Source organism: Opisthocomus hoazin, chromosome 6 (assembly GCF_030867145.1).
Source record: "Opisthocomus hoazin isolate bOpiHoa1 chromosome 6, bOpiHoa1.hap1, whole genome shotgun sequence".
In the NCBI taxonomy this organism is placed as follows: Eukaryota; Metazoa; Chordata; class Aves; order Opisthocomiformes; family Opisthocomidae; genus Opisthocomus; species Opisthocomus hoazin.
The window spans coordinates 62,224,127-62,346,022 of record NC_134419.1 but is presented as its reverse complement, the minus strand read 5'-3'; the positions used below and the strand labels follow the sequence as shown (position 1 = coordinate 62,346,022).

The following is a 121,896-nucleotide window of genomic DNA, read 5'->3' as shown; positions in this document are numbered from 1 at the left end:
TTCAGCAGCAGTCCAGTGTGGCTCTCTGGGCTTAGACATACTGTAGATGCCATCTTTGGTGAATTTTATGGATAAAGCTTGCCACAATTAGAAGGTAAGTTCTAATGACAGAAAAAAAAGTCCTAGAACACGCATGCAGCCCACACCCGGTGCATGCCAGTGCTAAAGGGCTATCAGTGACACTTTTGGCTGATGTGACCATGGGAGTATTTCGTCACCTCAGCTTGGTCAAAGAGACACGACGCAATGCGAGATGAACAGCGGATGTCCCTGCCTTTGAAGACGACACGCAACTTATCAGAACTAAACAATCAGCTTGTGGAGATGCCAGATCCAGTCAAATGTACAGATTCCTGTGTTCCTAAAATATGTTTAATGGTGTGGAATTGTCCCAATTACCTTCTCTTCCCACAATTTTATCTGGAAATGAGTATTAATAAAACCTGTGAAGAGGAGAATTATCTGCATAGATTTTTTTTCAGATTCCTGAAGCTTCACCCTTAACAGGTACGTGCCAGTGAATGATACTGATATCTCAGAGTCGAAACAGAACTTCACTTGCAGTAAGTGGTCATAAGAAACACTTTTTCACCTGGTACTGCACAAGGCTTTGGATGCGCAAGTATTAGGAGGCTAAAGTTACTGTACTGACGAAAAGATAAAGTGGGGAAATGCTGAACTGTCTGACAGCTTTCTGACTCTGGAGCACTGATGCGCACTACTCTGCTGTGAACGTCCCTGGCTTTTACACACATGTGCAAACAATAATTTCGGTTGAAATCTGTCCTGCTACACTTCATTCCAAAGCAAGTTGGTATTTTTCAAACTTTCCAACTGAGCCACTTTTGAGCACTATTGCTGTGAAATGTTTACATTATTTCTGGTGTTTTAAGCCAGTTCCAGCGTTGCCCTATCAAGTACACCACTTCAGTACTATTCAGCAAATTTTTAAGACCCCTGTCCACTTAAAGGCATCACATACAAAATTTCAATCTTCAAAGCCCAGCCTCCGTTTTCACTGGCATTTGTACACACCCACATTTTCTACATTCGGTATCCCAGAATACCATTTTTGCACATGCTCTGAAATGACTCCACCTTAACCATGTAAAGTGCGTTAGTATTGATCTCCTACATCTCCCTGGAATTCACAAGCAGGTCGTCTTCTATCTTTCCCATCACAGGAGTTTATCCTTTATGACAGACTTCACATAAAACGCATGTTTTACTGTGCCACAACTCAGCAGTTAGCGCAAGTTACCAAAAAATCAACTTCATTTCCATCTTGTTAGAATTTTCTCTAGCCTATGTCTCCCACTTCCCAGAAGGTCATTAACGTCAGTTGGCGACCTCCTCATTGCATTCTGTTGAACCTGTTCTAATTTTGTAGAGCAAGCATTCAGCACCAGAACATGGGCAAGTACGAGCCCACGTGTACTGTGGGACACCCAGTTCTGCGTATGGGTGGAGGGGAGAGCTACAAGGGGGTCCTGAGTTCCAGCTGCCGCTCCTGTATAAAGTTTACCTATCTTTGGCAGTCACTAGGAAAGCGCCGCAATTCCTTGCTCCCATTCTTGAAAGCGAAGCCGAGCAGGCAGTGAAAAGCTGTAATGCAAATCTGGAGCAGAAGGAAGCATGTCTAATACACAGCTTGGTGGTGGAGAATCCTCAGAAAGATGTAGGATTTGAACTCAGGCGCCTCTCACTAGAGTTTCCCACTGGCTAAGCCTAGTTGCCTCCTCGCTCAGTGCCACAGCAGCGTGAAGTCCACTTGGAGCTGTGTGTCTTCCCTCATCAAGAGCGTATCTTCCCTCACCAACAGCCATGAAATTTAATTCAAAATGTTGCACTGCACCACTGAAGAGGAAGTCCTAAACGTTAACAGTGGCAAATGCTCAGCAGTGTGGTGTCTACATCCTTTAATGCTGCACTTCAGGTTAACAGCCTTGGGGTGGCTTAGAAATATTAAAAGGCCATACATATTTTCAATCTTAAATTCTGTTTAGATGCCTGCGTTCAAATAAGTTGGTTTAACTGTGACATTTCCCATTCTGCTGGGCCTTTGGCCTTACACACACTTTCTTCCTTTGAGCTGCAATTCAGACTTCACACACTACTAGCGTTATATTCCATGAAAAGCACATACTACAACTTACGAGCATATTCTTTGAATGGTAAATAGACTCTGAAATGTTTCAAATAAAGGCCTTTCAGCAGAACCTACACAGGCCAGGCTGCTTTTGAAATTATATGAAAGGTAAGAAAGGTACCCGAGTTTCTGATCTCTTCTGCTTTTACAACAGCACAGAGGTGCCTTGTATTATGCAGCACGCAGCAACAATATTAAAAATGGACTTGAAAACGGAGTATTTCAGCGCTGGATTTGAATATCAAATTAGGTATCAGCTCAAGGGAAGGACCCGGGTGTCACTGCAAATGACCATATCAGTTCAAAGGTCAGCTACTAAAATTAAAAAAAAAATAGAAAAAACATGAAGAAGGGTGTAGAAGATAACGATTTTTCACTTTACAGTGGACCTACAGCAAAAGCGTACGAACCAGTTAAATGGTAGAGAGAAGATAGACTAAAATTCTGCTGACCTTGGTGTTAAAACAAGAGCTAGAAAATAATAAATGAAGTTAAAAAGGTGTGTAATGTTTTCCCCACATATTGTGACTGCACTGTGGAACACATTATTGATAAGGGTTGCTCTTGTTCAAGCGCTTAGCAATATTCTGAAAATGCTCAAGCATTTTTTTATTGCTAACAGTAATAGTCAAAGTAAATTTGGATAGCTTAATTTTTTGCAAAAGACAGTAAAGCCAAAGAGTCAAGATTTACACCAATCCCTAACAACTGGGAGTGGAGAAAGAGAGCCCTGATCTTGGGGACAAATAATTTTCCAGGTGGGTTGCAGGCATTTTATTTCTCCACTGAGAGGACCAACCACTCTTCCCCAGTGCCAAGGACAAAAGCTGTCTCTCTTGCTGACTGTCAAGACACTACTTCAAGGAGCCCCATTAGAACAGCAAAAGTGCCTGCTGACTTGTATCTTTACGCTGTCAGAATTCAGAATAGACGCTATTTACCATTCTAACAATCCCACTTACTCCTAACCTTTCTAAATGTAATCTTCTGGTGTGCAAGAAACAAAAACGACCAGGGAAAAGTAACTCCTCAAAAGCAACACTGTAAAGCTGCACTAGGCACAATTCAGTCTGGCTGCAGTGATGCTCTGAATTTACAGACTGGGTAATTAAAATCCTGCCTTGTGCAAATATCTCTACCTTTATGTTATGAAGTCTTCACACATTCAAAGAGCAACAGAGGTGGATTTACTTAAGAGGTGTGGGATGCCACATGGGGAAGTCCTCTGCAACTTCCCCAGAAGTGACTGGGAACACTTCTCCAGCAATGCTATGCAGCCTGACTAGTCCAAGCAACTGTATCGCAGAAGAATCACACATTAACAGATAGTAAACAACACACACAGACTGATAGATGTAACATTTCCAGTATGCAAAAAAAATTAAAATGAAGCAAATTAAGAACTCCAAACATTAAATTCAGATTGTTTATTGTAAACAGAATAATTCTAGCACTCTGTCATACTGGCTGTGTCACATGCACCCAATTCCACATCAACTGCTTAAAATAGCACTTGCAAAAATTACAGTTCTGTAATAATAATTTATGGTTTCTTACATACACTAATTAACAAGCACTAAAATTGAATTACAGTGTATTCTAGGTAGTTTTTTATTGCTTGTAGACACTGCAGCTTTGGATCCATTAAAATGAACCCAATAGTATGCCTGAGTTTATCAAAATTTACTGCTATATCAAACTCAGAAACTGTAAAATGCTGGAGAACACTTCAAAGCAATTAAGAGTTGCTGGAAAACTACATGGGTTTCCACTTCCAGTCATGGAACTTTGAAATTCTACCTTTTTTCCTCTGGAAAACATGATTTGTGAGCTTGTGTTAAATACACTGCCATTCCAATTTATTTATATAATTTGTTAAAACTAGAGTTGATAGTACTTCCATGAATATATATGTATCAATTTATTTTTACACACAATAGAAGCCATTTCATTTACCGTAAGAGTGGTACGTTTAAATACTAAATCCCAAAATATATATTTTTATAATGTGTTGTCAAAATTTTAATATATATAATACAAATACTATTACTAAAGGAAAACTATAAACAAAAGCAAAATGGAAGAGGGTAAAAAGCCCATTTTATGAAGGACCCACAAAAAATGTGGTGAACAGAGACACCTTTACTGTTTCTGCTTATACTATGTTTAATTATTTTTCTCCTCAGCCTACAAAAACAAGCTAGTGGCCTTCCTTGGCAAGAGGTTACATCACAAACTATTATCAAATTTATTAAAAAAATGTTGAAACATGTATTGTTAACCTCTAAAACAACTCTTAAATACACTGTGTTCATTCAGTTAGAAGAGACTCTCAGATAAATACAGTTTAAGGCCCTTACTCTGTCAAGCATTCATTTAATTTTGCTTCAGAGCCAGCATGAGAACGAACATTGCTTCAATGACAAGAACAGCCCTATCAAATATACCAGGATTCTGATGTATGACAACATTCATGTCACATTAGTGCCTTAGTTTCAGGTTCTTTTAATAAGCAGCAAACTCTCAGTAACACTCCTGATGAGCAGATTTGATATCTTCAGTGCTTTGCATACTCTAACCTGTCTGAATAACTACAATCAATTTTATGCATTAAACAGGTAGGAGAGCTTTGTAAAATGCTCCCTTACCTTTGTCTATTTGGGGGCTGTCCCAAGCACAAGACCGCTCTGCAGAAGTCGGTAAACTTGGTGAAGATTAGACACCATATATTGTTTTACTAAATTATGGAATATATACACACATAGTATTTCAGCATGATTCTTGATCCTTCTGGGTTTTGTGCAGCCTTCTTAAAAAAAGTAGGAACAAACATTTTGTGATGTAACCTGCACCACACCCCGTGCTACAGCAGTACTGCACTGTCCCAAATGCCTTCCTGAAAGACAAGACGGATCCACACAGATGTATCAGAACAGTGACGTATCTGATTCATCACAGAGCCCATATCTGACATTCACCTGTTCTTGAGTCAAGAACTATCATGTGCTTAAAGTCATCTGCACCAGTAAGTACTTTGATGGGCTGAGACCTAACATAACAAATGAGGCAAAATAGACTTGAGTTCTCCATCAGTACATGTGCAACTGAAAACAAAAAATGACACCAAATAAAGTATTTCAGATACCAAATGGCAACAATTCATAGTAACACTGAAGAACTGAACAGGATGTGGACAGTATCGAGAGCTCAGGACAACACTTTTGTAACAAAATCTAGATGCACTATTGAAGTGTCTGCAGCATTTTACTAGTTTTAATATAAAATGTCCCCAAATTTGTATAGAAAGATTAAAATTATGCCCATATCTTCAATTATTCTCATTAAGACTCTTACTGCTGTGTTGTCAAATTTCCTTTTTTTTTTTTTCCTCCTCACTGGTCTTCATAAAACTTAAATAGAAAATATGTTGGTTGCATTAAGGATCAATTAAAAAAGTATCATTCAACATGTCACTTCAAAAAAAAGTGAAAGTCTCTATTTTTAAGAAAAATTGTTGACCCCATCCCAAAAAGGACCTGCTTTTCTCACCCCCTCCAGCCCCCAATAAGATAATTATTGGGATACTAAACAGTGTTTCTCAGGAGTAGTAAGGATATTTTAAGCAATTTTGTGTCCTCTGGAGGGTTATTTTATCAAAATGGAAATTTGAAGGGATATACTATTTTAAAAATATACTGCATCTACAAGTTTTTTATTGTTTCAGTTGATTTTGGTTTTCAACAGGTTGTCTGTAATATAAATGACACATGACCACAACTGATTTTTATATACTCTCTATCCCTAACACACAGCTAATGTCAAAAGAATCAAGAAGGAATTCGGGACTTTCATAACGGACAGAGCCATTTATCCTAATGATCTTTAATAATTTTGTGCATCATGAAGTCCCCTGAAACCATGTCAGTACTCATCATATGCATTTCTTCATCCATTGGGGATCTTCACAATTTTGCAGCCATGAAATTGATATGTGGTTTCACCAGTGGAAAGAGTGGCAAACTGCGCTTGAATTCTGTCATATTTTCAATCACACTTGGCTGCAAAGAAACGTACGCAAGAAAAAGTCTGCTCAATGTCTTTAATCAGAAAAGTGAGAAATTCCTCGCTTTCCATTTTAACTTTCTCTACAGCTACATATAAACACACCATTCTTGCTCTTTTCTATGGTATTAGTGATTCACATTTCATGATTACAGGATCCCCCCAGATATAGTGTTATTTCTTATGAAATAAATGGTTTCGTATTTAGTCTAGATAATTTAAAACAATAGCTATAATGCAGTAATTGCATTACTAATAATGGCAGGAACTTTAGTAAATGCAGAGCTTGTCTACTCATTTACAAATTCTACCTCTGAACATCCCACCTATACTTTGAATATCAGAGGTAAGATCATAAAAATAGCAATTCAATGAGTCATTTTTTTTAGTTGCAGCAACAAAGTAACTTTTTAATATTTCAGTCACACTGGCTAATATATCCACATATAATTTATAGAGATTTCCATCCATGGTGATTATTTCACCATGTACTGAATAAGAACACAGATTTACTACTGCACTGGGAAAAATTAGTTATCTATTGGGATGAACGCTACCATCCTTCTTCAAGAAAATACATTTAAGGTCCAGTAAGGGCCCAGTGCTACCATATCTAACCACACAGTGAAATCTGTGATACTTGTATGAACAGAATTTGTCAAATTGCTTCCGACACAGGTTACACATTGACAGGAATGTGCATTACTATTTTAGTCTTTAAGGTAATGATCAGATAGTTGGTTTTGGTGGTGGTGGTTTGGGACTGAATTTTGTTTGGTTTTTTTTGTTTTTTTTTTTTAAACAAAGGTGATAAATTTGTTGATGCACATGCATCTTTCTCTTGGCACTTGATACATCTGATCATATACAATCACCATTTTCAGACAATAATAATGTGCATTTTACTCCATATTGTAGACACTCAGCAGAGATAACTACTGCTGTTAGCTTTCATTTCAATGGAATAGAAGGAACAAAAGGTAACAGAGGACAGGCTGTTAAAAAGAAAGAAAAAAAATCAGGAAAAATCCCTGTTGTTATTGAGGACAAAATACATGTGAAAAAGAGCTGAAACATGAGCCCCACAACAGCTTGAATTTCCAGAAGTTTGTTATAAATATAAACTTGTATTTAATGGTACTAAACTTCCAGATTAAGAATACGGCCTGGAATTTTTTGTGTGTTGTTTCTTTTTACCTGTGGTAGTGGTGGTGCTGGTGCCAGGTTCACATCATTTTGGCATGGAAATTCTCCAACAACAGGGCCTATTTAACATCACCAGAATTAATTCAGGACCATAACTGAGGACCTTTTACATAATAAACTGTTTCCTCTTATAAGATATGTATCTATAGAAAGCACAGGTTATTAATTTTAAAGTGTCTCTAAATAAGATTTTCTGAACATTTTGTTTTATACGCCACGGTTGTCTTTAAAAATACAAAGAGCTTAATCCATGACTTGACTTGAGAACATGTGCTGGGGCAGTGGCTTTTATTCATTCTACCTACACATAAAGAGAATGTAGAAATAAAAATTGCTAATCTACCGATCAATGAATACTTCAAACCATTTTCCAGGACAAATTCTGAGAACAGTAGTAAATGCCAGTAGTAAATGCTAGTAAGTGTCAGTGGTTATGAGAACAGTAGTAAATGCCAGCAATACAACAACAGCTCATCTTTTAGTAAGGACATGCCTACAGAGGCGTGGGGGTTACTCCATGTACCAAAACTCTGGATAGCAATCCCAAGTCTCCCCTGCCCGCCCTACTCCAGTCCCCCCAAAACGTCTTCCTGCATCCAATCCACTTGTCTGCAAGAAATTCTAGTCTTAAAATTCCTTAAACGTCTCTTCCACCTCCATACTCAAATTTCAGCCCTAACCTTCACCCTGGGAGTTCAAGAGCTTCCCCCTCCTAAAATCCCAGATCTCTATTCTACTGCTTCCATTTCTTTTCCACTCTCAGAGAAAATGGTGTGTGTGTCTGTCTGCAGGAGGAATGGTGCTCTCTGGGAAGCTTTTTAACCTTCCTCCTTGGTGTTACTTGCTAGAGGACGGGCACCTGCACTTGGAAGAATGCTCATTTAGACTCACAGGAGATGCATTAAAGTCCCAGTATCTCCTTCATGGCAGAAAAGAGGCCACATGCCACATTAAATGTTTTAGACTGGGGAGTATGTGGAGAGAATACCTTGCTATAATCTCTTTAAGAGTAACCGCTTGTTACATTGTCTCCCATGCTCACCCTTATCTTGGGAAAACACCACTCCAAGCAAACAACAAACCATTCTGGCATTGTAGGTACTACAACACAAGCCTTTAGTATTCTTGATTCTGCAACCTGTTACACATTGGAATTTAAGTCCAGCATAAAGTGGTGAAAAATGCACACAAAACAACACAGAAGTTTTTCCTCTCAGCTTCTTCATATTAACCAGAAATAATTTTAACCTTTACCTTCTTGAATTCTAAAATAGAACAACACAGTTTAAAATGTACAGCTAATCCAGATTATTTGAAAATAAAACCTACATCAACTTTGACTTTCTCAAGCTTAAACATAATGTTTGACATTCCCAGAGGGTTGTGGGGTTTTGTGGGGTTTGTTTTGTTCCCCTCCCCCCCCCCCCCGCATTGTATTGATAACTGCAAATCCCAATGTTTTTTTCCCTGTAGGACTATTACAGTTTTGTTTTAAAATCTCCTGCTGAAGAAAGACGTGCTATTTTAAGATATATTATTTTAATATCAATATACTTCAGAATGGCTGAAAAACTTGGCCACAAACATAAATCAGAAAATTTGAAGCACTCATGTGAAGAAAACCTATAAAAAGAAATATTTTTTCCTCTGTAAGTTATATAATCTCCAGAGCTGAGTTTTACTTATAGTGTACTTGTATCATGTAACACGGCTGTCTTAAACTATGACTTGCTTGAACATGAATTGATTAAATACTATATTCAGCGCAATACTTACAGGAATCCATTTCCCTTGCAAGGACGTGTACTGATACCTTGTGCCTTCTGGGAGCATCTACTGCCAACAGCACCTACAGTAAAAACCATCGAGTCCTTCAGGTGTCGGAACTGTCTCTCAGATATTATATTTATAAAACAGTAAAAGAATGAAAGCATTTAAATTTTAATTTAAGCTTTAAAATGAGGGATGAATTTTGGGATGTCCCTTCAAGTATTATTAAAAGTCATCCGTACAGTACTTTGAATTATTTTACAATCAAGTTAAGAAATTCACGTACTGTTTGGGACTCGGAAAAACTGGCAGTAATAGGAATTCACCCATTAACTTTCATAGTATCAGGAATGCAACCTAAAATCTCTGCAGAATTCTCAATCACTGGCAACCTTCTGGAAGCACATCACCCTGAACAGAATTATTCAACTCCGCTGGACTAGCCCACCAGTCTAGCCAGTTATTTCTGCTCTGGCATACTGGATAATCATGTACTGAGTGTTAGTGCAAGCAAAACAGTATAGACTCCTACAAAAACAGCATGTGGATACTTGTTTGAGTTATCATTATTATACAGTAGCTACTGAAATTCCATTTACTAAGCTTGTATTTGCTGCAAATCTTCACTCATGCTATCACACTATTAAAAAAACCCAAAACAAACCAAAGATGTTAGTGCTCCTTGTGCCATGTACATAATAACCAGTTTTAAGCATTATTAAATCTCCTAAAAATAGATGGTTGTGTAAAAATGACCTTCAATGGTGAAAAGGGTAAGACAGAGTACAAAAGAGAAACCATTTTGAAAGACATTAGCCCCCCTCAAAAGACAACATATGAACACACAGATATACACATACCCATGCTTCTTCATGGGCAGAAATTTTTCTATCCAATAATGAGTTCCAAAGACGTAAGTCTACATTATTTTTCAAAGTATTCCCTGAGCTATTAGCTGCTCCGTAAGTAATAAAATCATATGTACACTTTGCAACCTAGTGACTTATCATTGCCTATGAAATCTGTTACAAAATAAAAAGAATGAGGCCAAATTTATTTGGGGGGGGGAGGAGGACAGGGTGGGGTGATGGGACAGGACCCTAGTATTTTAATTGCTTAGATATCTATCTAGTAACTTCATGTCGAGTTACAATATACAATTATTGCATCATTGTGCTGCTCCTTTGTCCTGCCTAACTTTGAGATGAAGAAAAAAAAGTGTCTTGATTTACAGTGAACAAAGCTTTAGAAGTATCTGTTTCATTCACAGTTCATGCACACAAAATCATTTCCTGGTTGAAGAACAGAAAAGAAATAAAAGAACAAATTTGCAATTTTGGCCAGACTTGGTCATAGAGCAGCACATTTTTTATTCAGAAAGAAAGGATAAATGAGACAAGAGGAGAATAAGAGCTGGTAACGGGGAAAAAAAAAAAAAAAAACCAAAACCAAAAAAACCCACCCCCGCAACAAAACCCGATCCTTGTCCACAACTTTTACAGTATGCTAGTTGCTATTAAACTAAGTAACTTTCAGGAAACAAAATTATTATTAAGGTATCTGCATCAATCATATAATTTACCTAAACCAGGCACAACTATACCCTTTCATAGTTCATATAATTAACATCCAGTTATATCTAAATCTCTTTCCAAGCAACATTTTAACTACATGACTAACTTACTTTGTAGAACTGTATAATATCATCCTTGGTCAGGGTCTTTAGATAAGCCACTTCAATGTTATCTGCACAACAATAGTAAAAATTAGAACAAGTCTGCAAATCATAGCTGGTTATTAGCACACTATTTATTCAAAGTATTTTTCTTTCAAATTCAGATGCTGTTAAATGACTGCAAATGATATGCTTTTCATTCTTAACTTTCAAGCTAATACATCACTGAAAGTGTCATTGGAAGGCTGGAAGAAAATTATACTTCAGTAAGTCCATTTGATTGGACTTGCTAAAAAATTCATGTTTGAAGAACACTGATTGTACTGTATATTATTCGGTAGCTAAAAAAGATATGCCTACTTCTGTAATTTATCTTCAAATCAACGTTACATGTTTCTAATGCAGGCTGATTGTAGACGGCTTTTATTCACAGGAAACAAGATGGTATAACGTACTTTGGCAGGATGTACTTTTAAATAAATGTAAGGAATGGTACCTATACCATACCTGTTAAGGAATAATCACTTTTAGGATATCTGGGAACAATATGTCTCAGTAGCTACATAATTTCATGTAAATTAAATTGTAATGAACTAATAATGTAATATCATTGCTGCATAAACAGGAATGGTTTTTGTTGTACGCATACTTGCTTTTCTTACAGTTAGCAGGAAGACCAAGCAAGAAATGCATGCAAGAGAACAAATACACAGCTAATGAGTCTGTGAGACAGGCTGTGAATAATTAATATGAAATTCTACCCGGAAGTAATTAAAAAAATAAACACAGTTTGGAAAACCAGATGACATTTGGGAGAAAATTTTTACATAAACACTAAAAGTAATAATAATAAAAAAGTAAAACCCCTTTCACTTCTTAAGGCTGGAATATGAATTTCTGGTTTTGACAATTCCAGACATATAAGAATCATTAATGAAATCAAATTACTAGTGTGTAGAGGTGAATTAAAGATATAAAAGTGAAGGAAAACGGTAAGCTGAGTGGGATTTAGATCTGAAAGATATGGCTACAGCTAGCAGTAAGACATTCCAGAGAGGTAATACAGATCCAAGTATGGTAAAACCAGAAACACTTAAAGCAGAGAAAAATTTAATGGTTTCATGAGACAAAAAAAAAAAAAAAAAAAGTAGTTGAGGGGATAAGCTTCCATTCCACTCCTTATACTCAGGCATGAAACCTTGTCAGTAGCTGTCATTCTCTTGAGACCAAGCTAGCTGACAATTCAAAATTCTTATTAAAATTATTAAAACAGTTCAGTTTGTCATTGTCAACAAAAAAGACTGTATTTGCTACTGTGAAAGGCCAATGCTGTGCATGTAAAGCAGAAAGAAGACACAGGATACAGAGTGAGTTTTATGTCGGACGCATATTATGCATGGAAGATGGAAAATTACAGCTGCGATTAAGAGTTTAGACATGAAAATGTGAGGAAAATACAATGTGTACCTAACACTTTTTTTTTTAATGTTAGAAATGGTATTACTAATGTGCCTCAGTATTTTGGATTAAAAATCTTCAAACAGTGATGAAAAGGGAAAAATAAAACTGAAATACACAATGTAAATAACTGTCAGTCCATTATCAGTAATAACAATAGAAGTTGGATCTTGATTGGTCTTCTACAAGCTTATAATCTTCAAAATATCATGAATGGAAGAAAAAACAAACAAACAAACAAAAAATATTTCTTCAAGTCCACTCTAAGCTGAGACAGGTCAGATATCGGTTAAGATACCTGCTGTTGCCTCGGCCATCGCTCCCTCAAAAGAACTGCGCAACACGAAGAGGAATAGGGTTCATTTGATTGCGTGTACATCAGAAATGCCGAAGTGTATTTGAATGCATCTCAGTCAAGTATTAGGCACATATGTAATACAGACGTCTGAATAGCACAGAAAGAAACCTGAGCTTATGCGACACCAACATTTGCATTCAAACCACTTTCAGTCCATGACCTATTGTCTCACTGAGCCTTAAGGGAAAGAATGGAAAGTCAATGAAGCATTTGCCACCCCCCATGATACGGTGAATGTCAGGGAAAAGTTTATCCTCTATTACTAACAGCTCCCAGAGCACTGAGAGCACAGGCTCCACAAATGAGGTATTTTCTCAGGGCAGACAGAAGAAATACAACTTACAGGACACAAATCACAAAGATATTTTAAATTATGCACAGGCTACGTAGAAGTTTAAGTCGTTCCCAAATGAATATGACACGCAACAGTCACAAGTGTAGTCAAACTACAGCATTCAGTTTTAAAGGAATTATAATTTGTCTTACCTCTGTCAAAGTTATACTGCTGGGAAATGATTTCTCCCCAGTATTTAGCGCATTCTGCAGACAGCTTCTTTGGTTTGTCTAGACGACGAATTGCTAAAGCCTGGATGTGTTTTTGGAAGGCCTCTTCTGTCATATCTTCTATGCATTTCTCCATAGTTTTTAAGAACGCTTCAACTCTGCTTTCTAAATAGTGTGGTGGCTTTTCAGATTGGATAATAAATCGCAGCCCTTGTATGCCATTTGCCCTACGTGGACCACTGAACACAATGTAGCCTTGACAAAACAAGAACAATCACAAATTAAAAGAAATCCCTTGTTCCAGCATCAAGTCTGCCAAAAACAGCATGCTGACAGCAATACAATTTTATGCTAAGTTGAATTCTGTATTATAAATGAAATATGCAGGTTTTCAAAATATGCCGCTGTATTTTTTTTAAAACATCTTTATTTCACTGAGGTAAATATCAGTTCAGGGGAGAGGCAAGGAGGAGATGAGGCAGACCAAGGCAGAACAAAAGGAATTCTGTCATCAGGATTATGTAACCAGAAATTAAGCTGTACTCATGTGCGTCACTAGACTCAACGTCAGGAACTTCTTACTATTTTTTCATAACGTCTGATCTGAATTCCCTTTGCTGAAATGTAAGACCACTATTTTTCATCTTATCAATTAGATACAAATAAAATATTATTCCCTTCCTTTTTGTTGCAGCTTTTGCTTATCTGAACACCCAAGCCTTTTTTTCAGTCTTCTTCCCCTCTCTTAATAACAAATCTGTCATATTTCAGTCTTTAAGTGTTTTTTTTCATAGCTCTCTAACCATTCCTCAATGCTCATGTCAAATATGGATGCAGTATTTCAAAGTCCTTACCTGAAAAATATAGGAGCATTACTGTGTGTCCATCTTGGAAGCTGCCATTTGTATGTCCCAGCATTTTACACAGCAGCACAACACTGCTGATTTATGTCCTAATTCTGATCCACTGTAACCTGTAGATTGTTTTCTACATAACTACTACCTAGCCAGTTACTTCCTACCTTGTATCTGTGCCACTGATTATTCCTGCCAAACTGTTCCTACCAAATTGCGTATTCTCTTCGTTCAAGTCATGTTTCCAAAATGTCAAACTAATTTTGAATTCTAATTCTATCTTCCCACACACTTGCAGCCTCTCCCAGCTTAGTATTATCTGAAGATTTAGTAAGTATATTCACTCTTCTGCCATCCACGGTTTTGATGAAAATACTAAATAGCATTGGATCACAGCAGAGCTCTGTAGAAGACCATTTTTCTAATGAACTACTCCTATCTATTCTCCAGTCATGATTTTTTAAACAGCCTTGCATCCAAATGTGGAGCATTACCACCTAGGTGCTCTCTCTGGCTTGTCTGCGAATGTTACACACCTTTCATACTACCAAGAGACATACGACATCACCACTTCCATCCATACAGCCAAAGTCTGTATTAAAAAATGTTAGGTTAGTTTGACCTGCGTTTGTCCAGAAGTAGTCTCTGTTATCTTCTATATTTAACATTTAGAACCTGTTTGGTAACTGGTAACTTATTCCTTATTTTCCAGGAATTTTAACTAAGCTGACTGATGTGCTATTTCCCCCCTCTTCACTTTCCTTTAAGGAAATGTGTAACATTTACCTGTGTTTATTTTCCAGTACCTCATCTATCATCCACAAATTCTCAGCTACAAGATTTCTAATTCCAGGCTTGATTTCTTTTCTTTTCTTTTTTTTTGTAATGTAAGGTAGAGTTCATCATGCCTGAACTCTTTAAAAGCTTCTAATTCACCTGAACAACCTTTAATCTGTTATTTTCCTTTTCAAAGGTAAGCCTTGGACTTTGATCACTGGTATTTATTTTGGAAATCATCTAGTCACAGTTGATATTTTCAGTGAAAACTAACAAAACCATCCTAAACATTTGGACTTTTTTTTTCCACCATTGACAACTTTTCTATTTCTCACACTGCTAAAGTATTACTGAATGAGTTCTTGTTACCACTTCTACTGCTTAGCAAACTCCTAACTCCTGAACTCCTTTTTCCCTTGGCTTTCTCAGAGATCTTACTAACAATTCCACGAAGTTTACTGAATTTTGCTGGTAATTCTACTGTCTTCCCTCTTAAGTCTTGTGAACTCTATCATAATTTGGCAGTTACGCAGTGCTGGACACACACAGTTCTATCTCACGGGTTCACCCCCTCCTCTTTAGCTGTTACCTCCAACTTCTATACGAAATCTTCCACCAGCACATTCCAAAACCCTGCTAAATGACCTGGGTTCTGCTCTATTTTCAACAGATATCTCGATAGTTAAAATCCCTATGATCAATATAGTATGGCTGATTCTGCGAGTTGCTCACAAAGTCTAACCTTGCCTGATCTCCCCGGTAGTTCATAGCCATCACACTGAGACATGCCCCTGCCTCTCACCTTCGAAAAACTGCACTCCTCCTCACCAGTATTTCAATCATGCAAACTGTCATACAAAGCCTCTGTCTCCTATTATCTGTCCTTAATATCCTGTCTGGAGTAACTTACCAGTTCTCAGTCTCTTACTGGTTCAGGTGACAATTATTTATACTTACTGGTGAACAGCTGTATTATTAAAATATCTGAAACATATTTAAGTCTTCACTAACATGTGAGTTTACCATTACCCATACAGCAGTATTCCTAAGCTAGGGTCTGTGAATCATGCAGAGTGCTTAGAAGTAGGATCACAAGTAGAAAAGACCGAACAACTACAGATTCTTTAAGCGCAGCTAAAATTTAGGAAGCTGATCTAATCTCCTTTTGGTAAAAATTCTAGATACGAAATTTTCTGCACAGTGATCAAACATTTTTTTAAGCTGGAGTTGGTTTCAGATATTTCAGAATCATCTTAAAAACTACGCTTGCTTCTTCTCAATTTAGAGTATGTGCACAGTAACATGTCTGAGTCACAAGCAGTTAAAATCCTTCACATTTACCAAATTCCCTTTAAATGACATTCACTACGCAGGGAAAGAACACCTCATCATGTCTCATGTAAGTGCATGAGTATGCGTGCATGTGTGCATACACACAGATAATCACTATGGGAAAACCTACCTAATTGTTCCTTGGTGCGCAGAGTATTGAAGCATGGTTCCGAGATAATTTGACAAAAGAGCTCCAAAAACATATTCTCAGAAGTGCTCTGCATGTCTGTCTGGTAATATATTTCAATGCCACAATTATTATGAACTTCATTTCTCTGTTGATACACAAACCAACCTCCTAAAAGACAAAGTTACAACATTTAAGTTCACAAAAACAGACACTCTTCTTGTCCATCATTAAAAAGATAATGGTCTATCACTTGTGGAATGGAATTACAATAAATGGTTTAGGACTGTTAAAGCACATTTTCCACTAACAGCATACTTTTCATGAAACAAGAAAAGATTATTTTAACACATTGAAATGTCATAGCCTGAGCACATCAGCAAGTAAATTGAAATTGGCTGCTTCTCAAGCAAATATTTTTGGAACTGGAGTGGAATTCTGCATTGCCTCTACTGTGTAAATAGTTTTTAAAGATGATTTGTCAGAAACATTTATGAACATTAAAAATAATTCAGCATTTAATACCAACAGCTTCTTTGGTATATGGCAATTTTCACAGGCTGATGATCAGCTATGGGTAATTGGCTTTGGCTGTATTGCTATTAACTCTATCCCAGCCAAAACCAGGACATTATATCATCATTTCTGTATAACTTCCATCAATTCCTTGAACTTCCTTTCTAAGATTTTTTTGCACAATAGAAGTAAAATCATATACGAACACTACCATACCAAAACAATTTATATTAGGAAAAAAACAAAGTTAACTTGTGTTAAGAACTTTTATTTCTTCCAAGAAGCAAGAGTTGTTTAGGTCTATCCTTCACTGAATGGTCAATTGCTCCTCAAAATCACCTAAAGAATGGTGTTTATTCAAATGTGTATACTACGTGTAGCACAGAGTGAGACAGGGCTCCCATTTCCATAAATCATACTGAGTGAACTAGGACTGAATCACAGAATCACAGAAGTTTGTCTTGCAAGGGACTTTAAAGATTATTGAGTTTCTACCCCCAAGAAATCCAATTTACATACAGAGATTAAAAATGAAATCAAATTCATTTTGAAGTATACCAGAAAGATGATATATTAGTGTACAATTTTATTAACAAAACCACACCCTAACTGTATTTTTAAATTTAAAGTTTAAAATAATTTGAAGTAAGTCTGATTTTGACACAAACCCCTAGCAACAAAGTAATACTAATTTTAAAATCCCATTAGCAGACAGAGAATCTCAATTGAATGTGTGTTAAAAAATTGTAAATAAATAAATTAACTTACTGTCAGGAAGTTGCACTTCTCTGTATCTCACTAGCTGACTGGGAAGGAGTGGCTTTGTATGAGCGTGCTCAATCAGAGTGTCCTCAACCATCTGCATAATTCCTAGTGCTGCCTGGAAGAGACAATGTAAGACGATTTTTAATGATTGTTGGTTATTCTGCACCTAACAGCAGGGTAAGACTTTCCAATTATTGATGGTGACACGAGAGAAGGGGGGGGGGGGAACCAAGAATAGAAAGTAGGGATATTGTAATTTCATAAAAACACAGCAGAAGTTAAGTAGATGAGAGGAAGTGGGGGTTTGGGGGAACAGGGTTTTGTGGGCGTTTTTCATATTTGTCTTATTTCTATGTTTAACTAGTTCTATTCCTCCCTAACGGTTTTGAAATTAAAGTTCAATGGGCTTTTTTTCGCTCTCCCTTCACCACTTTGATGTACTCATCTTTCAAAGTTTGAAAGCCAGATACCTACAATGTATGTTTGCAAAGCAAATGACACCTCACCAGATGGAATTTTAAAAAAAACAAATTAAGGGTTAAATTCAAACATGCATTCCATTGACGTGCTGGCAGTATCAGAACTCATTGCCCAGATACTTTCTTTTATCTGATGGATCAAAATAATAATCATAAAAATCTTAAGTAGCGAAAAAAAATTTAAAATAATTAGTTTAATTCAAGGATTTAACTTCAAAAGCTTTACCTGTTTATGTGTAGGGTGTTAAGGTTTACGCTAGGGTTATGTGTTCTTGTAGCCTGCAGACCGGAAATTACAGTAACTTGCTACAAAGTATTTTTGGCTGAAAGCCAACATCTCTTAATCTGCACTGCCACAAACTGACAAATGTTTTTATCAAAAACATGCAAAAGGTCTGAAAACTTAATAAACACATGTCCTCTCCAACACACCCCCAAAAAACCCACCCAATAACAAAGATAAAAAGATTGAGGTCTAACAGTTTGAAAGGTTAGAGAAACATGCTACACATTCTTCCAATCCAGTCACCATATTAAAACATTGTAAAAAGTATTTACAACAAGAAGATTGTTCACACATATGTTCTGAACAGGACTCGTTTAACTACTAGTTAACTTTCTTTTCCACACATTCAGCAGTCACTAGCAGTATTTATAACATCTCCTGCTAGTAAAGTGTCACAGAGCTGGTATAACACAGAAATACTGCTATACCAGCCCCACAAAAAAAACATGGCAAAAATGTGCAAGACAGGTATTACAGTTTGTATTGGTAAATATACACATATATTTGGTTAGACTTCCTATACAAATACAAATGGTTACTATTGTAATGGAAGACAGAACAAATGTTTTCCAATTTTTACTCCCCAAAAGACACAGCTGAGAGCTGACATATATTTTTTATGGCCCACCATCCATGTTTAGCTTTGTACAAAGTACTTCATTTGGAAGGATCTTGGATTCTTAAATCTTTGTTAGCTAGTCTGAAAGTTTTAAATGGAGGATGATCTGCAGCACATCATTCCTTATGCAGCTTGATCACATCACAGTAATGACACACAACACAGACTTTAAAATATGTAGATCGTAAGTTGTTTTTTGTTAAATTTCCAAGAGCAATACAAGGGCAGCACTTAGCATAATAAATCTAAAGTGGAAAAAAATACACTATGATACTCTCATAAAGATTAAAAAACCACAAAGTCAAATTATGAAATCACATTTGACAAAACTGCTTTAAGATCTGAGAAGATTAAACTAGTCTTCCATCTTTTATGCTGCTTTTAAATAAAAATTGTTTTATTAAAGAAAGTATCACACCCACCTGTTTTGTTATATTGCCATGGAGAAGAGCTTCAATGTGTAACCGTGACAACAGTTGAGCTATAAAGGCCTTGAGGCGGGGAAGAGTGACATCTAGAATAGATATTTAGACACTTAAATCAATTATGTGTGTTTTTACAGTAAGTAAGTAGATATGGTGCACTTCTTAGAGGAGGACAAAATCACCATCATGAAAAAGTAAATCTCTCCTTAAAAATGCAACACTGGAAAGCTTCCAGGTCTAAATAGCAGCACCCATCACATAGTTTGTTTTGCTTAGAATTCACATACCGTCTGACCCAGATTCCAAAAAGAAAACAAAAAAGCGCCTTCTTTCCAATCATGCTGAACAAACATTCATTCCCCAGAGAAAACAGTTGCAATCATTCAGGTGGTGTTCCAAGATAAAGCCTTAGTTATTAACTAAACAAGCAGCATGTAGTTTATAATGCTCAAGGAACACACTGTGCATTTACCATCTAGACTAAAAAAAGAACCTCAAGTCAAATACGGTGTTTTGGTAGTATCTTTGTAACAAACAATACACAAGAAAATATTTTGCAATATATCCCAGAGTACACATGCACACACATTCTATCTTAGCCTGTCTTTGCAAAGCAGTTTACACGTATAATGCAAAGTATAGTTTAACATATAGAATCAATGGAATAAGGGAGGAAGGATGGTTGAATGGATGAGGGGTTCATCCCAAAGTCACTATCTTCGTTCTTAATTCCCTGACACTACAAGCATACCCACACTATATCACCAAACCTATTAATTTATAATTTTGTTATTTTCTCAACTAAAATAAAAACTAACAATACTCATGGATTTCACAGAAGTTTTGAAAAGATAAATGCTTCAAGATTAAGAGGTCACTCAATTATTCAGTGGGGGATGCATATACAGCTAACAGATTTGTGATTTGTATCAGAAAAACCTATACTATGCTTATCAGCCCTTCCCCCTGTTAAAAGAGGTAACTAACCACCAGTAAAAATTCATTTCCACGTTTTTCCCCGATTCCAAATCAACTTTTAATTTTTGTATAATACTAATCCTAATTTTTGCCTCTAGAATTTCTTATTAATAGTGCAAAAGATTAGGGTCATATTTAGTGTGAGACAGGAAAAGAGGAGGGGGGAAAAAAATCATGCATAAACTCCCCGTATTTCCAGCAGATCTCCAGAATACTAAATAGACAGCATTCCTTTCCAGCATTCCGTATTTAGCTATTCTTATGCTGAATATAGTAGCATTAATCTTCTAAAAACAACTTGCACATGGAACAGAAAAATTCTTATGTTTTCAGAATTCAGTAGTCATTAAAAAAGGAATGACCTACATATAGCTGAACTCACTGCCACAAAAATCAGCATTAGTTTTGTCATTGACTTCATAAGCCGCAGTGGCACTACTGCTAATCTCAGAGATACTTGTAATCATTCAAGAAACTATACAACTAAATATTTATATTTCTGTCCAGGGGCAATCCTGTTTAAAAAGCACACACCACTGTGCAGCTGGCTCAGGGCATCTATGGAGTCTATCTTAATGAAGCAGTTTTCAGCACCACAACTCCAAACAGTATGGTACGTCTCAGTCTTTGACAACTATGGATGTGTATTCTGAATCTACCCCCTCAAATAAATACAAAAACCATATATTCTTCTTGAAAATAATGTCTTGGTATACTCCAAGAAGCTATCACAAGATATTTCGCAAACTGTCCCAGTAACAGCCTTTTGTTGTAACACAGTCAGATACAGACAGGGAAGAGTTCTTCAGCTATTATTAAAATCAATTAAATCTCTTAATTTGAAATTTCTTCTTCCTCCAAATATAGTGGGGTGCCTGCTCTTTGTTAAGAACCACAATGTTCTTCATTCTTTATTATCATTATTACCTACAGAAATTATATCTTTTTTTCTTTATTATCTACAGAAACAGGAGTTAAGAATTCCTGAAATGGAAAAAACAAAACAGTATGCACATTGGGAAGTACAATGTAGATATACTCCAGTGTGTCTGCAAGATGTCAATTCCAGCCAAATGATTTTAGCAGTGTTGGTTAAGCACTGGATTCACTGCACCCACGCTCATGTCCACAAAGCCGTTCAAGATTTGCCTGAATTCTTCCCTGCACATTTTGCCTTTTGAGGCCTTTTGCCTGAACTACCACACTTTCCAGAAACTGGACGACAAGCGCAGAGAGATCGACATCCACCAGCATCAGCTCAGGTCTGGCACTGCATGGGTTTCACTTGAATAATGGGCAGATTTCAAAACAGGTACCTTCATTAGTTTTGTAGCAAGACATTTTCCATAAGAAAAAATAAAAATAACGAACTTTGAAACTGGCAGAACATTACCATCTAGAGCTTCTTTTAATTCATCTTTGGTCCAAGCAACTTCTGTCATCAGGAGTCGGAGATAATACATTGCATGCTGGTGAGGCTGTTCAGCCCTGAAGTTGTTAAGCGATCTCATGTACTGAAACAAATCAAATTCAAATTACCGAACTCTATTTCTAAACATAAAATATTAACCTTGTACTCTCAACTTTGTGTACCATCAAAAAGATACATTTCAAATGTCAAGAACATTCTCTTGCTTGCTAGACCTGCTGAAAAAATGTGTTAAATTACCTTAGTAATAACGTGGGCTTCTGAACGATGGATTAAGCAGTAACCATTAAGATAATTTTAACGAGCATAAAATCAAACTTGTCCATAAAATTAATGACTGGAAATTAAATTATTGCAGTTAGACCTAAATAAGTATTTAGATCAAGTTGCTCCACTCAGAAAATCTGCATTCTGTGATAACTGTCCGGGGATGGGATGGGGGAATACCACTAATAGAAAATGTATTTTTCTCCCAGTTGCTTCCCTAGGCTGACTTACTTAGAAAAATACAGGACCATCTGGAAAATTCTTTGCATTCTTTGCCTGGATAACGGAGGTACAAGAGAAGAATCAGTGAGCTTCTCCAAAGAAACTCCTTTCTAGTCCAGCTGCACCTTCACAAAATAAGCAAAACCTTCCTCCTCTGCCAGAGGAAGTGGAAAGTGCAAATTAGTAAGCTTTGGCAAGCTGGGATCATTTCCAGTATAAGAGAAAAGTAATTCATTTCAGGGCACATGAGTGAGAAAAAACAGCGAGCATGAAGCTGCTGAGGAAGCATCCTTCTATCCACTCCAAACGGAAGCCAGAAGCTGATATCTCCCTTACCTGTTCAGTGTAGACAAGTGGGGAAAAACTGCAGTCTCCCCCTCTGATCTGACTTTTTTGTATTTTGTCCTTATTCTACATACACAAAAGACCTATGTAACAAAAGTCTATAAAACGACAAAACATGCATAATACAAAGTTCAAGCGAACTGTAAAGATAACCAGGGAAACATCTTAAACCAAAAGAAAATCATCCAAAACAGATCACTCACAGACCTGTGGTTTGGTTTTTTTTACCTTGACATTTGTCACATCCAGTTAAAACTTTTCAGACAATTCCTGTATCTGAGGTACACAGAGACCTAAATAAAGTGCTGTTATAACAAATCTACCTCATGTATGATGTACACCTGCTTCGAACTTCCCACTAAATAGAATTAAAGATGGCCCCCCGGTGTCTGTCTAGGCCAGTCACCTGTTCAAAAATCACCGGCAGCAGACTATTAATGTAAGACCATAGCAAGCGTGGAGTGATCTCCCCTGTAGCCCTAGCTCTCTCATCTACTTCAGACTATCTGCCAGCTTTCTGGGCCAGGTTGGACAGGGCTCTGAACAACCTGATCTAGTTAGCGGTGTCCCTGCTCACTGCACGGGGGCTGGACTAGATGACCTCTAGGGGTCCCTTCTGACCCAAAACTTTCTATGATTCTATGATTTCTAAGTCAGCCTGTTCCCCAAGACCAGTCTAATCCTTGCGCGCTCATTTACGCCTCCACAATCACCCACTGCTATGGGTGCCAGTATCTAATCTGCCCATTTCCTTTGTTGTACCTCTGTCTTGCTCTAAAGAAAGCACCTGAAGAACAATTATGTATCTTGTTTGGCTTAGCAAATGTAATCACTGTTCATAAATTTACTTCAGGAGCTTAAAAAATCTAACCTATATTCCGTATATATAGATCAGTCATTAAATATAGGAAGTCAGACATCCAGAAGTCAGTATGTGCTTCACCAGCTGGGTACTTTTGCACCAAAGGATCCTGGCCCAGGAGCAGAGCTCCTCTTCCCATCTGGGGAGAAGAAATGTTGCAAATCTTTTCAACCCTTCCTTTCCCCCTTCATCCATTTCCCCCTTCTTTTCTGGCTAGATCCCGCTGGGGCCTTTCCAAATTGTAAAACAGGATACAAAGTTAAGACTTCCCCATCCTGTCTGCCTTCTTAGATTTCTACTCCTAGCAAAGCAAGTTGCAATCAGTAAGAAAGACTGACTGATAGAAGATTCCAGGGCCAGTTATTTTTAACCGAAGAATGCAAGATAAACACTCTGGGGAACACATGGCCACAAAAAAGACAAAAGAAAACAGCTTCTGCAGTCCCAATGAGGCAGAAATTCACTCTATATTTCCATGCATAATCAGCCCTCAGATTCCATTTCAAGTCAATGCATTCAATTTTAAATTTCTCCAAAATGTAAGTTTCTCATGTAGCTTACCGCTTCCTTGATAATTTCAAATCGTTTTTCATCAATCTCAAAAGTAGCCATTTTCTCAATGATCTTCTTGAGCAAGATATGTTGCTTGTCATTATAACCTTTTACAGAGAGCTATGGAAAAAGCGCATAATTTGCTTTAAATGTGGAATATAAAAGAATAGAACAATTACCAAGTCTTGTATAATTCCATGAACAACACGCTTTTCAGCACTTACTCTAAATTCAATGTTCTTCAGCATTAACTCATTCTGAAATAAAATCCCTTTACCCATCAAAAGATAACTAACCGACGATTATAATATAGCATATTGGAACAGGAGTTATGAACACAGAGAATTAACACGATTTCATGCTGATGTAAGCAAATTGTACTCAGAACACAGATTTTTAATTATTATAAGTATTGAGTCCAGTCAGTAAACTGTACATTTGGAGTACTGACATGGTTTTGCTCTAGGTGTCTCATTTCAGTAATGGAATCTATATTCACAGCCTTCTTAAATATTCCCTCCAATTTACTTTTAACCTTGTTTCACATTTATCTCATTGCTCAAAAAAAAATATTTTATGTAAGTGGAAGTAAGCAGTATTACAAGAAAACGGGTACTGTCCACAGCAGCACAACTTATAACCAGGATGCTGCTGGGCTGAAACACGAAGGTAGTCTACAATCTTATTGAGATATCGATCTGATCGTAACACATCTTTCTGAAAGTATATACGAAATAAACTTGGTCGTTTAAAAAAAACAACACAGGAACTTAAAAATTACTCTATGATTGCATCAAGCTACACAAAGGCATTAGAAGGCCTTTTGGGGGGAAAACAACTTCAAAATTTGGTATCTCAAACCAGGAATTTAACTGTATTTGTGCAGTTTAATTATTATGGGTAAAACTAAATTTTAGGACACAAACCAACATACAGGTGAATTCCTGCTTTCCAGTAGGAAGAATTTTTTCTGCTATAGTTGCTGAAACATACTTGAACCATGAATTTGAAGAAAAAGCTATCATAAATGGATTTACAACAAAGGCTGATGTCCTTAATTAGCGTAAGAACCCAAACTGTTCAACAATCACCATGGGTGACCATTTTCAGTGTAGTGTCTGTCCTTGCTCAAACGATCAACATCACACAGTTACACCTATTGACTATATAACTTCTCATGATATAGAAAAGTATACTAGAAGTTCCCAGATACCAAAACGGAGTAAACTGATTTCAATACGTGAAAATAGAATCTTTGGAGTAGAAGAATATAAAGACCCTACAAAAACCATGTAATATTTAAAATAACTCTAAACTTCTAAACTGTGACTGAAAATGAAGACAAATACACCCCTCCACCTCCCCCACAAAGGAATTAACTCTGACCATGGAAACATCAGCAAGTTTTGACACCAAGAACAGGTAATCGTGTTCGCAGTAAGTTAAATGAATGCTAGCAGGGAATCAGATTTGCACTGGATAAAAAAAGAAATTACAGCACTCTCTTTCATACAGAAAATGTGAAGACAATATACAGTATATCCTCTTACTAAGATGCTTTGGAAAATAATACTTCTATGGAAATTTCAAAAGGCATTTTGGTATAAATGATGGTTAATAAAAGCTTTTAACAAAACTTCAAGAGAGACTATTAAAATCTCCTACCATGAATCTCATAGAAGAAGCTGAGTAAGAAATAACCTTTTATCATAATATCAGTACTTATCAAGTAAGTCTTGTCAGCACTTTAAAACAGATAATAAAATGTATAATAAAAACAAAGACTAAGGAAAAGCCACAAATATCCAGCACTGCATTCTAATAAACACATGCACAATGCATTTCCACAGCTCACTACAGCAGAATTAGAGAATTATAACGAAGTCTGTAAAGGTGAGATTCGTTCAACAGAAGTTAATCTTTTTACACAGAAACCAGCAAAAGCACCTTCAAGATTACTAAGCAAGCAAGAACATGAACCAGAATGCAACAGTTGTACTGCACACACGTTCACAAGACACCGCAACCTTAAACAGGTCACTCAGTACTGATTAAAATACAGTTTGGCTTTGCCTTTAATTAATGAGATATATGCAAGGAAAAAAAACATTAACCATCTCATTTAGAAATGCGGAAGTCAAATGTTTTCTCCAAGCTCAACAACTCTCAAGCTGTTTATTTCCTCCTGCGTTTTTTTTCTTACTTACAAGTATTGCATTCATTCCTGATGCAATGCCATAGACCAAACCTGAGAGGCGTGCTGCATATGTATACTCTTTTAAATCATCCTTCAATAACCTGATAAACAGGTATGTCATGTTGCAATGGAGAGGATCAGCATAAATGTAGCGACTAACAAAAAGAAAAACAAAAGAAATGCTTTGATACCTCAAGCAGTGACAAGGTAATGGATGAAGAAACGTGACTGAAGAGTATGTATATGCAGCCTCATGATCACCAGTTCTTTAACAGGAAAGCTGAAGTGTATCATTTATCTAATAGCATGAAAAGGGGGTCTTCTACCCCGTCAGTCAGGAAGTCTTTAACAACTATCTGACAAACTGAAATAAATATGTAAGATTGGATTAGGGTTGCTTTTTTCTTTTTTTTTTTAAATGGAGGAACAGATCTTACAACTGACTGATTTCATGAACAATATAAAAATAAAGAAGAAAATTTGCTTCATATGAATGGAAAGATTGTTGAAGACTTTGAAAAAAATTCAACTTAAAATTAAAATTAAAGAAAGGATGGTTAATAACCAAGATCAAAAGGAGTAACAGCCTTAGACCCATTTTTAAAATCAAAGTCCTTCCATCAAATCAATACAAAAATGTTGATGAGTGGAAGTAGTTTTAAGGCTCTAAGCTTTTCCTGGATTTGGGTACTTACATATATCCCATAGATGGTATTTTGGAGATCATAGTTCAAGCCAGCTAGTTCTGCTGCATATGCATACTCGTTGAGGGAGTCTTTGAGTAGTTCAAGGTACAAATAGGCCATGTTACAATGCAAAGGATCCACGTAAGCAAATGGGCTGGAAGAAAATGTTGAAAGTAAAATATGCAGTTTAAATTATCTCTCAGTTTCTTTTTGCCTTTAAAGTTTGTTCTGAAGGAAACAATATTTACTGCGAGTATGCTGATGGAGCCCATTATGAAGGATTCCTATTTCGAAGACAAATATGAACATACCTGAAAATAATTATTTAGCTTGCTTATGGTTTGAGCGATGTCAAATATATTGGAAATTCCAGAGGTATTCTCTTATTTGTACTCATAAATCAAGACACGTTATATTTACTTTGCTGCATAGTCAGAATTCATCCGGAGTAAAATAAACTAAATACAACCTGAACAACCAACATAATTTAACAGACTGAAATGAAAGCCCATGTACTGAACATTAATTTAATTAACACTTCTACACTATCAGAAAATAAAGTAGTTTCTATTACAAAAATTAAGATATTAGCAATTTGTGGTATGAAAAATATGCAGTACATGCTTAGTTCAGCTCAGGAAAGAAGTCTAGCATATCCATTTTCATACCACCATGATTTTTTGTGTTGTATTTTTAAGGGCAAGAACTATACAAGTTCTACTGTTGTAGTAGAACCATCTGATCACATACAATACTGTCACAAATTTCTCAAAAAGACAAATGCAACTCAAAAGACTCAAACCATGTTTCAACTGTGCTAATTGTTAAATATCTATGTTTTAAATATTTGCAAAGTCAAGTTATTTGTACTATGAATATTTATTTCTGAAGTGCATGTAAATTCATTATCAGTTTCACAGAAATAATCCGCAGTATCTATCTACAATTCAAAACCACGCCATTTGCATTTATTTTCCCTAAACAGTCACTAATGGTCCTATTTTAAGACATGCTATTGTACATATCTACACCTATGTAGCATGGTATTTCATAGCGTATACCAACATTAATGTAGTAAAACAAAGATCACGTCGCCACAACACACATGCTGATAACTTTAAAATACTTTACACAAAGGTATTTTTAAGAAGGATCCAAGTAGTTTTTAGACTAAGGAAAGGAAGTGTGGGAAGCAGTATGAAATATTAGCCTTGGATACGCTTTTTTACTACCACTGGGTTAATTATTCTGGGCTTGGGCTTGTGTAACTTAAGCAAATAGGTCAGTTAAGAAGAAAAAAAAGGAAAAAAATATTACTCTGCTATTTGCATTTCTCCCTACAATGAGAATTTCCCAAAACTGAGCAATTTCGATATGCCCAACGATGCAAATCCAATTAATATTGAAGTTTTTAATTAATACTGAATTGAAAGCAAGATGTAGGTCAATCCCATGTTATCATAAACCTTCCTCCAAACTCATTATATTCTTTTCCATTTTGATAGTAGAATAGAGACTTAATCAGTCTGAGGGATTACTATGTCCGTACCAGTTATCACTTCTGTACACTCATTTAGCTCACAAAGGCCAACGGGGAGTTTTGAAAATAACGAAGACTACCAAATCATTAATTCTCAAGGGAAAAACAACACAAACCAATTATAACACTGTTTTGGGGAGTTGCCTTCTATTACTGACAACTGCGTAAATAAACGCTTATTTCTACTTTACCTTTTTTCAACTAGACTTGAGAAAGCAGAACAACTCGATCACTTAGAGGGCATTTGAAAAATCTTGAAATCTAGTCTTTTCCACTTTCAAACAGAGCTGTAAGTGACATAGCTGGAATCAACACTGAAGTGCTGATCCTGCATTACCTTATGAGCAACTCAAGTTGCTTGAAATATTTCTTAAACTGGAAAGTAGCAAGTATCCAGTTAAAAATATTTAGCATTGCGTTTTTAACATTCATCTCTCTAAACCTCGGGAAACTTGCAGTGCAGAGTTTGTAACTACCTTTAGAAAGTTTTCAAAACAACAGCACATTGCATTGTTATTTTGCTTCCTTTTTAAAAAAGGACACTTGTTGAGTTCTTAAGTCACAATTCACACAAAAGCAAAAGATTATCATCATCCTTTAGGCAGGATGATAAGTCCCATGTCAGAGGTTTTTACTGTGGCGTTTCTTTAATGCAAGACTTGTGCCTTGTAAAGATTTTCAGTTTCAGAACAAACCAGCTTCAAGAGGTTTATATACTTTGATTGTTCCTACTGGATTTGTATGTTTGAGGGAGAAACTACCCTCATCAACTTCCTCTTTAATTCATCTACACAGCAATTGCTGCTATAGCATCTGGGTCAGGAATTCTTCCAATGATTTGTGATGATCAGGGCTGCAGGCAGAAGAAATCCTCCTAGTTTTTCCCATCTTACTGAAGCTGTCTGTAGTGTGAACAAGTTCTGCTAACCTGCTACAAGCCATCATATTCTGATCTAGAACTGAGGCTAAAACTTGTTATGAAAACCCATGTGATTAAGATGGCTTTATTCACCAATTCACTTGGCCACAAGAGCTACGGGTAATTTCGTTAAGTCTCATGAACAAACACTATACATTCCACCATTTCCTCCAATGATCATCAGCATGACCAGTCTCAAAACTGAGAGATTCATTCAGAATCTTTCTTAAATATCAAAACCAGACAAACCTGCTTACAACTTCTTTTGGAGATGATCTACCCAATATTGTCAAAATCTCCTCCACATCCGTTCATATAAAGTTACCATCTCATTTTTAAAGAAAAGGAAAGAACCCTCACTCCCAACCCTAAGAAAAGAAGCAAATCATTCCGTTACACTAGTCAGCAAAGCCCAAGTACTCCTGGCTTTTTTAAAGGGCTCAGTGAGATGAAAGTGCAAATCTACCTGTGAAAGACCATCACCACATGTCTAGCTGAAGGTGCCCCTGCTCAGTGCAGGAGGGTCGGACTAGCTGACCTTCAAAGGTCCCTTCCAACCCAAACCATTCTATGACTCCATGATACTGTGCATATATGCACACACTTCTACCTTTGTGTGCTCTACATAAAATCAACTCTCATCTTTTAATCGTTGACAAATTGGTATAGAGATTGCATCGCTCATAGTTCATTTGGAATTGTTCTTTTAAAAAAACCCACAACTATATTAACATAAAGTCAGCGTCCATCAATAAAATCCTATTTTGGATTTTGGCCAAACATAGTACAAAGGAAAGCCAGGCATGAGTAAAGAAGGCAAAGTATTGCAATTGTTGTTCTCTAAGAGAAGGCTGTTACCATTTTGATCTTCCATGTCCTGGACACAAAGTTGAAACAGTTGTAATGTTTGCCTTGTGATTTCATGAGTAAAAAGAAAAAGGAAAAGCCCAGGCAACCTTTTTCCCAACTAGTACCAACACCAATACCAAGATCTGACACTCTGAAAAAACCCTCTATCTAAAATTCTGTCACTAAAAATTTCAAGTGTCACTGAAAACAAGGACTCAACAGTGCATCTACGAGCATCTTTCAGAGCCCACATAACAGCCTTTCCAGCAATATCACTGAATCATTTCATTAGGCCAAAGAAGGAGAGTTTCCTGAAGTTATTTTCACTTTCTGTAATCCAACACAGAAATAGCTGCACCCTAAAGACAGCAGCATTCTTTTCTAATTCAAAAGTTAAAATTATTGCTTGAAAGGAATACTAAAAAGATACATCATTGTCATGCTCACTTAAAAAAAGCAGTAATTTTCCTGTGATGAAAATAATGCAAGACAAGAATTAACATTATAGCACTTTATCATGCATCTTGAGGTAAGAATCACACATTCATTGGCAATACAGATAGTATTCTTCTAAAAAAAAAATAATCAGTTGTCGGTGTCAGCTAAATAAAATCCCACAACTTTATGTGAATTACAACAGAATTTGAAGCTAAAATCATTATCAGCATAGCATTTTATAAAGAAAACACTACCTTAAAATAGTTGTGTTTTAGTCATTAGTTAAAAATAATACACACCCATTTTTAAAGAGGTATATTGCAATATGTAGTAGGTCCTATTGGCTGGCATATTTCAGGTATAGCAAATAAAACAGAAGAAAAAAATTTTCAGGTATTTTTAGATAAACTTTTCCCGTTAATATAGATGGAGCACCTCAAGCTGCTTGCTACACAACTACCGCATAACTTACACGAGCCTTTCTGCTATCTGTATCCTACTGCACATCTCCAGGTAAGGACAAACGTTTTAAAGCCTCAATACATGCAAGAAAGTTTTTGTCACAGAAACGCAGATTCCAACAATCAAGAAACATTTGGAGAGCAATTTATGTGATATACTTAACATTGCATACCTGAAAAATTCAAAGTTGAGACAAGCTTTTGGCAAAAAAAATTTGTCATCTTGCTTGAACCACAGTTTGCTCATAGCAGTGTCCTGTGTCAAGAAAGAGGTTTTCTTAAGTCACCTTTTAACTGTAATATATTACACTATTTAAAAAAAAGTCTCTTCACCACTTCAAATCTCAGTTTACTGTTGTCCCCTTAAATCCATATCCTTGCTATATACATTTGTGCATACATCCATCTATCCTTATTGAGTCTTCTTACTGTATGTCACCTTAAGAAGCAGTCAAATGGCTGCAGCGTTGTGAATGAGCTTATGATCAGAATGGGAACTACTTCTCTCGAGCCGGAGTGATACAAGACAAATATAGCGTTAGCTTCAAAAAATTCCCTGCTAATGCTGTCATTAAAAGATGTACCATTATGCAGCCCTACAGCACCGTGTAATTACATGTTTCAGACTAAGAACATAATTGTGTATTTAATGCTTTTAGTAAAAAATACTAATGCATTGTATGTCGTTTTAAAGTAATATTGGTAACAAAAAAAACACATTTAGAAAAAGTAGTAAAACTAGTTGGAAATTAGTTAAAATACCTGTCACCAAAAACTTTTTAGAATAAACACCTAGTACAGGAAAGAATCTAAACATCCTCCCTATTGCTTTGTCTCCCACAAAACCTGTGAAATACATACTCTCTCTCTGTTCCAACTCTAGTTAACCTTACCCCCCCAACACCTTTTCTTTAAATTGCTATACGTAAGAAGATAGAACTTTTAAATGTAAAATTATTTCTCTTTCTCATAATTTTGAGCAGATGTTCTTTGCTTCTCAGGGATTTGGCATGGAATTCTCCTCCACCTTTTTGCATAAAAGAAGTAAATCTTGTCTCTTACAGTACACCTTCCTCTACACAATATTTGACTCATACTAAAAAGCCAAATTACAGCTTCTCTCCGAGACAACAAAATTTTTATTCTGTTGAATTGCTACTATGCAGTTTAGAATACATCTTGCATCAGGGACAGAGTGATAAACAGCAGAGACTGCTTGTAATACTGGAGAACTAATCCAACAGCTGGAGATGGCTAGCTGCAGTCCATAGTAAAAATCTGGCCCTTGAGAGGCCCTCATTTTTCAATTTGGCCCTCATATTTCCTGAGGGTTTTTCAGGGCAAGATGTGCCATTACAAAAGAGGCGAAAATGGCGATCCTGCTCCTGAACTTACATTCCCATCCCTCCCTGTCTCCACAACACTGGTCTGGTCCATAGTAAGCTCACTTAGGCACATAAAACAGCAGAAAAAATGCTTTTTTCTACAGCTAATATCTGCTGCTGTAGTTCTTGCAATGTTTTGCTGTGTGGTCAGACAAATGCCAGGGCCCACAAAAGTAAAATGGCACAGACAGAGAGCTGGGGAGAAAATTAAAAAGATGCAGGCAAAACAGATAATGTCTATTTCATCAGCTACAGAAGATTAGAAATGTTTTCCCTCAGAAAACATATATTAAAGGGAAAGAAAAAACTAAAAGCAAACACATCTCTAAAGCGATGATACCTTCAAGCAAAGCTTTTGTGCGGATCAATTGCCTAGTTTCTACAGAGACACTGCAGGTCCATCAAGTTTCTGTAGCAAACCAATTAGTGCTACTTAATAGAGCTGTAGTATGCGTCCCTGCTGAGGTTTAGGGTTTCAGTTCAGGATGAACATAAACATGTGCTCCAAGTCTTCCTCTATTAATAATACTACAAGTATATACCTAAAATGCGCTGTGCAGAACAAACACGTTTTCCTGAAGGATATCTTTGCACTAAAGTAGACTATATTAATCTACTGTGTAAAAAGTATTCCTGAATTGAGTATTCGAGCTGAAGCACAACATCTAATTGCAGAAGACTTTTCCTATTCATCCTCCAACTAAGCCTAAAACAGAGCTGAGCATTAGAAAAGACAACTATGCTTCAGTAGCGAGAAGTAATTTTTAGGGACTCAGAAAAACTGAGATTTGCTGAATGTACTGAGACCATTAAATGATGCTTCCAGGAGACTGGAGAATGATGTTTATTTACGTGTTTACATCTCTCTCTCTCTCCCTATTTCCATGCAATCACAAGCCTTTTCCACATGCAGTTACAAAAAAAAAAAATAGCCTTGTCTACACCCTTGACTTACTGAACACTGCTCAAAAAAATGTAAGAGTGGCAGTCACCCTTCTGCTGAATGAACAGCTTTAACATTATTTCTATCAACTGTTAGCACACTTTCAAAAGGGCAAAGAGAGTTCAAGCTGCTTGTAGATTCATTTTCATAGGAACCCAAACAGTCATAATCCAAAATTTAGCAAGAATGAAATTCCTATTGTCTTTCTAGCAATATGTTTAAGTTTTGTACTCTCTTGTTTATTCTACTTTGGAATATGACATGATCTGTATTTCAAAAACACATAGGAATTAACTGCTGACTTCCCAGAAGGTGAGCTAGCAAACAGAACAAATACAGACAGCTTACCTTGACAAGGGCAGGGTACTGTGTTGCATCTTTTTCCAATGGCAAAATCTCAAAGTTAGTAGGAATGAACTCGTTCTTCATTGGAAGCTTGAATTTCCCATTCAGGTCAGCATTTTGCCATGTCTAGATAAACAGGAGAAAGAATGAGGCTAAGCAGAATTTCTGCTTAATTAATGGCTATATACTTGTTTCTTTTATAAGCTAAATATATTTAGCTTATGTGTAAATACTGTTAAGATAACAGGCAAAGAGAGGAATATCTGGGAAACCAAGCTGGAGTACGCTATCAGCATGATGAAGTTCTCTGAGGAAGAAGACAAAAGACAAAAAATAATCTTCAGAAGTTTACAGTAGAGTGGAATGTGGTTTTATGTCTCATCTTTTCTGCTACTGTGAACTCTAAATGAAGGTATTAAACTAAATACATAAGCAAGAATTCTAATCAAGAACATAAGTATGGACAAGCTAAAGGAAATTAAGTATTCCTATGCAATGTCTGTTCAAAGCATGCTCAGCAGGTCCAGTTTAGCTCTAGGGTGTATTGTACAGCCATCTCTTCTTAAAAGAATAGATTAGTAACAAGTTTCATTATGGATTTGCTCACCGCCTTTGTTGGAGTTTTGATTTCAGAAGCTCATTTAATTTGCAAAATATACATTTTCTAAGTTGTAAAAATCAATTTCAGAAACACTGTTACAATACAGCAGTTTTAAAAAAAATCCTTTCTTAAGAACAGATTAGTTTATTAACATCTAATAGAAACTTCTAAGTTTTAAAAAGTTAATGCTTACATTTTTAAGTAGCCACTACATATTATGGATCTTTTACCACAAAAATGGTGTAACAGTCCCTGTACTTAACATGGTTTAAAACCATTAAAATTTATCTATCCCACGTAATAAATATTTGAAATCTAAAGACCAACATAAGATCCTTCTCATTGAACAGCCTCATTGTACAATTTTCACGCAATGTAGAGCAGTATATTTAAGTTCTCCCTTCAACTAAACAAAAAATTAGACAAAGAATTTATCACTTTCTTTCACTTGCAGATATTAGAATATATTAAAAGTTTTAACATGCCTTAATAACTTCATCAGAAATTGCTTCTTGCTTGTACTGTGTTCCATACCAGTCTTCTGTTCGATCAGTTTTTCCTTCAAAAGACTTGGAAACTATTGCAACTCTGAAAACAAAGAGAGAAAGCACTTCGGTATGAATGTGTCTGAGAAAAGACTGTGAGAAATTACTCAGAACACTATTTCTGTTCCATCACTAGAATGCATTTATTTCTGGACAATTACAGAGTACACGCATACTGAACTGCACACTAAGGTTAACCACGAAATCAGGTTATCAGCATCATTTAATTTTACTGGTTTTCTAGGTTACAACCTAGAGTTACACACACTTGTTGTTGCATGCAACTTCTATTTATTTTTCAGGCTTTGTCCTTGTTCCAGAAACACAGAAAGCAGTCCTTGAGATCTTCTACAAAATTAATAAAGCAACTACAACATTTTTAACACCTATATCATTACTCAGATATGTGAAAAAACTGATTATAGAAATTTTACTCCAGATCCTAGCGTTTTAGATTACACTATTGCAGTTTCACTCTCCCATTCATAATCTGATAGTGAGTTTCTTCATTCTTATATTCTCGTTTCAGACTGATACCTGTTTCTCCTTTTTTTTTTTTTTTTAATTTGTTTGGTTTGGTTTTTTTGAGGGGGAGGGAGGAAAAGCAGGAAGATTAATGTATTTTGCAGTCAATACAACGAAATTATACTCAATTAGAAACCTAAATCATACAATCATAGAGTATCTAAAGTTGGAAAGGACTCACAAGGATCACCGAGTTCAACTCCCTGCTTCTCACAGTACTACCTAAAACTAAACCATATGACGAAGAGCATCATCCAGACGCTCCTTGAACTAAAGAATACACCTAAATAAAAGGAAATCCAGAACAAAGAAAATGACAAACTTATCAGTACTTTTTCAGTAGTCTTCATATTAGGTATCAATAAAACTCCTTTAATTCTTTTTAACAACGTACAACACAAAAGAATATTCAACGGAAATAAGTATCTACCTTTACCTTTAACACTAAACAGGTGTTGATACGAAATCTGAAATGGTCAAAAAAGGTAGCACAACTAACTCCCACATATATTTAACAGTCCTTAGATGCTGAATAGCACAACAAACTCTGTCAAATCCTGTGCAGACAGCTAAAATGCACATTAAAACATCAAACTATATGCAATGTAAACGTCCTTTTTTTAATCACATTTATCTTCAGGCCAGGAACATTCTGTTGTGTATTTCCAATGTGCATGGAAAAGTGTGGTGCAAATCAAAACAGGAGTATGGATATGCCTCAAAGTACAGTATTTTATTTCATAAATATGTTACTGGAAAATACCCCTGGGATGAATTTTGCAATACATTGAAAAGTTTAAATATGTGGACTATTAATATTGTAAATGCCTATGTCCTCATCCCTCCTTTTTCATCTAATGCTTACACATAAATGACTAAATGATCCAAGAAGGTTGGAGAAAACAAGACTCTGCTGTATTCAGTTCTAGAGTCCCCTGTGATGAATATTTAAAAGTTATTAATAATTTCATCGGTGCGTTGAAGTTCGAGGAGCAGGGGAACAGTGGGGTAAATAGCATTAGACTTACTTGTCATTTATTTAAATGCATCTCTGTCACACGGGACTGTAAAGACAATCTCTAGCAATGGATTAAAAAATTGAAGCAGGACTTGCACACAGACAGTCTAATTTTGAAACAATATTTTAAATCCTACACACTAAAGAGGGGCAATCAAATCTCATCTTTCAGGGATGCAGATTTCCTCTGGCTTGAGGAAGGGAGAAATATTTACTCCCCACCTTTGAAAGAACCATACAATTAGCATGAACACACACACACACGTACACAAAATAACCTTCTCTGCAAAAGTTATGCAATATCCAAACCAGAATAAGAATATTAATCTTTAAAAGATACCTTATTTCATCTCTCATTGCAAATGGCAATGGAAATGGTTAACATTTTTATTGTGACATTCTGTAAAATGGTTTCATATCTGTTCACATTACATCTATTTCATTTTTTTTACAAAAGGAACAATACTAAATAAATGTTCAGCAAAGAACAAAGCACTATAATCCCAGAGAATATTTGTTTTTGCAACACAACAGACACTAGCTCGGTCAACAGGGTGAAATATACTGGAGAGATTGTTGTTTACATTAAAATGCACCATAGAAATATTCTATTATGTTTTGCATTTTAACTTGGACAGCTGGTGAGCAAAAGCTCTATCATGTACAGATGAAGTTGCTAAGAGACCACAAAAACCACAAAATCTACTAGAATTTCAGAGCAACCTACCAGGCCTTTCCATCCATTAAGTAAAAAAACACAAATAAAAAAAGGAAAAAAAGAGGAGTATTAAGATAAAATAGTATCCTGATAAAATTCCAATAATTATGTGGTCTGAGTAACATGACAAAGGTGTTTTATGTTATAACACACAGATGTCTGTTATTCGACACTCCCTCCTTCTACCCTTCTCTAACACATCGACGCTCAAGCAGTAGCGACAATCCAAACACCCAAACATTTGCTGTAGGAACCTACTAACACTAAAGAGTTAAAAATAATTCTGTCTGCTCAATGCATGGAAAACTAAATTGTGTAAATCAGCACTGCAATTCTACAAGCAGTTCTGCTTCAAGGGATCCTCGTGCCCTCCCTCTACCCCAAATCACTACTGGATTGATTACTTAAATTTTGAGCTCTCAGAAATATACCCACAATCACATGAAATGAAACAAAATGCCCTTCATCTGCCTGAGGCTTTTAACCTACACCAAGATACAAGCACCAACAGCAATGAACACCAGAAAAGGAAAAAAAAAGAGGGGAAAAGCAGCACCACAGGCAGAAATACTGTGCAGCCATTTAAATGTATCATGATGCATCTTTAAAGTTACCAATTATATAATGTTACTTTTGCTTTTCATTTCTGTGTGCTGCTGTATAACATTATGAACACCCACATGGTTTAAGACAACGCTGAAATGTGCTGGAAAAGCAACACAGGCAATCAGGCCTCCTTTCACAGGACCTGCCCAAAACATATTTAAACTCAACCAGCGCAATGAAGCTTCCAAGCCATTCATGAACACGGAACACAGCTGAAACTATAAATGCAATTTACTTCTAATGTGTACATTCTTGTACATGTAAACTGCTGTAGTCCTCAGTTATGATCAATTTTCAAAACCAAGCACAATTTCTATAACATGATACATATTTACTAGATTCCATCTTGGTTTTCACTCTCCTGAAATCTAAACTGAAGCTACAAGTGACAGATCCACAGAAGAGTGTTACTTAGGAAAAGAATGTGTGCTTTAAAATGAACGCACTTCCAGGAAAGATTATCATCTATTATATTCCAGATTAACATAACAAAATTCCAGCTTCTAAGGGTGAAAAAGTAATAGACTTTGAGACCACAGTATTTGTGATATTAGTAACAGATATGTCAAAGTAAATTCGCTGCAAAAAAATGAATTTATACTTAAAAAGAAATAATTGCTTTCTTAGAAACTGATTTAAACTTTGTCTTCCAAATGATGACAGTCAAACAATGGAAAAAATTACGTGCATTTTATTCCAATGCATAAAATAACCTGACTGAGACAAAACCAGCAAAAGCCTACACTTGTTTATAACTTCCCCCAAACCATCAGTACAAGTGATGTGAGAAAACAAAGGCTATTCAAAGCCACTTCCACACAAATCTCATTAGAAAAGAGAGTAAGAGGGGAAGCTACATGCAGATATTGCCGGGGTGCCATACTCCACTCATTCTGCAGAAGCACAAGTTATTTCTTATGGTTCAATAAGACTAGGTCTCTACTAACACAATGGTTTGTGGGGGGAAATAAGTGAACAAATTGCGATATTCAAAATCTTTACTCGGATACAACGCAATTAAAAAATAAACACATACTTTCTGTATTTGTAACACATTTATCATCAGGGATGAGCATCACCAACTGCAGTGAAATAACTGTTTGCTCAGTATCTGAAATTCCAGCCCTCAGAAATTTCTGTACCAGCATTTTTGGCGTTCATTTTACCCTCTAGGATAGTACTAGTGCTGCATTTCAGATATCAAGAGAGGAAAAAGTCCATTTACTATACTGGGGAAAATGTTCTTTAGTTGCTTAATCTGATGAGTCACTAGCTTCTTCAATTTTAGTATGAGCATTTATTCCGCAGATGATGAGTGGAAAAAAACTGTATTGGAAATGATGGGAAAATTGCATTTTTCAGCTAAGATTGTGACACACGCCAAGTTTATTCCCTTATCTTCACAGATGGCTGGCAAAACCCAATGCAGTTTGAACAAGTAAAAATGATACCTACATCTTAAAAAGGTTTCTCTCTTGGGGAAATTAAGCCACTAAACGCAACAAGTAGTGTGTGGGGGTGGGAGGGGGGAGGAGAATATGAAAACCTCCTGTTTTGGTTAAGTCAAACAGAAGCACATACGGATACTTGCTACCATCTGTGAGTATGGATATTTTTCCATGCTTTTTAAAAACAAAGTTTGTTAAGAAAACAACAGTAAAAAAGCTAAACTTTTTAAAAAGACATTGAACAGTAGTCTCGAACTGTGAATGCATCTACCCCAATACAGATCTGCCAAGAAAAGTCCTTAGTGTAGGTGAATTTCAACAGGGTTATGAAAAGGAAATTATAAATACAACTGTGATACAAAGGTAAAATTCAAATCAATGTCAACTAAGCCATTGCAAGACACAATTTACACAAGGCATAGAAAAACAAACCCAAACAGGAGGAAAACCACCCCAACAGCAAAGTTAGGATGATGTGGCACATACTAGTTCTTTCAGAAAAAGGGAGAATAGAAAGGTAAACATGAGCACCAGCAAATGGCGGATAACCAGAACATATACAGGTATTTAAAAGAACATGTCCACAGTTTTTTTTTATAGTTTACACAATTTGCTCAAGCAAAGACTTAAGAAGGAAATGAGCTACTGGACTGGTAAGTTTACCACATGCATATAGATACAGACCTTAAAAAAAAGAAAAGGTAAACCACAAGAGAACCCTTTTATTAGCATCTATAATCTCAACTTGTTCTTTCAAGAAAGCCCACTAAAAATCCAAATCCAGAGTGGCTTTCTCAAATCTTTTTCTCGAACACACCAGGAAATCACTTCTAGTAGTATTTAACTAAGGTATTTTTTTCCCCCCAAGATATTTTAAAATGCCAGCAATTTAAAAGAATAGATACCATAAAATCACATTCCTTGTTATATTTTACTATACTTTGAAGTATCTTACTTAAGTAAAAGATGAAAAAATTCCTAGTGAATTTCATTCTATTTCAAATTTCAAAAGACAAGTGCTTAAAACGTGTCTAAGAGGAATGCAGCACTAAACACAAGTTAATATTTTGTTTCAATCACATGGAAATAGCAAAGTCTAATTAACTCTGGTCTTTAAACACCTGAGGCCCTGAATAAAAACATGTGGATGTTGTCTACCTGGACTTTCGTAAAGCCTTTAACGCCGTTCCCCACAGCATCCTCCTGGAGAAACTAGCTGCCCATGGTTTGAATGGGTGTACTCTTCACTGGATAAAGAACTGGCTGAATGGCCAAGCGCAGAGAGTGGTGGTGAATGGAGTTAAATCCAGCTCGTGGCTGATCACAAGTGGTGTCCCCCAGGGCTCAGTTTTCGGCCGGTCTTGTTTAACATCTTTATCAATGATCTGGATGAGGGGATTGAGTGCTCCCTCAGTTAAGTTTGCAGACGACACCAAGTTGGGCAGAAGTGTCGATCTGCTTGAGAGTAGGAAGGCTCTGCAGAGGGATCTGGACAGGCTGGACGAATGGGCTGAGGCCAACTGTATGAGGTTCAACAAGGCCAAATGCCAGCTCCTGCACTTCGGTCACAACAACCCCATGCAACACTACAGGCTTGGGGAGGAGTGGCTGCAGAGCTGTCTGGCAGAAAAGGACCTTGGGGTGTTGGTCGACAGCCAGCTGAACATGAGCCAGCAGTGTGCCCAGGTGGCCAAGAAGGCCAACAGTATCCTGGCTTATATCAGGAATAATGTGGCCAGCAGGAGGAGGGAGGTGATCATGCCCCTGTACTCGGCACTGGTGAGGCCGCACCTCAAGTAATGTGTTCAGTTTTGGGCCCCTCACTACAAGAAAGACATGGAGTTGCTGGAGCGCGTCCAGAGCAGGGCAACGAGGCTGGTGAAGGGTCTAGAGAACAAGTCTTATGAGGAGCAGCTGAGGGAGCTGGGGCTGTTTAGTCTGAAGACAAGGAGGCTGAGGGGGAACCTTATTGCTCTCCACAACTACCTGAAAGCAGGTTGTAGTGAGGCAGGTGTTGGTCTCTTCTCTCCAGTAAGTAGCGAGAGGACAAGGGGAAATGGCCTCAAATTGCTTCAGGTGAGGTTTAGATTAGATATTAGGAAAAATTTTAGATTAGATATTAGGAAAGAGTGGTCAGACATTGGAATAGGCTGCCCAGAGAGGTGATTGAGTCACCATCCCTGGAGGTGTTCAAAAAACTTGTAGATATGGCACTTCAGGACATGGTTTAGTTGGCATGGTGGTGTTGGGTTGGCGGCTGGACTTGATTTTAGAGGTCTTCTCAAACCTTAATGATTCCACGATTTAATTCTCACTAAAATTGAAAGGACTTACACTTTTACATCTGAGAAACATCAGCCTGCAGTATTAGCATAGAAACTACACAGAAGCACAACCATAACTTTTCAGTCCACACTGAAAAAACATATCATTTAGAGAAGCAGGAGAAAGCCACACGACACTTAAGAATCTTAAATTTGGTGTGATGTTTTGGGTTTCTTTTTGTAAGTTATAGTTTTGGAGAAGACAAGTAGTCTGAACACAAAGAGTTCCAAGATGTGAATGTATAGTTGTTATGGCAACAGCAAACAGTTGCACGGTTTTAGTCTACACATAATAAGCAATACATTTATCATTGCTCTGACCATATACCCTTCAAACTCAAAGTATGCCCACTGCTATGTTATTATCGGCCTCCTGCAGGCCTCATTCGGTCCATTCAGCAGCGCTTTGCGGAATTCCGCTGTTAGAATTGCATTTCATCAGTCTTCAGTCACTCTCTAGTTTGTACGCATTTATATTTAAGCCTTAACAGGACAGCTGTAGGCATAGCTGTGGGTATTTAAGCTTCACAAAACTAACCTACTTACCTTCACTACCTTTAAGCCCTACTAAAATCTCTGCAACAAAAAGAATGCATAATTTTTTAAACAATAAACTGAAGAGGCCATAAAACCAGGTATACTCCAGTTTTGAAAGTCCTTTTATCTCCCAATATTTAGCTTTCTAATTCAAGTGCTTAAAAATATATAAACATCTATTTCTTAAGCCAGGTAAGGTAAAGAGACAATGTGACTAGTCCTGAGGGAAGATTAAACACAACATATTTCTTCCAGCATCCAAAAAGAAAGCACAGAAACAACACGCTAGAAGAAGGCAGGGTGAGACCTAAGACATGTAAAGCCCAAGATTACATGGAGATCCACATACACAGAAGTCACTAGATGATCACCCCTCTCTGATCACAAGCTTTCTTGATTCAGTCACCATGCCACCATCACTCTTACATTATGAAAACTCTGAGACACTCCTGTACAGAAAAGCATACCTATTCCATCAAATTTAGCTTCCAAAACACCCCCATCGCTGTGCCTCTCCAGTCTAAATGTACTATGCTTTGCTACTTGGTAAGTCACATACACAGCATTCAAAACAGGCTGAATTTGAAAAGCTGAGATGAAACAACTACCTCTATTATCTGAAGGATCAATGCTTACCAGTTGCCTCAAATACTAAAGCTGAGCATCGTCAGTTGGCATTTGCTCTAGATGTGTTCCATCTTCAAAACAAAAATCCTCTTTTTATTTAAAATTAATCCATAATAACCAAGTGTGGATAATATTCCTATCTCCAGCAAGTCACTTTGTCAAATGTGAGAAGACTCATGTAACCCTAAAAAATTACTACAAATAAAAGATATACCTAACGGTAAACAATTCTTTTCTGTGTTTGCTTGTGTTTCAAATAAGTTATGGCTAAATTCTGTATCTGTTTAGAATTACTTTTTCCTCTTTCCCTAACAAAATTCTTGCTCATCTTGCTCTTTTCTCCCCCCCCCCCCCTTTTTTTAATGGAGGACAGAGGAATGCAGAATTGCAAACGCAAGTGCAAATATGGGCTTATATTAACTAAAAGAACATTGTGAAATGGCTGCTTACTACATATTTGAAAAAAGCACACCATGTAACACTCTGAATTCTTCTAAAAATTCTCACGACTATTCCTGTGCTTCTGACCACATTCTATAGACTTGAATTTTCTCCTCTACCTGTATTCTCTACACTTTCCTTTCTCACACTAATAACTGTTGAACAAGTTAATTATGGCTATTTTATGCTGCAGTACTGTCAACTGGAAGGGAGTGTCGAAAGGCTGGCATAGCCAGCAACAGAAGTAACACAGAAAACTGATGAGTGGTCTGTGGCATCCAGCAGCATCTGGTAAGCTTGGGGAGTCTACGAATGTATTTACATGTATTAATTTACTCCAGCAATTTTTGAAAATTTAAGCAAGCAGATGCTTTGGAAGTTTTCCAGCTAATAACAAATACCCCATTTACATTACGAAAGGTATCCTTCCCAAAGATAATATTAACTGTTTTCCTGCAATGTTAAGACCCAGATTTTAAAGCCCTGTGAAGCTACAATAAACATGAGATCTGATCAAGCACCTGTAGCTTGTTTACCAAACCAGTATTAAAAAAGGTTTACCTATTGCTTGTAAGCAATTCTAAAACCAGTTAAAAGTTCAAATTCATGTGGAATTTGGTTAAGCTTTTTTCAGAGAAGTAATTATATATTGTCTCTTTTAATTATTAAAAACAGTGTTTATGTCAAAGGTAAGGTCCTGTATCAAATTTCCAAGAAGCTGGGTGGTAGATCAACATGAAAATACACTCAAAATAAACGTGTTTAATACAATAGGAAAGAGAACCTGGCAATTTTCTTTAAAGTATTGTTCGTTCAAAATATGATCTCTTGAAACATTCAAGCTTCAGTTGCAGTATCCCACACACATTACACATAGATGTACACCCACACACAAAGACATAGGCCCTTCTTTAAAGGGTATTAATTACTATGGCAACTACTGTCACCGACTTAGGCAGCTCCACTTATTTTATTATTACTTGTATACCCCTATGAACACCAAAATCCCATGACATTCGCCAATGCAGTTCATAATCCAATTTTATCCTACTTTACCCAATAATTATTTGAATCTTATGTAAATAATGCAACATGCATCTTAAACTAAAGGGATACACAAGACAGATTTTGTAATACAAACATAGTGAAGTTTCATGCGCAAATTTTTAAGTAACTCACAGTAATTTCAGAAGGCTGAAATACATATACTCTAGAAATATACGAATACATGCCTCGCTATCTTTCCATATCCAACACTGTCTGAAAAATTCAGTGTGGAACATACTCAGAAACAGACCCTCCACAATCACTACTTTTTGTATCATACACCTGGATTCCAAAACACTGACAAACAGGTGTTCAAACAGGTGTTCAAATGCAGTAAGACTGATACAGAGAATCACAAGCAAGAGCTTATTACTGTGTTTTCATACATTTTAATAATATCTCTACACCATTAATTTAACATTACAATTTATTAGAATATACACAAAAGAAATTTTAAAAGAATCTAATTAAAAAAAAAAATCAGGCTCCAAAGTGCTAATGTAACTGATGCTCACGCACCCTTCTAGTAATTAAGATTGCATCACATTGTACATACATAAAAATACATACACAGATTTACATATTGTCCTACTGAACCTCTGCCCTGTTCAGCGCACAGAACACTTAAGAAACAGTTATTCAATATTTTATATGTTTTGCTCAATGCATGACCTGACTTATTCTGTTTCCAATATCCACCTTTCTCTAAATAAAAAGAATTACTAAAATGTCTCTTCCACAGCACTCGGTGTTATAGCAACTAATTTCATATTTTGAAATATCCCAAGAGACTTTATTTTCAACAACAGGATGCTGAGGCATACAAAGATCCACAAAGTTATACAGTGCCCATTCATTTTAGATGCTCATTTTAAGATTTAAGAAAAAAAAAAATTAAAAAAATTCTTCACTTTGCATTGGACCTCACAGATTAAAAGCAAAGCTTCTGTTGAGTTGTTTGTGGATTCATGTGCTCAACAATTCCTCTAGCTAAATCTTAAGATCTTAGGCATACTCCAGAAAACAAAAAGGAATGAGTAACTACTGGCTTGCTGTGAAAAGTTTGTTTTAGGAGCTTGTCTCGTATCATTTAGGAAGCTTGTGACAAAGCAAAGAAGTTCAGTTCTCCTGGGCAGCATTAAATGGTCTTAACCTTGAATCTCTACTTGTCTCTTTCTGCAGATTCCTGTTATTTTCATTACACACCTTCAAACTACATTGTCAGGTCAGGTAGAGCAATACACAGTACTGGCATTTTATCAGGTAATTCCTGAACACTTCTATTCTGTAAGAACTGAAACAATAGTTGTACCGGGGTAAAAAAAGTGGAAAAATCATACATCTGCAGGGGGGGCAGCAAAGCAAGACTTCGTAAACTTTAGCATCTTTGCCCGTTGTAGACTATATTGCACTTAGTATGCACAGGCTTTTCCGCTTAGTTCCTCCAAGATTGGTCCCATCAGTTCTGCTGCTGTCCTACCTCTGGCTCCTTATCTCAGACCTCTTCTCTTTGCCTCTATTTGTCCTGTCTCCATGATTCAGGACTCTCAGTTGAATATCCTTGCTAAGCCTGACATAATCTTTTCTTCTAGACTTGCTCTCTTACCTCCACTCTGCCTACTAGACCCAATTCCTATGCCCCTCTCATTTTTTTCTCCAGTCTGCACTTAACCACACCCAGCAGTTACACTAGCCAACCTCTATCCATCCTTGACCGAGATACCAGTTCCCACAGCTACCAATATCCCCCCTTAAATTATCCCCATGATGTCCTTTGCCAGCTCTTGTCCCAGACTCTTCCTCCCTTTGTTTATGATTTGCCCAGCCCTTCTTCCTCCTCTATTAATAGACCTTTTTTCACCTGCCCTCATTTTCTTCTCTGCAGCTTCCAGATTCCTTCACTTGTAAATCATCATCTCAGGAAAGCATTATTGCCCTCATATTGCCTCCTGGTCACACTACTGTTCTTCAGGTATTCAAACAGACATTAGGTGCATTTTTTCTTTTGGCCTCCCTCTTCCACCCTGCTTTCGTGACAACAGAAGACCCTCAAAAGCACAGGAGTAAAAACCTTCCCCTTTTTCTTTCAACACCTAGTCTGACCAATGACTGAGCCCTGAAATTTGTACTGCAGCACACTCTGCAAAGAAAGCACATGTGCAGTACAGTCACACTCCTATCACAGAGATGCTCTGGAAGTCTGAGAGATTCTAACAGCTGAAGACACACCTATTTCTACCCACATAAACTGGTATTTTTCAGAGGGTCTGCTAATCTGCATGAAGTTTCAAGGCTCTCCATAGGAAAAATAAAATATACACAGAAGATAAAAGCCATCCTCTTAACAGATTTCCAGACCTAGCTCCAAATCACAAGTATTAGAGCATTCCATATAAAATGTCGCAAGAATTCAGTGAGGCAGGATAATTTTACTAGACTTTTTCTCAGTAACAGCTGAGCTATTCCAAATAAGTATCCTCCTAAAAACTATCTCCATCTGAGGAAGACATTCTGCACAGAAAGGACTGAAAGGACGTTTCTGTCTGCACAGGAAGAGTTGCATGCACTGATGAGTGCTTATTTTGAATGGGGAGCAGAGACATTAACACACAGAACAACTAGCTCTTTTTCAGTGACATTTACTTTGGAGCTGTAAGAGAGACCTAAAAATTTGTGTTTCCATTAGTTCATCTGCTTTCTTATAATGTTTGGGTTAAAATACAAGTTACTGCAGTTTAACTTACCGAACATTTTCTGGTCTCAATTTATCCAGTACCATCTCTATTAAATCAGGCCTGAATTCTTCCAGCAAATATTCAGCTGCCAATACTTCTTCTATAGGATAATACTAAAAAACAAAGCCCAGAAACATGTAGATGAAGTAAACAAAAACTAAGCATGAAAAAAACTACTGTTTTGTAAAGGAAATAAAATCATATACTTCTGGTCACTAAATCTGCATTACCTTGGCAATTTCAAATTAGAAGTGCATAGATGTCTTAAAATTTTTCTCTTCAAACTAAACAGGATGGAATAGTACTCTAACTTTGCAACCATGTTTCTCCTATATTAGACAATATTATATACTGCGTATTACCATTGTTATTCTCTTGAAAGATTTTATCTCAATATAAAAAGTCATCCACCTTTAAATACTGTTTTCAACTAACTAAAGCAAAAATAACGTGGTAAATGCTGACCCCTGGAGGATATTTTTAAAGATAAAAGAACACCAAGTACTCATTAGAGTGCATTTGGGAAAAAACAAAAAAAAAGCAGAAGCAACTTCCCCCCCGCCCCCCCCCAAAAAAAAGCCACCAACAAACCCCCCAAAACAAAAAACAGTAAGTTTTTTAGGATTCTCTACAAATCAAATTTTTATTAACAGTAATATAAAAGAAAGTATATTTCAATTACCTAAAAGTATAATACAAATTTACACAATTTTTTATTTAGGATCAAACTGAAGATCTCTAAAGGTACATTGCAATTTAAGAAGAAAAAACAGCCAAAATTCTTCTGAAAATGATTAATGTAGTGGACAGGAAAACTTTGTTGATAAACATCTGTTTACCAAGGGAAAAATACCAGGTGACCTAAGCACCGAGTACTTGCAGTTTGCCATACAGGTGTACATTTTATGGCCAGAATGATTATGAAATGGCTTTCTGAACTACATACATTACTCAAAAAAACTACAGTGGAACAAATTCCAGAACACAGAGTAGCTCACACAAAGGATTCTGGAAAAGAGAAAGCATGGGGGGTGTAGTGTGGGCATAGGTGGAGACCAAGGACAATGAATCAAACCTGTGTCACAAAAAATTCAAACGTGAATGCTAAAGATACAGAATTTGAAAGGTCTTGTCCAAAAGATTCACAGTAGAATGCCCATTTAACTACATTCTGCATAAATGGCTAAGCAGACTAAGCAACCTGAAGGGGAGATTTTAAGTAACCTATGCACTTCTAATCTGAAATTACCAAAGCAATTCAGATTTAGTGACCAGAAGTCTACACTATTTCCTTTACAAACACAGGCCACAGTCTGCCCACCAACAGGAACTGAGCATAACATTTATTTGGTTACTTTCTCATTTTTGTATTGCTTGAGCAGGAGGGTTAGACAAGGTCACCTCCAGAGGTCCAGTCCAACCTCAACCATTTTGTGATTCTGTAATTGCTTTTCAGCAAGGTCAGAGCATAATGTAACTAAAATAAACCAGACTAAAACAATCTACATACAACAATCAGATTACAATGATTTTTTTAAAATTACAAAATTAAGGAGGCAAAAAAAAAAAAAGAAAAAAGGCACTGCAAACCAGGGAACAACTACCTGGAAAACGTCAAGCCTACACCTGACAAATATGAAATATAATTTGACAGAAAGACCTTAGTAGTGACTCCTTAGACCATCACAAATGTGCTTTAAAGATGAACTATTTTGTTGAATAAAAAGCCTTCTTAAATCCTTTTGGTAAACTTGCAACAACTTATGAAATTAAATTTACTCATGCTAATTTATACACAGGTTCTTCTCAAAGTTATGAAAAACAAATAGTATTCATAAGTGCATGAAATCACCAAACAACAGTTCTTGCTTGGTTAATTCAAAGCATAAACTTAGTATGACTCAGGCAATACAGAGAACTAGAAAAGTCACTTTTCTATTAAGTGTTTAAGCGACTAACAGCGGAATGAGAATTACCATTCATACTGCAAAGCACAGCAGAAGAAAAGCATTGAAAAAAAAAGTCCTGAATCAATACCCTACTCTTCATAACACTGCTGGCAACTTCCTGGTCTGATTTTGGAGACAGAAATTGTAATTGGGAATCATCCAACACACACAGACCACTGAAAGACTGTTTCAGAAGTCAGAAGTCTATTTGTTACAGAGATTTCATGCATTTGACAGAACAAAAGCAAGAGACAGCATCCCAAATAGGAGCGCCTTTAAATATCCATTTAAATGTTTTCAGGTAAGTCTAAGGCTTTTTAGTAAACAGAAAGACAATTCTGAAATTAAAGGTTGTTATTCTGGACTTTACAAATTAAAGGTGTGTGAGCACTAACAGGAATCCCTGCAAAGAAACCAAAAATGCCTGAGTAGATGTAGACACCAGATGTGCAATGGCAAATGGCTACAATGTATAAAAGGTGCATGAGCTCCACTAGACAAAAAAAAACCCACCGACATCTTCCTTTACTGCAAAGTGAGGGAACTGAATTTTGCAAGAAGTTTAAAGACTAAGATACGTGATGATTCCTTCAGTGCCAATACGTAATCACATTAGTAGAGTCAAACATTTCTAATTGGTTATCTTAATAGGAACATTTCTGCTTACTGCACTATTTCAACATTGTTAACAACAGAAACATTTAGAAACATAGTGCTTGTGTTCATGATAAAATACTATTTCTCCAATATTTCCCTAGAGAACACTTAGCCATGAGGTAGACAAAGAATGACAAGGCACATACGGTTTAACAAACACTGAAACAGATCATATGGCAACTCCAGTTCCTGTAAAATCAGTTCCATCAAGTATAGAAGCATAAAATGGTAGAAAGTGAAGGGAATGTGACTTACTGACTGCCAAAACTAAGATCTATGTAGCATGGTATTACCTTCCTAAGCTCAAGAAGTGCAAAGGACCTTTGCAAATACCTGTATTTATTAAAAGTATAATCAAACATGCTAAATGGTTACTATATTGTAAAACCAAACAAACGACACCAAAAAAAGAACCCCAAAAAACCAAAACCAACACCACACCCCATCCTCCACTCACATGCAACATTCCTCCAAGCTTTGATGTATAACCTCGTGGTCGTTCTTTATCTTTAAATCTGAATGCCACCGCATTTAGATCCTAGGAAACAATGTTGGAAGGGTTGAAAAGCATATACTAAAGATTCTTTTAAGAATATTTATTACCTACTTAATTCCTTTTTATTACATAAGGAAGGAGTTTTGTTGTATCCATGTTATAGGAGTTAGACACCTAACACAAACATTTTCAGTAATATTCAAGTTGCACAAAACTCACAAGAAATTTCATAGCCTCACAATGTGAAGTGTTACACAAGTCTCTAAGTCCTGTTCACGCTGAGACCTGTCCCATCGTATCTTTAAATTTCCTGCTAATTTGAAAACGCACCAACTTTGACACAACCACTGCATAGTGTTCCAGTGCAACATTCGTTGTATGTTAATGAACTGAAGCCTTTCCCTCTTTCTTTTTTGTTCCTTTTGTTCAGCCAGCCAAAAGATAAGTTTAGAGACAGAAAAAGTGTGCTTCTTTATGCTCTTAGCCACAGAAACAGAACAGCATCATTCTAAGAATACAATGGCAAGGGTGAATTAAAAAGATCTAAGAATATAAAGCAAATGAAAAGGACAGTCGATCCTTCTGCGCAACCATGCAGAGCCTGGCTAATCCAACAATCCAGCTGAAAATAAACTCAAAAGAAGATTTTTTTCAATCTAGTTTGCCAGCTCTTCTGACTCACCTCACTGCCTCAGGAGTGCTGGGGCTGATAGAAGAGGAGCAAGGGAAAGACACAGGGATAAGAGCTGGACGCAGGACTCCAGGTGGGCTCTCACCAGAGCGAAGCAGAGGGGCAGAATCCCCTCCCTCGACCTGCTGGCCACCCTGCTTTTGATGCAGCTCAGGATACAGCTGGGCTTCTGGGCTGCGAGCACACACTACCAAGACATGTTGAGCTTCCAGTCAACCAGCACCCCCAAGTCCTTCTCCTCAAAGCTGCTCTCAATTCATCATCCGCCCAGCTTATATTTGTGCTTGGCATTGCCCCGCCCCAGGTGCAGGACCTTGCACTTGGCCTTGCTGAACTTCATGTGCATCGCACAGGCCCACCTCTCAAGCCTGCCAGGGTCCCTGTGGATGGCATCCCTTCCCTCCAGTGTGTCCACCACACCATACAGCTTGGTGCCATCGGCAAACTTGCTGAGGGCACACTCAGTTCCACTGTCCATGTCGCTGACAACAATGTTAAACAGCACCGGTCCCAGTACTGACCCCTGAGGAATGCCACTCATCACTGGTCTCCGCTTTGACATCAAACCATTGACCCCAACTCTTTGAGTGCAACCATCCAGCCAATTCCTTATCGACCGAGTGGTCCATCCATCAAATCCATGTCTCCAATTTAGAGACAAGGATGTCATCCAGGACAGCAGCACATGCTTTGCTCAAGTCCAGGCAGATGACATCAGTTGCTCTTCCCTTATCTATCAATGCAGTAAGCCCACCTAGAAGGCCACCAGATTTGTCAGGCATGATTTGCCCTTAGTGAAGCCATGGTGGCTGTCACCAACCACATCCTTATTTTCCACGTGCCTTAGCCTAGTTTCCAGGAGGATCTGCTCCATGATCTTGCTGGGCACAGAGGTGACACTGAATGGCCTGTAGTTCCCCAGGTCTTCCTTTTCACCCTTTTTAAAAATGGGGGTTATGTTTCTCCTTTTCCAGTCAGTGGAAACTTCACCAGACTGTCATGACTTCTCAAATACGATGCATAGTGGCTTAGCAACTTCATCCACCAGTTCCCTCAGGACCCGCGGATGCACCTCATCAGGTCCCATGGACTTGTGCACCTTCAGGTTCCTTTGCTGGTCTCTAACCTGATCTTCTCCTACGGTGGGCACTTCTTCATTCTCCCAGTCCCTTCCTTTGCCTTCTGCAGCTTGGGCAGTGTGGCTGGAGCACTTGCCAGTGAAGACTGAGGAAAAAAAGTCATTGAGTACCTCAGCCTTCTCCATGTCCTGGACATTTCCAGAAATATTTTCCTGGAAATGTCCAGGTCATTTCCTTCCAGGTAGGGTCCACATTTTCCCTAGTTCTCCTTTTATCACTGACATACCTATAGAAGCTTTTCTTGTTGCCCTTGATGTCCCTGGCCAGATTTAATTCTATCAGGGCTTTAGCTTTCCTAACCTGACCCCTGGCTGCTCCGACAATTTGTCTGTATACCTCCCAGGCTACCTGTCATTGCTTCTGCCCTCTGTAGGCTTCCTATTTCTGCTTGAGTTTGGCCAGGACCTCCTTGTTCACCCATGCAGGCCACGTGTCATTTCTGCCTGGCTTCCTCTTTGTTGGGATGCATCGCTCCTGAGCTTGGAGGAGATGATCCTTGAATATCAACCAACTTTCTTGGGCCCCTCTTTCCTCCAGGGCTTTATCCCACGGTACTCTACTGAGCAGGTCCCTGAAGAGGTCAAAGTCTGCTCTCCTGAAGTCCAGGGTAGTGAGCTTGCTGTGCACCCTCCTTGCTGCCCTAACCATATCAAACTCCACCATTTTATGGTGATTGCTGCCAAGGCTGCCCTTGAGCTTCACATTCCCCACCAGCCCCTCCTTGTTGGTGAGAACAAGGTCCAGCATAGCACCTCTCCTCAGGCAGTCCTCTATCACCTGGAGAAGGAAGTTGTCATCAACACAGTCCAGGAACCTCATGGATTGCTTATGCCCTGCTGTGTTGTCCTGCCAACAGGTATCAGGGTGGTTGAAGTCCCCCATGAGGACCAGGGCCTGTGAAAGTGAGGTTGCTCCTATCTGTCTACAGAAGGCCTTGTCCGCTCAGTCTTCCTGGGCGGGTGGCCTGTAGCAGACCCCCACTATAATGCCACCAGTCCCTGCCCTGCCTTTAATCCTGAACCATAAGCTCTCCATCAGCTCCTCATCTGCTCCTCATCCATCCCCAGGTGGAGTTCCATGCACTCCAGCCAGTCACTGATATAGATGACACCCCCTCCTTATCTCCCCTGCCTATCCTTCCTATAAAGCTAAGATGGAACAAGAAACCCTTACCCAAGTATTTGTAGTGAACCAATGAGACCATATAGATAAATAAAACAGTTTTTATTTCACACTGTCACTGAGAAGTGCAATACTATTTAATTCTAATAGGATACTTTTAACTTTTTGTTCTGTGCACACAGAACCAACAGAGGTTGGAAGGGACCTCTGTGGACTAGATGACCCACAGAGGTCCCTTCCAACCCCTACGATTCTGTGATTCTGTGAACCATAAAGACTTACAAGAAGCATGAACAGTTCAGCAAAGACTGAAGCGTACAGCCAAAGTACTCCATAAAATTTTAGTTCACCTCTCAAAAAGGTGAGAGAACAAACAGCACATTAAATGTCCTCCAGCCTTTACATTCTCAACTATACAATCCGACACAATTCAATGTTACCCCTCAAGGCAAATCCTTCCCCTCCTCCACCTTCAGTGAAGACTAAGGAAGGTTATACAAAATGCTTGCACACAGAATAAGATACTTCTTCCTCCACCTCCATTATGCTGTGATAAAATGTCACCTCACAGTTCTGTAAGAGCATTTCACATCTACATTAAAACAATGTATTGTGAATGTACTTGTCATTTGTGTCACGTTACAGCTTTGGAATTAACAAACTTGATTACCATGTGATTATTAAAGGCTATTTCCACAGCCAAGGAATCTGTTTCTATTTCTAATCCAAAAATTTGTAAAAATACAACCACTGTATATTTCAAGTACCAATCACTGTACCTTGCACTCTTGGAAAACCCATTCTTGAGGTCCTTCTGTGCGTAGTTTTTGAATATATTGAAACATGTGCAAAATAATATCTTCAACATGCACTGGAAAAAAAAAAAAAAACTTGCTTAGTAATTCACTCAGTTCTGCACAAAGAAAAAAATTCTGATGAACACCAGTACGTAAGGTTTTATTTTTAATTACACCCTGATACATGAAGATATTTAAGTACATATGCAATCCCACTGGCAAAGTTAAACATGTTTTTCCTCAGACATGAATTTAAGATATGTGTTTAGGTCCTCATCTAATTCCGAGAACTGCATTGAACATGTCTTGTGTTAAATACTGATTTATAATATATTTTAACTCAGGTCTAAATGGTATGAATAAGCAGCACACAGAGGTATTAAAACCTTTTATTTTAAAGAAATTTACTTTTAAAATATTCCATGAAATACTTTAACATAACCTCAAATAAGTTGGTTTCTTATGTTAGATGAAGTGTGTTAGCATACTGAGAGTATCTGAACACAGAAGAATAACCAGCTAATTAAAAGAAACTGGCTTTCAAGGTATAAACATAGCTAGTCTCTCTGGATACAAACATAAACCCATCAGAGCAGGAATTACATGGAATGCAGACATAGTGCTTCACTTACAAAGTCCTTCCTCTGTCAAGTCCACATTAATAATGAAAAACATGAAACCTCTAGCACCTTCCTTCTGTCCTCCAACAAGAGTATTTACCCATCCTATGAAATCAAAAAGATAATATATTAAACAGATTTGTAACAATTTATGCTACTTTTGTATGCTTCAGCAACATTACATTTTTTTGGTTTTTTGGTTTTTTTTTTTACATTTTGACTACTTTACACATTCTTCTTCTCTTCCTTAATGCCTATAACAACAGTGTAAGTTAAACGTAAGTCAGACCTATCTTATTTTGTGCTTTGAGTGATACAACAAACTCAAGATTCTTTGATTACTGGGTCATTTATTTCTGTTTGAAACACGGTAATATTAAGAAAAATAGTGAAAGATACACTCCTGTAGTCTTCCAGACGTTAAGGGACCTGACAGTAGTCTCTAAGTCAGTGATAGAACAGAGACAAGATCATTACGCCAAAGTTCATAGAACTCTTCAAACATGGGCAAAGGGGAGTGCAAGAAATAATAGCTTCAATTGTCAAAGCGTCTGTTATTTATTGATTTTTACCCACCACAGAAACAAAAATAAAGCACAAAATGACTTACAACTCTAATTACTGAAACAGCTGGGGGCTTTAAATGTATCATACAGAGGTCAATTTTAAGTGAAACATAGCTAAGCTTTAAAAAAAAGTGTAATAAATCACTTTTTAATTCTTTACCTTCAAAGGACTTACCTTTAGCTTTAAGTTCTGATAAAAGACTCCCTGGGCCTTCATGCCCAATCAGATGACCAAGGTAATGACCAGGGTTTGACTTATAGTACTTCTGAAGGTCTGGTATAGGAAATGTGACATAAAGATTTCTAATATCCTTAATAGGTACCACTTTGTAAAGTTGCTGAGGGGGAAAATACACAAGGAGACCCATAAACAAAAGGTAACTCTCATTATTTTACTCATCTCAGGAGCACATATCACATTCCCTTCACAAACACACATTCTACCACAAACACATCAACAAAATCTTGAAAGTAAAGTTATGTAAAACTTAGGGCAACACTTCAGCCATTCACAATGCAAACAGAAGGAGAATTAATCATCTCTCAGTTGCTTACAGCTGCAACCAAACGCACAACCTTTACTATAAACTATAAAAAACTATACTCAACATGGAAAGGTGGATGGAAAATTAAGAAAGAAATGTGGAACTTCACAGGGACACTGACACAAGAGTAGTGAATTGCACAATATATCACTGAAACCTAAAAAATATCATTTAAGGTATATGATCCCGATGGAAGATGTGTCTCTCCATACATACCCGGAGATGTTCTTCTTGGAAAGGATGTTCGGGAAACTCTGGTATAGGGACATTTTTATTCTCTACTTCTGAAAATAACTTTACCACTAAGCAAGTCAGCTCATCCAAGGATTCTAGAAAAAAGAAACATTAGAAAAAGCATAATCATTACCTGAAGATTCTGGCAATTTTTTTCTGGCAAAAACCCTCACTACAGTGAGGGTTTTCTTTAAGACAGATTTCCAGTTGCCAGGGTGATTCTTACTGAAAAAGTTTTGACTTAAAAGTCTATACACGAACTGCTGTACTAAAGCTGTTCTAGGACTACCCAGTGAATTTTGCTTTTGATTAGATAAAAAATTTGTTACTTAATTTTTGCAAACTTTTGAGTATTTATCACTATTTACTAAAGAAATTATATTCTGATTCCCCCCCACACTTTTTACTGGCATATATTTTTATTTGTTTTACATTACATATATAAAGTGGTAGGAAAATCAGAGAATTACGAGGCTGCACGCAGCTTTAAACATTCCTTTACTTCAGAATGCACAAGAGTAGAGAAATCATGGAGGGCTTGCAGTGTGCAATTCAACATATTTTTCTGTTACAGAATTTTTAACTAATTATTTATGTACTAATTAGCAGTACTGCTACATTGATAACAAGGTATTTCAGCAAAGAATTTGTGGAATAATGCTAACAAGGTTTGTTTTCTGCAGTTTGCTTTTTCTGGGTGGAGATCGTTGAAAATAAAATTAAAAAACCAAACCAAACAAACAAAAAAAACCAACAAACAAATCGGGAAGAACGTGGAACTTTGTAAAATTCCAAATTTGATGCTAGAGGCAAGCCCTCAAACAGCCGTATCAGTCATTAATGTAAAGGCTTCTGGAAAGCAATTGCATAATTCTCCTGCTTGAACAAATAACAGAGTGAGAAAAGGTATGTGTTTTTTCAGGGAAAATAAGATGCAAATTTTGTCCAAACAGCACCTCACTATTACAGTGACAACTACTAATTAAATATGTCAAACAAGGGGAGTTGTACAGCATTTTGTATACAAGCAGACTAACAAAGAGCCTGAGAGTTTCCTTTCAAAAATGTATTTATTTATTTTATATGACTGAAAGGAAAAATCCCAAAGACAGATGTTTCAAAGGCTCCTAATTTTTATAGGTACTGAACTTTTTACAAGGGCATCTCACACTGAAAGAATTTGATTGTGGAAAACCCGTATAAATTCAGGATTTTAACAGGAATAATTTCTGTGTTTTGTAGTACAAAAATACGGATGGCAAGTTGTAGAAATGTTTGAAATGCAAGAGATTTTAAGACTATTTTCTACATTCTATTGATATTTGAAATGCAGATCTTGTCTGTCCCGGAACATCGCCTGTCCAGTGAAGAAATAGTTAAAGCAAAAAAGATGCCTGGAAACCTTGAAAACCAAAGAAGGAAGAGAATTTTAATTCAATTATTTCAAACTCTGATCAATATCTATTCACCCTGGACTAATAAATAGGTTTTTTTTTTGAAAATAAAAGGTTTTTTTAAATTTTGCTCAGGTAAAATAGAAGAAATAACTGAGAAGGGCGAAGCAGCTCTTTGAAACAGCATTAAAAATCAATTCACACTATTGACAAATATTTACAAGCTATCTTCATTGATGTTACAGTGTTTATTTGAAGAAAGTTTCCACTGCTATCAGGAGTATAAGCAAGGCATTTTCACATGACATGCGTTCAGCCCTAGTGGTATTACCTACCTATCTACCTACCAGTAACACAACTGATACCTCACCTTTAAAACAAAACAAAACAAAACAAATTCAATACATTTTACTGTTCAGCTTGCAACAGTGAAAAAAACCTTTTACCACATTCTAATCAGCATGTGATGTTACAGCAGGTGAGATATAATAGTAAATTTAATTGAAAGGAATTAAGAGCATCTGGAACTGATTCAGCAGCAAGTATATGCACCAAACCTGGATTCAGCTAAAAAGTATAATCCTCACAGTGTTTGCTCACCTTAAAAATCTACAACAAAAAATGATTCATGTATATGCTACCACTGAAATTAAACAGGTACATTTTGTTAATCAGCTTCATACACAGCATCCTGTAAACAGTTGTCAATGAAGATTTCGCTTTGTTAATGAATTTTATTCCATTTATATGCACCATCTGAGCATTATTGTAAAACACCATACAAATGCCAGTTTGCCAGCATATTTCCAAAAAGCAAACAGTTTTAAAGACACTTGTTATTAAGCTTTTGGTACACCTAGGTAAAATGTCGTCTCAACTGTGGAAGATTTTAAGCAGTTAGAACCTCTGTTACTTCAGAAGTAAACTGAAGTTAAGGCTTTTTATATAGATGTTGGGTTAGGTTTATCCTTTGATAATACAGAAATTTTTGCAGTGGAAGTATAAGTCTAAAATATTAAAACAGTATCAAAAGCCCTCCCAATATCTGAAACCAGACAGGTGTCAGTCTTCTGAAGACAAACACACAATGACAGCAACTGCTGACTTGATAACAGACTTAAAATTTTCAGCTTATTTTTTCTATTGTAACCTTCTAAACGCATAAATTTATAAACTGCATGTTGCTTTGAAGACTTCACTAAACATAAAATTATCTTTGGTCAGCCTGTACAAGTTTTACTTTTTTCCCTTTTGTAGATTTTCAGACACTTGTATATACTTTATTTTCTTCAAACATGAAGTCTTACTCAACCAACAGAACAAAACTCACCTCTTCCTAAGACACAAATAGCCATTAAATTTGATGAATAGTAAGTAGAATGGAACTTCAATAGCTCTTGTCTTACATCTATTCCCTCTTTGGTTGGTCTAGTTTCCAGAGTGAGTTTGTTCCCTGTAACAGAAAAAGTTAGCAATACTTGATGTTTATGAATTCACAAATTAAGAAGAAAAATATCAATTAATAAATCTGGTTTCCTCCAGATAGTAATTTTGAAAATAATTCTCACACATAATAGGTAAGCTGGATCAATACTGTCCCAGCTCATCAGAGACAATAAGTTCTTCCACTCTCAGTCTGCACATTCCTAAAGAACCGTGGATGTTTTAGTTTTCCAAATTAATCTTTTTAATTTGAACCGGTTATTTCAAAGCAATGCAAGTAAGCCCAGGCTCTAATTCAGAAGAAGAAAAATATTTTTCTTTGGCACATTTGAAGTAGGTTTTAGTCCCACATACACACTCCCGTCATAGGAATCACTGTGCAAAATTATTTGTGGCATTGTGTGCCACAAATCATAGCCTAGTATATTAAATAAAATAAATAATCACTAATTTACAAACTTGATTTGTAAATTGTGACTGTTCAGTTTCTGCTTCACAAACAGCTGAGCTGTTGCTGCAGCAGAGCAACAGCACTAGAGAGGAAGAGAACTACAACTCTCTCTGCGTAAGCCCATAAGCAAAAGATACCAAACTTTTGCCATTAAGTTATCCTCCTGTTAATTTGTGCAATCTTTACATCAACATCAAGCTTTCAATAATTTACTCTAAGGACATACTCCACATTTATAGTCAAAACTCATGTTTAATAAAGGTAAGAACTTCAAAGAACAGAAAAATTAGAGTCTAGAAAGAGCACAATAGATTTTAATCAACTCCACTTCCCATTACTACATGGGCACACAAAATGGTCAACAGAATCTACAGACCAGAACTGCAAACTAATACTCTGATCTGTTAACTCTGAGATCAGTAACTCCCTTCAGCCACAACCAGGTCAGGTACAGCAGACAGCAAGAGACGAGGAGGAAGCATAAGGCAAGAAAATGTAGGAGAAAAGTTGACCTGTGTGTTTACAACAAAAACAGCAAGAAAGAGAGAAAAGACTGGGAGAGCATCCCTGCTGTGCATGTATGCCCAGTGCACAAATCCTACAATCAGAGATATCAGTTAATATGAGTCTATGAGGCAGAATTAGCTACATAAATAAGACAAGTACATTGTCCAGATGTTTGGTGCTTAGATACCAGTCTAATTCCAACTGCAACAGTCAACAAATCATCATAGAGAGTCTGTCTGAATATATTGCTTTAATTGTCAAAGTTCACATGTGAGTACGTATTGGGTCTGGCTGAGATAGAGTTAATTTTCCCTGTAGCAGCACTCATAGTGCTGTGCTTCGTGTCAGTAGCTAGAAAGCTGTCAGTAATACACCAGTGTTGGGCTACTGCTGAGCACTGCTTGCACAGCATCAAGGCTGTCTCTCCAACATTGCTGCCTCATCAGGAGGCTGGGAGCAGGCAAAATCTTGGGAGGGGCCATAGCCAGGACAGTTGACCCAAACTGACCAAAGGCATATTCCATACCATATGACATCTGCTCAGCAGTAAAACCTCAGAGACAGAAGGAGGAGAAGAGAGGAGCATTCGTTATGACAACGTTTGTCTTCCGGAGCAACCACTAAGTGTACTGAGGCCCTACTCCCCGGGAAGTGGCTGGACATTGCCTACTGACGGGAAGCAGAGAATAAAACTTTTGTCTTCCTTTGCTTCCGCGTGCATCTTTTGATTAATAAACTGCCTTTATCTTGACCCATGATTTTCTTTCCATCTTATTCTCTTCCCCACGTCCTGCTGAGAAGGGGAGTGATAGAGCGGCTTGGTGGGCACCTGGCATCCAGCCAAGGTCAACCCACCACAGAGTAAAAGCAAGGATTCTTATTGACACTTAAAAAGGATAATTTATGTTTAAAATACTTTGTCCATTGCCAAGTTTCAGCATCCGTGCAGGGTCAGGAATGACTCTCACACATTGGTGCAATGCACAGTCGATTCCCGATTTATTGGTCTACTTGCGTGGTTATATACATTTTTCATATCTGCACACGTGATCACACTTATTTGGATAGGCTACAGACATAAATCACGCGCTGTTCACGCACCCCATATTCCCTTATGATTGGTAACTATGCACTAACGCTAATAGCAACAGACCGCCTGCATGTCCTTGAACACATCTTGTTTTTGCTAACCCACATCATGTGCACTATCAGAACTTTCTCAATTGCTATTCTTAGCTGGCCCCTCCAGCAGCCTGTTCAGTTATGCGAACTGTTTTGCTTAAGCGGCCTAGTCATGCTAACTCTCAAACTACATCGACCCCAACATCTCCTCCTTTTTCTTTTCAATAAAAAGCTAAGCTATCTTATCATTGCCTTAGAAACATTTGCTCAATTGGTGTTAGTTGCATCACAAAAATTTTTTTTACAGTTGTCTCTAGTGCCTTTTGTGTTATGCATATTATACACAGAACCAATATAATCACTGCTTCCTCTACATCTCCCCCTTTTTTATTTAATGAATTTAAAAAGCAAGTGCTACATTGACACACCTAAGCATCACTATTGGCTTTATGGTCCAGTAACAGCCCTGCTACAGTGCAACACTCAAAACAAACATAAGAACACAAATGCTAATAAAAAGATATATAGATGTGAAGTGCATACCATAACCTGTATTCATATTAATAACCTAGGCTAAAATCAATGTATCTAAGGGTATAACTCATTGACTATATACAATACCTGCAGAACTCACCAAACCAAAGACGCAAAGGCAGTTACTTGGTCCAGACAAATCCGTTAGATCACAGAAACCAAATCATCAGAACACAGAAATACAAACACTATGACAACAAACACATAAAATCACACAATTATAGTTGCCACCGCACACGCACAAGCACACCAAGTTTTCAACATAAATCCAAATATTGCAAAGACTTATGATTTTTTTTTTTTTCCTCTCCAATGCAAAGACTTATGAACAGACAAGGACTTACAATAATATTCAACATTTAACAGAAAAATTCCCAAGCCTCAGTTTCAGGAAGAGTACTCTCTTTTCAATTCTGTTTTAGGAAGGGCACTTTCACTTCTCCCCAGGGATACAGCCCAGTGCTGTGAAGCTTTCACTATGACTAGCAGGCAACTAGCAGGCAGGCAACAAGAAACAATACTGGAAGAATGCCTTTGTCTTATTAATGGTCCGTGCTGAGAACCTTTTGGTCCAGGGATCAGAGGTTCTCCCCGAGAATCCCTCGGTGCCGGCTGGAGGTCCTGCGATCCCTTGGACCATTGATGTTCAAGAGCAGCGTCCTACCTGGGTACCCAAAATCTATTACCAGAAAGCAGCAAAATAATTAACTCTCCAAAACTTAACTCCAGAGCCCCAAAAAGCAGGCACTCTCGAGAACTCATTAGCATACATTAATATCATAATCAGCTAGAACAGTTTGCAGCGATAAGGATACAAGAATTCTACTGCAGTGATTGAATTATACACACTTTTTCCAACCAAGTCCTTGAATGTCAGGAAGATGGTTCTTGCCGCGCCGCTTCTGGGCTGGCCGGGACAGGCCGGCATGCTGGGATTGCGGGGGGGGGGGGGGGGGGGGGGGGGCCGGGCCACTGGTTGCCCAGGGGGGGTCCGTGTGCCCCACCAGGTGTAAGGTTTGCTGACCCGTCTGGTGTGGGGGTCGCTGGCACTGGAGGCTGTGCTGTGTCTGATGGACTGCGCGGTTTTATGCTGGAATTCACCCTGCTTTGACCTCAGGTCGGGTACGCCAATTGCTGTAGAGGGACCCTGTTGTACACTTTCGAGGTGCCGGATTTTGCACCCCACTTCCCATTTCTCTGGATTTAAAGGATCGTCAGGTTCTGGCAGATTTACCTCCCGCACTTCTCGTGCTAGGGTAGGAATTTCGTCGTATGTAGGGTTAAATTTCAAAAGACTGCAGCTCTGTCCTTGCTTTGGAGATAACGGTGGAGGAGTAGCAACCACTTCTAAGATAGTTTCTGCAAGTTTTAGAGCATTTAAAGCTGTATGCACTGATTTCCAAGTAATGATTTCCTCAGGGATTTTAAACTGCAAGACTTTGTTCTTTCAAAATTCTCTGCAAAATCTTTCAATTGAGCTTTTGTTCCTTTCAGCTGATCATGCTTTTGACAGCTCGAAAAACAGGGGCTAATAATCGCTCCTCTTTGTTGCCGACCTGCACAGAGTCCCCGATTCTCTGCCACTCATCCAAGTCAAACAACCGATCTGTCATTGCTATCAGCTTTCGTCAGCGGTACCTCAATAACAGTCCCAATATCTCTCCTTCAGTTAACTTCGCCTTGGCTCAATCCGCCAATTCCGGCAGGCTTTTCTGTGCCGCCTTTTCCAACACTGATACAGTGGAACCCATGCTGCCGATGTTCACGCCCCCCCGGCGTGCCGCGGATCCGCTCCTGCCTTCTCAGGCAGCCCGGCTTACCTCACCGGCCGGCAGTCCCCTGCCTTCTTCGGCTGCGGTATCATGTCGGGGTCACCACAATGCCAAGTTTCAGCATCCATGCAGGGAGGTTGTGGAGTCTCCTTCTCTGGAGATATTCAAGACCCACCTGGACAAGGTCCTTTGCAGCCTGCTGTAGGTGACCCTGCTTCGGCAGGAGGGTTGGACTAGATGACCCACAGAAGTCCCTTCCAGCCCCTACCATTCTGTGATTCTGTGACAGGAATGACTCTCACACATTGGTGCAATGCACAGTCGATTCGATTTATTGGTCTGCTTGCATGGTTATATACATTTTTCGTATCTGCACACGTGATCACGCTTATTCGGATAGGCTACAGACATAAATCACGCGCTGTTCACGCACCCCATATTCCCTTATGATTGGTAATTATGCACTAACACCAATAGCAACAGACCGCCTGCATGTCCTTGAACACATCTTGTTTTTGCTAACCCACATCATGTGCACTATCAGAACTTTCTCAATTGTTATTCTTAGCTGTCCTTTCCAGCAGCCTGTTCAGTTATGCTAACTGTTTTGCTTAAGCGGCCTAGTCATGCTAACTCTCAAACTACATCGACCCCAACAGTCCATATCCCTCACCATCTGCAGACAAACAAAACGCAGAAGTTTTAGATATCCTACTGTGTTTATTCCCACAGAATCAATCCATAGGGTAAAATAAAGCTAATGCTTTAGCTCAGTGACTGTGCTGTTACAGCAGAAGGACGGGATGCCATCCAGAGGGACCTGGACAAGCTGGAGAGGTGGGCCTGTGTGAACCTCATGAGGTTCAACAAGGCCAAGTGCAAGGTCCTACACCTGGGTCGGGGTAATCCCCGCTATCAATACAGGCTGAGGGATGAGAGGATCGAGAGCAGCCCTGCTGAGAGGGACTTGGGGGTACTGATCGACGAAAGGCTGGACGTGAGCCGACAATGTGCACTGGCAGCCCAGAGGGCCAACCGTGTCCTGGGCTGCATCAAGAGAAGCATGGCCAGCAGGTCGAGAGAGGTGATTCTGCCCCTCTACTCTGCTCTGGTGAGACCTCACCTGGAGTACTGCGTTCAACTCTGGAGCCCTCAGCACAAGAAGGACATGGAACTGTTGGAGCGGGTCCAAAGGAGGGCTACAAAAATGATCCGAGGGCTGGAGCACCTCTCCTGTGAGGACAGGCTGAGAGAGTTGGGCTTGTTCAGCCTGGAGAAGAGAAGGCTGCGGAGAGACCTGACTGCAGCCTTTCAGTATTTAAAGGGAGCCTATAGGAAAGATGGGGACAATCTTTTTAGTAGAGACAGCAGTGACAGGACGAGGGGTAACGGTTTTAAACTAAAACAGGGTAGGTTTAGGCTGGATATAAGGAAGAAATTCTTTACAATGAGGGTGGTGAAACACTGGAAGGGGTTGCCCAGAGAGGTAGTGGAGGCCCCATCCCTGGAAACATTCAAGATCAGGCTGGACAGGGCTCTGAGCAACCTGATCTAGTTAGCGGTGTCCCTGCTTGCTGCGGGGGGGTTGGACTAGATGACCTCTAGGGGTCCCTTCCGACCCAAAACTTTCTATGATTCTACTGGAGTACATTAAAAGGCAACAGCCAGAAGACACCTTGTAGATGTAGGACAATGGACACTAGACAGTGTAAAAGTGCCTGGGAAAGTACTGACACTGTTGAGCGTAGAGATGTAGAAGCATCATAGGCATTAAATCAGGGAGATGTGTGAAGGGTATCTGGACACACAAGGCACATCCTAACAAGAAAACTGGAAGATTAAGGTGCATTTGTTTCTCTGGACAGACAAAGGCTAACAAAAGGTTTGCTGGCAAAACCGGCTGCACCACAATTATGAGTGACCCGAAGCATCAAATGGAGTCATTCCTGCATTCTGCCAGACTAACATAATCTCAGCAGGTTAAAAGGAAACAATAAGGATGCCACCAACTGGAATTGTCATGAAAACCCTATCACAGCTGTCATCTCTTTGGGTAAATAAAACCCATCCAAAGTGGGCTCTACTTCTGCAAAGTCAGGTCTACAGGAAGGCTACGTGCTATAATTTAATTTCAGAATCAGAGCCTAATCTAAGAAGATGTGAGTTTGACTACTGCTATTGAATTTGAGCCCTTGTCGGGTATTCTCCCCATGAAAACATTTCACTTGTGTCACTTCTAAAACCTTCTTAAATTGTAGTAAACTATTTCTGCAACTTCCACTTCTGTTTTCTGAGTGCTATATAAAAATTAAATAATCTCTTCAGTAGCAGAGATTACAGAATGTCTTTTAGATGCCTGCCTGCCTACCAATATGTAGTTCCCAAGACTTTATTTTCAAATTTACCTGTTTAGAGAATGCAGATACAGTTTCTCTGTTTCAGACAGCCTCTATTTATTGGTGAACAAGCAACACATGCTCTTGTAGCGGCTTGCTACCAGCCCCTCAACTGTGCCCTCCATCAACAGGTGCAAAAATATTATTCTCTTTCTTGAGACACAGGAAGAAACCAGTCCTTAAAGCCCATTATCTGCTCTCCCATCACCCCACTGTACCAAATATTTCCACCAACTATTCATCCAGCAAACTAACCCAGTCACAAAACACTTTCAGGCTCAAGGATTACACAGTGCGATGCATGAATTAATAGCCCTGTTACTTTGATAGTTCCAAAAATAAACTAGTGTTGAGAATAACTTCTATGAAAAAGAAAAATTAAAACTTCTGCCAAAGCATCAAACATCTGTAATTTTGACCGTAACCATGGTATCCTACTTTAACGCTTTTTAAATTGAGGTTTTGGGGTGTTTATTTTAAATTGTTACTAAGCATTCTATGAATAATAAAGTCTGTAAAAAACCCAATGCTATAAGACTGGGATTTGTCCAAGACCATTTTACCTATCCATATACTACTGTTGTGTTTTATACGCAAGATTTTGATTTTATATTCTTACTTAGTAATTTTCATGTTACTTTGCTAATCTTTCTGATTCAACCTAGTCACTGTCATCTAGTCCTAATGCAATACTAGTTAGCACAAAGAGCATGTGGCTAACAACAATTTAAACACAGTTCATTCACTTTGTTCTACGCAAAGACTTAACAGCACCAAATTACGACAAATTCAGTAACTGGGAAACACCACTCACTGCAGTAATTATCAGAATCATAAAGGATGCTTTATCACTGTACTGCAAGTCTTGGATCATCCTGTTTCCTATGTTTCTGTCTAGCTCTGTTTGGTCTATGATGTGGAAAATGTGATAAAGCACCATAATAAACATGTATGGAGAGGGAAAAAAGGTAATTGTTTCAGTCTATCTTTCACAATTCTATACAAACAATAATACTATGTATGTTACACAGAACTTCAATGGATGGATAACTGAAATTCTGACAAACCTGTTCCAAATTTGCTGAAGGGATGACTGGGATTTCCAGTAGCCTTCTCCAATTGAAACAACCTCCAAGCATCATTCATCAGATTCTTCTCATGCTCAGAATCAACAGCATTCACTTCCCTGTCTTTGCAGCTTTCATCAAACAAAGGGCACAGGAAAAACTGGGCAAATCTAAAAAGAAAAATGTTAATTCAAGTCACGAGTACTGTGCATAAATGGTAACAGAAAAGTATGAAGTTTGGTACCTCCTGAAAACAGCTGAATATTTTTCAATGCAAAACTTATAAACTCTGTAACAGTTTTGACACTGTTTCACTATCTTTGTTTCTCAACTTCTTTATCTAGAAATGCAGACAACACATTCACCATATAAGGTACCACAAGGATCAAGGACCTTGTATCATAATTCATACACCGAAAAACTCTACTGTTTTGAAGTTTAGCTGCAAGAGGCTCTTAATCTCGCAGATCAAATTCTCAGACATCCAGGAAAACGTCAAAGGGAAAATCCACTCTTTACCTCACTGACTACACACCTTTCGATTCCTGTTCCCTCCCACAAACGGCAGAGCTTTCAGTGAATTTCCTTTACTAAAGGCATTGTAATATATTTCTAGACTTCATCCTTCTTTTTGCTATCAATGAAATAAGGATCCTATGAGAAGCATAGTATTTGCTTATACAATCAGAGTATTTGCACAATGCGGAAGTTCATGATCATATTCTGTGCATCACAATTTCACAAATATTCAGTGTAAACACAACCTTTGAACTTCAAAAACTCTACCTCAGTGAAGAACTTCGCCAGCTGAAAAAATATGAGCTAAACTTTTGAACTGAAAAATACCTGGTATCAGTTTTAACAAAAGATAGCACTCTCAACCCTTTCTTCAATATCATAATCATAAAACTATCAAAAAACTTCTACACAATTTCAAATAGCATATAAAAAGTGTATTTACCTGTCTAGTGCACCTTCTAGATGTTCATGTGACACATCAAAGTAATAGTTGGTATGTTCTCCACTTGTGAAAGCATTTGAGCTCCCAGCATGCTCACTAAGAAATTGGCTATACTCATTCTCTTTTGGATATTTCTTGGTTCCCAGGAACAGCATATGCTCGCAAAAATGACTAAGCCCAGCAATGTTGGGGGGATCAGACAAGGATCCTGCAGGAGGAAAAACTTCATGTAACCATTCATAAAAAGTAATACTAAAATGTTAAGTCTTTTAAAGTGCTTTATATTACAGTATGTTGCCCTACACAATTATTTCAATTCTGTAGATATAAGCAGACACTTGTGCAGCTACAGCCAACCTTAAAAAAAAAAAAAAAAAAATAGAATGAGTAACTGAACCAATTAGTGTCTCAAATTGCCTCTCCAGATCAGCCTGCATTGCCTTATAGAGACAATTTTTCAATTGAAGTCCATGACTCATCATCTGTAAAGACCTGGCAGATCACAATGTCCTGACTTCCATACCTTGACTTTAATAACTGCACTGTGCTAAAAGGCAGTAATTGCCAACCACAATTAAGGAGGTATTTATCCTGTGGTTTATAGGACGAATGATAACCTGTAATTGCCTGAACACAAGCAACTATTGATGCCTAGCTAGTAGGTGTGAAGGCAGACAGATTAGAAGACAATAATGATGTGCAAGAATAGAAGCCAGAAACATGGAATTGTAAGTCTGGCAGCCCTGTTTTGGAGTGTGCAATGACATGCAATGGGAGAGAAGAGAGGAATGCAAGAGATACATCTCCTCTGGCACACGTGCAAGAACTGGATGCTGCAGTTGGCTACTACTGTCACACTACCTAAAAAAACCACATCTGGGATCGTCTGAACTAGAAAATGATTTGTGACAGCCATCTCCATAATAATACAGGCCACAAGTTTTCAAAGCTGCTCTACTACTTCTGTCCTAATGCCAACAGCAGCAAGAGTTCCCAACTACAAACATGGCCAGACGATGCTTAAGTAATGCGTGCGTGCATCACACCTTCCAAGCTAATGAGAAACTACACAATCTTGAGAAGTACCTCAGATGTAAGAAAAGGCTGCCATCATTCCAAAGAGTCAAAGCAATTGCCTTCCCCTTCTATTTCCAGTATTTCTGTTTGCACACTTAAGCATCACTGGAGTTAGGGAGTGCCGTTCCAACCCCTCTGGCACTACAGCATTTTCTCACCTCTACACATCAATAACTTTAAAAAAAAAGTCTCATATAACAGATGGAGCTGTCTGAAATGACTGTACTCACACCCACCCCTTTTCTGCTTACAAAAGATCTTTCATAACACAAAACTTAATGGTTAAAAAGTCTTTCTACTGACTGAGCAACACTTAAGTAAACAGAGTACTATACGTGAATTTAATTAGCTCTAATAATTTTCAGTTTGAGGTGTCAGAGAATTAAAAAAACTCTAAACTACAATAAAAGGCTAGGCTGCCAACTGGATACCACTCCTGTCAGTTTATTTGCAATTAAGATACCAAAACTTAAAGCATTTTTATTAATGACACAATGAACACAACATGCATGAAATACCTATGTGCACATCAAGTGCTGCTGAAGACTTATCTGTGGTGGGGTCACTAATGAGAAGAGCTTTAATGCCATTTGCCAGTTCCAGACCACGATACTCTCGTTTATCCTCAGGTGATTTAATAATTTCATTTGTTATTCTCTTAATAGCTGGATTGTTCATTTTGTTGTCTATTGCTTGCTGAAACCTTAAAGAAAACAGAAAAAATTCCACTTACTATTTTTACTTTAGCCCAGCTAATATTTTAATATTATGTTAGAAAATACTGGGTGATACTGACAGCAAGAATTCTGCACAAAACTCATAGAACTGGCCTAAAAGTACAGTTCAGATCCTGAGAGATATTGCTGTTAAAACAAAAAAAACCCCAGAAGACCAAGCAACATGATAAAACTGTAGATCACGTAACTAAATGTGTCAAGTTTCATACTAAAGGTAATTAAAAAAATAACTTTGTAAAAAAATACGATCCCCTTATTCAATTATTATAAAAATGAAATTAAATGAAGCCTACATTGCTATCTCAAGTATACTTTCAGGCTTCAGTGAAGTATTTCATGTGTCTGAATTGGTGGTTATATCACGAATGTTATGACTTTGTGATTGTCAGATAAACAACATTTTACTAATAAACATCCGGATTCGCACACTCAGGCAAGAAAGGGTGACACTATTTACACAATTTACAATATTGCCATAAAAATACAAACACACTGCAGAATTACAATGATAAGCAGGAATAGTTTCACATGTTTAAACTTCTACTATTAGTTTAACAGACATACTATGAGACATGCTTCTTTAATGGCACAATTCTGAAATGCTAAGAAACTAAATGTGATTCTGAAATAATAAACTCTGGTTATTCTTTTTTTTTTTAAGTGCCAAGTGAAAAGGTGTGACATTCAGACTTGGATATTTGGGAAGGCAGAGTGAAACTGCCTGGCGGCAAGTTAAATAAAAAAAAAACAAACCCAAACAAAATACACCAACACAAAAAAACCTCCGAACAAACACCATACACAAAAAACCCACACACCCTAGAAACAGGAAATCAGAGATCTATGGTGTATTCCTGTAACAGCCATGGAATTCTACCTCTGTTTTACAGGAAGGGTTTTTGAACCGGGCTTGTTATAAATGTATAGTACCAAACAAATTCAACTTTTTGCTGTGGTGAAATGTTGCTTGCCATATTGCCAAGTAACTTACTACACGAACTTCATTAGTTGTTGTTGAACTAACATCACTTACAAAGAAAATCAGATCCAAGTCAACTCCCCACCACAACACATACACAGTGGCATCAGAAAATTTGTATGGTCCTGCCAGTATCACACAGATAACAATGCATTTCACCAGTATTTACTTTTCCATTTTGAAGTTGTACAGTTCAAGAAACTTCATCCAAATTTTAGGAGTACATATAAGCCATAAGACCGTATGGGATGTGGCACATGAAGAACTGCACAATCTTCAACACACTGCTTCAGGTCTTCAGTCATGACATTTTAACTGACTCTCTAGATAGCAAATCAACTGCATACTCCATGTTACTGGATACACAACAGAAAACTTCAGAAAAGAAAATCTGATTATATATTTTATTTACAGTTTAAAATTACAAATGAAAAAGTGAGTCAACTAATAAAACCTCCTTCCTAAAACACTGTATCATTCTCAAAACAGGAAGCAGTTCTGCAAGCTACTGTCCCTCTGGATTATCTCCTTCCCATTTACTCCTGTGATTCTATGATTCTAAGGTATAAAAACAATGGCCAACTTGAAGCCAGCAGATGCGCAGTCATCAATGTTGGTGTTTTATATTATAATGAAGCTGATAAAGAGCTCATTATTAACGGCATGTTAAGGATAGAAAGTTTATGAACATAATGTCTACTGCAGAATCAGTGAAAAACAATGTTCCACGAACAGAAAATTAAGATTTTACCTGTAGCAGAGTGAAGGTTTGTGTAAGACTGGACTTATGCTTGAGGAAGGAGATACGTATGTAAACTGGAGAAGATATTATGGTAAAAGAAAGCAACAAAGTAAGCATTACGCCTTTGAATACTTCTGAAAGAAGTAAAAAGATTATTTTGGAACTTTTGAATAGACTTAAGTTGTAACGTGCCCTTATATGAAAGAAAGCAAAATTACAAACAGGAGTTATAATCCAAATTAAAAAAACAGAAGTGCTGAGTACAGAAACTATCAATAAATAATCAGAATCTGAATATCTCTAAGCAAGAGCCATACACAATATGAAGTAACTTTTTACAATGTGCAGCTCAAGGTATTTTAGGAGGAAACACTTTCACTAGTAAAACACGGTTCTCACACTATGAATTACTTTAAAAAAAAGTGCAGTCAAATGTAATCACTAAACAGCAACTGAAATGCTGAATTTAAATTTAAACATCTACACTCTCATTTAAACTTGTTATTTATCCACTAGTTTAACCCTGTATTATGTTATCTTGTTACTCCAAGTATGGCAACGTCTGTGTTGCTCGGCATCAACAGCACTGATATAATCCACACTTATGATTTAAAAAATGCCTCCTTGTTCAAAGTTCAGAGTCCTAAGCAGAAATACTCTACCGAACTTAACATACTGGGTAAAATCTATGAAATGAAAATAGATACTACTTTTCACAGATGAAAATCAGTAACTAAACTGTTCTTAATTGTATTTCACTTGCACACAACTCTATTGGATTGACAAATATAAGTGTGTAGGAGAGCAAGGAGGTCTCTGAATCTCCTGATTTCACTTCTGCTAAGGAACACCTATCACATGGTTTTCAGCCAAAATATTCCATCTCGTTAAGATGCTAGTTGCTTATCATAAGATGCACATATACTATAAACTTCTCAAGTTTTTTCTTTTTAATATTGTACAATTTCCTTGTCATCTGGTGTCTCATTATTTCTACACCACATCATTAAGTCACAGAAATTTACTGTTCGTTCAGATGACTCATCTTTCCAATGTGATTCATCAAATTACGCAGCTTCTGTGAAACGTTATGAGATTTCAGTTGATGCCTTGTGAAGCTGTGCACCTCCACTTCATTTTATTATCATTCCCTACTTCTGCCTCCTTCATAGGCTACCTCCAGCTTGGTAGTCAAATTTCAGTACAGAAAAATCCTACAATTTTCAAGAGGTCAAAATCAGTAATTAAGCCTTCAAACCAAGGACTTAAACTTGTATCTCCATCTTCGTTGTTATTTCAATAGGCATTGTAAATACAACATTCTCTCCAACTTCAAACGGGTTTGCATGATTAACCCACAACTATTTCCCCACAAACTACACTGTACTACCAGAAAACTTATATCAAAGCAAGAGCAGATCAACTATGCAAAACTTCTGGAAGGCAATGCATCAAAAGAACAAGACCAACACCTTACTGCTTAAGTACCATTCCTCCTGGTGCTATGTTACTGAAATAGCTGGAAAAGAAAATTTCACTTAAGATAGAATATCCATACAATGACTGTTTCTTAAGGAGTAAATTGTAAGACATAACATTAAACATTCCTTCATATGACTGCTTTTCTGTGCAACTTTTAAGTTCTCTTAAGTGCAACTGCGTTATAACAATATCATGTTCCATTCTGTCACACAAGAATCCTAAAACACTACAAATCACTTTTGACAATGGAACTGCTTTTGACCATACAGAAAAAAATAACTGAAATAGAAAAAATTCTATATTTCATGTAGGTTTTTGAGAAGTAGCTTAATTCCTAAAGTCGTGTTCAGATGCTGTCCTGAAGTACGTATGCTATATCTACTTGCTATGCTCTCATTACAGTGAGCGTTGAATGCTGATGGTCAGTAGCAAAGAAATTCATCCACAAACTAGATGCTATGTTTATTTCAGAGCTAACAGATAACAAAAATGTCATTAAAAGAGATATTGTTGCATTACTTTCACTAAACAGAAGCAACAAAGACCCAGTAAAGCAAAGACAGCTTCCACTGGCTCATAAACTACAGGTGGCAGGATGACAGAGCTGGAAAGAAAAAGAGAAAAGAATGGGGATGTTTGAACTGAGAGCAGTGTCCCTACTCAATGACTAGAAAATATTAAACACTCTTTGTCATCATCAAAATTACTACACTTGTAAAATAGACCTATCAGTTAAAACAGATGCTGAATTTTAAACTGCAGCACTTTGAAGTAAAATTATATTCTATTCTCTGAGGTTTCCTTTTTGTAATGATTTCCAAGCAGGCAGTCCCTTGGAACCAGCGAGGTTCTCTGGGGATGCCAGGTTCCACCCGCAGAGTACTACAGAGTGGGATTCAGTTACTTATGATTCGCCCTAACTATTTTAATCTTTCAACGTTATTTTAGTAAACTTACTTTAATTAAAAATTAGCCAGTGTAGTCAAACCTAAGTTCAATGTTTGAACAATTAAAGGACCACATTTGAAAACCAATTAACAGAAACTCCTGAGGGTTACTTCAACGCAAGAATCTAACTAGCTAATAAAAATATGACACCCAAAGCACAAACTCCAAAGCACTTTTTCAAGATTTTTTTTGCCATGACAGGCTGCACATACTTAAGTATGTCCCAAATGCTGGTACACAGGTCTGAGCCAGATGAGTGGCTATAAACACTAATGAGCTTGAAGTAACCAGAGGAATGGCAACAAACAGTTGTCAGCTCGGCACATTTTGATGCTTGCTTTCAATTTATATTAGTTGCCTTAAAATTTGTGGTTTGCTCTTATGCAACTGAACTCAAATTACTTCTGTGGACACACCTGTGTGTGCTGCAACATACTCACTTTAAGTTTACATTTGTATATACTAGGATCTGAACTGCTCCTCGTTTCCAGCTTACATTTCATCTGTCTTTTGAATACACTTGATATGTTATGCTGACCGCAACACAACTGTTATTCAAGCTCTGTGCCTTTGAAACTATACAAAGACCACAGTAATGTTAAATGTCACATTTTGCACCTGTTTCAAGTTCTGTATTTTATTTATATCAATTTCTTTTTAGTTGGTTTTTTTGGTTTTGTTTGTTTTTTTAATTCCAAACTTAATAGCCTACCATTTACCAGAGGAATAGAAGTGAAACTTGTTGAGCCAAAACCTCTCTGCTCTGTCCTGCAAGGGAGCTACAATGGATAATGTGTTCTCTGTATTATTCACTAATCCATCTTGGTTTACAGTTCTTAGTAACTTACATGAAGATTTCCTCAGCTGCCAATGCCTGTAGTGAAAGAAGTGCTGTGTGTTTCGGCAAGAGGCTGCAGAACTACCAGCCAGCGTTTTCTCACCTCTTTTACAGGGGTGATAGCACTAAACTGAGCACTCTGGAGGAGTCCATGAACTCCTTCAGTGGCAAGCTCGTGGCTTTGCAACAATAAAATAAATCTCCATTCTTACACAGGTCTTCACCTCTCATCTTTGTCTCTTGCACCTACCTCTCCTCACGACAGCAGTAGAATTTGATGGCATTGTGACATTCTTATACGTTTAACAGTAACGTTACCAGTAAATCAACCAACAATCCACCTCCTCTCTTAACTTCTCGATTCACTTGTCTGCTGTAATTAAAATTTATTTTTTAGACTAAACTGTAGGCAGTACAGGTTATTTCCTAAAATCAGACAAATGTCTTTACTAAGTTCTGTTACATCATTAACAAAAATGGAGAAAGAGTAATCGCAAAAAAAAAATCCAAACTAAATCAACTCAGATGACCATTACCACAAAGGATGCTTCAGAAGAGACTATCCCTAACTCTTTCAGGTTACAGGTTCATCAGCAAACTTAGCAAGCCTTCTTTCGCACATTTAGAGATTAAACAGTTCACATTATTCAACATCCACAAAGCATCAATCTTCTGTGAATTTACTTGTCACGAAACTAGAGAATGTGTAAGATCCCAACACTTTTCTGATTGCATACACAGGCAAACAGACTGCGTAAGTAGACAAACTGATCAAAATCTTAACGTGTTTTACCACTTTTGGACTCATGAGGAATTCAGCATATTACTTCATACACAAAAGCTCCAACTGCAAAGACCTGCAATAATGTAATCAGTGCTACCAAGTTATTAAGAACAACTAATCATGCCCAATCAGGCAAGTTTGAAGATGATGAGTATTTATGAGGTTTTGTTATGTAGTTAATTTTTAAAAAGTTCTGAAGTCTCGCTACAATCAAAGCATTTTCAGAACCTCAGACTGCAGCTTTTTGCCAAGCCTGTAACCGATTCAGAAAATTCCCTCCTAATGACAGTGGCCAGGGCAAACGCCTGCCTTGCTCTCATTCCCAGAAGGGTCCAGCTTCCACAACCTGTAGATCACAGCAGTAAAACTTCGTCTGCCACAGCTTTCACTGCCAATGTGACAGCAGAAATTGCACAGGAATTGTACAAGAATTACCAGCAGCACTAATGAGACAATACCATGTGCGAACTTGGCAAAAACAAGGGCCCTGGTAGTTTCACATGCAAGATCAGGCCCCAGCTGAGTAACTGGCCTGAGTAGCAAAATGTCGCACTTACAACAGTCTCGTGTTGGTCAAACGGGATGGGATACACAACCAAGATACCATAAAGCTAATTTACCGCCCTAAAACCACATTCCTTAACTTGATCATTCCACAGTTTCCAAAACATTGGATAAAAAAGTCAAATCAAAAAACAGGATTTTATACAATCTGATTTCAGACATAGCAACACAGGATAACAAGTTTTTTAAAATTTCTAAATCAATTCAGCTTACTTTTCCTATCTCTTAAAAAACTGCCCCAAAAAATTCATCAAAACACACCCTCCAGGGTAAACAAGTTCTATCCAGGTTCACCAGAAGTAGAAAACAATTGATATTAATCTTTCCCCAGGACTTGTTTCTTTCAATTTTTTACAAGATTGCTGAAAATTAGGCAAATTCCAAAAGAGTTTTGAAGCCTCTCATTATGTCAAAGATAGGTTCTTTTCTACGTAAAATTACTTGGTTTTAATCTTCAGACAATATGATGATACAGGATCTCCAGAATCATTTCACAGATGCGGCATAGTATTTTTGCTTGCATCGTTATTTTCATCAGTCTCAACTGCGTGTTAAGAACACAACTGATAAGACTAGTTTCTGTGTTACATGACCAGCTCTTTGAAAGTGTATTTTATTCATTTTCTTCAGAAATTTACTCATTAATTCAATTAATTGCTTTATGCATTGAATACTTGCAAGCCAGTGGTTCTCATTCTCTCTTCCTCCCTCCCTGACATTTCTCCTCCACCACCCTACAGCTGCAGGGCTTGGTCCACAACCACAGTGCAGCAGTGGTGTCTAGTGCACGGCCCTGCACAGCTAGGAAACAAAACTGCCTGCTATAGGAGACCTCTGTGCTTTGTTCTAAGTGTATTTTGATGTGTATCTCATACATTTCATGTGCAAATAGCACATCAGATTGCCCGAGACTCTTTGTAAAGCCAACTCACTTAACACTTTATGCTACCATCTGTCTCACATCCTCAAAAAGAAAAACTTGTGAGGTCTGAATTCAAAAAACAAGATGAGACTAAAACTTTAGTTATACTGCATAACAACAAGAAATACACAGAAAGATGAGAGAACTGGCAAGAAAATCTAGCAACAAAAACAGAAAAAATTTTAGGATTCTGAATCACGAAAAGCACTGCAATCCCACATTAAAAGCAACTGCTTATCTGACACCAGAGCTTTGACACAACCAACAGACCTGTAACAATGAGCAGTTCACAAGAGTCAGTGGTGTGTTTCAACAAAGGAAGTCCTGGCTGTTTACCTATTTTGTGTTATAGTTTTTATGATTTTGGACAATTCTAGTTCTACTGTTAATGCCAGAAGTAAACTGTCAACTCTACAGCATTTTTTCCATTTCAGATGTTCAGGCAAGCTATAATTCCGACTTATTCTAAAAACCAGTTGCAGAAGGTCAGATCTACATAGAAAACTATAATAAAACAACTTTCAAACAAGCTCCATCAAAAATCACCTTATTACATATAGACAGTGCTATCTCACAAGCATTATCAACCTACAGACATCATAAAAGCTGAGAACATAAAGATGCTCATTGACAGACCCTGCATATACAAATACATAACTAGACACAAAATCGACTAAATGAATTCCTCTACAGACATTTTTAATTACAAACTTTTTGATTCCTATCTCCTAAAAGATCAATATATCAAAAATCTTATGAAAGCATCTAATACAATAGGACTAATATATAAAAAATAGCAACCCAACATGGAATCTCTCAAATGGTCTGATAGTATTTTTAGCAAATGACTTCTACAACAACCTGCAATGACCCCTCGCTAGGAGCCTAACACCTTCCAGTTCAGTGAAACACTGGAGGTGATGAAGTTTTTGTCCCTTCCCTCTGTCTTCTTCTGGACCTAACAGGGTAGGGAACTACTTTTTTATTCATGTGAAAAAGAAGTCATATCCTTGACACTGATCAAACTCCCAAAGATACTAACTCACCTAAGTGATTAAGCCACAGCCTTACAAGTAAAGACGGAAATGAGAAAGGGAGCAAAAAAGCATGCTAACATGCAAAAATGAACCCTTCCAGGGACTTCCCAACTAGAATAGATACTTTCCATTCTGTACATGAGATGAAAAGGAAGAGGTGAGAAATTCTGAGAAATTATCTTGCTACTTCACAGGCAGATGAAGGTTAAAAATCATACGGGAAGAAAAAGTAAAAGCTGAACAAAAGGTGAGCATATGAACAAAATTAAGAAATAGAAGCCAGGAACATGTAATTGAAAAAGAGATTCTTAATTTTCACATGTTCGCCATCTTAAAAAAATCATGTAAAAGCACTATGCCTGCTCTCCTTTCATTATTATCTCTGTAAATTCTAATTCACAATTAAAGTTAAACAGATGATTAAACCATGGTTGTAGGCAGCATGAAAACACAAAAGGCCTACTCACATATTCAAAGTTAGGTCCAAATACTGCATATATTCAGATGCTTAAATAGGAGTAATCTAGCAGAAGAAACTACAGCCTGCAAGAAGCACTGGCTCCACACACACACTGTGGATTACCTTTACAATACTGAAGCACGCATAGCAATTATGAACAATAACGGTGCATCCAAATTTTGACACATGAGCATTGACAGCATGAGTCATCATAACTCACTTTTTTTTTTTTTCCTGAAAGACACTACTTTTGACGTCTCTTACTTTTGCACTGTTAAATATAGGTTTTGCGATTGAGGTAACAGATACAGCGTTAAAGGAAAAAGAAAGAAAACAACTTTTCCTCTTTCCCTCACCCAGTTCCCTTCCTGGAACAACTTTCCCGAGTTGTTACGCACTTTTAATTTGCCCCTGAAGTGAGCCATGTCAAGCCCCTCGCCTGCTCCTCCCTCCATCACCTCCTGCACTGTCCCCACTGGAGCCGGTAACACACACACACACACACACACACACACACAGCCGGGACCCCTCAGTCCCTGGACTGGGCAGCTCGGCGCAAACCAGAGGCTGCTCTCATCAACTCTGGGTAACTCTGATAGCATCTTCTTTTTAAACAACTTTTTCTTTTTCTTTTTTTTTTTCTTTTTACAGCTTAGGAAGACATGGCAAGTTAAGCAACGTGAAAATGCTGGTTTGGTGGGGTTTTTTGAGGGGAGAGGGGAACAAACAACAAAGGAAGCCCCCCGTGCACCCAACGCCGCGCCACAGCGGGTGACCAGCCCCAGGCACCCGAGCACGGCAGCCGGGCCGCACACCGGGCTCCCGCGGGGCGGGCAGCGCAGGGCAGGGCGCAGGCCTGCCCGGCACACACAGGCCCGCCGCCCCCAGCTCCCCCACCACCTCTCCCCCGGGGGCTTCGCCGCCAGCCCCGCGTTTCCGCGGCCCGGGCTCCCCACGGACCTGGGGGTGAAGCCGCCGCAGCCGTGACGAGGGCGAGCACTCCCCTGGCCGCACAAGGTGCCCCCTCCCCGGCCGCGCCGCCGCCTCTCACACGACGCAGCGGGGGAAGGGAGCGGATCTCCGACCTCGCGGCGCGTCACACGGTGCCGGGACCCGGGATCCTGCCCCGGCCCACCCGCCCCGGCCGCACAAGCACCGTACCCGAGAACGCTGCGCTGCCGCCACTGAGGGAAAAACCGGGAGGCCGGGGCGGCCCAGGGGCGCACCAAGCCCAGCAGAGCCCGCCTCAGCGCAGGAAGCAGCCGCTGCCGCATATCCCGGCCCCGCCACCAGCGCCCGGCCTCTCCCCGCCGCTGCCGCCCGGCCCGGCCCGGCTCCGCTCGCCTCAGCACGCGCCGCTGCCCAGCGCCGCGGCCGGCGGCGGCGCCATCTTCTCCGCCCGCCTCCCCTCGCCGCCTGGCCAATCCCTCCCCGGCGCCCTCGGGGTCCCGTCCGCCCTCCTCGCCCGGCGGGGCCGCCGCCACATTGCCGGGCCTAACGGGGCCCGTACCTGGGGGTGTGGGAGACTGTCTCTGCTGCCGGGGCTGCGGCTGGGGAGGGGGCAGGGGGCCTCTGGGAGGAGGCGGAGGCGGCCGAGGGGGTGGGTGACTGGGCGGGGAGCCGGGGCGACACTAGCCGCGACGGGGGGGGGGCCGGGAAGCCGCGCCCGGCGGAGGCGGACGGGGCCGCGGCTCTGAAGGGCACCGGGGCTGCCCCGCCACCGCGGGGCTGGGTTGCGCCCGCGAAGGGACCGTGTTGCGGCCCGGCGCGGAGGGAGCGGCCCGCCCGCTTCCTGGTGACCCGGCTCCTCGTCCCTGCCGGCGAAAGCCAAGACAAAAGGTAATTAGGCGCCTCGTAATTGGAGTGCAGCGGGTGCGGTGCCATCCCGAGTGGCAGAGATTTCCGATCTCCCGGTGCGGCGGGTGTCAAAATCTGTCCCCCCTCCCGGGGACAGAATTCACCCCGTGGCAGCTGCGGGCCCAGGGCTCGCCTCGCAGCGCGAGTTCACGAGGTGTAAATGATGGATAAGGTTGAAGTTCTGGTACAACTCCGTGTGTTTGGGTTTTTGGGGAGATGTTGGGTGTCGTCGTGGTGTCCCGTTCCCCCCCCGGTAGATTTTCCTATGGGAAAGGCGTGGTTGTGGCCGACTGCTTTAATTCCTTTCCAGGAAAAAAACCCAAATCAACAACAAAAAAAACCCCTCTATTTGCAGTTCTAGTAATGTGCTTTCTTTAGATGTGTCTATTTTCCTATGTCTTATTTCTCAAAGCTTAAAAAAAACACCTTAATGTGCTACATTTAATGCCTGATTTTTAGCTTCCTCACTGCTTGCCTTTTATTGCAGGTGGTATCTCACAGCTGGAAGTTCACAGAACCCTCCTCCTGTCATCAAAAGGTAGAAGGACGTGACCCAATGAGTTAGCTAAGGTTATTTCTGCACCCAGAGATGGGACTGAAGATGCATCGGAAGTAGCTTTAAAGTAGTCAGCTTTGGTCAAATTAGCTGTTAGAAGTGGCAGCACACTACTCCATATGGTCAACAGAATCTGTCAGAAAAGTTGGGTAGACATTCAGCTGCTGGTTTCCACTGAGGTCTGCGCTGCTATAGAGACGCTCTTACCAATACCTGAGCTACCCAGTTTAAAACATTCATGTCTACATCAAGCACACCGACACTTCTGGCCTCCGCTTAGACACAAAACTGTCTCTCAAGTTAACTAATCCTCGTTGGAGCAAGGCAGTTGGTAGTTTTCACCTAAATTAACTGATTGGATTTAGAACTGTGTGGGAGCCTAATTTTCACACAATATGTTAACTCCTGTGAAAATGAAGGGTGTCTTTGTCCTCATGGGATTCTAGTTTGAGGGAGTCTGGGTTTTTTTCCATTTCCTATTGCATGTAAAAGTCAAGACCAGGCCGGAGTGGAAGAGGGCAGGATAATAGGTGAGATCTTAAACGCTACTTTGGCCCCGTCACCCTCAGAGAGGGTAATACTGTTGTGTCTGCCGGAAAGTACACTGTCAGATGAGTGCCTCTTGGTGATCTATCTCCTCCCTCTCCGCAGCAACGGGGGATTAAGAGGTTGTGAATTGGAGTTGCTCTCTTAAATTGGATGTATAGTAGAAATGCTCCTGCCTTTATTGTTAACACAAGTTGTAGGTGTGTTGTATCAGTTACCTTGTCGGGGTGAAAGTTCATGAAAGTATACAGAGTTTCAGGCAGTTTATTCCTTTTTCAGGTCCTGACAGAGAGTTTGCCAGCCTAATGAAGCCTAGTGTATGTATTTAGCTACTGCTGGGCTGATGTATGTTTAGCTGCTCTGATAAATCCCGCCTTTCCCTATAGATCTTGCCAAGGATATACATGGGGGCAATCCATAGAAAGCAAAATAGACTGCACCAGCAAAACTGTGGTGGTCTGTGAATAGTTGCATCTAGAGCAAATGCTTCTGCTTCTGTAGCTGTGATGATGAACGATCACACCTCAGCATCTAACGTAACTATTGCAGCAGAAGTGCACAACAGAGGTCACACCTACTGTACTTTACACCTATTTTATCCACTTTACTCCCTGTAAGCTTATTTACTGGCTATTCAATTGCACTGATGTTTATTCAGAGCAGATTGTGTTCTTATAATCTAACCCTTCTCTGTTTCAGTTTATACTAGCCAAAATTACACTCACCCACTATTTGGGATAACTTTTCCATGTTTTAAAGATATTTTTCATAGGACACTGTCAGCAAAAGAGGACTTTCAGTAATATTCCTTTCTCAGTGTAGTCCAGCAACTAAGATTTCTTCCCTGTGAAACTTTAATTGCTCATAGATGATTGGTGTTTTCAGTCCTGCTTTCTACATCTGCCCTAGTAGAAAAACAGGTGCCATGCAAAACATCAAATTAACTTAAGTATGATTTAGAGTAAATATGGAAATTATTCAAAAATTCCCATGAAGAAGCCTTACAGAGTAGTGGAGTGGACACCTAACCTCAGGATATGTGACATAACTGTACAGTGCAGGAAAAGTGATCTTCAAAGTAGGCAGGTTACAAATAATTTAGAATAAAACCAGTATTTTATATTCCTCTTCAAAGACATGAGGCAGCAAGTGTAATGGAAGCATATCTTTCCATCTAGCTAAAATTCTGGATTAAATTCAAAGTGTAATTGTATATAAAAGGGCTTTGTAGCAAACTGGCCTCAGGCTGTAAAAAGCATAGTTTAGGATTGTTATTTCCACTCCAGAATAAATAGTGGCAATTTCATGACAAGGCATATATCAAAAAAGATTGTCTGTTGACTGCTCTTAGTATAAAAACAGTGAATTAGATTTTTAAAATATTAAAGTTAAAAGATAATCCAAGGAGACATTTCCTGATGACTTCAGTGGGTCCTGTCAAGTCTGTATCTGTTTCCAATTTTCCCATTCGTTTCTTTCCTTTTTGCGTAAAGGATGTCGTCCAGTTACATGCCTTAACTGAAAATAAGTACGCGTATGGAAAATTATTAGCTTTACTTTGAGCTAATTACACAAATGCATACACCCCCCTATGTGTGGTGTTGATTTTTTATTATGGTGACTATAACTATAAAAAGATGTACAAGTGCTACCATCTGTGTCTGTGACGGACAGTGATCTGGCACACATGCAGAAAAAAGAGATCCTTTATCTGTGTATTTTCCCTGGCTAGCTGAAACCAATTCTGTTTTTACTCATGTTATATATGCATCGATTCCTTAATGTTTAGCAATAAGGTAGTTATTTTGTTGCATTGTATCTTTCATTTTTAACAGTGAAATAATTGTCTTGGTACTTTGAATGAAGGAGAAGCCTGTCCTCAGCTGAGAGTACTCTGGTACAGTGTGTGTGTAAGTCATTATTGTTTAACTTTCCGTATGTGGACAGCATGGAGTCTAGGATACTACTGGCCAACTGGACAGGGTGTTCAAAGGCTAGAAACTGCTTTATGCTTATCTGAGGCGCAGATCAACTCCCTTTTAATGTGAATATGCAATTAATCAGTAAATTTTTCCTATGTCACTGATAATATTAAACAATATTAAACTCTTACAATGTTCAATATAAAGAGGTTTACTTGCTAGTAATTCCTCACTGATAATTGAGGTGAAGACCCATCTGTAGCCCAATTCAGCTCATACATTGTAGCATGTTGGTAATCAAAACAGGTATTACTAAGCCTTGAAGGAGTCTCACCGAAACTTCTAATTTGTATTAATTATATCTCTCCATTATTATAACCTTTCTTAATTTAGCTAATCACGTTTAGTGTCAACAATTCTATTATTTGTCAGGCCTCCATACCTATAATTACCCAGGTCAACTGATATAACTCCTAGGAGAACACTGATTGTTTTTTTTTCCAAGACATGCATTGTCGATGAATATCACTATAATACAATAACTTCTTATTGGCCAGCTTTAGTGAAAAATTGTTCTTTTTGATCAATAAATGAGGATTAGTAATCTCTATTGAAGACATTACATTGGCAGTTGTGTGTATTATAATACATTGTTCTGTAATGTTTTGTCTCTCTTAAAAATAAAACGTATTTGTCACAGATGATGTACATGCCTTCTTAAAGATCATTCTTCCAACCACTGTTAAGACTATCAGAAGTATTCTTGCTTCTTTTTTCTTGTATTTATTTTTATTGCCCGTGAAATGCTAGCTCCGTGTTACCCAGTTTGTGTTTATAGTGTATTAGTATCTTTCGGCTCTATGTAGTCTAAGAAAATGTACGACCTGTGCTATAAATTGATCTTGTAAAACAGAGCTGCAGCTATGAAACTGTATGCATTTTTTAAGCTAATTTGATTACCAGATATACATGTTTTCCCCTTACCACAGCTATGGCGAAGGTAGTTATCCAGATTCAACTCCTAATAATTAAATAGATTCCTCTTGTTTAAATGCAGGTTCGAATGATCTCTTATTTTCTTCTGTGCTTATGAGAGACACGTTTATATTTTGAGCAAAATTTTGACTAATAGAAGTTATGCTTTCCTACTAGAAAACAGCAAGCAGGCAGAAATGGGAAGAAAAGACTTCTTGTCTTCTAGTGCTGTCATCTTTTGTATGATCTGTTCGAAGGAGTATAGAGCAAAAGGTAAAGATGCGATATATTCCCATACCTGCATATGACTTTTCAGTCTAGCAGTAGCTCCTACACAACTGCCTGTATGAATTATTTTTGCTTTTAGCATATATGCAGTACAAAAAGCAAGTAAGAATAAGGGGTGGTCTCAATGTGTTTGCAATGGATGTTGCTTTTATCTTATATTCATTTTCTCACTTGGTTAAATCTTCACTTAACTGAAACAAAATGTATTATTGTGATTTTTAGTGTTTCATTAGAGGGGAAAAAAAATAGCATCTCTTAGTAATAGCAACCCACCAAACTCATTTTGGTCAGGAAGTTAAGCTTTAAGACTATTACAAAATACAGACTCGTCTATGCACATAAATTGTAAGTGTTTTGTTACAAGCTTTTTCTGCAGAATCATTGCCTTATTTCTAGGTTTGAGGCCAAAAGGTTGAAAGTTGATGTTGAAGGGCAGTAATTCATCTGGCAGTTACTAACTTCCAAATGTCTGTCCTTGAAAAGTAGTTTTCTTTTTATGTAATATATTTATATGCTCTATATTTTAAGATTGTATTGCTTTCTGTGGCATGCAAGCAGTAAAGTTTTATACGGAGCAAACAGAAAATACTCTCTTAGAAAGGCTGGAAATGAAAATTGTTATTAATCAGTATAATTGTCCTGTCTCATCATCAGTCTGTATTCAGAATGGCAGACAAATTTGTTGAAGGTTAATGTTTTCTGAATCATTTCTGCTCACAGCAGACTAGGAATCCAATCCCATGCCCTTTTCTATAAAAATAATGTGTGTATTTCTCAGATCCTGTTCTTCATGCCTACTATGAGATTGATGGGCTCTGATGTTGTTCTGACTTTTGAGATAAATGGTGGAGAAGCATAATGTGATGCTGCTTCTTGTCATTGTCAGAAAAATTACTTCAAGCCTTACGGGTTGGGATTCATTTGTTATTAACTTTAAGAATTCATGGAGGAGGTGTACGTTTCAAAGCAGCCGACTTAAAAGGAAAAAAAAAAAAAGGAGGGGAGGAACCTGCAAAGCTGTAGATGGGTAATCCGAATTTCAGCAACTGGGAAAGCCGTAGAACAAAACCAGCAAACCGCTGTAGCACTGTAGGCCGTAACAGGTGGATGACAGTGTGGCAGTCTGTGGGAGCGAGCCGGTAGTATTTGTTGAGAACAAGGCACGACAGATGGGTTAAATCTTCTCTGGCCTCTGCTGCTTCTCCTCTGCCCACAAGACCTGTTACCCTGTCATAGATCTCCACCTGGCAAAGCTTTTAGTGCCATCTCAGAGCGTGCTCTCACAGGGAAGCCAGGGTGACACAAATTAAACTGCTAATGAGAGGATGCAAACTTGTGCTTGGTGAGTGGTTCATGTGATCTAGTTTCAGAATAGAAGGATGGATGTGGTGCACCCGCGGTGCTTTGGGCTGGGCCTTCAACTATTTATTTTCGTTCTGGCATAGGATTCTCCGGCTAGCTGAGCGGGCCATACCAGCCTGGAAGCATGCTGAAAGTTAGGTGCAGAATTCAGAGTGACGTTGATGGATTGCGCTGGAGACCGGCCCGAGTCAAAGCACACATGATACGCAGAGGTGGTGGGCACTGCTGGCTGAGGGGACAGGGAGTGCCCGCCGGGAACCGCGTGAACAGCAGTACTGTACTGTCTCTGCGTAACCGGGCACTGGCTAGGTGTGCTGCTCCGAGTGTGGCGTTTAAAGAAAGCGTGGACTAACGGCGGAGCCGGTGGGGACAGAAGAGGGGTGGCCGGAGGTCTTGACTCATGACGGCAGATGACGCCGATGGTGTGAATCCGGGAGAACCGAGGGGAGAGGTCTGGGTGCCCTCAACGCGTGGGTGTCCGGCGGCAGTGGATTCCCCTGCCGCCCCCTCCTGAGCGCCTGCCGTACTGGTGCCAAAAAACGGCTGCCCCGCACGTGCGAGTTTGACGTCAGGTAGAACGTCACAGTGCTGTGGGGGCCCGAGTCAGGCGCCGTAACGCAAATGCGCCCCCCCCGCCCCGGACCGCGAGATCCGCCTTCCCCCGGCAGCCCGGTCCAACTCACCGCACCGCGCCCCGCCCCGCCCCAGCGGCGCGCCGTCACGCCATGGCGACCGGCCGGGCACTACAGCTCCCGGCGTGCAGTACGCTCACGGCCGGACAGGGCGGCCGCGCCGCTTCCGCCGAGCGCTTGCGTCACCGCCACCGTTTGAAAATCCGTCCCATGGTGCCCCGCGGGCTCCCGCTGATTGGCCGTGCCGGGGGGAAGTGCGTGGTTCAAAGTCGCGGCGGAGCGCGCGCCCCCGGCTGGAGCGTGGCGGCTGAGGCGAGCGGTTGGCCCGAGCCCCCGGCGCTCCGGAGCAGCGACGCGGTCGGTGCTTCGCCTCTCCACCCCCCCGGCGGGTTTCGCCCAGAGGCCCGCCATGGCTTCCCTCAGCTTGCAGGGCGGTGGCGCGAAGAAGGAGGAGAAGGGCAAGAATATCCAGGTGGTGGTGCGGTGCAGGTAGGCGCGGCAGCGGCCTTCCCTCCTCCACCCCGAGCCGGCGAGGCCCCTTGGCTCCCCGGTGTGAAGCGCCTTCTGCGCCGTGCCGCGGAGCGGGGAACTGCGCGGTGTCTCACCGGGAACATCGCTGCTGGGGAGCGCGCCGTTACACCCCAGCGGCGCTCGTCGTTGCGCTTTACAACGCCCGCCCGGGGCAGGAGCTGCGTGCGCTGCGGGGCGGCCGGCGGAGGCAGTCGGCCCTGCCGCAGACTGCCGCAGCATTAGCGCGGCTGTGAGTAGTCCCTTACAGCTTAAAAAGGCAAAAGTTGCAGTTTGCCAACTTGATTCAGCGCACACCCGGTGCGAGGCTGTACAGGAAGGTTAAGAAGAGCTGGAGGAGAGTTAGTATGACTGATACTCAAGACAAAAAAAAAACAAACCACCAAGCAAAAACTGAATTTCCGTCTTCTATGAGCTTCTGTGGGAAGCTGCTACAATTTAGCAGCTGATAAGATTTTTTTTTTGGCTGCACCCGCCTGTCAATCTTTCGTATAACTTCAGTGATGCAGACTCCGAATTCTGTGGGGGTCAACTTAGGCAATAATGACCAACTGCTTTGGTTGATGAGATGAATTTAGGTTTTGGTGTCATATGACAAATTTCAAGTACCATAAAAGTAGGTTCTCTGTGCAATTTTGAGGTGACCTTAAAGACTTGCTCAGTGACACTGCATCTTAAATGTTCTTGAAGTGTTCCTTGTTAAAACTGCAATGCTGCTAATGGGTTAAGAATAGTGTTCAAAAATGCCTTTGGAAGGCTTATTTTGAGCCAGAACTGCAAATGTTAGCTTACATAATATTGTTATTAACGCCTTTTGTAATTATTATATCCTCACATTTGAAAGTTTTGCTTTTACAGATGCACAAAGAAAATGGAAATTAAAAGCGATTTTCTCTTATTTTTGCATCACAACTAAAAAGCTGCTGAAACAAATGTTGCGGGATTGGTGAAAGTGTTGATGTAAATCAAGACTATTTCAAAAGAAGTATAATTTTTTTGAAGCAACTGAGTTTGAAACGTTGTCAAAAGCAATCATTTCCTTTTTCACCTGATTGGTCTTAATTGTTCTGGACTAGCCTCACTAAGTATCAGTGTATATTTTAATTAAATACGAAGCTCAATATGACAGTAGTATCAAGATTGTCCGTGGTGTAGCGTTTTGCTTTTGTTGTAACTCATTGACTAAGTCCTATGTCCAGATTTAGTCTCAGCCCTAAAAATGTTTTAGCTCACCTTTGCGCTTGCACAACTCTTTTTTGTCTAGTAGAGCTTCAGTGTGTTGTTTGAGCTAGTACGTGTTCCTTCCACCTTTCCTTTTACTTGTGCATCACTCGGGTTCTATTTATCTTGCAGTTAGCTAGATAGATACAATTGTCTTAATTTACTTCCAAAACCTGATGTGTTTGTGCTTACCAAAAACCGTTTCAAGCAACACATTCTCTGTGCTTTAGTAAAACATGAATTTGGAAACTCAAAATGCCTGCATAAGCATTATTAGTATGCACATTAATAAGCTTTGTACCTAAGAGGATGGACCTATGATCAAATGTCACCATGGCATACCAGGTTGCTGCTTGTTTAGCGACACATGGAGATGATATGCATGTATGCTCCAGTCTAGCTTAATTGTTCCTCTGATCTCACAGTTGTGGGCTATCACACCGTAAAGGCTCCTGTGTTTGACTTGTTCACTGTTACATCATTACAGAGCAGAATATATTCATTGTTCAGCCTCCTGCTATTTTAAAAGTCACAAAACTGAAGCTGTAACTTACCCCTGTGAACAAGATTCTAGCTATCATCAGTTGTCACCTGTCACCAGTCAGTCTTGCAACAAAGTGTCTAGTGGTCTGTTTAGAATCTGACACTTCAGCCTCAGTGCTATGTTGAGGAAGAAACGTTAGCCACAAGAGTCAGGAAACTTGAGATGCCATGTGCTTGTGGTTTTGGGTATTTATTTTTTTTTAAACATCATAATTTAAAGAGACAGCACCTGAAGTTCCTCTACTGTAAAAATAGGTTGCTCAGAGAGGTTGTGGATTTTCCTTCTCTGGAGATATTCAAGACCTGCCTGGACAAGGTCCTGTGCAGTCTGCTCTGGGTGACCCTGCTTCGGCAGGAGTTGGACTAGATGACCCACAGAGTTCCCTTCCAACCCCGAACATTCTGTGATTCTGTGATTACCAAGGTTGTAGAAGTTCTATTTTCAAGTTGGCCATTCAGGTCAACTATACAGGTAGCATAGACATCCAGTGCAGTAGCAGTACTAAATGAGTAATAAAATAGCATTTCATGCTTTTAGTTTTCAGCTTGAGGTCATTTCCCATGCTTTTTGGGAGAAATTGTTAAGTTAAAATCTTTGTTACTTTTGCCCAATTATACTGTACTGGACGCTTAAGCTGAGTGATGTTACTGCTTTGTCAGTTTATGTTCTTGTTAGCAATGATTTAAATCTGATATTCTTAATTCCTGTCTTTTTAGGCCATTCAGTGCCTCAGAACGTAAAGCAAACTCCTATGCTGTTGTAGACTGTGATCAAGCAAGAAAGGAAGTTAATGTCCGCACTGGAGGAGTGACAGATAAGACATCAAGAAAGACTTACACGTTTGATATGGTAACTGCTTGTCAAGTTGGGGACTTCGGGCAACGTGCTAGTACATTTCTCTGCTATGGTCTGATTACTGTACTGTGTGGTACATCCCATTACTGTATGGATAAATGGGATGTGTTGTCTTTGCCTCAACAGGTTTTTGGAGCTCAGGCAAAGCAGATTGATGTATACCGGAGTGTTGTGTGTCCCATTTTGGATGAAGTTATTATGGGCTACAACTGTACAGTGTTTGCGTAAGTAAGCCAGTAATTATTATTAGGAATTTTTAGTTGAATTTTAGTTTCTTGTTTTCATTTTAATTTTTTATTCTCACAGTTATGGCCAAACTGGTACTGGTAAGACCTTCACAATGGAAGGGGAGCGGTCACCCAATGAGGAATATACTTGGGACGAGGTATATTTTCACTTCTGAAATGTCTTTTTTCTGTACTGTAGTTCAAAGTTAGAAATTGCAGATGGCTGAAGAAAACCTAAAGTTGATGCCTTTCAAATCCGGAAGGTGACTTTCCTTAAATGTTTGTAAATTAGCAAATGGTCTCATTCATTTATATGAAAATCACAACTTTACATCTTTAATGCATGCATACAAGTCTTGGTGATCTTTATATGGAAGATGATCTTTGTCCAAGGTATTCTTGCTTATATCAGACTACTTAGATGAAATTCCACCCCCCACCCCCAAAGCTCTTTGAGTACATTTATGTATTAAATACTTCACTTTAATTTATAGGATCCACTAGCGGGTATAATACCCCGTACATTGCATCAAATATTTGAAAAACTCACAGAGAATGGTACCGAATTTTCAGTGAAAGTCTCTCTTCTGGAAATCTATAATGAGGAGCTTTTTGATCTTCTGAATCCTACTCCTGATGTTGGAGAAAGACTGCAGATGTTTGATGACCCTCGAAACAAGGTTAGTGTTGTCTTCCAAAATTTGTTCTCTTAAGGCTTTCGGAATTGTTGGCAGATGTATAATAAGCATGTGTTATTTTCTGACAGAGGGGTGTAATTATTAAAGGCTTGGAAGAAGTAACTGTACACAACAAAAATGAAGTCTACCAAATCCTGGAAAGGGGTGCAGCAAAAAGAACAACTGCAGCTACTTACATGAATGCATATTCCAGGTACAAACCTTCCCCATTTGACAGGCTTTTGTTTTGTTTTATTAACCAAAGAAGTAAAATATGTTGAAGCTAGTGCAAACCTGGCATGATCTCAAGATTGTGTATTGCAGTTCAGATTGCCAAATGTGCGTTAGAATCTCTTGTCATGTCCTGTGGGGTGATTCTAGTAAGTATATGAAGGGGCATTATAAAATCTGAATGCTTCTCATACTAAAAGTGGGCAAGCTGTTTCTCACTGTATGACTTTTTAAGTAAACTTGCCCTCCTGTTGAGAGTTTGCATGCTTTGTTGCGAATATATCCCATGTTAATATGCAGTGTCCAGTTAGAACAGTAGCCCTGGCATTCCACCTAGCTCTCTCCAAGCAGAATGTTCTTAATCTGGCATCTAGAATGCTGAAATTTAATTACAACTCAAAGTTAAGTAGTTAACTTTTTCAAAGCTTTCTATGCCTATGGAAACAGAAGACAGAAGTCTGACATATTGTATGTACTAGCATGAGATAATTATTCTCTGCAGTAGATATTTTACATTTTCAAAAAGAAGGCTGTAGTTCTTTCAAGTTTGGAAGTTGTTTAGCTGATATACCTGTGTTAGAGAGGTGGTTTGTCTTTGTTCTAGCTGTTTATGGGTGGTTGAGGGTTTTCTTCACCAATCCTGTTAACTCAATAAAAACTTGATGTAAGAGCCTCACGTATCCTTTGCTCTCCTCGCAGCAGTAGAAAATAGTATATTTAGATTTTTTACTGAAGTTGGAATTTCAAAATACTGCTAATATTTTTTACAGGCCAACACAAGACCCTCTTTTCAAACCCTAGCTTGTGAAAACTTGCAAATTGGATTGTGGAAGTTGGAGAAAAGGTTGGGGGGGAGGCGAGGGTTGTGTGGCAGTGCGGACTACTTCACATGATTGCAGCTCGTAGGCATAATCTAGTAGAGACACCTTGGTCAAAAATACCATTCTTTATTACTGATTCTCATTCTTGAGCTGCAGATGTGGCATCTATGTCACTGTGAACAAGTAGTGATCCAGTGTTGCAATAAGCAAGGAATGTGCCCATGTCAAATTTTAAATTAAAGGTATACTGAGCGCATCTGCCTACTGGTGCAAGGGAAATGGGTATTTGGCTGCTGCAGATTAGAACATGTAACTAATTTCGTCATAAATTACATGACATTTAGAGAATTCATTCTGTCTGGACTGTTTTTTTTATGCATGGGTGAACTGGTGTAATTTGACATCTAAGGTTTTCTATATATGCCAGCTTCCTATTGTAAAAGCTTACTAAAGGAATAAGCTCAAGCTCAAATCATCTTACACTGTACTACTGTTCTGAATGAAAACTGAAGTTCTAATTTTTTAATATTGGATTTGGCTACTTGCTGATTTTCTTAGCCTGAATAAAGAAAACTGAATTTCTTAATCTCACATCTGTAAAACTGTTCTTAGTGTATTAACTAAAAAATCTACAAGCCAGTTTTCTTGACATGTCTGCGAGTTGAAAACACATAAATGTAAGCAAACCCGAAGTATTTATTTTGGTTTTGCTTGAAATAGATAATATTTACTACAATTGAATGTAGGAAATGATTCATCACTGGTTTTAAGTACTGTGTTCATATGTATACACACAAAAATATACTTGGTAGAATGGCTTTGTGTATTGACAATGTGTAAGTCCCAATTACTGGGCCAAATGTATTCCCTAAAAAGAGCACAGATACCTAACTTGCGGCAGGGTCATGCAACAAGCAGATCATTTGGCTTTAATGGGATGTCTGTCTGAAACTGTATTCTTTTATAGCCGTTCCCACTCTGTGTTTTCAATTACCATCCATATGAAAGAAACGACAGTAGATGGAGAAGAACTTGTTAAAATTGGGAAGCTAAACTTGGTAAGTATTTGAACTAAATGTTAATGATGACATTCTTAAAGTAATGAACCGGAAAAAATCTGATCTCGTTCTCTCGAGAATCTAAGGTGGGTTTTTTTCTAATAAGGGGAAAATAATTTTTTCCTGAAGTAATATGAACTATATTTGTCGCTCTGAGAAATGTCAGTCCCGTTTGGCACCTCAATGTCTCCTGAACAACTCATAAGCTAGCTCATGTGTGTGGCATTCTGCAGCACTATGGGGCAAGCATTCTTCAGGGTGATTTGAGACAGAAGCATGTGCTTTCACTTGTCTTTCAGGTTGATCTTGCAGGAAGTGAAAACATTGGTAGATCTGGGGCAGTTGACAAAAGAGCTCGTGAAGCTGGGAATATCAACCAGTCTCTTCTGACTTTAGGAAGAGTTATTACTGCTCTAGTAGAAAGAGCCCCACATATTCCATACAGGGAATCGAAACTCACAAGAATCCTTCAAGACTCTCTTGGAGGACGAACAAAAACATCAATAATTGCCACAGTTTCTCCTGCATCTGTAAATCTTGAGGTAAATTTAAGTCTGAAAAGCTGTTCCTAAAATAGACAGAATATTTTGCTGATGATACAAAAATAGGAGTCAACTCCTCAGCTTGACCTAGTGTTGCATCTGTTTATCACAGGAAACACTGAGTACACTGGAGTATGCCCACAGAGCAAAGAACATAATGAACAAGCCTGAAGTTAATCAGAAGCTAACAAAAAAAGCTCTTATTAAGGTAAGATAGACATGTATCTTAACAAATTAAGTTACAGGTTAGGTTTGATTCTGTTAACATAGTTTTTGCTGTGCAGGAATTACACAGCTGTGGAGAAGCTATAACTAGCAGCAGTGCTTTTCTGAGGTGATTTTAATCACTGAGCTGATGCTTTCAAAGTTGTTGTACTGGTACAGCATTAGTCACTTTGCAGATACTGAAACAGTTGCTAAGAGTAAAGCTGGATAGAGAAAGCTATTGCTACTAGCTATGACTCTGTGTATGGATTACCTGTTTATGAGTTAATGGACAGCCACTAAATGACACCAGGTATTTTTTTTCTGGACTTGCTGTATTAGCAGCTTCATTTCCTAGAAAGTGCTTGAATTAAAGTGAACTTGTCAAATACATGAATGAAGATTCCCATTGTAAGCTGTTATATGTAGCCAAGTACGATTCAAGTGGAAAGTTTCAATCCTCTAAATATATCCAATGGTATGAATTTAAATGGTGGTATACTGAACTTATTTGGAGTGGAACTAAAGTGCTTTGCTCATGTGCTTGTGCAAAACTTCCATAGAGCACTACCTTTGTGAAGTATTAGTCAAGCTTAAATCTTGAAAGCAAAGCAGAAATTTTCAGATTTACATGTGGTTGTTTCTTTATGCAGGAATACACTGAAGAGATAGAGCGCTTGAAGCGAGACCTTGCTGCTGCACGAGAAAAAAATGGAGTCTATATTTCCCTTGAAAATTATGAGTATGTCTTCAAAATTGCTATAAAATGACTAACAACAAATTTCAAGATACTGGTATCCATCCTTATACAGAAATGGTTTCAGATCTGTTTTCACACCAGAAAATTGAAGATAGTCAGGAGAATTTAACTGACTAGTCAACTTGTTCTTTAGAAATTAATTATTACACAGATAGAAGCCTAAAGAGTAGGTTTGCACTGAGGACTTTATATGTGGAACTTACCACAGGTATAGCCGGGATGCAGATTTACACCATGGAGCCTTTCTTTCAGTAGAAGCTCGTATAGGAAGCAAACATGATATGGTTTATTTCATTTTGTAAGAGGGCTAGTTTACACTAAAATGGGAAATTGTCTTAAATCCTTTCTGCATTAAGTGAAAATTACCTGCTTTTCATACGGAAGTTTGCAATACTTATTTTTCAGAATTACTAAATATGTAGGATACAAACTGGTAGATAATCTTGAAATCAGCTCTTACTTGACTAATTTGTTTGTTTTAATCCTTGCTTTAGAGCCCTTAATGGGAAGCTGACAGTTCAGGAAGAGCAAATTGCAGAGTATATTGACAAAATCAGTGTCATGGAAGAAGAAGTGAAAAGGGTAAGCGACGTTTCTGAACTGTGGGAAAGGAGGAATAAGTCTGAGCAAAGAACAGTCTGAAGAGTTTTTTTTGTTCTTGAAGTTCCTAAATTAGTCAAGAGTGGATGTTTCCTGATCCTAGAAGTTAGGAAGTTGAAATATCATACATTAAGTTGAAGGATGCAATATTTATTTTTTTAAAGATGTTTTAATGTCTTCCATCTCACCTTTATTTTGCTTTGCTGGGTTTTCAGCAAAAATCTGCTTGTGAAATGGTATCATATCAGTTGACAGATATCCACTTAGGAGCGAAGAATGAGGGGAGACAGGAGAAGGTGATGAGGTCCCATTAATAAATTACACAGAAAATGTGAGCTTCCTCTTTAAAAGAAATGCAGATATTAATTTGCTGGAATACGTAACTACTCTGTGTAATCAGCTTTACTGACTCTTCTTCATTCTATCTGCTTAGGCTTGTTTAGTGGGAGGTTTTTTTTCTTGTGCTGTAACAATTGTTTGGTCTTGTGGTTTGAGTGAGGAAGCAAGGGATTATTACAGTGAAAATGGTGGTTTGTGATATTTTCAGTGAATAACAGGGACTATCCAAATCTATAGTCTAGGTTTAAGACCTCTGAGCCTTATAGCTGAAACTACATTGGTGGATGACAACTTGCCTTCTGGTATTCTGTCATAATTTGAGAGATGTGAAACAGGACTGTTGAACTTATAAAAAGCAGTGTTGCCCTGTTGATGTGTTTGTCTTCCGCTTTAGATCACTGAACTATTCACAGTTAGTAAAAATGAACTTGAACAGTGTAAATCAGATCTGCAAATCAAGGAGAAAGAACTGGAAGTCACACAAAAAGATCTGGAAGAAACCAAGGTTCATCTGGCTGAAGAAGAATACGTGGTTTCAGTTTTGGAAAACACTGAACAAAAACTTCATGGCACAGCTAGCAAGGTTGTCACAGTTCTTGCACCTAACTGTAAAAGTAGCTTCCCGTGTTTAGGCGTTTCATAGGCTGTTCAGGGAAATGAATGGCTGTTCGAAAATGATCAGAGGGATAGAATACCTCTCCTGTGAGGAAAGGCTGAGAGAATTGGGGCTGTTCACAGCCTGGAGAAGAGAAGGCTTCAGGGAGACCTTATCACAGCCTTCCAGTACCTGAAGGGGGCTTACAAGAAAGCTGGAGAGGGACTTTTTGTAAGGGCCTGTAGTGATAGGACAAAGGGGAATGGCTTCAAGCTGAAAGAGGGTAGATTTAGATTAGATATTCGGATGAAATTCTTTACCCATGAGCGTTGTGAGACACTAGAACAGGTTGCCCAGAGAAGTTGTGGATGCTCTCTCACTGGAAGCGTTCGAGGTTGGATGGGGCTTTGAGCAACCTGGTCTAGTGGAAGGTGTCCCTTGCCCATGGCAGAGGGGTTAGAACTAGATGATCTTTCAGGTTCCTTCCAACCCGAACTATTCTATGATTCTATGAAGTCATTGTTGCTAAAGCATGATACGAGTGTGACAAAACCTGAATTTAAGATGGAAAACTAGGATTAACTCTATAAATTGTATTATAATGAAAAGCTACTTAAGATTGCAGGACTTCCTCTATGGTAGTATTGACAGTTGACTCTTAAACGTGCCGATTGGTCTGGAGCTACCTTTGTCAGGCCAGTTTGTCATGAGAGTTCCAGTGCTTTGCAGATATCTGTTGTCAGGAGTTATTTTGCAGAATAAGTAGTTTTCTTTACTAGAAACTTATGGCTGGCCCTACGAAAGAATAAGTTATACATAACTGGGGTAGAAAAATAGTAAAAAGCTTTGCAGAGATGTGTGCAGTAACTTACACTTACTGAACAGTGGAAACTGTTGCCCTGTCACCTCTATATATTGGGGTGTAGTTTTGATGTGTTTGTAGGTTGGTCATAATTATTGAAACAGACTTGACGTGGGGAGAGTGAGTGAGTGTCCTGCCATTGAAACTGCAAAGGGATGAAATTTGTATCTTTAGTCAATGCAAAATATTTTTTCTAATGGAATTCCTGTAAGGTTGGAAGGAGATGCCTAGTTTTTTGCACGTGGGTTGTGGAGTGTTTGTGTGAGAGAAATGGGTACAGAAATTATTTACACTGTCCACAAAACCAAGAATCCACTATATGGTTGAATTCTGAATTAATTATCACAGAACTAGTGCTGGAATTCCCTTGCTTGAGTACTATTAATATATTAACTGTTAAATCTTTCAGAGAAAGCTGAAGTGGTCAGGAACTTTTTTTGGTTACTGTTCTGTGATAAATGATATCTTAATTCCTTAAATACTGAGGATGTTCTTTATTAATGCTTTAATTTGAAAGTTAGAACAAATGGTGTCTAGTAAGTAACTTTTTCCTGTGTTCTAAGACTGTAAATGACAGAACACCAGGATTAAGAACAGTTGTAACTTGATGTAAAGGGAAATAAATACCTGTCTTTCTAGGGAGATAACTTCTGCTTTAACTCGGTCAGAATTACAGTTGCTTTTCATTATATAATATATGCTTGACTTCTTGTTTAAAGACTAACTAAAATAACTTTAAAAAATTGTAGTTACTTAATACAGTTGAAGAAACTACAAAAGATGTATCTGGTCTCCATGCGAAACTGGACCGTAAGAAGGCTGTTGATCAACACAATGCTATTGTCCAAAATATGTTTGCAGGACAAATGAATGTTTTGTTCAACAAAATACAAGATTCAGTTAGCGAAAACAGTTTGAAGCAGCAACAGATGTTGATATCTTACACAAATTTTATAGGTAAGTGTAATACCTGTATCAGTATGTCATCCTGAATTTTTGCAACAGTAGTACGAAAGACCATTTCCTAAACCAAATCCGTCTTAGTAAGTGGAAGAGGCTTTATTTTAAGCAATGTAATGATTACAGTTGCACCAATAATAGTGTATCTGGGATGATCAACAGCCTTCCTGTGCTGTCAAAGGTGATGAGCAATAAGAGTTCCTATCTTACAGTGAAACTTCTAAAAAAAATTTGTAATTTCTTGATTTTTCGTAGGTCACCTCCTGTCTACCAGTTCTTCAGCCGCTAATATTCTTGCATCAGTTGTATCAGCATCTTTTGCCTCTGTTAAAGAATTGGTGTCTACTGAAGTTTCTCACATGTCTGAAAAAGTAACACAACATGAAAATCTGTCACTTGATTGTAAAGTCGAGCTGCTGAGATTAATTGTTAGTAAACTTACATACTTTTATATTACTTAAATATTTGAAACTGTTCTTGATCAAAACGGATTCTGTAAATACTGTATAGTTTTTTCTGATGCTCTCTAGCTGTCTCTGCTTCAGCACTTGGCCATGATTATGCCCTTCCCTACTTTCCCTCCCATGTCACTACCAGAAGCTGTAATGTACTATATAGCGAATACTGTAATAGTGGAGTACATGGATATGTATGTGGATAGCTTCTTATAAATGCAGATGAAGGAACAGTCATATCCTTGTTTACTTTTGCTTTCTCTCTTTTTCTTTTTTTACGACTGTTCGTAGGAGGAACATACATGTGGATTAGGAAGAGCATTAAATAGCTTGACACCAATGGTAGAATTTGTCTTGGGGCTAAACTGTCAGTTTCAGAGTAACCTGAAGAAATATTCTGCTGTGGCTGACAAGGTAATGCACACAACTTGTCTCTTACCTTGTGCTCTGTTATTTAACTTACAGTAACCCTTTGGTGGTTTTTCTGCAGTGGGTTAGAGTGTTTCCACTTCTGGTCTGGTCTCTGCTCCTATATTCTGTCCCATGACTTCTACGTTTTAGCTCTTTCTTTCAGACTGCTTTTCTACTTGAGTGTGGTGTATTTGCTTGTTACCTGTTTGGCACAACTGCTCACCTAAATGCAACAAGAAGAATGATAAAACATGGATGCTTAAAGCTATATGTAACAAGTATTTGATAATATCCTTAATAAAGTCTCTCCTGTGTTGTAGGAATCTGAAATAACCAAATTAAACAGGTCTTATCACTCCCAATTTCTCCTACTGTCATACCAAACTTTTTGTTGTCACTTTGCTTCCTAGGGAATGTGATGCTGCATCTAGTTAACAATAACCATAAGTGCAGACAACACTGCACTTACAAAAAAGTTCTTTGCTTCCATTTTTAGTTCTAGTGTGTCTCATGATATTTGTGTGGAACTGCAGCCTCACTTTTCTGTTCCCTTTTTACATTTTGTCAAAAACAGGTCTTTGTTCCTAGTGACGTGTTACTCTGATGGAAAAATTTTCCCCTTCTGTCAGTTAGAACTCATGTGAAATCAACTCCCTGTGTCTAGAGGCTGTTTATTAATTTTCAGACTTAAACAACAAATAGTCTGTGGCTTACCAGCTCTTGCTTCTTGCTCTTGTACCTTGTATGTCTCTCCCTTATTTTTTTTTCTACCTTGCATGCTAAATTTTGTGTTTGGAAAAGCCCAGACCTAGTTCTAGTCTGTAACTTCAGATTGCTAAAAGAGTTGTTTTCCTCCTTTAATGCACAATGCTTTATTAGTGCCTTCACAAATTTCCTTAGGGTAGAGTTTATTTCTGTATAAATTATGGTAGGGAAAAGATCCAGTTCTTACCTAAAGACATTTTCTAACTTTAAATAAAACTCTTTCCAAAGATGGAGGGTCATAAAAAGGAAATGGATACCTTCTTTGGAGATCTTTCTCTCACTCTGAAAGAACTACGGGAAGAAACAGCCAATGTTTTTGCTCAGCTTCAGAATGATTGTGAGAATTTAAAAGAAGAAGTGGAAATGACGAGGTTGGCACATACCAAGGTATCCTTAGAGTAATAAGAAATCCTAACACCAAGTGTGATTGCTTGCTTTGATTTAAACTTTTTATAGCAGTAAATTATTGTACTTGCTTCAGAAGAAATGTTAGGACAGTAACTTGATGATCCTAATTCTTTTCAGCCTTTGTTTGGCTGCTTTTGGAAGCTTATGTAGAAAGGTAAAAAAAAACAAAAAATTACCCTTGCTCCAAGCACGTCCAGTATATATGCCTTTACATATCTCTCCAAAAGCAAAGTGCCTGTATCTTCTTGACACAAAAATTGTATCTTCAGCTTTAGGATGACGAAGCTCTTTTATTTGCTGCATTTTTAATAGAGGCATTCAAATACCCTTGAAGAATGTTAAAAAGTGCAGAATAACAGTGAAATGTGTGACGTTTTTCTTAACAGAGTGTGGATGAGCTATTGTCCTCACTGCAAAGCCAGCTTGACCTGTTTGCTCAGGAGACTCAGAAGAACTTCACTAATGTACTCACAAAAAATGGAAGCTTGAAGACCACCATCACTGCTGTGCAAGACAATGTTCACCTGTAAGAGGCAGATTACTTTTGGTGTATACTGATGCAAGATAAAACTGTGTATGAAGAGGACTGCAAAATTAGATGTTCTTCATATTTATATGCTGATAAAGTCTTCTGGACAAGACCTGTATATTAGAGCTGAGTTCTGCCACTGAATGTAGATCATAGTTTGCCCTTCCCCAGAGTAAAAGGTAGCTCTACAAGGCTTTTCCTCAAACTTGTCTCTTGAGCATGTTGCAGATGAGAGACCATGGTTTTGGGGGCAATATGCTGATGAATGGCCCTCAGTGTGGCCGCACTTCAGAACTTCATACCATAAAGGCTTCGATTGAAGTATAGTAGCGTATCTATTGCAGCATGCTTCATTCAGTTGCAGACTGAAGAACTAAGGTCTTGCCAAAGTTGGTGGGTATTTGTTTGAGGTTTTTTAGGGGATGTAACAAACCTGCTGCTCCGAGTGCTGTAATTTGTACATTTACTAAACAGCGCAACAATGTTATAATTAACTGGTTTGATAGAACTGTACTGCTTCACTGGTTCTGGTCTCAAGTATTTGTAAACATGAATGTGTTAAAATCCACCTTTCACAATCTCTGAACCTGTTACAAATATATTGTTGCAGGAAAACTACAGACCTAGTCAGCCGTACAACTTCAAATCATAGCAGATTTATTGCATCTCTCGATAATTTCTCTCAAGAGCTCAGGATCATAAATGCTGAAAACAAGATGATGCTGGAAGAATCCACTGACCATTGTCAACAATTTCTTGGCAATCTCAAAAATGTGTCTCGGGATACTGATAAGTGGGCCGAATTTACAACTGCTCAGATAGTTGACTTTACCGATCAGCAGCTGTTGTCTTTCAGTGATGAGAAACAGCAACTTCAGTGTTTACAAAAGGTACCTATAGTAATTTGTAGTCTAATACAACGTTCTGATACTAACTTTTACAGTGCAATTTGCAGGGGGGGGGAAAGTTCTTACTTATAGTCAGAACAAACTAGTGTGTTCTTGATCACAGCAGACTCGTGTTATTCAGCTTAAATAGATACAATTAGAGGAAATCAAAAGCCTAATATAAGAGGAAAACTTTGACCTTTAAGTGCAAATAACCTCAAAAAATGGTGTCATGATTAATCCCATGCAGCTAACTTTCACTTGTAATTTGGGCTTTTAACATCTTTTTGTTAGTATATATCTCTAATTCTAAAGCTTTATCTACCATTAATGTCCCTGGGAGATATGCACAATGATCAAATACCGACTATATTCTGGAGGATGTAAGTGATTTTATTGGTTAGATGGATTAACGTTATGTGAAAAAGCATTCCTTTTAGGTATCTACTAGTTCTGGCCTCTTACCTGAGAATTTCTTTCTCTATTTTTTTTTTTTTTTTTTTAATTTCCATCACAAGCTTCGTTTCCCAGCCTTCTTGTTTTATTATTCTAATAAGTAATGAAATAGGTGAATCCAACATTTTGCTAACTTTCAGAAAGCAAAACTGAAGTGTTAAAAACATTTGCAACACCCCTGTATGTTATACCTGCTGAATAATTCAGGAGTTTCATTCCAATTGGAATGGCTAAGAGTATGTTTTCCTTCTTTTCCGCTACAAATGCATAAAGCTTCTAGCATTTGTATGATTTTCACTTTCGCTTGAATATCCTATTTCTGTGCAGGGTTGTGCATAGAAGCATGATCTGAACCAGATGGCATCATCTTTATGAGTAGCTTTCTAAAATGATCATACTTTCTAAGAAACTGACTCTCTTCTGAAGATAGTTCTCAAAATGAGAGTGTAAAACTGGCTCTGAAACTTCTCAATTTGAGGTCTCTCAGTTGTTTCGTTTCAGGTCATGTCACTAATCATGCACCACATCTTAGAGAAGAGGCCACAACCTTAACTTTCCTGTTAACGTGGTGTTTTTGGTTGGGTTTTTTTGTTTTGTTTTCAGAAAAATGAAGAAAGCTGTGATAAAACAATAGCTGAAATTGCTGACCATATTGGCAGACAGAAGGCAGATGAAGAGAAGGTACTAAATGGCCTTCTTGATCAGATAAAGGTTGATCAGGAGGTACTTTTGGAACAGAAACTGGCACTTAATGAGGAAGCACAGCATGGACTGACTCAGGTTAATGGTTTCCTGCAAGAAGACCTTAAAGTGGATATTCCAACAGGTATTTAAAGTAGGTGGGGGACAGAATGGTCTTACAGAAGGCAGTTTGAGTTGCAGAATTCATAAGTGAAGGTTGACCAGGGACATAATATAACTAGCAAGGTAGCACTGTATTTTAAGGTGCATGCAGAGAATGATGACTGAACAAAGCACGATTTCTGTATTGAGTTAATGGTAGAACTGAGGATCTGTAGTTAAAGCAATTGCTGAAAGTGTTTAATAGTGCCTTTCATTAGTGTATGATCTTCATTAAAGGGACAACTCCACAGAGAAGAGACTACATCTATCCAGTCACACTTGTGAGAACAGAACCCCGGGAACTTCTACTAAAGCAATTAAGACAAAAGCAACCAAAGCTTGATGCTGTGCTAAAGAGTGTAACAGAAGAGGTGGAGGATAATGCAGATCAGGTATGTGTATGAATGGCAAATGTGGCTGCTCTTTGAAGATTTTATGTCTTCAGGAGTTTTTTCATGCCACTGTGGAGAGTTGATTTGAACCCCAGAGCTGTTGCAGCCTTTGTGTTTTACAGGGTACTTGGAGTCACGTGTCCTGAGCTTTTGACAAAAGCAATATCTTAAAAAATAGAAGAAGACATTAATATTTAGACTGTCATTTCTGTTTGTCAGAAATGGAAGTGCAGTGTCTTTTATAGACCTGATCATGTTTAGTACATTCACCTAGGAAATTCAGACATTAAATACACTTTTCTGAAAACTTCTGTTTTAGGACCTGTTGGAAGAGGAGGAAGGGTTGCAAGAATCCAGTGAAAGCTTTGCTAGTGACAAATCCTTAGTGGATATAAAGATATGCTGCCACACAAGTGGTGGCATTCCCTTTTTCCAGGTAACTTTCACAGATATTCCAAACAGCTGTGTATTAAAAAGTGAAGAAAAATTACTGTTCTGTAATAGTGCTGTAATTAGTCACCTACTTCATCTAGTGTAGTCTCACCACCTCTTTAAATCCTGTAGAATGTGCTTTGCTAAACTTAAGCTAAAATAACAGCAGATTCTGAGAACAGTTAACAGCAGATAAAATAATGCAGATTTTTGACAAGCTGGACAGACAGTAGAAAACTCCTCAGCAAATAAACCTGCATGAAAAAAATTGTCATAATTTACTTGACATAAGCACATGTATTAATGGAAAAGTTGAAAGTAGATGTGGAGTATTTTCTCAGATTAGACAGAAACATTAGCATTCTTGATTCTTCACTGAAATTTTTTTACTTCCTTTGGTTTGACCCTCTTGCTCTGCCAGTGTATCTGTGTCAACCCCTGGTATATTATGCTTGGATTTGGCTTGCAGCAGGGAGTGTGGGGGTGTTGTGCATTTACTTTTCGTAGGTCCTTGAAAAATAGCTGCTGAACTTCCAGATGTCTACAACAAATCTCTTTAGTGAATACAATATTAGGAACCTTTTTCAGGAGTTGTACCAACATGTTTTTTCTCAGAACACTATATACTGCATCGTACATAAGCAAGTAGTCTTTAACTTCTTGGTATTCTCTGAACATGCATAACTTATTGGGCATTTTCTTTAAATCCCAGCACAAAAGGAGTCACAAAAAGGATAAAGAGAACAAAGCTGCAGCTACAGTGGAGAAGAACAAAATAGAGGATATGACGGAACAATTTCTTCCCAAATCTAAGCCTCCTTTAAGATTGCTGAACTAAGATATATCCACTGCAGATCCCTGTTTTGAAATACTTATGTCTACTGAGCCATAACTTTCTTTCGTTATTCTGTCTCTGTATAGTGATATATTGATGCAAAGTTGAATCAAAAGATTGGCCTGCCAGATATCCTGTCTTTGTCCCATTTTTATATGCTGTAGCTTGCAAAGTATTAACAGAGTTTTTAAAAAAAAAAACCACAAAAACTTGCCGATTATGGTGCTGTATATTAAATAGACTTTATCTTGTCAAATAAAAGATTCTTTTCTGTTTCTCAGTAGATTTAAAACAGCAGAAAGGGATGTGGGGAAAATGCTTTGTCAGCATTACCAGCTACCATTTTATTTTTTAATTAACGATGAATGTTCTGGTTTTGTACTTGCTTTTTAGTCTGATTCCTGTTTCTACGAAGTAGATAGTTGTCTTTTGACTGGGATACTTCAAATAAATCATTGGTACATGGAAAGTAAGTGTATAAGCACCTCCCTCAGCGTAAAACAAGCTTACATGACTTTCATCTTACATTATCAGGTTTAATTTAGCTGTAACACTGGCAACTACATCAAGTCTTGTGATGTCAGAAAAGAATGGTTCCCCTCCCTTGTTTTGTAATAGACAACAGCTTTACTTCAGTGCCCCTTCTATGTAAGAAAGCTAGTCTCACTGCTGCATTTGGGGTTTTTCTGGTTTTATTTTCAGTTGTTTTGAACCCTACTGTTCTTATCCTCCTCTTAACTTGCACCTGTGATATGTTGGCTTGGATGTGATGTTGTCAACGACAGCTTATGTAAACTGGCAGCATTTCATTTAAGATGTAGATACTTAACATTAAAACATGCAAACTCCTGCAGCTCCTATGTTGTATAATAACAGGGACTATCATGTAATTGACAGCAGCATTTGACCAGCTCTTCTTTTCTTGCTGCTTACTTGAGAATTTGAAGAAAACTTCAAGCTATGATGCGCTAAAAAAAGTAGATGAATAGGATTATGATGGGAGTGGGGAGAGACACTGGAGGACAGCCGCAGTTTACGCTGAAGTACAACTAAGTGTGCTTTAGACACCAGTCCTGCTGATAGACCAAGACAGAAAAACCCAGGTTGAGGTATGCCCTTGCACTGGTTCTCTGAACGCACTAGCATGAGATAGACCATTAACTGGTTGTGTTTCGGGGGTGTTGTGATATCTTGGTACCTAGCTTATCTACCAAATCTTTCTATTGTTGTGAAGGACTTGAAATACTGGAAGCTGCAGGACTGTCTCCTTCAGAGTGTTTGGTGTATTGTCAAATTCTGGCACCAGGACCTTAATGGACTGAAGAACTCTGCAGGAGCTGGGATCCATTTTCTTGCACCACTGACTAGATATTAGCATGATCTTCCAAGACTGTTCAAGAAATCATTTACTAACTAAAATTTACTCAGAAGAGTTGGTGCTACAGCTGTACTGGAATGGCCTAAGCCAAATAGGAGAGGATTGAACAAGCCTTTTGTCCTACTACGTCAGCAAAGGAAAGACATGGACCTGTTGGAGCGGGTCCAGAGGAGGGCCACAAAAGTGATCAGAAGGCTAGAGCACCTCTCCGAAGAGGAAAGGCTGAGAGAGTTGGGGCTGTTCAGCCTGGAGAAGAGAAGGCTACAGGGACACCTTATAGCAGCTTTCCAGTACCTGAAGAGAGCCTACAAGAAAGTTGGAACTTTTTACAAGGGCCTGTAGTGATGGGGCAAGGGATAATGGCTTTAAACTGAAAGAAGGTAGGTTTAGACTAGATACAACGAAGAAGTTCTTTCCTGTGAGGGTGATGAGGAAGCACTGGAATAGGTTGCCCAGAGAAGTTGTGGATGCCCCTTCCCTGGCAGTGTTCAAGGCCAGGCTGGATGGGGCTTTGAGCAACCTGGTCTAGTGGAAGGTGTCCCTGCCCATGGCAGAGGCGTTTGAACCAGATGATCTTTAAGGTCTCTTCCAACACAAACCATTCTATGATTTTCACTATGGAGTTCACAGAATCAGTATGAACAAATGAACTGAACCAGCCAGTACCTGGGGAGGCTCGAATCCATAAAATCATGTCAGAATCTATGCTTCCTGTTTTTATCCTCTTTGAAACCATCTCCTCTACCTTAGTGTTTTGGTTTCCTCAGGCACAGGCTGCTTTCCTGGTAACTGGGTGCCCTAATAGCTGTACGAATTTGATGGACTGCTTGTACGCACTCTCTTTTTCTGAAGTACCCCTCAGAGTCATGGGGGTTTTTGTTTGTAATGCTGGCAGTGCAGATCATCGTTGCATTGGCCCTGGTGTCTGGAGGTCACGCCAGAAAACTGAACAGGATGAGTAATTTGGATTGCAGAACCTGTCTCGGCTTCTGTGTCCCTACCTCTTCTCCCACTAGATGGCTCTACCACTAAAGCCTTAGTCCAAAGCTGGAGTATTGGCCCCTAACGAGGACTGAGAAATAAGCATTTTGCCAAGCTTTTTGTCATGTATCTGTTAAAAGAACAGATTTCAAAAGCTAATATCAAGTTTATGCTGCCGCAAGAATGATTCTGTATTCAAGCTTGGGCAAGGGGTTGTTTTATGAAGACCTGCATTTGTGAAAAAGTCGATCCAACCAGTCTGTTGAGCTTTGCTGCAGGGCCGATAGATACTCTAAGTAACAATTCCTGTCCTGACCTGTGCTTAGGGTTCCCCACTGCACAGGCATTGCCCGAAGTAGAAAGTAACACCTGTTTGTTTCAGTATATTGTACCATGCATGATAGAAGGAGAAAGGAGGGTAAGAAATAAAGCAAGAGTCATTTCTTGTATAAAGTCACTGGATTTGCAGGTCGAACAAAGAGGGAAGAAATGGCGTTGTCCAGGCTAGTTTACATGGTGCCTTGAATTTGTCTTGTTATAAGGCTTTCTTTATAAGAAGAGGAGGAAGCCATTTCCACAGAGTAAGTAGCGAGGTTGTACCCTGACTGAAGGTCCAGCTGAGCGTGAGAGGAGAATTGTGACTGGGGCTGTACTATACGGCTGTGTTCTAACTAACCTGATGAGTTTTTTTGGATTCTGGATTAGTGGCCAAGTGGGACAGCTCTTGATTTAATGAAAAACCCAGGTAGGATGAATGTGATGCGGGGAAATGAAATGAGGAAAAATAGGAGTTTAAATGCATGTAAAGGGGGAATGCACAGAGTGCGATGAGAGAGCCACGAGAAGCACAGATACTCAGAGTCACCAGCTTGCTTTGCAAGTGAAAAAATGAGCAGTTAGGAGGAAGCAGAGGAAAGGAAACTTCCCACTTCCTCCTGGAAAGCGGGGAGCTGTGGCACTTCAGAGTGTTGGGTGATGCAATGTTTATTTGGAGAAAGGAAAGACTAAGCCTAATGGCTGCTAGCAATGGCTGGTTTTATTTGGGGTATCAGAAGCAATTGTGTGGCTCTGGAGAGGAGTGAGGAGGAGGTGTGTAGTTGCTAGACTCTGCCTTTCTTTTTTCTGTTAGGTGTCAGTCACCACGGTGATCATCTGTTAAATGGGTAGAGGAAACAAGAGGAAGCCTGTAACTCCTTGGGGTGATAAAAGAAAAAAATCAAGCTAGAAGGAACTGGAGAAAGAAAGTTTTACATTCCTTTTAAATCAAAAAGAGATCGGAGGGAAAAAAGAGTTCTGATGTTCCAGAGCATTAAAAACAGGAAAAAAGAAATAAATTTAAAAATATGGAGTTGGTAAGGATATACTATTTAAATAAGTGTTTACAACCATTGACTGCTATTTTTCTTTCTCTGTTAGAAACTACTTTTTGTGGTAGAGGGTGATGCTCTATAAACTGCACGCCCACCCAGACAGTTACTTTATAAAGTTAAATACCAATATATCATGCTAGGCTTCACACTAGTAGGCTTTATGTGACGTAGTCTTATAGACGAGATGTAGACCGCCTAGCGAAGTAGGCTGCTCTGGTAGGGTGAACACAAACTCAATTCACAGCAGCATTGCTAGGCTCAATCTTGAAAATGCTAAACGGCTGAACACAGTGCAGCAAAGTGAATGTTTAATTCCCCGTGTTCAGAATACTTCTAAAATCATCTTTGGTTCCCTAGTAAAGGGTCTAGCTACCAAAAGGAAGTCACGTTATAGCTACACAAATGCCCTTCAGACAGATGAAAAGGAGCAAATGCTTGGTCCAGCAAGTCTCTCATCAGGGAAGAAGTTAGAAACAAGCTGCTTTTTTTATATGAGGTCTGAAAGTTGTTCCATATTTCCAGACTTCTAAAACTTTCTGAGAAGGCTGTCAGCATTCGGGTGGCACAGACTTAGATTTTGTAAAATGACAGAGATTAACTGGATTGTTTCCTTTTTCTTCAAAATATTAAACCCATACAAATGTTCCTGTGACTTCCTTAGTTGTACCTGAAATGCTTTGGTGACCCTTGGTCTGTTCCTAACCCAAACACGGTAATTCAAAGAATTAGGCACAATGACTAAAACTTGGAACTTGACTAGTGCATTTTCTTTATTAAAAATGATCAAAATGTCAGAATGAACAGAAATATGACATGAAAGTACATTAGGTTTTTTCAGATCTTTCCAGATGTAATCATCGACAGTTGTTGATAACATATATATAGTTTTGACTATAATTTTGTTCTGGCAATGCCCAGAGCATTAAAGCTAATACGTGAAGATTTTTTTTTCATGTGATAAGGAATTGTATTTTCATTGGCAGAAGTTAATTTTTAAAAAATATCTTTTTTTTTTCCTAATTAACACAGAAATTTTGTGAAGTGAAAAATAACAATTAGCCAGGAAAAAAATATGGTCTTTTAGCATTTATGGCAAATATTAAACAAAGCAGATTAAATAGATGTTAAGATACTTATCTTCTCCTCCTCCCCAGCCATTCAAGTAATAATAATTACCATTTCTCAGAGGACCAATTTCCCCACCGCACAAGTTCAGTCTTACATGGGGCTAATTCTGCTGCAGTCACTTGATTTATACTAGAGTAATAAGGTGAGGGATCAGATTATCTGTTTTCCAAAGTATGTACTAAGTTGATAGTGATGCTTAAAAATAAAAAAAAAAAAATCTAAGGCCCTGTTTGGTCTCTGTGGCCGAAAGATTTCATGGCATTTCAAGGGTTTGTCTAGGCAAGCGTGGAAGTTGTGTTCATCCCTAATTCTGTGGGGTTCTTCTGCTAAGAAGAAATAGGGTACTTCAAGCATACCCTGGGTATTTTCATGGGTGCTTGAAGCATACCCACTTCCCTTACTTTGTTAGAAGGCTTTGGGATCTCTCAGGATAGGTGTGATGTTACTACTGTTCTGCTGTTGGAAGACTAGACCCAATGTCAGCTGGAGCTAGCACTGACTGTAGCAGCCGCTGTGTCCTCGCGCTGTCCTTGGGCATAGCGTGTGTCATAGGGAGAGGAACCTTTTAAGACACCGAAGGATGTCACAGAGAGCCCCTGTCTTCAGAAAACAAACTTCGTGCTGAATCTGAGCACGGCTGCTCCCCCTTTGGAAGTAGCAACAAGTGTAAACATGTTTCTGAGGGAGTAAATTCAAATTTTTTTTTTTTGACACAGAAGAACTTAAGTAACCCCTATCACATGTGAAGACTGTTTTGGGAAATTGGTTTTTCACATTTCAATTAGCTTCCCCTAACGCTCAACCCAAAACCTAAATGGCATTATCATTATGTTCAGAAGTGAAAGGAAACAAAGAAGCAAATCACTTACCATTTGTTATAGCTACTATCTTCTATGACTTAATTAAAATATGACATTAATTTCAAAACCATTCAGTTATAGATATATATTCAAATGGTTATAACACAATAATGATAGGCGCCAAAATTCTGCTCATTCGCTCTAACAGTTTATTTTAGGAAACTCAATCCATCAGGATGAACCTTGAATATACAGATTAATGCAAGGAAGGAAATTTTATGATGTCTGTTAGTTAATACAGAAGCCAATCTTATTAATCATGGATTTACAGAAGGCTGTTTTATTAGATGTTAACCATAGCTTATGTTGACAATTGATTTTCATCATAGGACAACTAAATTTATTATTTGTAATAAGATAAAGATAATTAAATTGACTTTATAAAGGTTACTATCATAAATGTTAGTACCTGTGAATAGCAAACATAAAACTGCTTTAGCAGCAAAAATTCAGTTAAGTGAGACATGCTTTCTTTCCATTACATTTAATAGTCCCTGAACATATTCAACCTGCATTTTATTTTCCAGAGTTTATACCTACTGCTGGGAAAAACTGTTTGTGTTAAAGCCTCACTTTTGGTTTATTTTCTTTCCAATAAAACAGGATAAAAACATTTTTTAAATTATAGAAGTAAAACAAAATAAAGAATGAAGTACAAATGTATTATGCAATGAAGTTTTGTCTTGGCATTTCTTGGATTTGCCATTAAATTATTCAGAATAGCAAGTTGAAAGAGATTTTGGATCTACAATAAAATCTGACTTTTAGGGGTTTTTAAGTATTAAAAAGAGTAATTATTATGGAAGTTAATTTGGACCTTGCAAAAATGAGAGTACTTGGAACTTATTTAATCATTTTTAATTGCATTGTTTTTATGATAGGGATCTCTCCATCCTTGAATACCATCCATCCGTCTGGGTAAGATCTTTTGAAAATGTGGAGGAATACAGCAAATGTTAGAGACCTTGGAAAAGCGCCCAAAGTACTATCTTAAAACTTACTATCTAGTGAGGGTACATTCCTGAGCTTTGACAACGTGGGAACTATCCAGTACTAAAGTAATTCTATCAGAATGCTCGCAGTATATTTTTACTGTAGTACGAATCTTTGGTTTCTAGTTCTATTTTGCCACATTACAGGCTTGTAACTCGTCGTTGCTGCTTTGGTGTTTTGGGCCAGTACTGAAAGGAAAGAGGGAGTGCTTTTGGAAGACTGGTTTGAACTGTGGTGTAAGGCTGAATATTTGATAAATTTGTTTTTTTTAATGAAACACACTTGGCTGCAGGATCTTTGTATTGCTAGAGGTAATTGCCATTGGCTCTTCACGGCTTTGCAGCTTGTGGAAAGAAGGGTTAGCTAGGTGGCAGAGCGCAGGGGAAGCGAGCAGCACATCCCAAGGAGTACAGCTCACCAGAGATGTCTGGCTGCCGGTTGCTGGGCTGCGACATAGATGCCAACCCAGTGTGTCTGTTCTGCTCAATTCTAACGCAGCACATTAGCTTGGTGCTCAGAGCAAAAGGCACTGAAATCCTTTGTAACTCCAAGTGACGACCGGTTGCCCTATGACATTGTTACTGGTGCAGCCTTCTCTAACAGAAGAGCTATAAAACACTTTGTGCATGCCGTATTTTTGATGCTTTGTTGTCCTTGTGCGGACACTCTTGAAGATCTGACTCCAGAGATCTTTGCTGCTTACTCTGAGTGTAAGTATGGATCTTGCACTGCCAGGAGCCAAGTACTACAGAGAATTCCTCGTCTCTGTGGTATTCCTGCTGTGTGAGCAGCCACAGAAATCTGGTCAGAAGAGAGTACCCGCTCTGACTGAAAGGGAAAAGGGTGCTGACACAGGAGTGCTGGCAATTGATGCTGCCATGATTTGAGGGCTGACTACCACTGCTGCCTACCTGCATCCTCGTCATATTCCTGGAGCTGCAATTATTTCCACTTGCATTTTGTGTGCTGAGGGGTCTGATCTCAAATCCGGCTCGAGCTCGCTGTGCGGTTTCAGGCCTCACCACCTCTTGAGCAGCCCTGGTTGATTCTGATGGGGCTCAGAAGTCCAGGTGAAGCTCAGGTGGAGACAGGCATCTTGTGATCCTGACACCTCTTGGCCCCATGTTTTCGTCCCAGAGCAGAGCATGGCCTGGATTCACCTTACCCATGTTTGTTTAGGCACCTAAATGGAGGTACCTAAGTCGGAATGCTATCGTGCCCTGCTCTCTCCGAAGTCAGGCGAGGAAGATGGGAACCTCCAAGGGTGATTCATTGCTGGGTGCCTTGCTTGTTTCTCTCCATCGGCTACACAGGAACTTAAGGAGGTAACGATTTTACCTCGGATGCTACAAATGCATAGATGAATCTGGGATACGTATCACTCGCTTTGAATTTTCCTATTGTGTTTTTTTAATGTTAAAGACATTCATTGAAACATAAAATTCAGCCTTGGCTGAATTTTGACTCTTCACAGCTACCTCACGCTGTACTGTTAGCCACCTTCAGGTCATTATAAGTAGCACTTTCTGATTCTCTGTGTGTCTTTGTAGTGAGGGTGCTGAAGCCATTGCAAGAATCTGACATTGACTGGGTTTAATACATTACTTAATCTGCTCAGGACTAAGCCAAGGCAGACTCATTCTTCAGGCAGTTTCCATTTTGATGTACTATTTACTTTAAATGAAAGGCCGTGATCCTGTTCAAAGACATGATTTCCCCCTCTCTCCCCTGCTGTCATTAGAGTCAGATAACAGGAAGAGACAGCAAGATAACCGCCACTTATTTGGATTTCACTGAAGCTTTCAGGCAGAAACAGGGACGCCAGCCAGAGCCAAATCAATTCATTTGAATGATTTGCTGATTATCTGTGTTAGTTATTCCCTGATTATCTTGCGTGGTGTCCAGGACTAGCTCTTTTCCTTTGGGCTTGGGTTGGCTGTTTATTTTAACCTATTATTTCTAGGGAATATTCTGCATCATGAGTAGTGCAACACGGTCTGTAAAGACAAGAGTAATTGGCACTGGAAAAGCTGAGGACTGATATGTTAATAACTGATTGACAGAAAAACCTTGATCATAGTTTATCATGGAAGCATCTTAACTTGTTAGCGAAACAGGGCTAATAAAGTGGCCTTTGATAGCTCCTTTCAAGACTATAGCTTTAACATTTGGATCCCTGCTTTTGTGTCCTAATTAATATTTAAATTATGGACATTCCAAGAGCTCCCTGCCAAGACACACTGAACTATGTAGATACGCTACGCTATGTGGATCATACCTGTAGAAGAATTTAGTCTAAAAGACCAGTCAGGGAGCAGGTGAACAGGCACAGAGAGGCATGGATGCGGTGACCTGAGCTCCAGCAGCAGCGTGCTGTGGCAAAGGTGGGTGTCCAGGTCCCCAGTTTCCAGTCCAGAGTTGCTGGACCGTGGTCTTCTCCCTCCCCTGCCTGGCATCATGGTGCTACTGTAGTCACTGCTGCACCCCTCACTGGGAGTTCATGTTCTACATCCCAGTTGCACTCAGACAAAAAAAGAGAACCAGTGCTGCTCCTAACGCTTGACTTGAATGTAAGCTTTCCTTCCATAGAGTCCACCATCATACACAACTAGGAACTATAGCAACATTTAGGAAATTTGAGCTAGTAACACTGAGACGCTAAAGTACTGTGAGGTGGAGCTAGAGTAGCAGATACCTAATTTGGTCAGATGATTGTGCAGTCTGACCTTCTCCCTCCTGCAGCCAAAGGATCTGAAAAATTCTTCAAAATCCAAGGAAATGTCCTGTACTTCTGGTGACAATGAGAAAATGAGGCCTCTGAATTCGATCCTCTTGCATTGCTATTAACTTCCCGGTGAGTCAGGCCCTTTGCCAAAAACCGGACTGTTTTCTGGCTTTTAACCACGTGCATTTTAACAACATAATGTGGATAAACATATACAGCTTTCTCCATGATAGAAATAAATCACTTGATTCTATTCATTACCTTGCCTGAGTGAATTTGTCTGCAGTAACTAAGGCAGTTAGCACAGTCTGAGCTAATGCAGGAGAAGTTGGGAAACAGAGCTGTGACCAAAATGAGCTTCTGTCATTCTGAATGGTGCAGAAAGAAACCTCAATGACAAAGCAATACAGATGAAATCAGACTACATGTTTTGCAGGCAAATACACAGAACAAGAAACGAAAGCAACTCATGATGCTATCAGAATTCTGGGCCAGTTTTCCCTCCCTCCCTCCTGGACTGGAGCAACTGGTGCCGCCTATGGGGTGAGGCTCCCTGCCCAGGCGAGAGTGGTGGCCACGGGGCCCAGGCTCGCCCCCCGCCTCGCCAGCCTGCCACACTCTCCTTCCCCGTCAGCCTACCGCCCTCTCCTTTCTGACTGTGTGTGTACGGCTCTGCGCATTTTGCTGGTCGGTCAGGACAAATTGAGAAGTCTGAGGAGAGACTGATAACCAGCAATTACAGAGCAAAGTCAACAAGAAGAGACGGCACCACATTGACCGGTGGGAGCATTTGTTCAGGTAGAGGAGAGAGCTCCAAGAGCAGATACAACTTTCACAGCACAGATAACAGGTTTCCTCTTGACATCAGCCCCCAATGAAGTTGATCCAACGTGTAATATCTGCAAAATCAAGCTTTTGGCTGGGCCAACAAACCTAGCTGCCCTGAAGGCTTAAAATATCCCATCTCAGTGATACATTGTGCTGTAAACTTCATGTATTAATGTCAGCTGGATCAGATCTGATAAAAATGTCTGAAGAGAAATTCAGAAGTGTCACAGTCAATTTTCAGCTTAAAGATTAATTTTTTAAACTTACCTGTATCTATTGACATCTGTGTCTCCATTAGGAGAGGAAAATTAGAGCTGCTCTGCTAAGACAGACCGTAAAATCTAATGCCTTCTTCCTGACAGTGACCAGCCTAGGCTACTGAGGGGAACTGTGCGAGAAACAGGCACAGAGAAAACCTTTCCTGCCTTCACCAAACAGCAGTACAAGGGCTTCCTGAGCCAAAGGCTGTGAGCAAGCTACTATGTTTAATACACATCAATGTACCTATCCTCCATTAATTTGTCTTCTCTTTTCTGAACCTATTTGTACTTTTGGCATCCAGTGCTTCCCATGGCAACAAGTTCCACAATTTAATTATGCACTGTGTGAAAAAGAACTTCCTCTTGTTTGTTTTACACCTACTAAAACAGAATTACAGGATGCACAACAGAATTGCATGGGCAGACCTAAATGAGAAGATAATGTGGAACGACAATGGAAAATCAGTCTCAGCACAGAGAACTGGAAATCAGCTTTGTTTTTGCTTTACTCTGACCACCAGTACGGGGTTAGTTAGTACTTCCTATCGTTCCTCTCCCTGTCATAAATAAGCCCATTTACCTGACTGGTGTGAGAAGTTAGAAAACAATCTGAGCTCCCTACAGAAATGGCAATGTTTGTCAAAATGGCGAGGTCCACCAGCTTCCTTTTCTCTGAGGGCGGAACAGATTTGCTGACTGCTGTGCCGAGCAAGGAGGGCCTCTGAATTTGCATTTGAATTTGCTAGGTGATGCGATGGTTAAAAACGTCAATATGATTTGGGGCTCTCATGGAGATGCACCACAGGGAAAGAGTGAGCAAGCCTCTCTTCTTGGAACTGATGCACGATAGCATCTGGAAAAGGTGAGCACAGTTCTCTGCACCTCGTTACCAGGAAAAGCAGCTGGAGGAAGTTCAGAGAAGAAGAGCCAACTGTAGGTTATATGCTTGGAAGAACTAGCTGATGAGAAAAAGTGCAAAGAGCTGACAGCATAGAGTTTGCTAACCAACACTTAGGGAGTAAGATGACGTAATAACTGTTAAGTAATGTTTTAAGTGTAAACCTGCAGGAATGAGAGGAACTTGATTAGTGTGGGACAAAAGAATAGCATAAGTAATGATGGGCTTAGCAGAAAGAAAATGTAACAATACTTCATCATCCCCAGCCTTGCCTCATGTCTGGATTTGACCTGGACGTTCCAGGTCTCCGCACATAATGTTTGCCAGGAGCACGCAGGTCATGATGCTCTCATCCAGCGGAGAGAAGTGTTGGCATGAGGTCGTCAGCGCCATTGCCCGCGCTATGAAGAGGTGCTTGGGCCACCAACTCCTGGCCCAGCAGAAAGGCCCACGATGGTGCCGCTGGAGTCGTTGCTCTACGTGTCCCAAAAGCAGAAAGAAGCTCTGTCCATGTCCCATTCACACTCCTGCCTGGGGCAATGCTGGCAGGACCTTCACCTTGGTTCAGGTGCTTTCTGGAGAAAGAACATCCCTGGGTCTAAGTTCGGGTGTGGGCAGATACAGAAAGACTAACCCTGTCTGGGCTTTATCCATAGGTCTCTGCGTGCTCCTAAGAAGCTGTTCATGTCGTGAAACCCCAGACATGGAGACTGACGTGTCCAAAGAGCATACGTGAACTAAATATGGAGAAAACTGTAGAAAATGCAACTGCAACATGGAATGAAAATGCAACAGGCAGAAAATACAAGAGCATTGGGTTGTGACAGATGTAACTGCAGCAGGGATTTGAGGAGTGCGCACTGTGTGGCACACCTGGCCAACCCGGCCTCCTGCTGCTGCTTTCTGTGCTTTTATGGTTATCCAGAGCATCCTGACTCTTGAGGAATTTACTCTTCAGTGATACAGACAGAGGCTGTGACAGGCTGTGGTGCTCTCTCCCAAACAAACCCATTTATCTCTAGAACACACTTATCCTGGCTAACTGAATTTAACATACATTCTTACAGTTAAATATTTTACAGGTGTCAGATGGGTGCTGTGTAGGCTACATGAAGAGCAAGGTCATGTCTCCCAGCTGAGGTGGGAGGTGAAATGTAACATTTCCCTCCTGAGGTGAAATGTAACATAATTTGAAAAAGGGAAAACCAACAAGGCAGCAGCTTGGGAAGCCACAGAAATAAAGCGATGTAGTGGGGTCTTGGTTTAAGTGCATCCTAAAATTAAATTACTTATTTATCTTTAAAGGTAGACTGTTCTGACTTGTTTGTGTAATCATGGTCCAACTAAACCTGCCTTTACTTGTGGACAGACTTTCAGTGCACCTGAGACTGTAGAAGACCTGCTTTCTTCAAGAACAAGCCTCCCAGAAGGTAATGTAATGGCAAAGTCAGACAGGGTTCACCCAGTTCCTCCCAGGTCAGATGTTCTTCAAAGAATACGTGTGAGCTACCTCTATTTTCAGTTTTAATTGGTTATATCATGTCAATTAATCCTGAAACTTTAATTTGCATTATCTTTTTAAGAAAATTACTGAAATTGTATATATTTCCCAAAGTCAGATTACAAAAATTTAAAGCACACAACTACACAGAGGGCAGTGTAGAATCTGTTCTTCTGAAAGGAAGATATTTCTGCCGTACATTTCTAGTACATGTTGGTAATATTATACGAGGAATCATTATGGTCTCTTATGATCCTGTAATTAGTGGGTCTCCTCCACAACCTACAGTGTCTCTGAAGTCTCTGTCCTGGTGAGAAGTCCACTTTCTGCATATCCTCCCCAGATGTTCTATGTATCCAGTGACTCTGAACAGATTTTCAAAATCCTATTTTTGTTTACATGCCGATTATATCTTTGGCCGTACCTGGACATGTGATGAACCATGTGGACTGGCATGCAATCCATATGCGTAATGTTTCTCATTGCTTGTTGTATGAATGACCCCCACAAACGGCACGGCCTGTCGCTGCCTTGGAGTCCCTGGAAGCAGGTGTGCCTTCGAATGTGGGGATTTGCTGACTGTGCTGGGGAAGGGCAGCCCCAGTGCGGTGCTCCTTCTCTGGCCTTTGCCTGCGTGTGCCTGCTCCAGCAGATGTAGGCACAGAAGCACAGACTGTAGATCTGCCTCTGAATTTGCTAATTTGGCAGCTGAGCTGAACAGCGTACAAGCATCTACGAGGATGCAGCACCAAGTTCTGGGTTGAAATCATAGATTCACAGAATCATAGAATCATTAAGGTTGGAAAAGACCTCTAAGATCATCAAGTCCACCTGTCAACCCAACACCACCACGCCTGCTAAACCACATACTGCAGTGCCACATCTACACGTTTTTTGAACACCTCCAGGGATGGTGACTCCACCACTTCCCTGGGCAGCCTGTTCCGATGCCTGACCACTCTTTCCACAAAGAAATTTTTCCTACTATCCAATCTAAAGTCCAGCTGCCTCTTCTCAGAAGCTACGTATCACCTGTCTCGCTGCTGACGATACTATTCAGACACTTCTTTACATCTTTTTATAGTAATTTTGCTGCACTGTTTTAAAGCAAGCATTTTAAAATAAACAAAGTATGGTTAAAGATCGAGATTTGTATTAGCATCTGCATCGGGTTTGGCTCTGATGTCGTGGTTTGACTTCAAGAAAATATCTGGGCTGTGGTTTAGGCTCTGCAACACTAAAACATCTGTGTTTTCACCTACAATTTCAGGCCCCAGTACTTGGATGAGGTAAGATTATGAGATGGCCAAACTAAGGATGGGTTGAGAAAGAGCAGCTGTTCTGAAAAGTAAGTCAAATCAAATCCTTAATGTATCGGGAAAGAACTGTTATGTTTTGAATACAGATTTTACAGATACTTACAGATTTTATATCGGCATATTTATTTTTGTGTCAAGCATGATTTATTTTTTGTTTTGCTTTTACCAAAAGCATGACAATGAGTACAAGCTGTGGTGTGGATATTGCCATTCCAGCATATATTGTGGTCCCGGTTTCCGTTCACGAGTAATTATGTTTGGTAGAAGGCACCTTGCTACGGCCTGACTTTGTGCCCACCAGGAGAGCCGCAAAAAAGCAATTCAACACGTTTCCGTGACCACCACTGCTGACACGGAGAAGCAAAGCACAGAAACATGACAGCTCAACCAAGACAAATTTGCCAACCAGGCTCCAGGGAAGAAAAATAGGAAACCTCCAAAGGCTATGAAATAAACTCGTAGAGCATGGGAAAGCCTGCAGGTTGCAAAAGCATTCCCCTTATTTCCAGCCTCTGCAGGGACTTGAACAGTGACTTCCCTGACGGGTGATTATTTCTGGAGAGGGTGAACAAAACCAGACATGGCAAAGACCCCCTCAGGATGCCCACCTACACCTTCCTCCGAGCCAGCTTGAGCTCACATCATTTTAGACAGCCAACGATGAATACAGAGCTGAAGCAAGGCTCTGTTTACTAAACGGCGCATGCTTTCAGAGCATTAAAAATAAAATAACTTTCCAAGTTGGATGTCAATTGCATCTATATCCCACACATTGAACAGAAGCCCTTACTCTCCACTTCAGCTGGGGAAAGTATCCTGGTTTTGCTTTCTCTCCCAAATCATGGGGATTTTCTCCCCACTCCATGACAGCATTATCAAGGGCCAAACCAGAGCTGCTGGTGAAGCTGGATTAACTCAGAAGTCAGTCCTTCCCGCTGCTGCACCTGGAGTGGGGCAAACTGTGCAAAGGCCAGCTCAGCTGCGCGTCCAGGGGATGTGGCATCCTCCTCAGTCCCCATCACAAACCAGAAGTCCTGACTGGCGGGTGACAGATACTCTCCATGTAGCTGAAAGTGCAGCTTGTACTATGGGACACTGAGATTTTGCCACTATCAGGAAACTCTGTGGTGTGGTAACTCTCCTGCTACCTCGGGTGTGAACTCACAGGGTACAACTGGCACAGTAAGGTCCTCTGGACTCGGAGACTCGAGGCTGGGTACCGTCTGTGACTGGTGCTGCCGTGTTTCACCAGTCAATTCTGTGCTACGCAGTTCCCATTACACGGAGACCTCAGTTCAGGGGCGGGAATGAGAGGGGGAGATCTCTGCCTTAAGGAAAAATGATACTTCCTTTCGTTTCTGCCATTTAATATTGTACTTTACGAGGTGTTTCCATGTGCAACTGTCAAGGCATATTCTGTCCTTTTTGTTACAAAAAAATTCATGATTTGCCTATGAAAATCATCAGCTTCGATGGACTGCAAACCCATTACGCAAGCTCTCAGTTTGTCTCTAAGGTAATTCCTTCTCTAGCCTTTTAGTGCCAGTTCCACCCAGGTATTTTGGCTCCTACCCATGGAAACGAGGCCTTTGAAGAGTTTCTGTACCTGAGAGTCTAGCAATCTATTTTTCAGACGAGGACAGATTTCAGATCCATCCTTCTAACTCCGCTGTTAAACAGCCATTAATAGTTCGCTATATCATTATTGTAAGCTTCTATATTTGACTATTAACAGCAACTGCATGTGCGTATCAGCTCCAGATACAACAAATGTACCTAGGGATTGATTTTATGATGCCAAAATGATAAAGTTTGCTAAAAAATGTAGAGTGAATGTGTAAACTCTGGAAAACATTAACAAAAATAACTAACACCCCCTATTCATAGCTAATTCCTACTCACATCAAATTTAGGTGTGTGTACTTTGGACCTATTGGAACTGTTACAGTGAAAAAATCTTGCTGCACAAGTCCTCTTTGAAATGTACAATATTTTGTATTCTGATTACTCTGTAAAAAAAAAAAAAAGGATGTTTTGTCATCACTGTAGTTTAGGCAGATTCCAGATTCTCCATTGTCTGGTGTCTTGTTATAGTCATTTATATCAACACAGAGTGGGTGTACAGTAGCCAGCAGTCTGTGTTAGCAGCATTTTTTATTCTGTTTGCACTTACGTAAATGATTGTGCAAGATGTCAGAGACAATCTAGCCCCCGGGAATTCTATGTGTTTTTGGGCGTAATCTTTATGTGTGTAGCCAACACATCAGAATATAGAGAAGTTTTAACATGTTACAGTTGCCATGACCCCAAATAAATATAATTAACCAAGCAGCTTTCAGTTGTACTTCTAGACAGGATCCAAAATAGCTCATGGTTTGTGGTGGCAGATATATAGGAAACACGAGCCTGTAAGGAACAATATATTGCTTTGTTTTTCATAGCGCTGTTCACCACATTTTCATAATGGTCAGATAAGAAACGCTTCAGGCCAAGGAAGGGTTAGGAAAGTGCATTCCGAAAAACATAAAGCCTACAGAGTTTTGTAGGATGCCTCTTTGCAATTCAGAAGAAAACTCTGGTGAATTATGTTACGCTTCAGCTGATTTAAACTCTGGATTAGAGAAGCTGGTATCATGGCAATCGCTTGGACAGCCCAGTCCAGAAAGAAAACGGTATTAAGCGATGTTTATAATATGGGGCCATGTGTTCCTTCCTTTTACCACAGAGCCGTAAATGTTGCATATCCCACTTTGCAAGGCAAGGTGTCCCAGGAGATATATTAACAATATTGGGGGCTAGAGGAAATGGAGGCACCTTACCTGTGTGCTCCCCCGAGGGTCTGGCATGTGTTGGCTTGGAAATCTTTGACAAGACTCAAAAGTACTATTAAAGCTTTTCTGTAGCTTTTTTTTTTTTTCTTTCAGAGCTGGTGACAGCGTGTAGGAAAAGGGCACTTGCTGGTGGCAGCACGTCTCATACCCACAAATATTTGGTGCCAAGAAAGAATAGCTCTTCAGACCCTTGGGGAGCGAAGTCAGGCCCAAGGATGGCCTAAACATTCCCGAGGTGTCCGTGTCTCTCTCTGCAGAAGTCTGGGATCTCTGTTTTGCCCAACTGCAAACCACAGCCGCGGGCAGAAGAGCAAAGCAAGAACCGAGGAGGCAAGCCCCAGCTGACGTTTTGCTGGATGCTTTCACCTCCTGAAGTTTCCCTTGTGGCAGGGCATCGCAGGTTTTCAGTACAAGGCAATGATGTCTAAATGTCAGCAAAAAAATCTGCTTTCCTCTAACCCAGTGCTTGGAAACAGATGAACCAGTTTTGCTGAAACCTTAAACATACTCAGCATGAGGCAGTTTCCCTCAGAACAGAATTTTTTTCCACCTGGATGGTTTAGATTTGGCAAAATCATAATCAGATTAATATAGGGATGTAGGATGGAAAATGATAAGCTCCTGCCAGCTCTGCCTAGAATAATAGTTTGTATGCTGTCCACTCCTTTTAGACCAAGATTTGTCTTGTTCTGCTACATCTTGTGGACGCCTTTGAGACTGACCTGCCTTAATGTTTATTACGGTTGTAACTCATTTAGTAAATCAAATCATGACGGTGAGGAGGAGGAAGATGTGAGAAGTGAATATCTAACAGATGAGTTATCTGGAAGACAGCAGCACCAACTGACATCACCCCGCAACGCGCAGTGCCTCTGTCTGGAGCAGTCTGGCTTCCACGGCGCTAGGAAAATCAGCGAGCTGAACTCCCTCCTGTTTCCTCCTTGGAAGGTGTTCAAGGCTGCGGCCTCACCTCTTCTGGAAGAGTCTTGAAATGTTTTCAATAATGGGAAGGGGTGGAATAGCTGTGGGCTGGATCCTCTTGGAAAGCGCCCTGGGTGACGCTGCTGGTAGCCCACTCCGGCTGTTAAAAGATGGGCTCTGCTGGATTGCTCGCGAATTCTGTACAGCCAAATGCAGTGATTCCAGCTAGGAATGATTCATCTCTGGTGTGACTCTCCCGAAGTCGGCAGTGTCACAGAGGGTGCTATTTTGGGCAAAACACCCATTTCTGAAAGCAAAAACCGGGCAGGTACCATGCAAAAAA

At 39.1% G+C, this 121,896-nt stretch overlaps 2 protein-coding genes and 1 long non-coding RNA gene across 8 annotated transcripts; 2 read left to right on the top strand and 1 right to left on the bottom strand.

Annotated features, from left to right (window-relative positions):
- Positions 1–3,561: 3,561 nt before the first annotated feature.
- On the bottom strand, positions 3,562–79,576 carry IDE (insulin degrading enzyme). Of its 3 annotated transcripts, none has more exons than XM_075423473.1 (25): positions 79,496–79,576; positions 69,011–69,195; positions 67,416–67,623; positions 66,455–66,624; positions 58,493–58,615; positions 55,751–55,863; positions 55,165–55,327; positions 54,436–54,528; positions 53,786–53,877; positions 50,016–50,096; positions 46,962–47,065; positions 34,867–34,969; positions 33,784–33,906; positions 31,281–31,363; positions 26,910–27,054; positions 24,027–24,137; positions 21,734–21,854; positions 19,360–19,451; positions 17,557–17,668; positions 16,276–16,443; positions 13,165–13,437; positions 10,872–10,933; positions 9,194–9,266; positions 7,409–7,476; positions 3,562–6,207 (listed from the first exon to the last, which is right to left on the bottom strand). In XM_075423473.1, the coding sequence occupies exons 2-25, from the start codon at positions 69,168–69,170 to the stop codon at positions 6,112–6,114; spliced, it is 2,937 nt and encodes a 978-aa protein (XP_075279588.1). In that variant the 5' UTR covers positions 69,171–69,195; positions 79,496–79,576; the 3' UTR covers positions 3,562–6,111. The 3 variants fall into 3 exon arrangements, with proteins under 3 accessions (XP_075279588.1, XP_075279586.1, XP_075279587.1); XM_075423471.1 differs by lacking the exon at positions 79,496–79,576 and adding an exon at positions 79,147–79,340; XM_075423472.1 differs by lacking the exons at positions 26,910–27,054; positions 79,496–79,576 and adding exons at positions 26,225–26,369; positions 79,147–79,340.
- LOC142361641 (uncharacterized) lies at positions 17,669–21,386 on the top strand. The gene is made up of 3 exons (XR_012764281.1): positions 17,669–17,730; positions 20,848–20,953; positions 21,306–21,386. It is a non-coding gene; the product is annotated as an uncharacterized LOC142361641 (long non-coding RNA).
- A 68-nt stretch (positions 79,577–79,644) lies between the features above and the next one.
- KIF11 (kinesin family member 11) lies at positions 79,645–104,318 on the top strand. 4 transcript variants are annotated; one of them, XM_075423470.1, is made up of 25 exons: positions 79,645–79,824; positions 80,330–80,380; positions 82,780–82,854; positions 84,019–84,114; positions 89,133–89,265; positions 89,398–89,495; positions 89,578–89,656; positions 89,993–90,178; positions 90,265–90,389; positions 92,195–92,285; positions 92,585–92,827; positions 92,940–93,035; positions 93,685–93,773; positions 94,286–94,373; positions 95,125–95,313; positions 96,937–97,144; positions 97,403–97,575; positions 97,894–98,016; positions 99,007–99,165; positions 99,573–99,712; positions 100,326–100,605; positions 101,662–101,884; positions 102,139–102,293; positions 102,613–102,729; positions 103,438–104,318. In XM_075423470.1, the coding sequence occupies exons 5-25, from the start codon at positions 89,263–89,265 to the stop codon at positions 103,561–103,563; spliced, it is 2,991 nt and encodes a 996-aa protein (XP_075279585.1). In that variant the 5' UTR covers positions 79,645–79,824; positions 80,330–80,380; positions 82,780–82,854; positions 84,019–84,114; positions 89,133–89,262; the 3' UTR covers positions 103,564–104,318. The 4 variants fall into 4 exon arrangements, with proteins under 4 accessions (XP_075279585.1, XP_075279584.1, XP_075279582.1 ...); XM_075423469.1 differs by having other exon boundaries at positions 80,330–82,854; XM_075423467.1 differs by lacking the exons at positions 79,645–79,824; positions 80,330–80,380; positions 82,780–82,854; positions 84,019–84,114 and adding an exon at positions 86,417–86,612.
- The last annotated feature ends 17,578 nt before the right edge of the window (positions 104,319–121,896 follow it).

Bases quoted from the DNA above. Each gene is read 5' to 3' on its own strand.
- KIF11 (XM_075423467.1), top strand. From the start codon at position 86,533: ATGGCTTCCCTCAGCTTGCAGGGCGGTGGCGCGAAGAAGGAGGAGAAG. The intron at 99,713-100,325 runs GTAAGAGGCAGA...ATATTGTTGCAG, and splicing joins GTGCAAGACAATGTTCACCT to GAAAACTACAGACCTAGTCA. The intron at 102,294-102,612 runs GTATGTGTATGA...CTTCTGTTTTAG, and splicing joins TGGAGGATAATGCAGATCAG to GACCTGTTGGAAGAGGAGGA.
- IDE (XM_075423471.1), bottom strand. From the start codon at position 79,259: ATGCGGCAGCGGCTGCTTCCTGCGCTGAGGCGGGCTCTGCTGGGCTTG. The intron at 55,864-58,492 runs GTGAGTTTTGTT...TCTTTTTTCTAG, and splicing joins TATTTGTGTCTTAGGAAGAG to AATCCTTGGATGAGCTGACT. The intron at 6,208-7,408 runs GTAAAAAGAAAC...GTTTCTTTGCAG, and splicing joins CAGCACCACCACTACCACAG to CCAAGTGTGATTGAAAATAT.